The 111030-nt window shown below is 40.3% G+C and overlaps 2 protein-coding genes and 6 pseudogenes across 8 annotated transcripts; all 8 read left to right on the plus strand.

Moving 5' to 3' along the window:
* The first annotated feature begins 214 nt into the window (after positions 1-214).
* On the plus strand, positions 215-12253 carry LOC145992204 (glucose dehydrogenase [FAD, quinone] pseudogene; annotated as a pseudogene). Its single transcript, XR_014442138.1, has 2 exons — positions 215-302; positions 9856-12253. The product of XR_014442138.1 is annotated as a glucose dehydrogenase [FAD, quinone] pseudogene (transcript).
* A 2848-nt stretch (positions 12254-15101) lies between these two features.
* On the plus strand, positions 15102-38735 carry LOC145992206 (glucose dehydrogenase [FAD, quinone] pseudogene; annotated as a pseudogene). Its single transcript, XR_014442140.1, has 2 exons — positions 15102-15238; positions 35353-38735. The product of XR_014442140.1 is annotated as a glucose dehydrogenase [FAD, quinone] pseudogene (transcript).
* A 155-nt stretch (positions 38736-38890) lies between these two features.
* LOC145992207 (glucose dehydrogenase [FAD, quinone] pseudogene) lies at positions 38891-57419 on the plus strand (annotated as a pseudogene). Of its 3 annotated transcripts, none has more exons than XR_014442142.1 (2): positions 38891-39551; positions 55127-57419. The product of XR_014442142.1 is annotated as a glucose dehydrogenase [FAD, quinone] pseudogene, transcript variant X2 (transcript). The 3 variants fall into 3 exon arrangements; XR_014442141.1 differs by lacking the exon at positions 38891-39551 and adding an exon at positions 51814-51950; XR_014442143.1 differs by lacking the exon at positions 38891-39551 and adding an exon at positions 51926-51946.
* LOC145992205 (glucose dehydrogenase [FAD, quinone] pseudogene) lies at positions 41630-50494 on the plus strand (annotated as a pseudogene). Its single transcript, XR_014442139.1, has 2 exons — positions 41630-42336; positions 48171-50494. The product of XR_014442139.1 is annotated as a glucose dehydrogenase [FAD, quinone] pseudogene (transcript).
* Positions 57420-62312: 4893 nt separating the features above from the next.
* On the plus strand, positions 62313-66977 carry LOC145992791 (glucose dehydrogenase [FAD, quinone]-like). Its single transcript, XM_083129184.1, has 2 exons — positions 62313-62381; positions 65009-66977. The coding sequence occupies exon 2, from the start codon at positions 65504-65506 to the stop codon at positions 66878-66880; it is 1377 nt and encodes a 458-aa protein (XP_082985310.1). The 5' UTR covers positions 62313-62381; positions 65009-65503; the 3' UTR covers positions 66881-66977.
* LOC145992510 (glucose dehydrogenase [FAD, quinone] pseudogene) lies at positions 65021-65503 on the plus strand (annotated as a pseudogene).
* Positions 66978-89218: 22241 nt separating the features above from the next.
* On the plus strand, positions 89219-91078 carry LOC145992511 (glucose dehydrogenase [FAD, quinone] pseudogene; annotated as a pseudogene).
* A 3055-nt stretch (positions 91079-94133) lies between these two features.
* On the plus strand, positions 94134-102093 carry LOC145992792 (glucose dehydrogenase [FAD, quinone]-like). The gene is made up of 2 exons (XM_083129185.1): positions 94134-94209; positions 100067-102093. The coding sequence occupies exons 1-2, from the start codon at positions 94145-94147 to the stop codon at positions 101937-101939; spliced, it is 1938 nt and encodes a 645-aa protein (XP_082985311.1). The 5' UTR covers positions 94134-94144; the 3' UTR covers positions 101940-102093.
* Positions 102094-111030: the final 8937 nt, after the last annotated feature.

The raw sequence follows: 111030 nt of genomic DNA on the forward strand, positions 1-111030 counted from the left end.
TCTGGTTCGGATACCACTTCAAACTGTAGATCCAGTACCGATTAGCCTTACTGTGCATAAAGTAGATTTTAACAAACAAAACCCTCAAACTCTTGTAAGCCTTATTGCACCGTGTAATGAGTACATTACCCGCAGAGCGAATAAATTGTGTTGATGCGAATTGCGAAGGCGATAAGAATGGAATGGATGGATGGAAACACTGCGAAGACGCTGCCTGGAGATGGGCTTGATTTAGTCTTCCACGGAGAGTGTTCCCGAGTGCAGAGGATTTATTCGACGGTTCAGGCAAGGACAATTCCAAGGTGAGTGAAAGTTGTTCCTGTACAGAGTTCAAGACAGTCCAAGCGCAACCATACAATCTAAGGGAAGTGGCTGGGGCAAAACTGATCTGCACTGTGTGAAAATATCCGTATTATATGTTATTTCCTTGTCTAGTGATCCAACTCCTCCACGAGCGAAGAGTGTGCGGAAAGAGTCTTGCATTTGAAAACCTGAAGGTCACAATAATTCACGATCTTTCTGTCTGCCTATTTCGGTTATTTCACGTCGCTCTGTTGCCAACCTCCGTGGTGGAGTGGTTAGCGCATCTCCTCCTGGGCATGGGTGTTCCTTGTGAGTATCCCATCGCATTTGATGATATCATTTCTCATCCTCATTTCCGCGATTAGTCAAATAAACCAAATCAATTAAACAAACGTCGTTTTGCTACCTATTGGCTTACGACGATGATGCATGGTGATGAAAACAAACAATAATGTACAGTGGGATCCATGAGTATTAACGTGCAAAGTGTCCATGACTATTTTCATTCACTTTTCTCTTACATCGTATGTGTTCTTAAGCGATGGATTTTTATGTATGCTGGTGCAAAAGTTGTCAACAGCTTGTCTTGAGTTTTCTCTGTACTCTTGAACCTCTTATAGGGTCAAATAAAGTGCACGAACATGGTGATGGTTATTTGCACGGTAATACTCATGGATCCAACTGTAGTGATACCTTAACTAGGATTCGAACCTAGAACACCTGGTTCCCCTTCGTTCGAGCCTCCCTGATCGTCTTGCAATCAAACGGTCCTGGATTCGACACCCACTGGAGGCACGCAGAGGTTCGAATTCTACTTTAAACTGTAGGTTCAATTCCGATAAGCCTGTAAAAGCATCGAAGTGTGGAGTCTGATAATTCCGAGTTGCTAGGTTCGAATCCACGTTTTAAGAAGATCGTTTCGTTGCCATTGTGTCGCCAATTTTTTATCACTCGGCTCTTCAATAAAATATGAGGTAGACCTTTTCTGACACTTTTCGCTAATCGCAACGAAGAGATAAGAGTGATGACGTCATGCAATTGATAAAAGGCACTTTAGTTGTCAAGTCATGGCCTGAGCGTTCCTTGTAAGATCCCCTTCAGCAATTTCATCCAAACGTGACTCATCCTCATTGTTGCTATTACTTAAAATGACAGAAAAGCGACGCTAAATCTTAGCGTCTCAGCCTTTGGAACGCGTGGATCAAACCAAGGGGTGTTGCTCACCCCCACTAAATGTAGAGACGGCCCCAAAGGGCCAGGAGTGAATAACTATCATAGCATTAATGTAAACTCATGTTTTGATTTAAACACTTCTGATTGAGCAAATTGAGCAGGTTAGGGTGAAGTAAACTTACCCTGCTCGGCAAACGAATAAGTCAATAGCTGTTGCTCCTCTGGACGATACCCATAAAAAACCCCGTTCTACTCCTCTCACCTGGTTTTGTTCTGTTTCCTTGACCTTCGCCTACCTTGCTAAAGGTAAGCGTCCTCGCAGTTTCCTGTGTAAAACTCCTTATTTTACAACAGTCTGAGCAGGTCCTGACAAGTTCTGTCAGGACTTTATTCCTTTGCCGCGCGGGGCAATGTTATGAATAGGGTTGGGAAGTTGAGGAAAAATCCTTTTTTTCCCTAGTGTCCGAAAACGAGGCCCAGCACAATATATGTCCATTTTGGGTCATTGTAGGCCAGAAAAAGGTGGGTTTTATTTGTCCTTTTTTGCCTTTTTCGACTCATTGGTCCTTTTTTAGCAACTTCACCTTCTTTCGATTACGTTTTTACTGCCCATTCTCAATTCGAATCATCATCAGTTCATCACCTCTTAAACATCCTTTCTGTGGTAAATATATATATATATATATATATATATATATATATATATATATATATATGAACCATCCCTGAAACGAGAGAAAAACATTTTTGGAGGACTGAAGCAGGTACGGCACAAGCTCCTTTAACCGTAACTTGTCTGGAAGGTCGCGCTGTAAGTGGCAACTTTCTCTTGTTTTGAAGCTTTCAGCACGCCCCTGCAAAGATCTCAAGGTGCCGCGTATAGGGAGTGGGTGGGGAGGTTAAAACTGAAGTTATTAATTAATTTGAATCACATTTATATGTAATTTTTTCCGTTTTTAGGTCGTTTTTTTAAATATTTTTTGGTCTTTTTTGAACTTCCAAGCCCTAGTGATGAAATATCACAAACACAAATCCGAATTTCAGAAGAGTTGATACGTTTCTCCACACCTCTACCAGCTCGAGAACATTTTGTTAGCAGAAATAAGATGAAAGAGATTGGATCTATATTTTAAAAGGGGACCCGTTCCACTCGAACTTTCTACCTCCTATTTCCGGACAGTACCCTGAAGTTGAACCTGACCCTCTGCGATTCTTTTAGAACTAAACATAAACATTGGTGACCTTCTTCAGAGGCACGCAAATGTCGACTTCACTTCCACACATTACACCTTGCACTGTACTGTTGCAGACTAACGTGGCCCTGGCCACTGGACTCGCAGCCAGTATTGGCTTTGGGGCTTGCGTTTGCGTCCATAGATGTTTTGTGAATGTCCCTTCTACCATTAGAACTGATCAATCCTCATCGTCGCGATTAGCCAAAAGTGGCAGAAGAGCGAGGTAATATAGACTAAATCAAGCGATCAATGGGTCCCGGGGTCGATACCCTGTGAAGGTACATAGTTCGGATCCCACTTTAAACTGTAGGTCCACCCCGATTAGCATTACTGTGTATAAAGTGGACTTAAAATACCAACTCAACCGATCAATAAAATGGGCATTTTACACGCGAATTTCGATGCATTCATATCACCAGACGACGAGAGAGATCAAGATAATGCAAGTCACGAGAAAACCACCCAAGGTTGAAGGTTCATTTCTTAGCACTTAAGTCTAAAGTGTGCAATGATAAGATAAGGCTCACGTAACTCAGTTTGTGTCTTGCTTTGAAGGTGCATTAAGAATTCATGCAAAATACAGGGCAGTCTCAAGATAAAAATTTTCAACCGGGCGAGGTGGATTTTGACGACCCCTGTAATTTCTATCCTATTCCTACCTTCCACCAGCCCTCCATAAAAACAGGTTGGGTATATTTACCGTTTTAACGAGCAACAATAATAGCCTTATTTTTCAAATATTTGCAGTGCTACTGTTACATAACATGTTTGTTGTGGGCATGTACAGGGTTATACAAAAACAAAGAGGAGATTTCAAATGTTTATTTCTCACGAACTATAAAAGATAGAAACACGTGCCTAACATCAATGAATAGAGCAAGTTTCAAAGTTTTATAAACCTGCCTATTAGTTCCATTCAATGCCTGTAATGGCGTTTCTTTTTACAGTTAATTTAGTTAGAAATGTGCGGCAAGAAATGGAGTACCGTTTTGATGTTTGTCGGGTGCTCATGTTGAGTGTATACATTAAAACTTTCAACAATAAAACTTTGAACCTTCCTCTATCCATTGATGTATAGCACGTGTTTCTATCTTTTATAGTTCGTGAGAAATAAACATTTGAAATCTGCTCTTTCTTTTTGAATACCCCTGTATTTCTTTAAAACCTACATAATGATATCAAAATAACAGTAATACATGAATTTGTACTTCTTAGCTGTAGTTGTAATATTTATTATGCAGCAGTAGCTTTAATTAATTGTTATCTACAAAAATTCAGCTCGTTTAAAAACAAAAAGCCACGTTCATATAATCAGAAATATGGCGGCGCGCCGGGCAGATATACTTAGGGAAGGGGGTCCAGGGGATCCTGCCCCCCCCCCCCCGCCCGAAAGGCTTACTAAGTAATAAAATTAATTATTGAAAATGATGAAATAATACTAAAATAAAATAATGAAAATCTTATTGTCTAATCGAGGGTTATTTCTTCCCACCGAACTTATTGGAATCATACGATTTTGAATGACGGGAGCAAAGAAGATTTATACAAGATTTATTATTATTACTACTTATAATAATATGCATAAAATATTACCAGGAACTTTACTTTTCGTCAACCGGATCTAACATCCTTTTTTGATATTCAAAAATTATTCAATTCTTTATTTATTTGGCATTAATTTCCTTGGCAGGGCATTTTCCTTTACAAATTTTGAAGATCTTTACTATACGTAGTACGCTAGATAATGAATACGTGCTGTTTTATCACTATCCTTGTACCCTTTTTAACCTAGTCATGTAATAATAATATGTTGATTAATTTGAACATTTTAATTAAAACAACTTTAATATATTGAATGTAATTATCATTATTTTAATTTAAACATTGTTATCATTATTATTATCACACTTGTTTCGCCCCCCCCCCCCTCTCCCGAAATATATTTCCACAGAAACACGTAGTCGGAGGTGCGAATTTGAAGTGCGGGGCCTTGTAATCAAGGGGTCCTTGGTTCGATACCCGGTGAAAGCACGTAGTGGTTCGGATCACACTTTTAAACTGTAGGTCATTAGTACACCGCCATTGTAGGCAGTGTAGCAATAGTGACCGGTGTGTTGTGGAGAACGAAGTGTGATAGTAATTTACTAATTTATCGCGTAATTGACCTAGTTAGTCATTAACTCCAAAGCATGCGTTTACACAAAGAATTCGGAAACTTTATTTTGTCTGGAATGTCTAAAAATATGTATATTTTATGTTCTTTCACTGCAAATATGTGTCTTATCTGCTAGAGATAAAATTATGTATTTTAATCAGGTTTGTTAAAGATCCAGGATTGATTGATTGATTTATTTGTTGCCTAAAATCCACTTTAAGTACAGAAAGGCTAATCGGGACTGGACATAACAGTTGGGCTGAAAAGTTCGTAGGCTAACATAGTAAAAAATATTTTTTTGACAAAATTCGATTTTATTATTCAATATAGTTGCCTTTGAGGGCGATACAACGATTATAGCGGTCATACAATTTTTCGATGCCATTTTTATAGTACGATTTCTCTTTAGCCTCAAAATAGGCCTCAGTTTCGGCGATTACCTCTTCATCAGTGCTAAATTTCTTTCCAGCGAGCATTCTTTTAAGGTCTGCAAACAGGAAAAAGTCACTGGGGGCCAGATCTGGAGAATATGGTGGATGGGGAAGCAATTCGTAGTCTAATTCATATAATTTTGCCATCGTTTTCATTGATTTGTGACACGGTGCATTGTCTTGATGAAACAGCACTTTTTTCTTCTTCAAATGGGGCCGTTTTTTCGTGATTTCATCCTTTAAACGCTCCAACAACGCTATGTAATAATCGCTGTTGATGGTCTGGCCCTTTTTGAGTTAATCGATGAATATAATACCATGCGCATCCCAGAATACTGATGCCATAACCTTGCCAGCCGACTGTTGCGTCTTTCCACGCTTTGGATTCGGTTCATCACGTGCAGTCCACTCGGCTGACTGTCGATTGGACTCTGGAGTGTAGTTATGGAGCCATGTTTCATTCATTGTAATATATCGACGGAAAAATTCGTGTTTATTACGGTTGAATATCGCTAAAAATTGCTCCGAATCATCAAAACGTTGTTGCTTTTGATCGATTGTGAGCACGCGCGGCACCCATTTTGCACACAGCTTTCGCATGTTCAAATATTCATGCACAATATGTCCAACACGTTCCTTTGATATTTTTAAAGTCTCAGCTATCTCGATCAACTTCACATTACGATCATTTAAAATTATTTTGTGGACTTTTTTGAGGTTTTCGTCGGTAACAGCCTCTTTGGGGCGTCCACTGCGTGCATCGTCTTCGATGCTCATTTCGCCTCGTTTAAATTTAGCAAACCACTTCTCAACGGTTGATTTTCCTGGTGCAGAGTCCGAATAATGTTTATCAAGCCAAGCCTTGGCTTCAACAGTATTTTTTTCGCCAAAAAGCAATGCTTTATTAACACACGAAATTCTTTTTTATCCATTTTTTCACAATAACAAAAGCTGCTTCACTCACAATGCTATATCTCACGAACTAATTATCCAGCAGCTGTGAAATTTATACACGTATCTTTTGAAGGTTAGTACTAAGTAAAAATCACATGGATTTAATTCTAGTAACGCCATCTATGAGTCACGAACTTTTCAGCCCAACTGTTACAGTATAAAGTGGGATTCGCACAATTCTGCCATGCGCCTGCACCGGGTATCGAACCCGGGACCCATTGATTACAAGGCAATGACGTTACCACTACGCCATCGGAGAGGCATTAAAGATCTAGGAGCCCATAATGGGTTCTATTAGGTTCCAAGGACCGGAACCTTTACTCTCGCACAATTTAATTTCGGTCCAAGCTGGGTATTGTTTCATTTCAATACGGAACTTGGACCGTATTCAAACTGATCCTGAAAAAAGGTTCCTGGACCGAATTATTTTACAGATAAAAAGGTATCTTACGGTCCAGAACCCATTTATACTTGCTGATTTTCTTTCCTGGACCGGAGTTGAATTTATTTAAAATTCATGGACCTTTAGGAACCCTGATTTTAATGTGAAATGAGACTTCGCAGATTACATTGCAGCTATATGTTTCGAAATTTGAACCGAGTATGGGTAACTTTCGAAGTAACAAAAAATGTGTTTTTTACCTAAACACCAGCTCCCTACTGATCACATATGATGGTAGAGATACCTCAAAAACATTATTTGTCCCGTATGAGTGAACAGACACTGAAATGTAAATATACTGCGGACCTGGCTGGTCATTTCTCTCGCAACAGAAGTGACGCACAGTAAGTGTTCCAATATGAATTATCATACTATCTTACCGCATGCGAACTGAGAATTCTAATGTTCGCGGATTGCATAAGTACACCAAACGGTTCTCACGTGAGGAAGTTATTTGAAGACGGCAAACACTTCACAATATCAAACAGTGCAACGTAATTGCATAGCTAAAGCTGGGTGTGCACGTGAAACGCATAAATCGCAATGATATGTGAGCTGTTTAGTAGATCGCGACGGTAAATATGTTAGAATTTTATACCTACTGAAATAATCTCCGCCGAGTTTTTATTTTGTTGTCTTGCGCTTTGTCTAGTTTTACTATTTCATCATATTCTTTTTAAGGTCATCCCTGTGAAACAATTCCAGACCCTCGATACACAGTGTTATTTTGAATCGTCATACTCTAAGTACCCAATTGACTACAGGGTGACCTTGGAAGCTATTTCTATCTGCCAATGGTCATTGATGGCTGGAGGGGTGGCAGTCTCAGTTGCATTCTAGTGATGTTTATATAAATATATATATACGTTTTATCGTTATTTTGTATACTGTCTGGCTGCCTTAGCCGAGACCATGGACGGGAGTACGCATGCGCCAACCGGACGCGTTCAGTGGCTAAATAGGGGTGACGGAGCTTTGTACAGGAAGTGGGTTCCTTGAAAATAGTCTGCTGTAGAAACAGTAATGAAGTTTCAACGTAGTAACATCTCCGCCAAAATACACACAGAGATGTTTACGAATTATGTAAGGGTTATGTAAGCCAGTCATATACTATATCAGCAAACAGAACGTAGCAGGAAAGTATTCATATCGTCACATTAGTAGATAAACTTGTTTGTAAACCAGTAACTTTATTTTAGATCATTCGATTAAATTGATCTTCTTAGTAAATATTATAATTAGCACAAATGTACACAACATTAATCAGGATAGTATTCAATAATAATAATATTGTTGTATATAGTATTATAAATATAAATATAGTAACTGAATGGCTTGTGACATTTTCTAGCAAAACGAGGGTGTTTTGTAGAATGTGCAACAGGGGCCAAAACGTCCCAATTTTCCTCATTCCACTTCGAAAATGTTTGTTGCGAAATGTAAGAGCCATCACAAACACAACACAGAAAGCGGTAATAAGCACAAGCGAACCCACGCAAGCGAAATACCACAGGATAGTTTGGCGAGTGCTTCTCCCTGCTTCCCCTCTCGCGTTTGGAATCGTCCTTTCCAGGTAGTTTCGTCTTCCTTGGCCGGACTGTATGTTGCTAAGACCCGTAACCAGAGTTTCTTTAAGGGGGGGGGGGGGTTAGATCTGAATTTATGGAACTAGGAGAAGATCAGAAATGCTGGTAGTTTGATTCAATTAGGTTATTTTAGGTTTCTCTTCTACCACGTTTGTCCAATCGCGACGATGAGGATGAGCCATTATATGATGAAATTGATGAAGAAACACACACACAAACAACGCCTATGCCTAGACTGACATTGGAACCAGGAACTCGCCTGCGTCCGAGCGTGTCTTGCTAATCACTCCGCCACGGTGGTACCCTTGCATCAATGATTATAAAACTAAAACTACTACAGACTTCTATACAACAAACACATTCATTTATGCAAAGGAAAAAATTGAATTTTTTACAAAGTTGCAAAGGTGGCCGCGGTGGCTCAGTCGGTAACGCGTCTGACTACCATGCTAAAGGTCCCGGGTTCGATCCCCGGCCGGTTCAAATCCGGGAACTTTTCTAACGGTGGAAGCGGCCCCGGCGCCTACCCAGCGTCGAATAACATGGGTACCTGGGGGAAACCCTGGGGGGTAAAGGCGGTCAGGGGCGTGATGCTGATCACATCACCCCCACTCACGACCGGATCAAGAAAGTGTGGGGCGTTACCCCCACACCCCCTATACGCCTTCATGGCGTGGTGCTAAGCACAGGGGAACACTTTACCTTTACCTTTTACAAAGTTGCAAAATTCTTATTTTCGTACCATTTTATAGATTCACATTTAAATATTTTATGGTTCGAGGATGGGGCCATGACCCCCGTGGCCCCTCCTCTGGCTACGGGCCTGTTATCTTGTGTACCCTACAGAGGCTATTACTGGCCTTGAGTCCAGGCGCCAGACCCTTGTTGGCCTGCAAGATTGTAGTTACCGGGGTGTACAACGTGAAAATAAGGTTGACTTGTATCCAAAGGTCATCCCTTACTCCCCTTAGGAAAATTTTAAGAAATCATGGATAATTTAATGTGCCCAAGTACTATTGTGTTCTATGCAGGCTTGTTAAAGGTCCAGTAACACATACATTTTAATTGGTTCTATTGGGATTCAAATTCGGTCCAAGTTGTTCGATTGAAAAAAAAGTTTCCTGGACCGTATTTAAGTTGATCCGGAAGAAAGGTTCCTGGACCGAATTGAAATGCTTTACAGGTAAAAAGGTTCTTTACGGTCCACAACTCATTCAGGCTTGCTGATTTTCTCTCCTGGACCGGAATTGAATTTATAAAAAAATCCTGAACCTTTAACAACCCTGCTTCTATGGCCACATGCAGTGGCGTGCCCAAGGGTGGAGTGGGTTGATGGGTGTTATAACCCCACCCCTCCCCGCCGTTAGACCAGTATTCCTAAAAAAAGAACGTCACAGGTATGAAAATATGACAAAATGAGGGTTGGCTACAAAGAAAAAGAATACGTAACCCCTCCCTTTCGAAAATCCTGGGCACGCCACTGGCCACGTGTCGTGGCAAATCATTGTGAATGAACTTTCAAATATGCATCTGTTATTTAGGAGTCCAGCAACTAATTTTCGCTCTTGTCTTTCAGCGATAATATGGAGTCTTGTCCAGCATCCGGTAGCCCATGTCCGGGCCACGTGACTGGCTTCAGCGCTCTTCTCTTCACCAACCTCATCTCGACGCTGACGAACCTGCAGTGCGACATCGCCAACCCGGAACTCTACCCTGCTGACGTCCCCAGGCCGTTGGAGGAGTACGACTTCATCGTGGTGGGTGCCGGATCTGCCGGAGCGGTGGTCGCCAACCGGCTGTCCGAGGTGGAAGACTGGAAAGTACTGTTGCTGGAGGCGGGCGGGGACCCTCCAGTTTCCTCGGAGATTCCACACGTGTTCATGTCCCTCATCAACTCCGAGATGGACTGGAAGTACACGGTGGAACCGGACGGGAAGTCCTGTCTTGGATTCGTGGACCAACGTTGCAAGTGGCCGAGGGGTAAGGTGCTCGGGGGGACGAGTGCCATGAACGCCATGCTGTACGTCCGCGGGAACAGGAAAGACTATGACCACTGGGAGTCGTTGGGGAACTCCGGCTGGGGGTACAAGGATGTGCTGGGGTACTTCAAGAAGTCTCAAGACATGAAGACGCCGTCAAGAGCCGAAGACGGTAAGCACCACTCCACCGGCGGGTACCTGACCGTTCAGGACTTCGGGTACAGGTCGTCTCTCGTCGATGCCATCTTCAGCGGCGCCAAGGAGCTGGGGTACGACGTACACGACTTCAACGGAGAGGAGCAGAGGGGCTTCAGCCTGGCGGACGGTACTGTGAGGGACGGTGCCCGCTGCAGCACGGCCAAAGCCTTCCTCAACCCGGTCAAGGATCGGCGCAACCTCCACGTGTCCAAGTTCTCGCACGTGACGAAGCTGCTCATCGACCCCGACACCAAGGAAGCTACCGGGGTGGAGTTTGAGAAGAGGGGTGAGCGCATGCAGGTACGCGCGAAGAAAGAGGTCTTATTGTCCGCAGGAGCCATTAATTCTCCCCAGATCTTGATGCTGAGCGGCGTGGGACCACAGGAACATCTTCAGGAGCTAGGCATCGACACGATTAAGGATCTGAAGGTAGGGGAGAACCTGCAGGACCACACGATGACCATGATGCCGCCGTTCAAGTTCAGCAAAGGCGCCGTTATGCCTGCGACGGCTATCCTGGACATCACCTACCAGTACCTCGTCCACAAGACGGGCCCCTTAGCGACCCTCCAAGAGACTCAAGTAACGGGGTTCATCACAACCAAGTACGCACCGAAAGATCACCCGGACATCGAATTTCATTTCTTCAAGTTCCCAGCCAACGACACCATTGGAGCAAACGTCATGCGGGGAGCGCTCGGACACACGCCGGAAATGTTCGATGCCCTTTTCGGGGAGCTAACCAACTCGGGGTTGTTCTTCGTTGTGTCGGTCCTCCTGCGACCTAACAGCCGAGGTAGGGTCCTCCTGAAGAGCGACGACCCTCTGCAAGAACCGCTCATACACGCAAACTACCTCGACGACGAACAGGACATCCTTACCATCAAGGAAGGGGTGAAGACCGCGATCAAACTGTGCCAGACTCAAGGGATGAAGGAGCACAAGATGAAGATGAGCACGACGCCTTTCCCAGGCTGTTCGGAACTTGAATACATGTCCGAGGAGTATCTCGAGTGCGCCATCAGGCAAGTGACCTCCACCTTGTACCACCCTGTCGGCACATGCAAGATGGGGTCCGCTTCGGACCCCGACGCCGTGGTGGACTCCCATCTGAAGGTGCACGGGATCAAAGGCTTAAGGGTAATCGACGCGTCCATCATGCCGACTATAGTGAGTGGAAATACTAACGCTCCGACGATTATGATAGGTGAAAAAGGAGCCGATATGATTAAAGAAGAATGGCTTTAAAGTGAATGAAATATAGTGTTTCAAAGAATTGTGGAAGAGTAACAGTAAAAGTTGCTGTCTTGAACCATTCCTGGCAAATTCCTAAAAGACATAACCAATCTAAGACTGATCAACAGACTATACCTTACTATACTATATCTTTCAAATGGACTTGTACACAACTCATTGAAGAATTTCTATAGTTATCTGTGGGACATACATATATATCTAATTTTGTAAGCAAAACCAAACCTACAAAGTGCTACACCCAGTCGATGTTAATAATAAGAATCAAGGTTTGACTTTTTTATAACATGACATGGCAGGTTGGGGGAAGATATAAACTGCATTAATTTTCAATCGTCGTGCTGTGCTTATTTGACTGCACTTTGGTGCACTCAGTTGCCAGCAGCATGCTCATAAAGTCAGGCGAATTTACATTATTCAGCCATATTTTGACAGCTGTTTATTCTCTCTTTTGTTTTATAGAATATTTCTGAGAATTTGTCTTTGGATCTTGTATGTTGTTTTTGTTATCAGCCATATAAAAGGCCATTATTAATTAAGAAAGTGATGAATTATAATTGTGCTTATTGATAGTGATACAAAATTATTTTGATCTACTTCAGTGACATGTGTTCCAGTGAATTTCAATGTTACTGCAGTTTCTCGAGGATCAAGAGTTATTCCTTTTGCATTAGTTTACACTGACATATGAGGCATAACGGATGTATGCATACATTTTAGGCAAGTTCACAACTTATATTCATGCTACTTGCATATACTCATTGTAACTACCTGCGACGCCAAGGGTCCCGGGTTCGAATCCCGGTCGGGCTTGGTTGTTTGTGAATGTCCATTCATCAATTTCATCATTTCATCACTCATCCCCATCTTCGCAAATTAGCCAAGAGGCACAAAACGCGAAGTAAAATAAACTAAATCAATCAATCAATCATTGTAACTACATAAACAAAAACATTAACCACTGTCCAATATATACAGGGTGTTTCCGGGCTGATGATACAAACTTTCAGGGATGATGGAGAAGGGCACATGTATCAGTTTGAGATAAGGGACCCTGGTCTGGAAACGACTTAGTCGAAAGTTATAAGCGAGAATCGGTGCCTGAAGATGTAATACTTTTATTACTTGCACAAGTTTCACAAGCTACTACATTCACAACAGTTGTTCAAATTGGCATCCCCCAGCTTCGCTGCAGGCATGACATCGTCGCACAAAGTTCTGACGTACCTGTTGGAACAACCCTGGGGTGGTTCAAACAATGTCACAGACAGCAAGAATTCTTGCCAGGAGATCCGCCTTCAGTCTCGACAGGCGTCTCGTACACAAGACTTTTCACATGACCCCACAAGAAGAAATCAAGTGGGGTCAGATCAGGTGACCGACCTGGCCACGAAACAGGACTCCCTCTTGCTATATGTTCCTTTCAACTTGTAAACACAGACTGCAGTCGACCCACCTTCATATCGGGACTGACCATGTCTGAGACGTACACATCACGCCATCTGCAGTGCAGTAGTGGAGTTTCCTGTTCCCATCCCTCATGATTGTGTACGAAACACCTGTCGAGACTGAAGAGGATCTCCTGGCAAGAATTCTCGCTGCCTGTGACAATGTTCGAACGACCCCGGGGTTGTTCCAACGGGTACGCCAGTACTTTGTGCGACGATGACATGCCTGCAGCGAAGCTGGGGGATGCCACTTTGAACAACTGTTGTGAATGTAGCAGCTTGTGAAACTTGTGCAGGTAATAAAAGTAAATACTACATCTTCATGCACCGATTCACGCTTATAACTTTCGACTAACTGCATGTCGTTTCCGCACCAGGGTTCCTTATCTCAAACTGATACATGTGCCCTTCTCCAACATCCCTGAAAGTTTGTATCATCAGCTCGGAAACACCCTGTATATATATATATAAACATATACACACATTTCTTATACAAATGCCAAATTTAGATTCTTCACTCACAAGATAGGATAAAGTTACAGAATTGCATTTAATTTTAAAAATTGAGGTTCAGGGGCGCTTTCACATGGAACGCCCCATGTGCATATGTATAATCCTGAAGAACTCTCTCCAAGATATACATATACATACATACATCTTTGTGTGTGTATGTGGAATAGGCAGAAGTTCTCCCAGAGAGTTTTTCATCTTAGTGGAAAATAAGAAAAATCAAAGGAATACTATTTGTTTTGTCCTTTCTTCCATTTTTGGCTAATCTCGACAATGACGAAGAGTTATTAGACGAAACTGATGAAGGGACACTCAGAATAAACACCTACGCCCACGTCGGGATTCGAACCCGGGAATATCGGCGTCGAGATCGAAAGTCCAACGCGATCACTTAACGTGATCACCCACCGTGAGTTTATTCAGCACAGGATCGAGAAATCCTTGTTGAATGTTAAAGTCGATTTCCTTTGTTCGTTAAGATTTGTCTACTCTCACTGCATCATGTCTGGGCTATTTATGAAATTAGACAGCTATATTTTGCCATATAAGGCCAAAAAAAACTAACATTAAATAATTTCGAGGGAATTAGCAATACGTTTAGGAAGAAAAATCTATGATCCGTTTATGTCTTCCAAAATTATATTTAGAGTTAGAACTAAAGGCGAAACTATAGACCTATACTGTACATCTTCTTTTAAATACTAACTACATCTGGCTCTGTTGTCGGGAGCGTTAAGTGGTCGGCTTTCGATATTGCCACCAAAGTTCACGAGTTCAGTTCCCGGCGTGTGAGCGTTCCTTCATCAAATTTATCACATCATCATTCATTCTCACCGTCGCGATTATCGAAAAAAGGAAGAAAAGCGACCCTAATGACAAAAATACAAATAGAAATATTCACAACGGAATTCTGAAGGCCAGTTTCCAGGTTTACACAAGGGACAAAATTTAACATTCACTTGAATTCTTGTTTTAAGTCCACTGTACGCACATTAAGGCTAATCGGGACTGGACCTACAGTTTAAAGTGGGATCCGAACCACCATGAGCCTCCACCGGGTATCGAATCCGGGACCCCTTTATTTTAAGGTGACGACATTCCCAGTATGGCCGCGGGGAAACCCTAATGTAATATTCAAATACGTTGACATAACTAGACTACTCTATCTTATTCAAGGTGACTAATCATAGAAGGTTTAAAAGCACTCTTGTTGCAAATTAATACTTTGGATTATCATTAACTATAGTTTCTTACGAAAATCAGACAATAAATATTACGACCATTCGAGACAAAATATCTTCAACAAAAAGAATAATAATAAAAATTATCGATATGTGGCAAACAAAATTTATCTCACAGAGGTCGAAAGTGCGTAATCGTATCGCACGATAACCTCTGCTGACCTGACGAATCTGAGTTGCAAGATCCGGATCAGGCCATCAACTTCTGCTGTCGCCAGAAGCAGAGAAAACACTTGCATCTCCTCTCGTGGCGAATTGGTGACTGCCGAGACGCCTCCGAGCTGAATTTTTGATAACGGAACAAGGGAATCGTCTATTTATGCAATTCGGTAAGTTAATGTTAATTGACACTCAGGGACGTACCTAGGTTGATCAGTTTGGGGCGGCCAAAACGTAAGACATTTTCTATCAAACTACTATAAATTAACAAACCATTTATACACCATATAGGCCTATACTGTATATATATATATATATATATATATATATATATATATATATATATATATATATATATATATATATATATATATATATATATAGAGTCTTGGAAAGGAAAGGAGCAAGGGCCTGGTAGCATCGTCGCCTTGTAATCAAGGGATTCCGGGTTCGATACCCGGTGGATGCTCATAGTGGTTCAGATCCCAATTTACACTGTAGAACCAGTACCGATTAGCATTACTGTCTATAAAGTGGACTTAAACACCAACTCAATCAATCAATAAATTGGAAAGGAACATAATTTTATTTTGTAGCCCCCACAATCTACAGATATAGACTCGCGAATTCCACAGCCATTATTCGGGAAACTAAATCCAGAATGAACTCATTAGCTTAATGGCTGATACACCAAGAACAATGTTATTAGTCTTTAGATTTGTAAATTTGATCGAAGAAAATTGAGAAGTAGATAAAACCCTTTTCCGTGGTTTTAGATATAAAGTGCTGGAACCAGATTTACAAGTATTGGCAACAATGCAAATATGAAATGTGTGCGTAATGAGTTCAAGCTAGGCATCTCATGTATACAGTTCATACCGGAATCGAATCCGGTATCTCTTAGTTCAAGGGCGGGCCCGAGTCTTCTATGGCATCCGATTGTTCCATTGGGAAATGATGACGATAAGAAATTATATGCACACGTCTAATTTCTTAAAATTAATCTTATTTGTGTGTGGAAAACTGAATATATGATGGCACTGGATAAAACAAAGTTCCCACACGCTCAAATGATTACGCTCTCGTCTTTGGTTCGGCAGGTTCAACAAGGGGTCCCGGGTTCGATTCCCGATGGAGGCACATAGTGGTTCGGATCTCACTTTAAACTGTAGGTCCAGTCCCTATTAGCCTTAATGTGCATAAAGTGGACTTAAAACACCAGTTCAATTAATCAATCAATTGAAAGGTACAAGGTTCGATCCCTAATGAAAAGGCCGGTAGCCAGAATTTGATTTCGGAAGGGGCTTATCCCTTATTGTCAGCCACCATCTAAAGGCGAAAAGGTTGGGGGGAGGGGTAAATGCGCTGAAGATGAATTTCTTGTTATATTGCAACTACCATATACAAGATGTTTAATCCTGTTAATGAAGTAAATTTAATTACTACTACACATTATTAAAATCAGATATTTGTAGGATTTCGGGGAAAGACTGCAGCCCCCGAGCCCCTTCCCTGGGTACGTGCCTGCTTGTATTAGTTCCAAAATTTCTGTGCTGATTGTTCCAATATCGTGAGGATAATTTGGGAAATACTTGAAACCGATATATATGGAAGCAAATTCTGCTCTCGAAACTATGGGACTCGATGTGATGACCACGCGCAACCGAATGAAAGAACTCTTCGCAGGCCTGTCCCTCAATATTAATTTTACTGACTAATTGTTAAGTTTTTCTGGGCCTCCTCGATGACGCAGTGGTAGCGTCGCCGCCTTGTAATCAAGGGGTCCCGGGTTCGATACCCGGTGGAATCACATAGTGGTTCGGATCCCCGATTAGCCTTACTGTGCATAAAGTGCATAAAGAACTAAACATGGCTTTTTATGCATCGTATAATTTTGCTTCTCTTCACCCTACTTTTACACTTTTTCGTCCTAAGAATTCCACTGAGTATAACACGCTACGAAATCAGAGGTCAAAGGTTCGGACCTTAGTTGCCAAGCAACAGCAGCTTCCGCATTTGCAGGTGGAGGCTAAATGAAGAAAAATCATAGAAAGTCAGAAAGATATACACATTTTGTAACATAATACTTATAGAGCATGCAGACGGTTGTAAATAAAATTGCTACACACCTAGTTGTCTTCCTTAATTGAAACGTGGATTATTCTTCATTATACATGAGATCAACCACCATGGAAGTCGAACCCAGGATCTTGTGTGGTAGTCAGACTCTTTTAGAACGTCAATATGTTGGACATTTGGTCGATCAGTTAATCCTGATCCATTGTTTCCAGAGGAAGACAATCTGGCAGCTTATCATTCGACATTTCACTCGCGATGTAGGAAAACGAAATCACAAACACTTCGTGATTCTATCTTCTCGCGTTTACAGAAGTTAACCAACGATCACACCACAAACCCTACTTCAAACTATCTGACAGATATCAATTGTCCACCAAATCAACAACCCGGTGGAGGCACAAGTTGTTCCGATCCCACTTTAAACTGTAGGTCCAGTCCCGATTAGCCTTACTGTGCACAAAGTGGACTTAAAAACAAGAAATCGATCAATCAATCAAATCAACAGACAAACCGACCGCTTCGATCCTTCTCCGAATTTTCAGAAAGTGGCCTTTTCCTCCTTTGCAGGGCAGGTAATTAGCAGGAGGGTTGAGTGCATGTGAGAAGAACCGCTACGTCATTCATTCCCGCGCCGGAAAAGGGACAAGCAATAGAATTCTGTTCTTGGAATTTGAAACGCATGGGGATATCTTTTTTGAACCATAAAATAATTAACCCAGAAAGTTCTAGACACCGGCAGCTAAATCTTCCTGTTTGTGTCGTCCTTGGTGCCAGTGCAGGGCCAGATGAAGCGAAAGTGCGGGTTTTGGGGGAGCCTGGATCTGGTGTGCAGCAGGGAGGAAAAGTGCATTTTCAATAGGTGTCAGTCAGACTTCCCTGACCGGGGCGGACCACAAAACCATTAACTGCATCCTCTGCTATCTGCTAATACATCTGTTTGTGCTCAACAAGCAAGAAACAGGGAAATAAGAAAGAAATGCCTTGCTTGGGTTTGTGCTACTGAAAATTGACGAAGTGTTTCAAACTGCAAGCAAAATTTACTTAAGAATTATTTTGCAATATTTGCCATGAAAGTAAAATTTCCAGCAAATACAGAACAGTTTCCCGGGGCCACGTGGACGTTTGCCGGGGCCAGTGCCCCCGCGTGCCCCCCTAACGACGTCCCTGTTGACACTAGTAGTCAAATGAGTGTACCTAAAAAGACAATTGCTCACAGGTACTTGCTCTAATTTTTGCTGGCAACTGACATAACATCTGAAGTATGTGTCCGAAGATGTTTCCCCTTGTTTGCGTGTAAATCAAGTATTCATAGTACATGTACAGGTATATAAAAATTAGGAAGCTTGGGTGAAAGAATAAACTCGGTGAGCTCGAGAGCACACGCACACGAGTTTCTTTAGTTTCTTGTTTTAAATCCACTTTATCCACAAATAAGTTAATCTGGACTGAACCTACAGTTCAAAGTGGGATCTGAATCACTACGTGCCTCCTTGATTACAAAGCGACGACATAGATACAAATTATATACAGAGGGTGGCACGAAAACTTGATGATTTTTATAATGATAAAATACAATAAATAAAAAGAGTTCGTCTCTATTTATGTGCTAGCTTTATTACTGAAAATAAAATTATGATTTACACCAACTGCGGAAAATAGCATCTTGCAAATGGCGTTTCGGCAATGAAAGGGCGGTGTGTTGCGTTCCACGGCTCCATGGTGACTAAAATGGTAGCTAGTGAGGAGTGGAATCCCCACCACTTCCCGTCCAATGACCCCAACAAGCGATACAATAACAAAACAACAATCGGCAGGTCTTTTTCTTCCCCAGAAAAGAGAAGTTTCAGCGACAGACTCCAGCAATGTGTGGACCAAAATGGGCACCATTTGCAAGATAAGATGTTACTTTTCGCAATTCATGTTTATGTAAATCATATTGTTTTCAATAATAGTAGTGGGGTTTATGCTACGGACAGCACAACTTTTAAGTGTAGAAAAGGCGAGGCTATTTGATTGAACAATCAGATTTGCTTATACTTAAAACAAAGCCAAGAGAGGCCTATACCCTAATTTTTCAGGTGTGATATGCTCTGATTTTTAAGAAATTCTGAATTTCTAGTGTAGAAAAGGCGAGGGCTCAACAGATAGATTTACCTATACTTAAAACAATGCCAAGAGGGGCCTATACCCCAATTCTTCCAGTGTGACATGCTCTTAATTTTAAGAATTTTGAATTCTAGTGTAGAAAGGGTGAAAGCCTCTCAGACAGATTTGCTTATACTTAAAATTATGCCAAGTTCCCATATGATCTTATTGCTTATAGTGTGTTTTTTGTCAAAATCCCAGGAATTGAATTTTAGTGTAGCTCAGATTGATTCTGCCATGTATATTAATATAAAGCTTATAGTTACTGGGTTCTGAGGCCCAGTGGAGTGTGGTGCATAGCCCCATGGTTTTTATTGCCTTGCAATCAGGAGGCCTCTGGGTTTGAGTCCTGATAAAATGTGAAGCCTCTCCTGATGGCAAAATGTTAATATTGTTGCTTTGTAAGCAAAAGGCTCGGGTTTGAGTCCTGATAAAATGTAAAGCCTCTCCTGATGGCAAAATGTTAATATTGCTGTCTTGTAAACAAGGGGCTCCGGGTTCGAGTCCTCATAGATTGAAATATATACAACTGCCCACACATAAGATATTCACTGCTAGCTGATAATACAGTTGAGGTTTGTGTGTTGTACAACAGGATAATAGAACAAATATCTTCTAGAACTGCTCCGTGACTCTCTCATTTCTTACATCATAAACATATGATTTTTCTCCTATGAGAATGACACTACAAATGGTGTCTTCAGGTAAAGCCTCATGGAATTCACAGATAATTTTAATGTTTGTCCTGTCATTGACCACAACCTGTTTTCTTTTTGAAGTGTTGATTACAAACATGGGTCTCTGTGTCTTGAATTCATCTGGTGAATAATACATGTCAGTACTGCCTGTAGTAACCCTCTTGAAAGCCGAAAATGCCTCATATAATTTAAGAAAATCATCCTTGGACATGTCTAAATTATAACTTTCTCTAGGAAATACCTCATTTCTGCCATTTTTAAGATATATGTTCTTGATGTTGCAGCTATCAAATTTACTTGAATTTTTTTCCTGATTATTGTGTCTCCCAGTCTGAAACAGTACCACTACAAAATCAGGCATGTCGTATTGTATGCTGGAGAATGAATTTGTAGCATCAAACTCATAATAAGTACCAGCGGCAGGCTTCTGTACGCATTGATATGTGTAAAATTGCAGAGGAATCTGTGGATTTTTTATTATATCTGCTTTGTATTTAAGAGCGTAACTGGCCTCATATTCAACAACTGGGATTCTTAGCTCCATAGTCTGAATAATGCACTTGCCCTCATCAGGTAGGGTATTAGGCATAACTTCCCCTGTGGGGTTTATTGCACTGTACCTCATCAAAGCATTATTATCATTTGCAGCTCTTCTAAATGTAATTCTTAACCCACCCTTCCACATAATTTCTTTGTAATCCGAGAAGAATCCTGGCAACAGGCGCATGGGGAACAGCACTGTGTGGTTCTTGGATAATATCTTATCACCAGCCTCAAATCCACCTATTTGGTAGTATGAAGCCTCGGTTTTGGATAATTTTAGTGTGGCCAAAGCCGTGGAGGTAATGCCGGGATAATCCACTCTGTTTATAACAACGCCATGCTTTCTGATCTCAATTTCAGAGAACAGATGCGGCACAAAATTATCTACCAATCTTATATTTGAATTTGCCGGATAATCTGTACCATCGAGCTTTACAACATCAAATTTGATGTATAGATCTGCTCTGTGAGGGTGTATAAAGCCGTCCCCTACATCAAGATCAACCTCTATTTCTGTGTTGGGTTGATTTAAATTTGCAAATGTCCTCCTGTTTGGGGGGAACGATTGTAGCTCATAACTCTCAATATTTTCCATTGTATGTATTTTTATTTAAATGTTAATCTCTATGATGGCAGTTGTTGTGGCTCCAGCAAAATCAACTAATTCTTCTTTTTCATTAGTGACCATCAATTCAATGTAATCTATTCTGTTATGACACACGGGAAAATATAATGTTGGGGATGGATTGTAGATGATCGGCTCCATGAATTCGGAATTAGGTTTGAATGTTGCAATGATGCCGGTTTGTTTGTGAGTGCCTATGCCATTTGATTTGGTGATCATACCCTCGGCCACATTACAGTGAATATTCAGAGTCTCTATGGCTAAGAATTTGGGTATATTCATAGCAGTGTGTTTGATGGCCGGTTCGAGTTTTGTGTTGTTCTCAAAGCCTAACAGCTCTCCTATAGTACCCAGATGCACTGTTTCTGTAGCAGATACAATTTCTACTCTGTGAGTGACAGAATTTTGACTTAAAACTACACCTCTGGGTAAGTGAGCATTTAGAGTGGACAGATTATACTGCCCTGGAGTGATGACAATTTTTTGATCCCCAACTGCAATTGTGTTGTTGTGGTGAGTAATATTAGGTATCAAGTACATGCCGTAAAATGCTCTGAGAGCTATTGTTTTGGGATACACTATGTCATCATGCAATTTGAGTTTTAATATTGAATTTTGGCTGGTGAGATGGAATACCCCCATGATGTTTCAGATACCACAAGGCTTTTTGAAAATTTTCAATTGATGGTTTATTTATTTGAGACATATATCTGAGAACAGATAAACACAAATGTCCGCAATTAACATCTTTGAAGTTTTGAACACGGGCATTATTGTAATAAAGATTGGCTGAATTTAGATATTTTACTAAATTTTCAGGTGGAACACCTCCAAATGAATCAAACACAAATGCCTCATCGTTTAAATATTTAAGATAACAGATCCAGTGAGTGCCCTGATTTTTGTACTTATCCAAATTAACAATGCCACACTCTTTGTTGAGTGGTTGTTCTGGCAAAGAATCAGACATGTACACACCTCTAAAATGTTTGATGCCCAATGGCTTGATTAAAGCTTCAATATCTTGGTTTGTAAGCGCCTCTTGTTTTTTTTAAACTTATTCATGGCTCTCTTAAGACCTTTGCCTTTTTTCTCCATTGCCAGGTTATGGCGCCTCTGCTCATCTAATTCTGCCTTATTTTTCTTGGCATCTATTACCGTTTTTGCTATGGCGGCTGAACCCCCAGCCAAGCTCCCAACAGCCCCGAGAGCAGCTAAGATGGCAGGGATGGTAAATATGAAACCCCCCACATGTGATTTTTTTCTTGATTGCTGTAATTTTTTTAATTGGGGGGTACTAAGCAACAATTTCATACCATGTCCCTTTGCAAGACAAGAGCTTTTTTTCTTGCGCTGCTTTTTGGTCAAAAGACTGTCAATAGTTTTAAGAGATTTGAGACCTGCATAAGGTATTTGATACATAACACCCTTGGCCTTCATTTTAGGTTTATTATATACATATTCACAGCCCCCACCCCAGTTTTTGTTTGGTGCTCATAGCTATGGTGGTTCCCAATGCTGCTATTTTTTCACTTAAAGAAGCATCTTTGCTTACAAATCTGCCAAATGCTGCCTCTTCTAATTTCTTGTCTGCAACATGTCTCTTGTCAAGATCAGAATGTGTGTTGTATGCTATGTCATGGTCTCTGCAAGCAGCATCTAGGGGATTAACACCAGGGTCCCCTCTGTTTAATCTATGATCCAGTTTTGTACCGGGACCACAATACTGATAGCCTGGAATGTGTAGTTCAAATGGCAGCTTGTTTATAATGTCATTAACCAACCCCCGACCCTCAGAAACATTCCAAAATTTGGGTGGTAGAGTATTAATAATTTTTATGAGATATCCAATGCCCTTAGGGTCATTCACTATAAAATTAGATAATTTTGTGCTTATCATGTCCATAATTCCAACCTTTTCATTGTAAAAATTGTGGTTGCCAGCATTTTCCTCCCCGGCTATCACCAGCAACCTATCTACAAGTTTCCTGACATCATCAACCCACACAAATTCTTTAGGCAGGGTGTTGTATTGTTTGATTCCACTGCCAGTCTTGATCTGTGACCATATGGGCTTGATTAAATTATTGTATTTTGCCCCACTGCTAGACTTGACCCTTTTTTGTGTGGGATCATTGTTCTGGTATAGAGCATCTGATTTTATTAATATTTCTTTGTAATCCTCATAATCTTGATCTGTATAGCTGCCAGGCCTTTTCCTAGTTATCAGTTCCCACAATCCAGGTGTGCCGGTGTACTTAACAAAAGCACCTTTTTCTCCGAGACGAGATTCTGAATATACAATTATATCATCCCCCATAAAAGTTACTCTGAAATTACCGATTCTATGAATAATGCTGCCATCAAGCTCTGTGTCGGCATATAAGCCAAAGACCTCATCTTTGTTGTCTTTAGGTGTGGTTAAATATTTTTGAGCAAGAAGACCCAATTCAATAGGATCCTGACTAGCCTCAATTCTTCTAGGAGCAACAGGACTAGGTGTATGAATGCTGGAAAGTGGGGTGAATGGATAATCTAATATGTTTCTTGCAGCTACAGGTACAAGCTCTGTGAGCAAATTTTGATTCTGCTCTGTAACAGTTTTGATATTCTTACCTAAATTATTAATAGCATCAATTACAGGCTGTTCTGTTTGTTTGTGTTTTTCATAAATTCCCCGGTTCTCTGATTTCCATCCCTTAAATCTTTTTACAAGATAATCTCTTAACTTAAGATCATCAATGACTGGTCGTTTCATGGTTGTTTATTTATGTCTCAACGTCTAGAAAATCGTTGATTTTATTTCTGTATTTGCCAGTGTTAGGTGTTCTTGTCATATCAATTGTGACAAACCCATAACTGTCCTGGTTCCAGCACTTGCTGCAAAATTTGGAAAAATCATTGTAGCTCAAGTCCCCACCTACATATTCATCATGTATGTGTTTGAGGTTGGTATGATCTTGATGAAACACACATATAAAATTGCTGTTGTCTCGGATCAGCTGCTTCGGTATTTTAGAAAAAGTCTGTGCCAGGTAGAAGCAATCAATGTTTTTGTGTCGGCCCTGTGTAAAGAAGTTTCTAACCTTGTTTTGATTATCCAGTATAACGTCATCAAACACAACAACAGAATTATCGAGACATTCGTGAAGTGGCTTAACATCTGGTTCAAAAGTGGCAATATCCAATCCATCATATAGCTTCATCAGCTGCTGATATTTTAATTGTTCCAAGCTCTTAGAGAAGACATACAAGTGCCTGTTTTTCCAGTCTAACCAGTTGGGTGCCAATAAAAAATTATCAACCATTAGTGTAGTTTTGCCACAAGCAGATGGCCCAACAATAAGACATCTAATATTATCAGGCAGCAAGTTGCCATTTCTCTTATTCTGCTGTTCAGGTTCTGGCAGCCTCTTTATAACATCCCAGGTGTTCATATTATCACTTTGTCTGCATCGATCCAGCTGTTTTCCGGATGACCCAGCCATTTGACAAATAACTTGTTGCCTTTTCTGCGGATGATTTTTTCTATGAGATATGTGTCGGGCTGTTTAGTTTTGCTGAGCTCTTGTTCATAGAACCTGCCTTTGAGAATTTCTCCTCGGTGATCTTTTATTATATATGTGTTAAGGGTCCCCGGTTTAACTTGAACCACTGTAAATAATTCGGTGCTCCAGTTTCTAGTAAAGCCTCTTTTGAATAAGTGCTTATATTTGCTGATTCTTACTTGATCGCCCACCCTGTATTTGGCCCTTCTTGTTGTTGGCTGGTATCTAGGATAATAAACAGTCCTGATCAATTTTTGCTCATCAGATGAAGTTACTTCAGAGGGTTTCATGTTGATTGTGGAATGGACCGAGTTGTTATATTTATGTAGAAGTTCTGGAAGAATATTAATCCATTTATAATTACCTTGAAGTGTAAATTGTTTATACATAAGATTTTTTAGGGTTCTGTTGAATCTCTCTACAATCGAGGCCTTGAGGTCACTGTAACTCGAGTAATGTTTTATTGCCTGGCTTTTAATAAATTGTTGGAACACTGAATTATAAAATTCTTTGCCATTATCTGTTTGCAAATAGCGCGGGGATCTTCCTGAATGATTGATGATTGTCCTGAGGGCTTCTGTAACACATTTTCCAGTCTTGGATTTGAGTGGCACAGCCCAGGCAAATTTTGAAAATGTGTCTATTACAGTGAGTAGATACTTGTAGCCCTTGTTGATTTTGTCTAAGTTTTTCAACTGCCCACTTGCCAACTCAATCAAGTCGCTCTGCCATAAATCATCTATGCCCTTTGTGACTACTGGCAGTCTCTTATAATTATGTCTGGCTTGTCTGTGTAATTCATCAACAATAATTTGTCTAGACATAATATGTAAACAAGAATATTGCAACTATAGGGTGTTCAGCAGCTGATACTACAGGATTTTCTAAATATAATTTGTCCCCTATTTGTATTTTAAATTCCAAAGTGCCATCATCTTCAACATATGCTGTTTCTAATGTATTGGGATCTGTAAAATCCTCTAACTCTACACTGGTGATTTTTGGTTTGTTGTCAGCATTTGTTATTGATAAGGTAGGGTAGTGGTGTGCCTGTGGTTGATGCCAATATTTGATCTTGATTGGTCTCAGTGTGCCCCCAACAAAAAATTGATAATAAAATTGTGCAGGGGACAGCATATATATTTTGCCACCTGGTGTAAATGGTGAATCATATTCTTTGTTGGGGATGCTGTACAATTCAAGAATTACTGTATGTTTTGGATTCTCGATTATGCCCGTTATTTCCTTTTCTGCTGTAAGCAATCTGCTTGTTACAGATTCAAGGTGCTCATTGATGGTCCTAACAACATCATCATGGCCTGGCTTGATCTTTATGTCCACAACAAGTTTCTTGTATTGTTGCACAATCTCTTGAAGCTGGGTAGCAAAAACAGACAGAGCATTTGCTTGATTGGATTCCATGGTCCCTAGCTGTTGCTTGATATTAGCTACAATTTGTTGCAAATTTTCAACAACTGCCAATTTTGAATTTTGAGCAGTAAGATCATGGACCTGTCTTCTGATATCCTCAAACAGGGCATGCAATTCATTAATATGTTGATTGGTTGGTAGAGTGGCCACTGTCTGAGTAAGTTGTTTGATCTCTGCCTGGATATTCTTGATATCTTCTGATTTCAATATCCTATTCACTGCCCTCTTTATATTTTTAAGTTCCTGTGATGTGGGAAGATTTGAAACAGTATTCTGCAAAAATTCAAGTGCCAATTTTACATTGTTTAATTCAGAAGCATCAGCCACATTTTGCATAGCATTTTGGAGCAGGGCTATATCTGCCTGAGAGGGTGTGGATTGTTGTAAAATTTCAAGCTTTGTTTGGATATCATCGATCAAGTGATGAAAATGAGATAGTTCAGATTCGGTGTTGAGGTTTTCAAGCTTTGTGATTTGTTGCTGGACACTGACAAGGGTATCTACAATCCCAGGCAATCTGGATTCTAGTACATTTGCCAAATCACTTTGCACTGCTGCTATTGTACCTTCAAGATGGGTTATGGAACTTTGAATTTTTCCAAAATCTTCATATGTTTCAAGTTGCAGCTTGATGTTTGCAACACTCCGAGTTATTGCATTCAAAGCATCAGAAGATGGCAAGTTGTTCATAAAATTTTCAAGTGTCTCAATTTTTTCTTTAACCTCGGCTATGGCATTGTTCAAGGGGTCCAGGTTAGGTATCTGGAGTGACTGAATCTGTTCCTTTAGAGTGGAAATCACTAGATCAAAATCTTCTTGTGATTTTATGCTTTTGACAATTGTTTGGAGCTGTGCCTGGACATTATTTATCTGCTCTTCCAATTGCTGTTTCAATTGCTCAGAGTTGGTGGCCTGGGTCTTAAATTTTGCTTGAAGAGCTGCTACAGCTTCTTCTAAACTTTGAAAATTATCTAATGTTGCCAGGTCAGTATATTTCTGAAGCAGCAATTTGAGTTCAGAATCAATTTTAAGAAGAGGGTCCATGCATTGTGATTGCAGATTTGTAATTTCTAATTGAAGACTGGCATTGAGTGTGGTTTGTAAAGCTTGTAAATCACTTCTCAATTTCTTGACTCTGACATCAAGCATCAGAATCTCATCACTGTGATCTTCATGTCTTGTATGGCCAAATATATCATTAGGCATTTTCTTTTAATGGTTATTTATTATAGAGTATCTGATTCTTAATTCTATAAAAAAGGGTATAAGCTTGTCATAGGATCCAGGGACCTCAATATATAAGCAGTCACCAGCAGAAACAGTATATACAGTGCCGGAAACCATGTTTGAGTGCTTCATTCTATAAATATTTCCCCCTACTGAAATCTTGACATCACCCTCAGGGGTTGTAATAAATTGCAATTGCCCACCTACAGGTAATTGGTAATGATTTAAATTATTGTTAAATATGTACAATGTTTTGCCTGTTTCTTCATCATTATCTGTAAGTATGCTGTTCAGATGAATAATTAACAAGCCACTCAGTTTAGACATTACAGATTGTAAATCAGGAGAGGGTTGTGGTGTGGGCAGGTCCATAATAGCCTGTTTTTTGAACCCAAATAAGTTCATAGGCATGTTTATTTATTTCAAATCATGCTCTGTAATTGGGCATTGTTTCCCACTTTTCAAATCACAATGCCCCCAAGGTAAAGTATGTATGTTACATGACAAAATGCATCTCTTGTCATCATGTGGGTCCAGGGCCACTTTTGTTACAATATTTGAAGTCAACAAGTGATTCTCACTCTGAATTCTATTTTCTGATGTTCTGATTGAACTCTGTGATTTGATGCAATTTTTGTAATCTTCAAATTGGAGATTTTTTTCAACAGTCACTCTGCCAATGCCCTTGGCTTTTTTGACAACAGCACTACATGTTTTAAAACTGTACATCTTGGCACTTAACCCAGCAAATTCCACAATAACATCACCAAGTGTTTCATCTTTTAACTTGCCAGGCACCTTTTTGTTGTGGTGTTGTTGAATTCTTGTATGTTCACTGGTATCAAAGTATTGAAACAATTCAGGCTGTGACATATCTTGATAAACATCTTCTGTTTGAATTTCAAGAATAAAACTATCCGTGTCCATGTACAATAATTTTACACGATCACCATAAAAAGGTTTCAGCACGTCATAATATAATATTAACATATGTAATTTGGACAATTCCAATATCACAGCCCCTACATAAATAGGTTTATCAAACTTAATCTTTGTTTTCATCATGTTGAAAAGTGCCATGTACTCATCATAAATTCTTCTGTAATTGAAGTTGGGCTTTGCAACCAATTTTTTGCTAAGGCTGGGGTCAGTAATTATTTTAACATCGGTATGTTTCCTGACATTTTCAATTGTTTTGCCATACACTGAATTCACCATCAATTTAAACAAGCCCTTATCAAATTCGCTTTTTGCAGATGTTCGAAGCTCCGTATTTGTATCAATGTATGGTTTCAACCATCTTGAGTGCCTGAACCTCAAAACTTTGCCAACTTTGGTCACTTGGACACCATGTTTCATCAGGAATTGGAGGTTTTTATAATATATGACATAACCCTGTTTTGGCTCCAGTGTCGTCATGAGCTTCTTCTGTTTAGAGCCAGGTGAGCACTGAACCTCGGGAATTGGGGGCAGATCAGAAAATTTGTTGTGTAAATGATCAGGAATTGTCAGATCAACCTCTAAGAAGAGGCCATGTTCACTGTCATCAAAATCCTGAAGATCCTCAATATTGAAATCTTCAACCCACTCAAGCCCTGCATATGGCAATTTATCCATCATGGCGTGACCATAGAGGTTGTTTGCATCCGCATACACTATATAATTTGATGGCCGTGTTGGATCATAATCAGGCATGTACTTGTTATTTGCTCTGGCATATCTCTGGGAACATTGCACCATCCCCCCTCTTATACATTCCTCCATAAACAGATACTTATTTTGATCTGGGATCAGATCCAATTGCATTTTGGTGTTGAAAAATGTTGCGGCCCATGCTAGGCCCGGGGCACTGTAAAAATACACTGGGTCCAGTCCATAATTTTGCATGGAAGATTTTCTGAATGCCTGCAATATATCAGCTAAGAGGGTCACATCAAGTTTTAAATATGCCATGTGATAATCACCAAATGTCTGGCAATTTAAACTCTTCCACATCAATTTGGCATGGTGATAATCTTCATCAGTAATTCCAGATCCTCTGATTTTGCTATAAAATGCTTCTTGTGGTGGCAGGGAACACTCATCGAATTTAGAAAAATCTGTAACATAGTCGTATGGATATACACCCTTCCGCCTAATTAATTTCAGCTCCTGATCTGGAAACGAGGCACGTGTGATTTTCAAGTCATCATCAGGTAATTGAGAGGCCAGTGTATCCAGGCTAGCTGATAAAAATCTGTAAGAATCAAGAAATCTTATGTGAATAGGAACACCATCAACTTTAATTATCTTGCTAATAGATATATATTTTTCATCATTTTCAGCTAAAATGTTTAAATTCTGCTTCTCAAACCCCTCGTACCTGATCAGATGATGAAAATCATAATTGGATGCTCCATGGCAGAATATGGGGATAAATCTTGGTCTCTTGATCTTAATATTACAGCTATTACACAGGGCCTGTTTATATCGACCATCTGTATGAGAATGGTGTTTCACCTTGATATTTGTATCTGAAAATTCGGAATCACATACCGGGCATTTTTCTGCTTTGTTGAAATCTTCAATCTGTTCCTCTGTTAAAGGCAACATAGGCTTTGATATTAATAAGATGTTAGATGCTATGTCACGGCACACATTTTCTATTCTATGTGCAAATTCTTTGATGGCATTTGGTCCCTTGTATAAGTATGGTTCACTAGCTACACCATCCCGTACAACCACACAACAAAAGCTGGAAGGTTCATGTTGCTGGTATGGTGTACTTGATGATTCTTCTGGATCTGGGCTACAGAATGCAATAGGTTTGAGGTTCGATTCGAAATCACAGACAATATATGCTGGGTGTTCCAACAAGGCTTCATACTTTTTGAATTTGCAATTTTCACCTGGATTGGGCATCACCATATGAACAGGTTTATGGTTGCCACAGTATTTCAGATGCTCAATTAGCTTGTTTTTGGCAATTTCTGCATTTTTTTCACAAACACCATTTACCATTTTTTGACCATCAAATACAGTCAAACATCTTCTGCACAACTTAAATATTGTATGAGTTTTGTCTAGTTGTGTTCTCACTAAAGCTTCAAGATTATGTATCAGAGTGTAATGGTATGTATCATCCCCTTCAATTAAGAGCAGATCAATCGGAATAGCAGATTCATCATCAATTGTACTGATTCTGAGAGGTGCTATCGGACAATTGCCAGTGGAACAAATAAATACATTAATAGATAATTGTTTGCCATTGATGTGCTTGGCCCTTTTTTCAAATTTATCAATATTCTGAACTGACATTGGATATTCCAAACCCTCCATTACATCGTCAAAATCATATTCATGCTGTTTGTAATAACTTATTCTCTGAGGATCCCTTGAAACTGGATACAAAGCAGCTAATATACACCACAAAAAGCATTTCTGGTCGGCGTTTTTTATATTGACCACGGCTCTTTTGTTTTTGATATTAGCAGGCAAAGGCAGATATGTAGATCCTTGTAATGGAGTGAATTCAGAAATATTAACATAGAGCTTGTGTGGAGAGCCACATAGGGTCCATCCAGACTCTTTTGCTGCAAATTCAGAGTGTTTGATATTTAATTGATCTATCAAATTGCCTATTATTTTGTCTGAATTTGCATTTGAATATACAGGTACAGTTTCTGTTATGTGGGGCTGTGTAAATTTTGTGCCGTTTGGTTTCTTATATTGTACAAACAATTTGAGGGAGAGCTTATAAGAGCCATTTTGTGCATTAAGAATTGCCTGCAGATCAGAATTTATACTGTTCAAGAAATTCTCAATGCCGCATCTTAGCTCTGATACAAACTGGTAATCCCTAAGTTGGGCATTAAAACTGCTACGGATAGGTGCATGGCGTAGCTGTTTTGCTGCTCTGGTATTAACAGGTGCTTCGTGCTTTCTTTTCTGAGCAGATGTGGATGGTTGTGGGGGCAATGTTGATGACTGTACATAAGAATTACACTTATGCCATTTGTAATATGCCTTGCTTAATATTTTATGGCATCTTGGACATATTTTCATGGCCTTTCTGCATTTCCTAGAGTTACAAATACGGCAATGCCTAGCCCAATGAGAACTAGATATATTTTTATTACACTGATTGCAATATTTTTGTTTTGGCATTTTTTCTTGTAGTTTATTATATAAGATTTTCTGGGCTTCAATTCCAAACTTTATACTTAATAAAAATATCAGTTGGGTTCAGCAGTTAATGGCTGAGCTGGTGCTTTTATACCCAAACAACAGCAGTAACTAGGTTTTGGTGATAGTTTTGCTGATGTACAACACACTTCACCAGGTTTAAAACCTCATCTCTATATCAACTAAATACAATTCAAAATCCAATTTTGAATTGTACAATAAATATTCTGTAAGTCTCACTTGTGTTTATATTAACAGAACAAGACAAAACCAGAATTGTATTCAGGATTGCATGTTTTCATACAAAAAAGCCATATTTTTGACAAGTTTATAAACAACAATCATACAGATATAACTTTTACACACATGGCCGAATCTGTCTGAGCAGAGGAGAAAGAAGTGTCATTCTCATAGGGGAAAAATCATATGTTTATGATGTAAGAAATGAAAGAGTCACAGAGCAGTTCTAGAGACCCGATTCAAACACAGAAACCCCTTGATTACAAAGCAATAATACCAACACTTTGCTGTCAGAGAGGTCCCAGACACTCTGACAGCTTTGAAACCTCAGCTGTATTATCAGCTAGCAGTAAATATCTCATGTGTGGACAGTTGTACATATTTCAATCTTTTATCAGGACTTAAACCCAAAGCCTCTTACAATGCAACAATATTAACACTTCTCAATATGGAATATGCCCACATTTTACTGGGTTCTGAGACCTTAATGCAGACAAAATTGGATTTTGAACTGCCGTAATATTTTCTAAGTCTTTGCCTAGGCTCATATTATCAGAATAGAATTGCTTTCAGCACGAGGGGGGTACAGTTCATTGCCACTGTGTGAAAATATGTATCTTTATCTCAATAATCTTTGTTACACTTTTACATGTTGTCTTGCATGACTAGGAATTTGTTACACTTTTTCCCCTGTCGTGCTGAAAGATTAATGACCCCTTCAGTGAATCATACAGAAAAATCATTAATGTTCCCCCTTCTAGCGTGTCTCTTGCGTGCCGGCAAAGCACGCAAACAATTAACTATGCTTACCCGCTCTTCTCCTATTGTATTGAGGAGGTGGTTATAAAACATGAAAAAATAAGAAAATTCAGTTTTTTGTACAATATATTATTGTAAAACACTTTTTACCAGGTTTTCAGATCTGGGAGTTGTATATCAACTATTCTCAAAATCCCACTTGTGGACATATTATTTTGCCACATGTTTTCAATCTTAAATATTTTATGAGGACTCGAACCCGGAGCCCCTTGTTTACAAGACAGCAATATTAACATTTTGCCATCAGGAGAGGCTTTACATTTTATCAGGACTCAAACCCGAGCCTTTTGCTTACAAAGCAACAATATTAACATTTTGCCATCAGGAGAGGCTTCACATTTTATCAGGACTCAAACCCAGAGGCCTCCTGATTGCAAGGCAATAAAAACCATGGGGCTATGCACCACACTCCACTGGGCCTCAGAACCCAGTAACTATAAGCTTTATATTAATATACATGGCAGAATCAATCTGAGCTACACTAAAATTCAATTCCTGGGATTTTGACAAAAAACACACTATAAGCAATAAGATCATATGGGAACTTGGCATAATTTTAAGTATAAGCAAATCTGTCTGAGAGGCTTTCACCCTTTCTACACTAGAATTCAAAATTCTTAAAATTAAGAGCATGTCACACTGGAAGAATTGGGGTATAGGCCCCTCTTGGCATTGTTTTAAGTATAGGTAAATCTATCTGTTGAGCCCTCGCCTTTTCTACACTAGAAATTCAGAATTTCTTAAAAATCAGAGCATATCACACCTGAAAAATTAGGGTATAGGCCTCTCTTGGCTTTGTTTTAAGTATAAGCAAATCTGATTGTTCAATCAAATAGCCTCGCCTTTTCTACACTTAAAAGTTGTGCTGTCCGTAGCATAAACCCCACTACTAATAATAATAATGCTGACCAAGGCAGAAATTTATTTTATTATAAAACAAACTAAACTTAACGTTTCAACCTTCTAGCAAGGTCTTCTTCAGACTCTGCACCAACTACAAATGTAACAAAGTACAAAACAGGACGATATATATACACAAACATTACTCCCCTCCAGACTATTAGAAAGTTGTTATGGAACATTCTAGCAGGTGGCTATCCCTTGTCAACTGTACTTTCACCTAAAAGGCTAAACATATTTTCTTCCATCTAGAATGTGATTGGACTCTTTATCTCACGCTATTTTTTCTTCCTTCTTCTCTCCTCTTTCTCTCTTGTCCTTTACACTCTTTTTAACATCTTCTTCCATTCTTTGTTTATCTGCAGTCCCCCATTCCAGTTCATTGTGTCTTCTTCACCTTTCTTCTCTATTTCCTTGGCCACCTTCCATTTTCTCACTAGTATTCTCTTCTCCCTTCCTATCTGCTTAGCCTCATCCCACTCTATGTCATGTCCTGTTTCTCTCGTGTGTTTTAATATCGCATTTCTCTCTCTCTCTTAAGTCGTACATCATCCCTATGTTGTTTCAAACTGTCTTTCAGCCTCTTTTTCGTTTCTCCTATGCACACACACTGACATTCTTTACATTTCACTTCGTAGATAATCCCTTCCTCTTCTTTGTTTTCTTTTTTCTTGTTTGCATTCTTCACTATTCTTAAGATGCTTCTCCCTCCCTTCCTGTAAGTTTTAATACCCGCTTTCCTAAACAATAAAAAAGTGTTGGCCATTGGTGCTAGATGTATGGTAAATGCTCCAGACATTCAACGATGACCTCCAGAAGTCTAACACAGTCCCTGATATTGTATCCGGGCCCATTAATTTTATTGAGAACTGATTTGACAAACATACCCACACACACTGGTATCAAAAACATTTAAAGGACTGATACAATATCAACAGACTATATTAAACTTCTGCAGGCCATTTTATCAAGCATGGAATCTTATGCTATCGTTGAATCAGACTTAATGAGAAAAATAAGAAATTGAGAAGAGGTGGACATCTTTGAATGTCTGATGGTTACCTTTGTGGTACTTGCAATGTATCTATCAGCAATCTCCAAATTCTGCTTCAATCAAACACTTCTTTTCTTGTTCTATGAAAGTTGGACCCGAGTTACGGTTCGCAAATGCGATGTCCCTGGTACGTCGATTAGCAGATGCTGAGATAATCACGCGTTGGCTCCTTCGGGCATATACCTATGTACGTAACAGTTTTTAGGATTGATGCGAGAAACGTTTCTGCTCATAAGTTTAGACACTGAAAATACGACAATGGAAAAAACAAGGTACTGTGGGTTGTATCCAATTTAGACAAACATTGGTAATGAAAGAAAATCCGTATGGCTCAATGAAATTGACAAAAAGTAAAAAAGTTACAATAGAAGATTTGTTGTTTTCTTTGTACTTGCACGTACTCTTCAAAGAATGCAATATGGTTATTCACGATTGCAAAGCTATAGGGTTACCCATTTAGCTACGATATGCCAAATGTGCTGTGGGAATTAAATTATTTCTTAAAAGTCTGTGCAAGAAAAATAAAGTTTTCTTTGTGCATGGGATCTTGAGCTATCGTTGCAGCAGATTTGAAAAATGATAAAATTAAGAGATTAAGAAGATGTTGACACTTACATACACTCATTCTGGCCCAGCTCTTTCAATTTTATGTTCAAATTAAAATAACTGTATTCGTGAAGTTGCTTAAACACACCGAGGTGTAACGATTTGGTGATGAGAGTACCACCTACAAGTTACAAGATAACATGATTTTTTTCACAAGGCAAATAGTAGCAGGAAACTGAAACGTACTCACTTGTTTACCTTACAGATTGAACTACAACAATGGATGGTTCCTGTCCTGCAACCGGACTCGCCAATCCATGTCCAGGACATGTGACGGGCCTCAGCGCAGTTCTGTTCACGAACTTGATCACCAGTCTAATGAGAGCGCAGTGCGACCTCGGGAATGTCGAGCAGTATCCCAGCGACGTGGACGTCCTCAGAAGAGAGTACGACTTCATTGTGGTGGGTGCCGGGACCGCAGGATCCGTGGTGGCGAGCAGACTCTCCGAGATCGACCAATGGAACGTGCTGCTGGTGGAAGCAGGGGGAGACCCGCCCCTGACGTCAGAGGTGCCCATGCTCTACAACAGTCTGCAGCTGACCGACGTGGACTGGCAGTACAAGACAGAGCCTCAACCGGGAGCATGTTTAGGTATGAAGGACCAAAGGTGCAACTGGCCTCGAGGGAAGGTGCTTGGAGGTAGCAGCACCATCAACGCGATGGTGTACGTCAGAGGCAACAGGAAGGACTATGACCACTGGGAATCCTTAGGCAATGAAGGCTGGGGATACGAACATGTTCTCCCGTACTTTAAGAAGTCCGAAGACATACGAACGCCATCGCTCGGGGAGTGTCCGTATCATTCCGTGGGCGGGTACCAAACCATCGAGCAATTCCAGTACCGATCTCCTCTGGTGCAAGGGATCATCGACGGCGGAAAGGAACTAGGATACGAGGAACGGGACACCAACGGAAAGCAGCAAACCGGATACACCAAAATCCACGGGTTCCTGAGGGACGGCGCCAGGTGCAACCACGCCAAGTCGTTCCTTGGTCCGGCGAAGAACCGAGGAAACCTCCACGTGGCGAAACGCAGCTTGGTGACAAAGATCTTGATAGAGCCTTCGACGCGTAAAGCGTACGGCGTCGAGCTGGAACGTAATGGCAAGAAGGAGGAGGTTGGGTGCACGAAGGAAGTGATAGTGTCCGGAGGAACCATCAACACCCCGCAGATCCTCATGCTGTCGGGCGTGGGTCCAAGGGAACATCTGGAGGAACTCGGGATAGAAGTGGTCCACGACTTGAACGTAGGGCACAACCTGCAGGACCACGTCCAGCTCTTCGGTCCAACGTTCCTGGTAGATTCCAAGGTGAAGAGGAATCCAGAAAGCATCCTGGATGACGCGTACAACTACCTTATCAACAGAAAGGGACCTCTGGGAAGCATTGACCTTGCGCAGACAGTTGGATTTATAAACACGAAGTATGCAGATCCGAACGATGATTACCCAGACATTGAGTTCCACCATGTGCAAATCCTCAAAGGTGACGATCTAATGCTTCCAATTATTGGACAAGTCATGGGATTCTCTCCAGAACTAAGGGAAGCAATCCTTGGTCAGAACAAAGACTCCGATCTGCTAATTCCAGTTCCAATCGTAAACAGGCCGAAAAGCAGAGGAATACTCAAGCTGAAAACTACAGACCCGCACGACAAACCTCTCATATACGCCAACTACCTCACCCAGCAGCAAGATGTCTTGAGTCTAGTGGATGCCATCAAGTATTTCATCAATCTAACGAAGACCAAGGCAATGCAGGAATTCAAGCCTCGACTGTCGGAGACGAAGATCCCTGGGTGTGTGGATCTTGAATTCAACACGGATTCATACTGGGAGTGCGTGGTGCGACAGTACGCGTCCACCCTTTACCATCCTGTAGGAACGTGCAAAATGGGAACCAAGGACGATCCGGATGCGGTTGTTGACGCAGAGCTTCAGGTTCAAGGGGTGGAGGGACTGCGAGTCATCGACGCCTCCATCATGCCAACTATAGTCACGGGGAACACTAATGCTCCGACAACGATGATCGCAGAGAAAGGAGCGGATCTCGTTAAGAAGAAGTGGTTAAGTTTATAAAACGTGTTAGTGTTAGAAAGCATGACTCAACTAAAGTTTAGTCTACTACATCGAAATTTAATTTTACGCGTGCACCTCACGTACTTTAACCAAATCGCTTTCAGTTTTTAAGTCTACTTTATGCACAGATAGGCTAATCCGGACTGAACCCGCAGTTAAAGGTGGAATACAGATCTCTAAGTGCCTCCACGGGTATCAAACCTCTTGATTAGAAGACGACTACGTCATCGTGGAGGCACTAAATCTCTAAACCACTTCTTCTCTTTCAGAGCATTGAAAAGAGTCCTCTGTTATTGTACATTAACGACAAATATTTCAACGAACAGACTAATGGACTTGTATCAAGATGAACTGAATGGAAGGAGGAGATCCGTACATTAGTTCTGAAACCCTCTGGATCGAACCCAGAACCTAAAGATCATGAATGATTTTATTAATGAACGTAACCCGGTGAATTTGTGTCGTTACAGTGATACCAATAGTACATAAGAATACTTTGCATACACCCGTGCCCTTGAAGCCTTGTAAGCCTTCCTCTAATCAACAGAAACTTTTTAATATACAGTCCATACTTAAACCTGCATGAATTATTTAATGAAAACATACTTCAATTTAGTAGCAAACCGGTATTGAATATGTTAATTGTGAATATGAAAACGAAATAAAATAAATAAAATTAATCAGTGGCCTAGTTGGTAGGTTGAATGACTGTCACTGCATAAGCGGATCTTCTGAACAACAGGTACCTAGGAATGACTGATAACTAGAGCTAGGATTTGCATGTAATTATTCCTTTCTAGACCAAAATGACAACGAATTATGCAACTGGCATCATTTTGCATAAGTTCTACGCTACATATTTTTACATATTTGCCAGGATATTACAATTTTACATATTTGCTAATTTACTTTACATAAGACAACATATTTCGGCAATTTTTTTCCTTTCTTGATCCTTTTTTCCTATATTTTCGATCTCTGAAACATGATGAAGAAAATTTGCATCTCATGTGATGTCATATTTTCTAATCAATGAGATGCAAAGTGCTTACGGTCACCTAAAATAGACTACCAAACTGAAAGACAGCCCTCCCCAAAAAAAAACTGGAACTGTATTTTCGTTTCGCGTTTAGGTTTAGCCAAAGCACCTAGAAACTTGGAATTGGTGGACAAGCAATTTACTTTCCTGTACGTAGCGAGTTACACAATATGGTCGCTTGTACAGAAAGTACAAAAGTAGGTATACATTTTCATTCGATTGTTCTTTCTGTAGACACTTTTTTTTTAAAACAATTTGTTTCGAAAGTTACGAACAGTTCTATTACATATTTACACATTATACAATAATTTGCGATGTGAAAGATAATAGTTAATAGCTGACAAAGTTGGTTGCTGTGCTTTATTGAGTTTATAAATTTGATACAAATCTTAATTTGAACAACCTATGTCTTTAAAATTACGTTGATTATGTTAAAATACAATAAATATCTAGCAGAATTCTTGAAATTACTTGGATATTCTATTATAATTAATATTACATATTCTCTGACAGTACATATTTAGCTACATATCCTTTTGATAACACATATTTAGATAGCCTACATATTTCATCAAATTATTGTTACATATTTGTGTACATATTTTGTACTTTGATATTTCGAAAAATCTGGGCTCTACTGATAACCGAAGGTGCTTGGAGCGTGCTGACCAAGTTCGAGAATGTGTGCAGTTCTATTTTCAACCCCCCCACCCCCAGCTTAGTCATGGTACACTGCGATGCACAGGCGTTAGATTTACCTTTAACTGTATTTCTGCACAAATATCAAAAGCTATAGTTTTCCCCTGTATGTATTTGGTTGGTGCTACTGTCAAGCTCAAGCAAAAGGATTTTCTTGAGTAGCAATTACAGATGTCTCAAGGCTATGTTCCACGTTTATGCAAGCCAATTTTTTGTAATTTCTTTCCGGATTACTCAAGAACTTCCACTACTTGTTCAGAGTACAATTTTCCCATGTGAAGGACGTCATAACGACTTACAACGATTATCCTTGAACGTAATGCTTGTGATGATGAGCATTTTTCTTGGGAAGATCGCACAAGAAAATTTTATAACAACTGTAAACAAATATGACATCTAAAATGTATGTTAAAAATACTAACGATGTGATCTCTTCCAATACAATACCGATATCATAGATGTCCGGTCAGTCCAAAATATCCAGCGTCGAATACGTGCATGACCAGATAACCATAGTAGTTGGTTCGTTTAAGTTTCAAATGCAACTTTCTTGACAAGGAGAGTCGGAGGTTCATTGAAGCAGCTTGGTAAGTTACATACATTGTTTGTAGAGATTAGTGATGATATAGACGAGACGAGACTTGGCAATCTCGTACTATTTTCGAGTGTAAACGGTTCAGTCGTTCTCGTCTCGAAATGCTAGAGCTCGGAAGTTGAGGAAAAATCCTTTTTTTCCCTAGTGTCCGAAGACGAGGCCCAACATAATATATGTTCATTTTGGGTCATTGTAGGCCAGAAACAGGTGGGTTTTATTTGTCCTTTTTCGCCTTTTTCGGCGTTTTCTGGCTTATTGGTCCTTTTTTAGCCTATTTTTTAGGTCTCAACGGCGTTTTTTGCAACTTCAGCTTCATCGAATAAGATTTTACTGCCAATTATCAATTCGAATCATCATCAGTTCATCGCCTCTTAAACATTCTTTCTGTAGTAAAGAAATCAAATAAATAAATAAATTTGAACCATCCCTGAAACGAGAGAATTACATTTTTGGACTGAAAGAAGACGCATTTCATTCATATAGTTTTCTTCGCACTGTGTGTTCCATACCACCAGAATTTTGTATTTTTTAAATTCATGAAATATGTAATTAAAACTGAAGTTATTAATTAATTTGGATCACATTTATACGTCTTTTTTTGCGATTTTAGGTCCTTTTTTGATATTTTTAGGGCTTTTATAGGTCTTTTTTTGGCAATTTATATGTCTTCAACTTACGAGCAAAGCACCCTTCTCAATAAGGTTTTTGTCTAACGCCTCATTTAAACGCTACGAACCCTCGAAAAAAAATCCTAAATACATGATATTTCCAACCACAGGTTCGAAATTGGCATAATGCATTGACTTTGTAATCGCATTAAACAAAATATTTATCTTATCTATAATCAACCAGGTAGAAATACACTTGGTATGTGTAAAGAAGTTGAATACTAAAGAAAATTTGGTGTCTGTAAATTTTTCAAACGTCATACCAATCATATCCAGCGCTTGAAGTGGGAAATGTTAGCAAGGGGGACGTTTGGTTGAGCGTTGGGGTTAGCTAGGAGGCATGGTCTGCAATTGCTAGTGGGGGATACTAGTTCATAACTTTATCCTTACAATACCCTTTCAGTACCATGCGTGGTAGATACTTGAGTAAGATATCTCAACAGGATTATAGACATATCCACCTCGCAACTTCTACATGCTCTGTACCACAGACAAAGAGGAAAGGGGGTTCATGCATGATTCTGTCTCTCCAATATATACATTTATCTGCAAGCAAATTTGGTTCCAATGACAGGATACATGCATTTTTTCTGTAGATGTGAAGTGACCTAACTTGCATGTAGAAAAACTGTGATAATTTCTTCAATTCCTTGTATTTGGGTAAGCCATTTCATTCTAGTAGTAGCTGCTGTTTTCAAGAATTGTACGTGCTAAAATCTTCGTGACAGGGAAACAGGAGACCAATATGGCACGTTAAACTCTTTAAGTGTTTGTAAATATACAGTTTTAAAATAAGCTCCCACAGAAAGGTTCTCGAAGGTGTTTCAGAGTAAATAATAAACCAGCGAGATACAACAAAGAGAGGGGTTGACATTTCACCCACCATTTTATCTTCGATCTCGTGGCTATATTTTAAGACTTCTTTTCCTCACCTTGAGGCACAGAGGTGAAAATACAACTTTTGACTCATGCTAACGTTCCCGTCTACACAGAATTCATTTCCGAATAGATCACCATGTTCTCGAAGCTGCCTAATCGATATGCATGAATCGGTACGTTGATCGATATATTCCGATACTTGCACTAGATCTTGATAAGGCGCAATTCTGAAAAAAAAAACAATCACATTTCAACAATGAGCTTTCTGCAAATGCATACGCAGTTCTCTTCAGAATGGCTGTATTAAAGTAACTTTTTAAATATTTTGTGTAGTATTTATTTTTTTGTTTTATATACAGTATGGTCATACTGATGACTTTTTGAGTATAGTGTGTATGTCTAGGCATATGAGCAATGAGTATACATAATTTATGTTTGGTATATTAATGCATAATTTGATGTATATTGTTGAGTGTACGAAAAGACTCTGCACGCCTTTATATCTGTATTTAAATAAGACATTATTATTAATAATAATAATTCAGATAAAGGAAGAGAGAAAGCTCTATCAGATATAAAATAGATACTGGGTGTACTCCAGAGTCACTTACGAAGTGATATTATCCACCCCTGGAATCGACCGGGTCTCCCGTGCGACAGTGAGACGCCCTAACGGAACAAAGAGAACGAAACGCCCAAGGATTCGAATCCAGGACCATTCATTATAACGCGATACAGTTATATTTTACTGAAAACTTCCGAGAAAAACTTATTCCTCAGGAAGCCATCAACACTGCGCAAGCCCACGCACCTGGCGAACCTTTGGTGAAACTGAGGTTATCCTTTAACCTTCCTGCTCCCCTGCAAATATACTGTGAAATGTGCCTCCCATCAACTTTCCTAATTTCTTCAAGGTAAACATATTTGACTGGCCGAAGACCGAACATGAAAACACTTCTAACAGGGACAAAACTATGGACTTAACCTTTGGCCGTCGGTCATCGAACGGCCTGAATAAGACACTAACAGTACATTCAGATGTAAACAGATAACAACGCCATCTATATGAGTTCTAGGTCAATATACGGTGGAGTCGTCTCGGTAGAAAACGCACGTCAAGCGCAGCAGACTTCGAAGGAGCTGCATATCGATAGCACACCCAAGGGAACGCCAGCTACATGTAGAAGAGGATAGTAAAACTCACCAAGAGGAGGAACACAATAAAATACGGTAAATATTTACATTCTTTTTGCTTGAGTGAGTAATTTAAACACAAATTAACTACTTTAGATGTGAGTTGTATACGTATATCATCGTAAAAGAACCAGAGGAACGTAACTCGAAAAATACTGTTTTCAGTTTTGTTTGAACTCCTCTACTTGAAGTCACATCCACTTATGATCCTTAGCTGTAAGGTGGAGTCACGTGTCCCCAGTCTACTGACTCTGGTTGTCACACGACAATATATGCCCTTCTCCATATCTTACAATTCCCACGATATTCACTTACACTTTCTTCCACACACACTCACACACATTGTGATTGACTCAGGGTCTCTACTCAGAACATTCCGAGGTTGAATCACAGCCTGTTTGCGGGTATAGTTTCATTAAACTAATGAAAAACCTAAAAATTTATCTTCTTAAATGAAGCCCCCGTTTAGAGGAGGATTGGGAGGGCTCCAGCCACGGCACTACACTTCCAAAAGGGGCCTCCACGCGTAAAAATTCTTTGAATAGCACCGCAAAATGAATAAAAACTGAGGTAATTTAAGCATGGTAAAAATATTTCAAAATGTACCTAACGAATAAAAAATCTACAAACCATAAACGCCAGTGCACAAAAACAAAAAAGGGGGGATTGCTCATGGTGTGTATTTTTCCCCCAGGGTTTGATTCGAAAATTTTAAATAGTGATGGGGGGGGGGAGTGACGTCGTTTCGCAACTCTTGTGGGAAATAATTTTTACCTTGAACAATGGTTTTCGAATCAGCTCCCAGAAACTGTTGTACGAGTTAAAAAGAGTCCAAGATCGTAACAGACCCATACTTTCCGAACGTAAAATAAAATAGCAGAACCTTCTATGTCATCATACGCGAAACTGTGCGTGAGTGGTGGTATTTTGAAAATTCTTGGTATCGCTGTAGGAAGGTGCCTCAGGGTGGGTGTACTTGGATATTTCTTTTTTTTTTTTAATATTAAAGGTGGTCAAGTGACACCTTCTATCTCTCTCCAAAGACAATTATGTAGCAAACATATTTCGGGTGTAGGCTACCACAAGAAGTTTAATTTTGTAGCAGCTAAAGAAAATACTTATAGCTAGGGAGACAAATTTATGGTAAATAAAAACTTAGGAGAGCGGTAAATAAAATGTTAGATCAGGGGTATATACCAGCGGTGGAAAAAATAATTGGAACACACTTTTTCATCATGAGAGGAAACAACATACAAAAGAGCTATAAATTGATAAACTACTTCATTTTTATATACTGTACACATGCACAAGTACTTAGCTGTCCAACCAAAAAGAAAACATCAACACAAAATCACTTCATTTCTAAATTGCATATCTCAATTGATGTATTCATTGTATGTATTTAAAGGATATCCTTGCTGTCCAACAAATAAAATAATCACTACTGCACATACATAAGCACATGTTAAAAATCACATGATGATAAACAAAATTCATTCATGACTGAACACCAATGACACCATCGTTTCCCTTGATGTGCGGGAACAGACTAATCTTATCGCTGCTACAGCTAGCAAGTTCGATGAAACTGGAAGTTGAGAAGACATTCGGGGGAAGAAAGGAATGCAGCTTGACAGGGAGCGAAGTTTTCGAACTGAGATTATGTGCATGGGAAATTCAAATTTGCAGCGTCTTCCTGATGTGATCGAAGATAAAACGTTCTTCAGCTGCAAGTGGTAGGAAACTTTAGGCAAACGTATCGTTACAAATCGACAGTTTGCGCGCACAACCTCGGTTGCCGGTTTTTGCATGCTTTCTACTTAATTTGATGATATTTCACGGTTATTTCGCGAGAAAGCGTTAATTTCGTGGAAAAGCTCACATTTCGCATTACTTCGCGAATAAAACTCATGCATATTTCATCACTGAGAATGTAGTTACACGCAGAATGTTCAAAATTGCATGTATTTTTTTCACATTTCGAGATTTCGCGCATCGCGAAAATTCAATGTCCCTACTCATAGCTATAAGTTTTCAAGGCGAAGCATCCAAAAATTTAAGGGTACAAGCAGATGTTTTCTCTATTTCAACCTTGCGTATTACCTCCTCTTATCGTCCACGTTCACACAGTCACACACACAAATATATTAGCAATATAAGGGGTTTCTGCGATTCCAATTCATCCAAAAATTCTCGTTCAATTCAATTAAACGGTATGTATATTTAAAATATTTAATTTAAGGTGCGAATTTTACATTTGCCATTTCACAATACTGATACACAAGTCGCAAATGTTACGGGATATACTAATCTAGGAAAAATTGTTAATTGTATAAGAATTTCAAACTGCAATTTACCTATCAACTTCAAGATATCTTCCAATAATATTCCGTCTGTGAGATAGATTATTCTACAAAGAAGACTAAGAAAGTAAAGGAATTGAGAGAATTCTGTTTTATTTTCCACACAGCTTTCTCTTTCTTCCTTGGTTAAAAGAGAACTGTGAAAACCTGCCTAAGGGCATTAATAAATATGTATGAATTCAATGGGATTTGGATTAATAAAATATGCAGTTTTTCACGTCTACGTACAAAAATTCACGTAGAATTCACGCATGATTCCCGGAATTCAAGGAATTCCCGGTGAGTAGCCACCCTGTTAATGCATCTGTAAATACATAAAGGGTGAATCCGTGGGTTTAAAAATTTCAAAAGAATTTCATTTTTACGGTACCCGATGGATAGTGTGTTACGGATATAAGGATACAGAAAAATCTATACCACAGTTTTTGAACTCAATTAGAATACGTTAGGCCACACCCAAAAGTTATTTTCAATTAAAGATGTTTGGGATTAAGAGATCTATCAAACGAGATACTACCACCTTGACCATTTGGAATTTTCGGGGTATCCCTTATGTACTCCCCTACTGGGGCACCACAAAGGGTTAAAATATCATCACTCGACATGACCCATGCATTTTTGTCAGAAGGCATGGTTTCTTCCTGAAATTTCTTACCAGTTTCGAAATAATTGACCTGATACTAAAATTAAGACTTACCCTCCATACATACGCAATCTATACATAATACGTGCGATGTAATGAGCAACCTGTATGTATAACCTGTCCCAGCTAACTGTAGAGCAGGACCACGCATATCGGCAGAGGAAGAAGAGGAGGAGGAGGAAAATCGAGTGGTGAAAGCGCAGCGTTGCAAACCGTACGGTTTTGACCGTACATGTACGGACGGATGGTCCAGACCTTAGGCCATGCACGGCTTTGTCAAAATTTGCTCTTGCAGTTTTATCCCTAATATTTCCCTAAGAATTCTGAAACCTACCGAACGGAGCTGGATGATAATTTTTTCACCTCATTCTTTATTGATATTTTTTCTTTCCAGAATCAAATACAGGTTGCCATAATTTTTACAAAGTTTTATAATAACAAATTTGAATAGTTTTTTGACAATTTTGTCTGATTTTATGTTATTATTGAATAATTCGAAAGCAAAATAGATTTTTAAAAATCGCTACCATGTTGAGATATGGTTTGCTATGGTGAACAATAGATGGCTCTGGACTTCTGAGTATTTTCTTATCATTTTTCTTTATTGTTTCTGAAAGTTTTACTGTGGTAGAAATAAGTTAATATCTTGATCATTTTTACAGAATTTAGTCTTTTTTTTAAAATTGGGAAGATACGCACATGTAATAAGATACCAAAGTTTAATTTGTAATTGCCATGAAGAAAATGTATGCAACTGCCTTTTACAGAAGTATAAGAAGTCCAACTTCTTGCCAAATGGCTCCCACATCAATATAATTTTCATGATATTGATAATCCGAACCACTATGCGCCTTTACCGGGTATCGAACCTGGGTCTTTTTAATTACAAGGTGTCAACGTTAACTCTATGCCACCTAGATACCCTCCAAAATGAACGAGAGATACTCAAAGTACGTTACCTTGTCCGGGAAGTTAAGAGTTAATGTCGTGCGTTGCACATACCTGCAAAGGAAAGAAATTCCAATTAATATCATGATTACTTGTAAATTCCTATGTTAGTGGAGAAGATACACTTCAGTATATTGCCAATTTCTTTAATTAGTTAAGTTTTGGAAGCTTTTATCGAATAAAGCTAATAATATATCCTTACAACGGGCGTGTCTGTCCGTCCATCTCTGTCACTGTCCATTATCTCAGAGACAACAGAGTAATAGAAACAAAATGTGTTGAAAGAACAAATAACAGCTCGATCCAACATAAATTAAATTCTATTTTTCATCCATATGTCGGTGAGAGTCAAATAGTGACGCCGGGCCCCGTGGCGGAGTGGTTAGCACTTTGCGCTATGACGCCAGGGGTCCCGGGCATGGATGCTCGTGAGTGTCCATTCATCAATTTTATCGGGCCTCCTCGATGGCGAAGTGGTAGCGTCGTCGTCTTGGAATCAAAGTGTCCCGGGTTCGATACCCGGTGGAGGAACATAGTGGTTCGGATTCCACTTTAAACTGTAGGTCCAGTCCGAATTAGCCTCACTGTGCATAAAGTGGACTTAAAACACCAAATCAATCAATCAATCAATCAATTTTATCATATCATCACTTATCCCCATCTTCACAAATTAGCCAAAAGTGGCACAAAAGGCGAAGTAGAATAAAGCAAATCAATCAAATAGCAACCTGTCAACCTAGTTTTGAACATCACAGTCTCGCTTGTTATTTTCTTATCTGAATAGTTAGGAGCAGGAGTTACTGCTGAAAGTGTTGAAAAAAATAATCCGTTTATGATAACGTCTTGAGAAATAAAAATTACCCTAACTTGAAAACTATTCAAAATACACACTTGACACTGGCGTCATTCAAAATCTCTTGGTCTAGGATGTAATTCAATACTACTAGTAAAAAAATTTCATCTTTGTATTTTTTAAAAATACAAAAATATTTAATATTTGACAAACTCAAAAACATTATTATTAACCTGCAAAAAGTTATTATTTATAACACATTTTGTCCATGCATTGTCAGAGTTTCGGAATGTTTCCATTGATTGATTTGTGTTTTTGAGCGTCGATTTTCTGCCACTCTTGTCAATCTCTACGTTGAGTGATGACATGATGAAACTGATAAAGGGACACTCACAAAGAACACCCATGCCCAGCCCGGAATTTGAACCGATGACCCCTGGTGTCGCAGCGCCACGGAGCTCGCCTGAATATTCTTCGAGGTTTTGAAAATCTATGCAGACTTGGTAATGCTGGCAAAATGAAACTTTCTTAAAACATCTGAATTATATTTTTGTTATTAAGGGTTGCCTTTTACAACGATACGGATGTTTACCACCTATCTCCATAAAAGTTACATTATCTAAAGCAGAGTTTCATCGAATTGATTATGACCAATTATACGTATATCTGCAAGAAGGGAGCTTTCGAATATCGAAAACTAGAGGCCGCAATGTTATCATTCCTTCCCGCACGGTCATGCTTATCTTTTTTTAAATGTTCTTATCTCATTCTACTATGTCGCAAACGAATCAACCTCAGAGGCGGAACAGTTACCATAGCGCGCTACGACGCCATGGGTCGCGGGTTGGAATTCTGACCTGAGAATTGATGTTCTTTGTGAGTGTACCTTTATCATAGCATCACTCATCTTCATCTTAATGATTACCAAAACTGGCAGAAAAACGAAGGAAAATGAACCAAATCTTCCAATCAACAAAGGTCTAACTTCAACTTTATTCGTTTTTGAAACCATGTTTTCGGGGGGGAAAAATTATATATTCTGCACAGATATAGAGATCTGTAGATGATCTCAAATCACTGAGATGTAGACACAGATTTTTAATTCCAATTTTCCTCTTTCCAGGTGAACACAATCTTGTTTCGAAGACAATCCGCCATGGATATTGATTCGTGCCCGAGCGGAATAGTGAACCCTTGCCCTGGCCACCTGTCGGGGTTGAGCGCCACGCTGTTCACCAACCTCCTTTACACGCTGCTGCAAGCTCAATGCGACCTGGGACAGCACGACATCTACCCGAAGGACGAACCTCACCTCCTGCAGGAGTACGACTTCATCGTGGTGGGAGCAGGTTCCGCAGGATCGGTCGTCGCCAGCAGGCTATCGGAGATCGAGAACTGGTCGGTACTGCTCTTGGAAGCCGGGGGCGATCCACCAATCAGCTCGGAGATACCATCCGCGTGGCTTTCCTTGCAGCAGACCGATGTCGACTGGCAGTACAAGACGGAGCCTCAACGCGTCGCCTGCCTCGGTATGGAGAACAACCAGTGCTTGTGGCCCAGAGGGAAGGTACTCGGTGGGACCAGCATACTCAACGCCATGATGTACGTAAGGGGTAACAGGAGGGACTACGACAGCTGGGCCATCATGGGAAACGCCGGCTGGGGATGGGAGGATGTTTTCCCTTACTTCAAGAAAAGCGAGGACATGAAGGTACCAGAATTCGCAGGCACTGAGTACCACACTGCCGGAGGGTACCTGAGCGTGGACCAGTACGACTACAAGCCACCGCTAGCGGATGCGTTCATGCACGCCGCGGAGGAGCTTGGGTACGAACTGGTTGACGTCAATGGACCAACACAAACAGGCTTCACCAATCTGTTGGGAACTATAGCGAACGGAACGCGCGCCAACGCTGCTAAGGCATTCTTAGGACCGGTCGGACACAGGAAGAACCTCCACGTGTCCAAAAACTCATTCGTCACGAAAATCCTCATCGACGAAGCGTCCAAAAGGACTTTAGGCGTCCAGTTCGAGAAGGACGGCGAAACTGTGACCGTCAAAGCCAGGAAGGAGGTCGTAGTGTCCGGAGGAACGGTCAACTCCCCCCAGCTGCTGATGTTGTCGGGGATAGGACCGAAGAAGCACCTAGAGGAGTTAGGCATACAAGTCGTTCAAGACCTTCCCGTGGGATACAACCTCCAGGACCACGTGGTGGTGTTCGGACCGTCGTTCCTTTACGATTCGGACACCGCGGTGCCCGACAGTGTGCTGGACGACACGTACGAGTACCTGATTCACAGAACGGGTCCTCTGGCGAGTACCGACGTACTCCAGTCAGCGTTCTTCATCGATACGAAGTACCAAGATCCGCACGAGGACTACCCGGACATAGAGATCCAACACCTACGATTCAAGGCTGGAGATTTCGAAGGTCCTGCTGATATGAGGAAGTTCATTGGCTTCAGGAGAGAGGTGTTCGACGCCATGTACAACGTGAACAAGCAGAACGACGTTCTCGTACCGCTGGTCACGCTGAACAGGCCCAGAAGCAGAGGGTACATAAAACTAAAGAGTGCCGATCCGAACACGCACCCGGTCATCAACCCAAACTACCTGACAGATCAGGAGGACGTGTCAACACTTGTAGAGGGCATCAAGTTCGCCATCAATGTGTCACAGACCAAGTCTATGCAAAGATACAACATTAGATTAACCCCTAAGCCGCTCCCGGCTTGTCAACATCACGAATTCGGTTCGAACGAGTACTGGTCCTGCGCTGTGAGACAAGTTGCCGCCAGCTTGTACCATCCTGCTGGGACTTGCAAAATGGGGGCTATCGGCGACAACAGCGCTGTTGTAGATCCGGACCTAAAAGTTAACGGCATCGAAGGACTTCGAGTAATCGACGCTTCCATTATGCCAAAGATTGTGACCGGAAATATCAATGCTCCCACCATCATGATAGCGGAAAAGGGATCAGATTTAATCAAGAAAGCACATCTAAGCACGAAGGACTGAAGAATGACAAAACCACATCAGAAAGCATTTTCCAATGTTCTTACCTTCCACTGCGCATTCAACAGCAATAAATGCATTACGAAACATACAGCATGAAGTCTGTTTGAGAGTATACCAGGGAAAATAATGTCACACATAGAAGTATGTCCACATTAATACACTATATCATGATCTAAAAATATGTTAATCATGCCAAATTCTTAATCCAATGACTGTTCGTGTGATAGTACCAACCACAGACCATCTCGGTAATGGACTCGCTTGCTGACTAATATGTCAGGTGGGAAGGAAACATTAAGTGTACAAATGCCTTAATAGATCTGCAAAGCAAACCGCATACATGTATCAGAAATTTATATATGGCATATGTGATATACAAATAATATGCAACCAATATTTATATAATTTAATTTTCGTGATAATAAAATATTTTCAAAATTCTGTGTTTTTGCATCATGCACATGGCCTTGCATTGAAAATTACCATATGGGTGTTAGTACTGGTATGTATGTATAAAAGTTCCAATTCAAGTATTTATATTTTATTAATTCTGTTACTTTAGGAAACGTTAAAGCTCTTTCTAATGCTAATAAGTGGAGGTTGAAAGTGAGGTTTATTCCAAAGCATTGTTACGTGTCATGATTGATTTATTTCTTGCCTTAAGTCCACTTTATGCACAGTAAGGCTAATCAGGAATGGACCTACAGTTTAAAGTAGGATCAGAACATCTATGTGCTTCCACCAGGTATCGAACCAGGAACCCCGTGATTACAAGGGGACGACGCTACCACTGCGCCAACGGGTAGGCCGTTACGTGTTATGAGTAACTGTTATGTGTTTGTAGTATTCATAACAGAAAGTAGCAGCTTGTTTAACTTTTTGGATTAAAATATGGAGGAAGTTGCATCCTTTCTTGACATCCTTGGCGGAGTGGTTACCACGGCGCGCTACGACGACAGGGGTCCCTGATTCAATTTCATCATATTATCAGTTATCCTCATCCTCGTGATTAGCCAAAAGTGGCAGAAAAGCGACGTAAATTAGTTGAATTCAACCAACAAATAGAACACAAACTTCGAAACGGAATGTTCCAGGGTTGTTAAGGGTCCAGGAAACCATAAATTCTAATGGGTTCGATTGGGTTCCGCTGCAGGAGCGGAACATTTTTTCTCACACAATTCAAATTCGGTCAAAGTTGCGCATTGTTTCATTGAAACAAGGTTCCTGGAACGTATTTTAATTGATCCTGAAAAAATGTTCCTGAACCGTATTTAAATTCATCCGGAGAAAAGGTTCCTGGATCGAATTGAAATACTTTACAGATAAAAAGGTTCTTTCCGGTTCAGAACCCATTCATGTTTGCTGATTTTCTCTCCTGGACCGGATTTTGATTTATTTAAAATTCCTGGCTCTTTAAGAACCCTGGACTGTTCTCCCAGTCTTGGTGTATGAACACGTCGAGTGCTCGATCCAGGATCTCGCTAGTGAAGGTTCCTGGCCGAATACATACGGAAAATAAGAAATATGCAAGAGAGGTCTTTTCTTGATCTTGTGCACAGAAAATCACTGTAAAGACTTCTTGAAAAGGTTATCAAAGCTCCATTTTGCATGCTTATACAACATGAGCTATCGAACACATAGGGTGATTATGTAACCACTTATAGTGACGAAAAACTATATCTAAAAATACAACGCTCAAAACATAAGTTTTGATAGAATGATGCCAAAAGTTCACAGTCAACGTATACGAAGGACATGATCTTTCAATACGAGCATCTGGATTGGTGACTGATCAACAAATAAAACTCTAATAGCGTTTGACTGAGCGACCGCGTTCACAACACAAACTACAGCTGTCACAGAAAGGGGAAGGAACTTGAGTAGGTAAGTTGGAGTACATTTTTTTGTATTTTTTTACGCCAAAAAAAGAAAGAAAAAAAGCGAGTTCTATCCATAATGCCAGCAGGAGTTTGAGTTTATTTAGAGCCCACTTTATGCACAAAAAGACTAATCGGGAATGGAGCTACAATTTAAAGTGAGACCCGAACCTAGGGTGACCAGACACATACATTCAAAAAAGAGGACAAAGCATGGCGAAAAAGAAGGACATAGCCCTCCCCCAAAAAAAGAGGACACCGCAAAAAAATCGCAACACATTTGCCATTATTACTCTTAACCCTAGCTAAACGGAGGGAGGTGGAAAAGTAAAGAGGGGGGGGGGGCTGTCAGACCCACCACCTCTTCACAAAGACATAAATTTAACGTACATAGAGATACCTAGGGATCCAAATGGACCGGAGCTGACCGGAACGGCGTTCCGGATTCATAAGTATCTGGAACCTTCCCGTTCCGTCTCGTCACTGTTGTAATCGGAGATAAAAACAGACAGCAGCATGATAACGAAAGTAAGGCGTTCCGTTTTATGCAAATTTCCATTCTGAATCATTTTTTTGGCCGGGTCGGGATCGGCACGGGAAATGTTTTTAAATCCCTGCGTTCGGGACGGGAAAAATTTTCAATTTCGGGACGGAAAGTATTCAGAATTTTCCCGACACTGCGGAAATCTCGATTACTACACGTCATTTCCCATTGAGTGATTCTTTCCTGCTTTTCTTTCTGAAATAAATAATACGTTTCAAGAAGTTTCAGACACTTACAATGCAGAAACCACCAATAATTTATCACTTTTTAAAATGTCCATTTGGAATCCTGACTGTTAGGGATGGTTTAACCTATTTCCAAAACTGAACTAATATATTATGCAGTTTAGGTTGGGACAAAAAATATAATTTTATTGCCGTGAACATTTCTGGCACTCTTTCATCAACAGAGAAATGTGACTGACTACTTAACACCCTGTCTCATATTCGTTTCTCCCATCCTTAAAAACTTAGTATCGCGTATGCATGCATAACGGAATTGCAGAGACTGAATAATAGTATGCTGTCTTATGATACTGATGACATGTTTGGGTAATGTGATGGTAGATGAGCTCTCAGATGCTCAGCGAGCATAGCTCGAATATTTAACGAGCTCCAAGCGATGTAAAACATCCAAGCCTTTGATGTGAAATAACAAATGATGTTCCTTATGAACGGATACATTCTATGTACAGCACATGCCGATGCAGCATACTCTTTCCAAAAAAGGACATTTACGGATTTCAAGAAAATCCGTCCGGACCCCGGACTGACACCGAACAAGGAGGACATGTCCGGACAAAAGAGGACGTCTGGTCCACTACGTGTCTCCACCGGGCATGGAACTCGGGACCACTTGATTACACGCCGACGAAGCAACTGCCATGGTACCACGGAGGCCCCATATCTTTACTACGCTGTCCCCTTGGCGCTAGCTTAGCCAATGATACTAAAGCCTTATACTGTTTAAGGCAAAATATTTTCATTGTCCTTCTTAAACCATCTATTCCCATAATTCAGTATGTATACTCGAAGTAGCGTAGCCATAATCAGAAGGCACATGTTCACTTTTAAAGGTGACAAAATTCACCTTTTCCATCCAATATTCACTCCATCTAGGAAAAAATTAAAGTACTATCACAAAACTTGATCAAATTAGTCGGATTATTAGTTTTCAGTGCCTTGTAAAATACTAATTCACAAAAATCTTAGAATTTTTTATACGAATTTTTATTTCCTTTTTATTTACGTCGTCTTGTTGCCACTTTCGGGTAATTGTGACGATGGAGATGAATGTTGATGAGATGGATGAAGATACAATCACGAACCTACATTGATGACAAAATAGGATCCCCACAAAGAATTAACTGGTTGTAAGTCCACACGCCAGAGCCTCGTTAGTCTGCAAAATGCAGTCGAGGGTTTACTGCGTGGAAAGGAGGTTGACATTTGTGTGCCTTAACAAAAGGTCATGCCTTACATTAGTTTTGGTTTGATTAGGTGTTTTAAGTCCACTTTATGCACAGTAAGGCTAATCGGGACTGGATCTACAGTTTAAAGTGGGATCCGAAACACCATGTGCCTCCACCGGGTATTGAACCCAGTACCCCTTGATTAACCTTACATTAGGGATAAACTATTTGACTCACTACGATAGTTATAAAATCTGGAATGACAGTGGGATGGGAATATATTAGTTGTTTCATCAACAAATTTCGAAGGAAAAGAGCATGCCATTCACACTGGAATGAGTTTGATTTAATATGCAAGCCGGATATATTGAACACTTTCCTGCAATCTTGATACTGTTTCATGCAATTCCCTTTTACCTCTATGTGGTATCACTTATTCAAAGCAGAGGATATACCCTAGAGGTATAAAGTTAAATAAATTAAGAAAAAGTAAATTATGATTTACTTTCAGTAATATAATTACAAACATCCACACGTGATCAGGAATAAGCAAGCACGAATATTTGCTGAACTCAAATCCATACTGTTAATTTTATAATTTATCCATTGGGGTCATATCGCAGTGCAAACATGTGGATGTTGGTTCACACTTCAGTTAACGCATCTTCTGTATGCTTTAGCTTTTCTTGTTATTTGGTGTCGCTTCTCTGTTCCTTTCAGCCAATCGCGACGACCCATAGAGTGGCCTAAGAAGTAAGGAAAAATTACGAACCCATGATAAAAAAACATTGTACACTCCTGCTCACAAAAAGTGGCACAATCTTAAACTGCTTAGCCCTATCAAGTGTGTCACTTTATGTGAACAGGAGTGTACAATGCTCACATCATCAAATATGTCAATATAAAGAAGCCAACTATGAGAATCATATGTGACGAAAACAAATGACCTATCGTGTAGATAAAGTTTTGTAAATAATGATACAATACTTGAAATCTCACTGTATATGGAGACTTTGGAGGCCATATTACGACACAACAAGCAAAAACAACTAGAATTATAAAGTATAGACTGAGCTATTTTGTAGGGTTACTGATAGGTACGTTACGTATCGCTAACGTAATGCAATTTCTCTTCTTTTATACTTTTTTCTATTCTCCGTCAGTTCCATTATTAAAGTTGTTTGCTTGAAGGATATTGTATTATGGAAGGCATTCTTGTATTTTTCAGGCACAGAAATGGATGTTGGCCACTGTCCAGCCAGTATTCCTAATCCTTGCCCAGGTCATGCATCTGGACTTGCGGCTGTCCTATTCACAAACTTGATCTCGGCACTCCTGAAGGCTCAGTGCGAGTTGGGGAACCCGGAAATGTACCCGCCAGACGTCCGCAGCTTCCGGGACGAGTACGACTTCATCGTGGTGGGTTCCGGAACGGCAGGATCCATAGTCGCCAACCGCCTCACGGAGGTGGAGGTCTGGAACGTGCTGCTGTTGGAAGCCGGTGGCGACCCGCCCGTCACTTCGGAGGTTCCCGCCATATACAACTCGATGCAAGGAACAGATGTTGACTGGCAGTACATGGCGCAGCCTCAAGACAACGCCTGTCTGGGGATGAAGGGTAGGCAGTGCGTCTGGCCTCGCGGTAAGGTTCTTGGAGGAAGCAGCACCATCAACGGGATGATCCACGTGCGAGGGAACAGGCGAGACTACGACCAGTGGGCGTCCCTGGGGAACATTGGCTGGAGCTACTCGGAGGTCCTCCCGTACTTCAAGAAGTCTGAAAACATGAAGTCGCCGTGTCTTGCGAAGACGCCGTACCACTCTGTCGGAGGGTACCAGAGCATCGAGAGCTTCAAGCACAACTCGCCGCTCGTGGACGGTCTCAAGGACGCCGCCAAAGAGCTGGGCTACCAGGACACCGACCCGACGGGAGCTCAGCAGACAGGGTTTGCAAACCTTCACGGCTTCATAGACAACGGCGCCAGAGCGAGCGGTGCCAAGGCGTTCCTGGCACCCATTCGAGACAGGAAGAACCTCCACGTCGCCAAGTTCGCGCACGCGACCAAAATCCTTGTCGATCCTGCTACGAAAACAGCTTACGGGGTCGAGTTTCACAAAGACGGCAAGACGCACACCGTCAAGGTAGGCAAGGAAGTCGTTCTGTCTGCCGGAGCGGTGAATTCCCCGCAGCTGCTGATGCTCTCGGGTATAGGACCCAGGGACCACTTGCAAGAACTAGGAATAGAGGTCATTCAAGACTCGCAAGTCGGACACAACCTAATAGATCATATGGTGTTCTACGGACCGACGTACCGTATCGATTCCAAAGTCAAGCAGTCGCCCACGGATAAGCTGGACGCTACCTACCAATTCCTGATCCACCGTACAGGACCTCTGGCAAGCATGGACACCGTCAAGTCCGCATTTTTCGTCAACTCAAAGTACACGGACCCTGCTGGAAATTACCCAGATCTGGAAATCCAAAACATCCAGTTCCTAGCCAACGACGTAGCAGGCCCTCGCACCATGAGCCAGGCGGCAGGATTCACGGAGGAAGTGTACGAGAAGATGTACAACGTGAACCAAGCCACCGACATCTACGTCCCTCTCGTCACCTTAAACCGACCCAAAAGCAGAGGATCCATCATGCTGCAGAGCACAGACCCCTTCCAGCACCCTCTCATCTTTGGAAACTACCTTACGCACCCGGACGACACGCCACGACTCGTCGAGGGAATCAAGTTCACACTGAACGTCTCGCGCACCAAAGCCATGGAGACCTTCAAGCCCACGCTGCTCCCAACTAAAGTACCGGGTTGTGAAGACTTTGAGATCGGCACCGATGAGTACTGGTCCTGCGCCGTCAAACACCAAGCGACTACGCTCTACCATCCCGTGGGAACATGCAAGATGGGACCTCCAACGGACGACAGTGCGGTAGTGGATCCAGACTTGAAAGTGCACGGTGTTTCGGGGCTTCGCGTGGTTGACGCATCCATCATGCCTACGATTGTGACGGGGAACACAAACGCTCCGATCATGATGATTGGCGAAAAAGGATCGGACCTGATCAAGAAGTCCTGGCTGAGTTAGGGGCTTGCTGCGCTAAATATTGAAGCAACTTCAGTTTAACTCTTAGCACGTTTATACTTGTACTTGTTAATCGAGCACAGGTATTCATGTAGAACCCTAATGACAGTAGTAATAATTGTGTTCCAACGTTTGACAATGCTGACACTGATAACATGTCTCCTAACTCAAAAGAGAGGAGAATGCAACGTCACCTTTTCAGTTCCCACAGACTACATCTTAGACACGAGTGATGACCAAAAAACTCAATATGCTGACCAAGGCAGAATTCATTTAATTCTAAAACATAAACTAAACGTTACGTTTCAACCTTCTAGCAAGGTCTTTATCAGACTCTGTACCCAATAGAAATGGTATAAGGTACAAAACAGGACGATTTATACAGGGTGGCTCAATAAGTCACTTAACACCCTCAGTACAAATCCACTGCGGCATGGAATGTGAAAATGGCGATGACCAATCATTGCTTGGCCAAGGGGGAACCACATTGACGCCACCCACACGGTCGGCGGCATCTTGATGTCCGCCATCTTGAATTCAAATTCAGAATTTTAAATGGGAAGGGGGTCGTGCGACATATCAAAATGGGCTAGAATTTCACGAGAAATGCAATGGCGAAGGGTTTTTCGACGTACCTTTAACCAGTAAAAAGTTATGACTGAATTCTTGTACCAATTTGCTCCTTTTCGAGGTGTTAGAAAAATGCCTTAAAATTTGTTTAGCTCATCGGTAATGCATCGAGATCAAAGTGACGTCTAGGAAGAGAAGTTCGCATGCCATTGCACAGGATTTTAATTGGATACATCCATGAAGAGCTGCGCATTATAAATGGTTGTCGCGAACAATTTACAGTGTGACGCTTCCATTGAATTAAAAGTCCTTCACAGTTACAAGGCTAATGTTTATGTTTAGAAGGAAGTTCATAAACAGAATATTCGATGCTTTTTATCTGATAACCCATTTTCGACAGATCAAAGCTGAATGGTTAGTGTTGGTAAGTTAATGGTGTGGCGTGCTGTGTGGAACACGATTGGTTAGTCAATTTTCCATCAACGGAACCTTAAATGCTTAGGGATACTTGCATTTGTTAAATAAACAGGTTTTTTCATCCTTGCTTGTGGAAGAAGGTACTTTTTACAGAGTTTTTTCAATAGGGAAGAACATCAGAACACTTATGGGAACGTTATGAAGCAGTTTCCGTCCAAAGTTAGTTATCAGATGACAAGGGTCGCATATTCTGTTTATGAACTTCCTTATGAACATAAACATTAGCCTTGTCACTGTGAAGGACTTTTAATTCAATGGAAGCGTCACACTGTAAATTGTTCGCGACAACCATTTATAATGAGCAGCTCTTCATGGATGTATCCGATTAAAATCGTATGCAATGGCATGCGAACTTCTCTCCCTAGACGTCACTTTGATCTCGATGCATTACCGATGCGCTAAACAAATTTTAAGGCATTTTTTTAACACCTCGAAAAGGAGCAAATTGGTACAAGAATTCAGTCATAACTTTTTACTGGTTAAAGATACGTCGAAAAAACCTTCACCATTGCATTTCTCGTGAAATTCTAGCCCGTTTTGATATGTCGCACGACCTCCTTCCCATTTAAAATTCTGAAGTTGAATTCAAGATGGCGGACATCAAGATGGCCGCCGACCGTGTGGGTGGCGTCAATGTGGTTCCCCCTTGGCCAGGCAATGATTGGTCATCGCCATTTTCACATTCCATGCCGCAGTGGCCTTGTACTGAGGGTGTTAAGTGACTTATTGAGCCACCCTGTATATACACAAAAATCTCTCTCCTCCAGACACAAGATTATTAGAAAGTTGTTTATCTGGAACATTCCTTCCAGGTGTTCCAGCAGGTGATAAAACATTTCCGTTCATCTGGAATGTGGTTGGACTCCTTATCCCAGGTTCTTTTTCTTTATCCTTTCTTTCTTCATTCTTCAGCCTCCTTCTCTCCTCCTTCGCTTTTGTCCTTTCCACTCTTTCTAAGACCTTCTTCCATTCTTTGTTTATATTCAGTCCCCCATTCCAGGTCATTGCGTCTTCTTCTCCTTTCTTCTCTACTTCCTTGTCCTCCTTCCATTTTCTCACGAGTGATGGTCTATATTACAATCGATATTTATGTAGTTTCTAGAATCTCATCACAGCGTCTGTCTTTTCATCAGTTTCATCAAATCGTCAATTATATTCATCGTCATGACAAACCTAAAAACGACAGGCTCTCTTCCATGGATATTGAAATGTTTTTACTATTGGTATCACCTTGTTTCTATCTCTACGTGTAGTTCTGTTAAGCGCTGATTTTTCTCCTTTTACTGAAAGAATAATGAGGATAATAATCAAACAGATATAAGAAACCTCAATAGAAGGTCCATACTTAACCGTGGGATACAAACAAAACCCACTACGTAGCGGTAGACGGTTCCTTAGTAGTGACGGAGTATCTGACCTGATCCCTATTCAGATATCTATTGTTCCCCAGATGCACCGTGCTTAGTGGACGGTTAAAATATATAATGCCTTAGAGCACAATATCAAAATAAGTAACTTCCAAATAAATTTATGTCGATAATAAGCTACACTATTTTGTATTCTAGCAATACTCGTATGTAGGAGGGGATGCTGAAAAGTTCGAAACCCGACGTAGAAGGAATGCACTTGGATTGATGAAACTTCATAGTTACTCAACATACTCTCCACGAAGCTCAATGCACTTTCTGGTCCGATGGTCCAACTTTTGCAAACCACTTTAAAGAATTCTGAAGTTTGCTCCTCGCACCAATGCTCTGTGGCAGTAATCACCTACTGATCTGAGGCAAAATGGCGTCTCTTCAGGTGTTTTTTTGAGCCAAGGAAACCGAAAGTAGTCCGATGGAGACAAGGCACTGAAAGCCCAGGTCTCGCAATTTCTGCTGTGTTGCTGCTGCTTGATGGGCAGAGGCATTGTCATGGAGAAACACAAGAGCAGACATGGTCACGTAATAAAACTGAAACAACAAGAAAGCCTGTCAATTTTGCGATGCCTTTTGGTATATGTACATACAAGGATATGTACTTTCAAGAAAAATTTGACCTTCCTCTAAATAGTTTGGGAACTTGGTCGGGCTACGAACTTTTCAGCAATCCCTTGAATATACTTGTTCCCTTAAAGTTAGCAACTTGCTTAGATCTTAGTGACTCAGTGTCTTGTCTCATCACTTCACAAATATTCAAAGAATAGTTGCACCTATACACACATAAAAATAAATGCATCAAATCTATAAAACATCAATTGACGCACTAATATGTGTTTCTTGGCCTTTATCAAGAATCAAGATTACAGTTTGATGCACTCTTGTATATCACTTGTAAAGGTAAAGCAGCAGTACATCATATGATGTAACTGGGTATTTTTAATGCCGAACTGTTATTGAATGCATAAATTGATGCACCGTCCTCCATCATTCTCGATGATACCTTTAATTAAACATTTTGTCTGAGCTACAGATTTCATGCATTTCTTTTTTTAATGTTGGTTTCTGTGTGTAAGCTTCAGAAGAAGAATTTTCCTGTCTTCTAGAAGGTTTCAACCCAGGATAGATAAGTAATATGTACAAATGCCTACAAGTTGGCTGGTTGGTAGGTATTTCTGGTTCATACGGAAGTACAAACGAAAAAATACATATAGTATGTATTGAAAAATTTATATGCTATTCTCTTCACCAAATTTTGCCTTTCCCGTGCTCCTATATCCTACTATCAAGCAATGATGACTCCGAACTGTTGATGTGTAACTCGCTGTGCTACGAGAAGTGATTTGTATAACAATAAATACATATTTTTTTAAAAAAATATGGTTTTCACTAATGCTTTATTGTTTAGTCGCTACTCCACACTCCTTTGAGGAAGAAAGATAATGAAGTGACATTTTTACTGAGTTACGAGTGAAAACTTCATTCCAAAAACACGTGCATATAAGATTTTAGTGAATTTAGACACAAAGAAATGCTTATTTCTAGGATGAATCGTCGGTAGCGAGATCGCCAAACCATCAATCAAAGCGTTTTTTTAAAAAAAGGGAGTATCCTGTTGGTTATTGACTAGCACAAAAAGACAGAAGGTTGTATGGAGGAATGTTTATTGCATAGTGAGCTAATATTTAGGATTACGAAATGTTGTTGTCTAAGCTCCAGTGTGGGCCAAACGTAGTTATACGTTACATGGTATATTTCTGATGGGATAATGGTAAAAAATAATCATATTAAAGTAATAAATAACGGTACCTTTTATTATTATTCATAACATTTAAATTGATCTTATGCATATTTCTTTGATAGTTTTTCAAGATATTGGCATTTAGTTAGTTTAACATTTAAGTTTTTTTAACATTGTGATAGCACTTAGTTGTTGAGTTGTTTAACACTGCTTGTCCTCCATGAACGTTTCAGCATGCATCCAACCTATCCTAAACACTTCGACACACAGTTTGATAAACATTGCCGCTATTTATTACTTTTATATCATTATTTATTACTATTATCCCATAACAAATATACTATGTACTGTGTACATATAAACTCATATTTCTCTATGAACACGAATGGAGACTTGCAAATTTTCTTGGAGAATCCCCCTCCGGATAATTCGTCTTCAGCTTCTCACTTCTTTCTCTCCACATCCTTATGAAAATAGCAGAAATGTTTTTGTCATCTCTCTTTGCTTTCCATCATCCCCTCTTGGCACTGGCTTACGCAAGATTTTTTTCTCGGGAGGGGCTGTAATTGTAAAAGTGGATGGTTGAAAGCTGCTTTCTAAGGAGGCGCCACACACAATTAGATATTTCGTGTATTAAAAATTTTCCACTCGGGGGTCATTTTAAGGCAAATTTACATTTAACCACGTTGGATCTTCCCGAGCTTTTCACTGATTTTGTTTGACGATTTTAACTTTCTCAACATTTCAGAGGGGGCTGTAGCTCCTTCAGCTCCCCTCTGAGTACGCCAGTGTGTCTTGGCAAACCGCGACGATGATGATGAGTGATGATTAGATCGAAATTGATGAAAGAGTACTCACTAATAAGACCTATGCACGGTCTCGGACTGGAAACCAGAAAATTCAGCGTTAAGTCTGAAAGTCCATCGGCAACGAAGCTGGTAGCAAAAACTGCAGTTTGATAAGCTCAACTAATATGGTGTACAACAAACACGTGCCGTCGAAATATAACTGCAAAACACACAAAAAAAGAGTGATTCGTTCCTTTAATCTCGTTGCATAAAACTTTTGGAAGTTTTCCATATTTGTAGTTGAGAATTCTTAACCAGTAATCCACAAAAACTTGAAGGCCGTGGTAGAACTGGACATTGACTTAGAGAAAAGCTAACCTCATACTATACTTTCCAGTAAGTACGTTAAGAATTAATAGTATTGTCATTGTAGATTATTCGGGCCTTGTACTAGCTTGAGTAGAGCCACGACACATCTGAGTTGTAACAATCCCATTGACCTTCAATGGAATAGTTACAACCAACAAGTGTCCGTGACTGTACCTTGTGTAGACGCTATAAGCTACAATGGCAAACTTAAAGCACAACCTTCGCCAGGGGTCCCGGGTTCGAATCCCGGCCTTGGCATGGATTTTTGTGAGTGTCCATTCTTCAAGTTCATCATATCATCCCAATCTTCGCAAATTAGCCAAAAGTGGCACAAAAGCGAAGTAGAATAAATCAAATCAATCAACATTCTTCTATAACTGTAAAGTCACGTGAAACGCGTCAGAAATTGAAAAAGCAAAACAGCCAGTTAAGAGTTCAAAATCAGATCAGCGGTCTGACAGATCCCTCCATAGTAGTTGTCTGATTTTTAACGTCAATAATACTTGAAGGTTAAAACCGAATTATTAAAATTATATTAATTACGTTTAAATATGTAATAACAGTTACGGTAGTGATGATCTTAGGTGTCATTTCTCTAGTCAACCTTTAACACTCAGTAGTCTCGTTGTAAAAACTGATTTATGGTCTCCCCAAATCAAGGGGTACAAGACATAGGTCCAGTCCCGATTAGCCCACCTGATCATAAAGTGGTGTTAATACGAAGTTTTCGAAAACCGTCTGTATAAGGACTATATCGGGTTCAGCTTCAGTTGCGAGCGAGAAAATGCTGAAAGCATACAATATTTGAAGTTGACATAAAAACAAATAGACCAGCAACGATTGTGTGACAAATCCTTGTTCCCGTTACCACGCTGGATACTCCCAACACTGGTTCTAGAGACGAGCATGGCCAGAACAGACCGCGTGAGTGGATGGTGAAGTGAAATTGGTTTAGGAAGGAGACGAGAAAGAAAGCATAGGCGGTGAGTAAGAAAATAGTGTACAATGTTGAACGTTAATGCCAAATTTACAATATTCCACAGTCAAAACTTAACAATATGACAAAGTTGAATCCAAACCGCTGTGTGCCTAAACGGTTATCGAACATTAGAAATTACATCAGGAAACCTCTGGCCTGTAAGATGTAGATTGTTGTAAAACTCTGGAAACCTAGCAAGGATAGCCTTGTGGTGGAACTGAAATGACTCAGAGCACTTTTCTTGGAAACCGAATTATATGCATAAAATAGTATCAACATTTCAGTGGTAGAAGTAGGTATCATCCTAAGTTTCAAATTCTAGCTCATAGAAGCAGCTCCAACAGCTCAACATAGTACTAAGTTATTTATAAGTGTATTTCTCATAAAACTGTGTTCAATGGAGTCTTGTGCTTTGAACCCCTCAATTGTGCAAGAGGTTTATATGTTTGGTTGATCTTATGAACACACAAAGTTTGAAGTGACTAGTTTCGCTTCTGATTTTACTCACAAATTTCATGACAGATTGTTTATGTGGAGGATTTCATGGCTGGATATTCTACGTCGCTTTCCTGCCTCTTGGCCCAACGCGACGATGATGATGAACTCTGGCTTCTTAACACTTTAAGTCAACGACTCCGTCACAGACCCTGGCAATGGCAGCACCAACAATATATTGAGAGATAACTTTTTTCAAACGGTCCTGGGTGGTCAACATTGTATCAAGTTGTGAAAGTGACACGTTTAAAATTCATGTTAAAAGTGTTTATTATGCAATATGTTTGAATTGTTACTTTGATTCCACTTTATGTGTAGATAGGCAAATCAAAACTGGACGTACAGTTTAAAGTGGAATCCGAACTACTGTGCAATGGGCTTCCACCGGGTATCGAACCCGGGGCACCTCGATTGGGAATTATGTTCTGAGAGGTTGACGCTACTGTTGTATTGTTATGTGTGCTATTCATTGGTAACGTTGTAACCTTGTTTCAACACTTCATATTGTGTAACGCTGCCTTTGCAAAGTCGAAAATATTATTATTGCAAGGTTCTTCTTTGTTAGTAAACGCTAATTCGATTTGTTTTGCGTCCCCGCCACGTCTTTTTGGAGGGGGGATTATTACATTGTAATTTATTAATAATTTGCTACGCGAATTTGGCAACTGTGTGAGTCCAATGAGTTTACAACGGTGCAATTTATGATATGTAGTTCAGCTTTCCGCCACGCCCACGAGCTGCCATTCAGAGACTATAAATAAGCTAGCCCAGCTCACGGAGTTTATTCGATGTTCAGTTGCCGACGCGAAAGAATCTCCTAGATGAGATCAAGCGGTAGCGGAAGAAGAACAAGCTTATATACTTGGGATACCAACAGAACACGTACGGAAACTCTCAGATATTTCTGGTTCGGATCCCGATTCATAGCCAATGCTAACAAAAGCAATAAATCGATCAAAATAATCAAACCAGCCACATTGTTCACTCCTCAGTTGAAGGACAGAACGGACTTAGTCCCCCTAGATTCTTGGGTGTGGTCACATAGAATAGCGAACACAAAGAACGTAGCAAAGACAGCCTAGACCTCAGTGTGGCCACAATATTACACATTCGCATCTAACACACACAAATCCTTTGTCAATCAATTTACTTAAGACGTTTCTTTGATTTTCCATTTCAGGGATTCCCCACCATGGATGCCACATGTTCAGCAGTCCATACGTCCCAGTGTCCAGGCCAAGCAATCGGCTTCGCTGCGATATTGTTCGCGAACTTGATACAGACAATCGTCCAGGCACAGTGCGACCTCGCAAAGCAAGTTCCAAAAATCCAGGAGGACCCGTTTGATGAACAATACGACTTCATCGTCGTCGGAGCCGGATCTGCAGGATCGGTGGTGGCCAACAGGCTGTCCGAAATCCAGGACTGGAAGGTCTTGCTCCTCGAAGCTGGCGGCGATCCACCAATCAGCACGGAGGTCCCGGGGAACGCAGTGACGCTGCTCGATTCCGAGTTGGACTGGAAGTATTTATCCGAACCTAACTCCAGGGCTTGTCCGGGTCACGTAGGGAAACGGTGCAAGTTTCCAGGCGGTAAGGTATTAGGTGGTTCCAGCATATTGAACTACATGATGTATGTCAGGGGGAACAGGTACGATTACGACCTATGGGAGTAAATGGGAAATAAAGGCTGGGGATACGAGGACGTTCTTCCATACTTCAAGGCATCCGAAGACATGACGATTCCGGAACTTACGAGCTCGCCATACCACTCGACAAAGGGCTACTTGACGATTGAAGAAAGTCCCGATATCCATCCAATGGAGGGAATTCTACTTGATGCAGCCAAGGAGCTTGGATATGAAGAGCTAGACGTGAACGGGGAGTCACAGCTGGGGTTTCAACGTTACCAAGCGACGATGCGTAACAGGACACGGTGCAGCACGGCGAAAGCTTTTTTGGTTCCAGCATCTGGGCGTCAGAACCTCCACATAGTCAAATACGCCACGGTTGAGAAGCTCTTAATCAACACGGATACCAAAACAGCGTACGGGGTACAGTTCCTCAAAGGCGGAGAAAAGTACACTGTTACATCAGGCAAAGAAGTCATCATGTCTGCAGGTGCAATAGGATCACCGAAGCTGTTGATGCTCTCCGGTGTAGGGCCGAGGGAGGACCTTCAAAAACGAGGGATAACCCCCATCGTAGACTCGAAGGTGGGGCACAATTTTCAAAATCACCCGAGTGTTCTTGGACCAGCTTTCTGTCTCTCCCAGAAAGGTACCTCGCGTGATGAAACACCAGAAGTGGACAGCTACTTCAACTTTCTGATCCATCGAACGGGTCCACTTGTGAAAACCGCATCAAATCCTAACGGATTCATCAATACGCGTTTTGCAAATCCCAATATAAACAACCCGGATATTCAAATCATCTTCTTTTCATTCGCTGGGAGGGACTCTGGTGGCAAAGCGACCACGAAGAATACATTTGGAATAAATGATGAACTGTATCATTCAATTCTGCAACCAGACCTAGATACCGACCTCTTTGTACCTTGGGTAATTCTCTCGCGTCCCAAAACAACCGGCACAATAAAGTTAAAGAGTTCCGATCCCTCAGACCAGCCCCTAATATACCCAGAGTACATGAACGACGAAGAAGACCTAAATATATTTGTGGAAGGAATACAATTTGTCATTAACATGAGTAGAACTAAATCTGTGAAGGACTATGGGGCGGAATTGTGCGCGAGGAAATTATCCGCTTGCTCCGATGAGGAATTCGGTTCAAGGGCTTATTGGAAGTGCTTTGCAGAGAACACCGTCATCTCTCTGTTCCATCCATCAGGAAGCTGTAAGATGGGGAATGCTTCAGATCCCAATGCCGTGGTGGATCACGAACTTAAGGTGCGCGGAATAAAAGGACTGAGGGTCATTGACGCTTCAATCATGCCGAACATCGTCAGCGGAAATATTAATGCTGCAGTCATTATGATTGCAGAGAAAGGTGCGGATTCAATTAAAGATACTTGGAACAAGGAGGAACGTTAAAATGTGCAAGGTCAACTCTGTAATGTACGTTGTTTTGTTCTTTTCTGGTCTCATTCCATGTGTGTATTGCTTTGGCCTTATGAATTTCGCAGTCTGTTCCCACTCTCTCTTTTAATTAAATAATATACCCTAATAATAATTTTAATAATTATCTTTCGATTACAAAATTGGACTCCAATAGATATAGAAGAGGAAAGATGGACACAAGCAGGACACTTGTAAAAGTGAAATAGATACGTTGAAAATAGCCGAATATAGAAGCAGCCTTCATAAGAATAGGCCAAACATCTTACATCATGTTAGCAAAGTAGTCGCTGTTGGCTCTCACGAGAGTACACACAATGGAAAAATATTAATTTTATTGTAAGTTAATATTTCGGACAACGAAATTTGGTTTTATAAGAGCATGCGGATCTTCGGATATCTGCACGTCACTTTGACATACATTTCATGTATTATTGTTGTTACATTTGGTTGTCATCAAAAGGGATCACCCCTTGCACCGCAAGGCTTAACCGTTTGGAATATTAATCACATCACAGATACACACTCCTACATGTACTTCTTTGGTACAGCAATGAGAGATACAGCTTAGGAAAAAATGAATCTGGTTATTCTTTCATAAATTGATTGATTGATTGTTGGTGTTTTAAGTCCACTTTGTGCACAATAAGGCTAATTGGGCTGGACCTACAGTTTAAAGTGGGATCCGAACCACTATGTGCCTCCACCGGGTATGGAACCCGGGACCCCTTGACTGCAAGGCGACAACGCTACCACTGCGCCATCGGGGAGGCCCTATTCTTTCATAAAAATGCATAATTATAAAGTACAGTCGTGTAAACTATAAACATATTTTTAAAAACTGAAATATAAAAATTATATTAATTCAGTTTAAATATGTAATAGCCGTTAATAATTTAATAATTATAAGATATTCGCGGTCTTATAATGTCACTGCTGCATTACACTTAACACACTGAGTACTCGCTTTCTAAAAACTGATTTTGGGCCTCACACATAGCGTGGTGGTAACATTGTCGCCTTGCCACCAAGGCTTCCGTTCCCAGTGCATGCAAATATCTAAGTCTTGATTAGGCTATCAGAGCATTAAGCGGCCTTAAAACAATATCAAGTTCACCTTCAGTTGCTGGGGAGAAAGTGCAGAAAGCATAAGTTCTTCCACGTTGACATAAATTAACTGACGAATGATAAATCGTTGTTCCAGATACTCGTCACATACCTTAAAACGGGTTCTGCATAAAGCAACAGTAGAACGCGGGAAGTAAACGATGAAGTGGCACACACAGGAAAATTGGTTCAAGAAGAGAACAGGACAGAAAACAAAAGTGGTGAGTAATATACTGTATTAGTAAGGATTGTTAGAAGTTACCGTCAAACTGACAATATTGTACCGTCAAAATTTAACAACCTGCTGTTAATTAAAAAAAAAAAAAAAAAAAAAAAACGGTATGCAACCGTCTTAATCTAAACTTAATACTTTATAATGCATAAAGATATATTATTATTATGCATGCTTGAAGTTTGTTTTAAGTCCATTTCAGAAACATATAACTTGATCGGGACTGGACGTACAGTTTAAAGTGTAATCCGAACCACTATGTGTATCAATCGGGTATCGAACCCTTGTCACCTTGACAACAAGGCGACAAAGTTATAACTACAACACTGGGCAGCCCCAGTTGATGATTATCAATTGCAGTTCAGTTCAAATTAAATATATGTTATTTTCGATAAAAACGGACATTAGAATGACCATAATTAGGTTCAGTATGTAATAGCCTGTCAGGCAAATTCTTTCAAGGCAGCGGAAATATTACACAGTTATATTGAAACTGTAACACTGGGGACACAAACAGGTTGGCCAAGGAAAATTCCATATAGCTTTGACACAGCATTCAAGCTAGAAACTTTTAGCATTGTAGGCGAGAAGGTTTTTTTCTCGTACAGTCCCTCACTAGGTGGTCTGTTGTCTTCGAGATGTTGCTGCCAAACTTACGTTAGATGTACTCGTAAACTAAATTGTGGTATACATCTTGTGTTGGTCCTATGGGTACTCAACATTTGAAATGACTAATTAATAAATACGGTGCAGACTTTATTCATAATTTGGACTGGTATTCCACCCCCATCCTTGGGCTTAAGCCGATGAAGAGATTGAATATTCGCTGATGAACTGGAACAAACAAAGAAACACCCATGCTTGACCAGGGTTTCAAACTCTGGCCTCATAGCGCGTAAAGATAACCACTATGCCACGGAAACAGGGGGTAACAATAACAATATTCCATTGACAAGAAACGTTCTCAGATCATAGAATATATCACAGCAGAACAATTATTTCTTTGCAGCTAATGAAATATTGGACGCACGAAGTAAGTTCGTGTCTGCAAAGAGAGTTTTATGAAGTATGCTTGCACTATAGTCAAAACGGAAACCCACTTTACGACACTTCGGATTATTATTATGATGATGATTTTCGCTCTTGCTAACCGTTGGGCCGACCTCCATGAAGGAGTGGGTAGTAGAACGAGCCCTAAGACGCCATGGGTACTAATCCAGCTTGGGTGTGGGTGTTCTTATGAGTGTGCCTTCCTCAATTTCATCCTATCAATACTCATCCTTAGCATGACGAAAGTGTCACAAAAGCCACGCTAAACAACAAAAATTAAATAAAATCTGAATAATAGTTTAAAGAAGTCGTGTAATTCATTTACAATTTTATGGGAGTTTCAAGTTATTGAATACACCGAAAGGAAATGGTGATTAACATTTTGCACTTACTTTCTAGTAAGACACTTACGTAGAAACGAACATATGTTGCGTGGAGGGCAGGTGTATATGTGTGTAAGTGCGTGTGTGTGTGTATTACGACCTGTTTTCTGCTTTCCTCGGCAATTAAAAACGAGAGATGCAACTCCAGCAGTATACCATACCAAGGTAAAGCCTCAAGATCCACTCCCGAAAACGGTAACAAACTTCGGCATGTAACTGCATCCATTAAAGTAAGTTGTAGTACGTACATCCTCAAAGGGTCAGAGTACTTCCATAGATATCATAGCCGTAACCAATCATACCATAGTGGTATTGATTAGATTACAATACACCAGTACAGAGTTTTAGCGTGGCCGAATATTATGCGGTTGTCTCTTGTTGCGGGAGTTGCTGGATTCGATCCCGTGGGAGATCAAAAGCTTCGGTGTTCACCCAGCATCGTGAGAACAATTGGGGGCTACTTGATAGCAATAGGGGCTCCGGGGCATAATATCTAATACCAGCGTTGATTGGTTTCTATGCTGTCACTGTGCTACACTAAAAAAAATCGCTTGGCAATAAGACGTGTATGTGCGTATAAGAAAGCGTCTCTTTGGATTTTAACATCTCGAAACTTACAACCTTAACAACATTTCGGCAAAAAAAAATGCTGGCTTAAGGAAGTTAGGTTCTGTTTTTACATCAACACACCATTTTATCTTCTGATCGCTTATCAACACGTCGTATACACTTGCATCTAACACACACAAACATTTGATCAATCTATTTACCTAAAACGTTTCATTAATTTTCTTTTTAAGAAATTCCACCACCATGGAAGCCACATGTTGAACCGTCCACCAGCCACAGTGCTCAGGGAATGAAAGCAGCTTTAGAACGGCGATGTTTATGAACTTGATACAGACAATCGTCCAGGCACAGTGCGACCTCGCAAAGCAAGTTCCAAAAATCCAGGAGGACCCATTCGACGAAGAGTACGACTTCATCGTGGTCGGAGCAGGTTCCGCAGGATCGGTGGTGGCCAACAGGCTGTCAGAAGTCCAGGACTGGAAGGTTCTGCTCATCGAAGCATGTGGCGATCCACCAACCAGCATGGAGATACCGGGGAATGCAGTGACGCTGCTCGATTCCGAGTTGGACTGGAAGTATTTATCCGAACCGAACTTCAGGGCGTGTGCGGGCCACGTAGGTAATCGGTGCAAGTTTTCATGCGGCAAGGTATTAGGTGGTTCCAGCACGTTGAAGTACATGCTGTATAGCAGGGGAAACAGGTACGATTACGACCTGTGGGAGAAGATGGGGAATAACGGCTGGGGGGTACGAAGACGTTCTTCCATACTTCAAGAAATCCGAAGATGTAACAATTCCGGAACTGAAGAGCTCGCCATATCACTCGACAAATGGCTACTTGACGGTCGAAGAAAATCCCGATATCTATCCAACGGAGAGAATTCTGTTAGAAGTTGTCGAGGAACTTGGGTACGAAGAGGTAGACGTGAATGGGGAGTCACAGCTAGGTTTTGATCGTTGTCAAATGACGTTGCGTAACAGGACACGGTTCAGCACGGCGAAAGTTTTTCTGGTTCCAGCATCTAGACGGCCGAATCTTCATATAGTCAAGTTTGCTATGATTCAGAAACTGTTGATCAACCCTCATGCCAAAACAGCGTATGGGGTGCGTTTTTCAAAGATGGAGAAATGTACATCGCCACATCAAGCAAAGAGTCATCTTGTCCGCAAGCGGAATAGGCTCGCCCAAGTTGTTGATGCTCTCCGGTGTAGGCCCAAGGAAGAACCTGCGAGAACTTGGAATACGGTGCATCGTGGATTTAAAGGTGGGACACAATCTGCGAAGTCACCCCACTCTGCTGGCACCAGTTTTCTGCCTTCCTCAGAAAGTTAACTCGTGAGATTCGATAACAGAACTGGACCCATACTACAACTATTTGATTCGCCGAACGGGGCCGATAGTGAAATCCATAATAAATCCAACTGGATTCATCAATTCGCGTTTTGCAAACAAAAACATCGACAACCCGGACCTCCAGGATATTCTTCCTTACATTCCCTGCGGGAGACAGTAATGCCAATCCGACCATGAAGAATACAATTCGAATAAAACATGAATTGTATCATTCGATTCTGCAACCAGACTTGGAGAAGGAGCTCATCGTGCCTTAGGTAAGTCTCTTGCGTCAGAAGACTTAGATATACTTGTAGACGGAATATAATTTGCCATCAATATGAGTAGAACTAAAGCTCTGAAGGATATTGGTGCGAAATTATGCGTGAAGAAGTTACCCACTTGCTCCGACAAGAAATTCGGGTCAAAGACTTATTGGAAGTGCTTTGCAAAGAACACCGTCATTTCTTTCTATCATCAGTCAGGAACTTGTAAGAAGGGGAATGCTTCAGATCTCAAGCCAGTGGTGGATCATGAACTAAAAGTGCGCGGATTAAAAGGAATAAGGGTTATTGATGCTTCCATCATGCCGACCATTGCCAGCGCAACTTTGAATGCTCCCGTTATTATGATTGCAGAAAAAGGTGCGGATTTAATCAAATCTACTTGGAATAAACAGATACATTAAATTTAACAAGGTTAACTCAAATGTCGGGCTCTTCTAAAATCTGCAAATGTCAGTATTCTGAGAAGGTGGAATCAACAAAAGGAAATACATCAATATTTATAGCACCTTTGTTTATTTCTCATGTAATGACACCGCGCTTGTATTTTTAAAAAAATCCAGCAAATGAGGAAAACAAACTTAGGTGCTAAATAGGCTATTGATATTTCTATCGTTACCTTGCTCGACTGAAAAAACAGCTAGAGCAGAAACGTAAAGATCAAAATTAGTTTAAGGCCTCTTTATGCTCAGGTAGGGACATTGGGTCCAGAATTATATTTCAAAATGGGATTCGAATCCACTGTGCCACATACCTCCACCAGGGATCAAACCCGGGACCCTTTGATAGTTACTGACAGCAAAGGAAGTTACTTGGTACTTTGAACGAATAATGGAAGGCAACCAGTATGTATTAGGATAATGGTGAGATACATCAGAAGAAATGTATGCGCATTATAATGGTGGAAAAGTTTGCACAGGATCCGTGAGTCCAGATGAATCTTAGCAGCACGGAACTCAGAAACGCCAATGCAGTTATGGAAATCCAAAAATTTTCTTACCCAAACAGTGGAGTTGTTTCAGTTGATAAATACTGAGTTGTAACATTTGGACATGTTCTTTTCTGGAAGTATTTTGCTTTTTCTCATAGAGCTGCCACTGTACTGCAAATATGCCGACAGCCTTGTGCTGCTGCAATTCTCTGTCCGCCACACGACAAACATGAGGTATGTTTGTACTGAACGCTATGTCACATTCTTGACCTGAAGCACCGAGAGGACCAGATACACAGTATTGATACCCGATAATTAGTAATTCCTGGTATATTTAAGAGGGGGTCTCAATCGCAAGTAAGGCCTCCCCGATGGCGCAATGGTAGCATCGTCGCCTTGTAATCAAGGGGCCTGGGTTCGATACCCGGTGGAGACACATAGTCAGGGACTTTAAACTGTAGGTCCAGGCCCGATTAGCCTTACTGTGCATAAAGTGGACTTAAAACACCAACTCAACCGTAAGTACGTGATTATCGAACTATGTCAGCAACTAACTCACTAAAGCCCGCTTTAAACGAAAGCATTTTCCTTACATTTTTTCTTAACATTCAGATGCCATGGCATATTTCATGGCAATTCTCAAGGATAGGCTCGGTCCGTAGCATTTTTCGTAGCGTAACCAATCAGAAGCGACCTCTAGATCACGAGCGCAGTTGTAATGGCGGCCGCGTGAGATGTAAGCAACGTATCACTTCACATTTTTAAAACACGATAATTATTCAACCGAGAGGAATTACGTTTCGTATTAAATGGTTTTAGGTAGAGAAGCATGGCGCTGATTAAATATATACTTTACAACGTTTACTGTGCTCGTATGGAAGAATATTTTAGTTTTTCAATTGTAAACACCGTGCACTCGCCGTATATGGTGTAACTCGATGTGCCTATCGTGCTGTATGTAGCATACAATGTAATTTCAAGAGCTAACGGAAATGTTCCATGAAATGTTTTCGTGTAAAGTGCTATCTGCTGAAGCATTTACATAGCATTTATGCTAGCAAAAATGTTAAAGAAAAAGCTCTCGTCCAAATCCGGTTTAAGTCTGAATCTTCAGAAGGTAATAGAGAGCCAGTAGAACAATATTTTCATTCTAATAGTTCTCTTTTAGGAAAAATCGCTCAACGAAATTACTCTTGCATAAACTATTACATAACAGGCGGCAAATGTTAGATCATAAAGGTATTATTTCACTGGATAGCAGTAAAGTGTTTCACAATGTTCACTGAAATTTATAAACACATCAGTAATTCAATTTTTCTGCCGTTGTAATGAGATGGATTGATAGCTATCGATACATAAGTAGGCAACTCGATTTTGAACAGTATAAAAGTGTCTGTCGGTGTACTACAGGGATCCATTCTGTGCCCAAGCTTTTAAATATGTTTATGAATGATATTACGGACAACAAATTTGGTACTGAACTGTATCAATACGCAGATGAATGTCTTATTGCAAATTGGTTAATTTTTGATATCTTTACGCTAAAAGCACAGATAAAGATACAAGAAGCATAAACTAAGGCAGGAAAACCGGTGCACGGACCCCCCACTGGAAATCGCCATTCGCAAGAAATGTTGTTATAATCCGCTAAGAGGACCACTCGCATTTTTGCTTCCACTTCTGCTACCAAACAGAATAAGAGATGGGGCTGCTAAATTTCACCGCGGCCTAGGTCAAAAACTGTGCTAAAAGTGTCTGAAATTTCTTGAAATTAAAAGTTCTTATTCCAGCTGTTCATAAACAATCAATTGACGGGAAAATAGTGTGTACTATTTGAAATTTTCACCGCATCTGGAACAAAAAATTCCCAACATTGACGGAAAATGGAGATTTTTTCAGTCCAGAACGTCAGTATTATTAATCTTTCCTTCCCAATTCCGTCCAGACCAAAATTTTTCAGGTCAGCACACCTCTAGTTACGACAAGTCAACAAGATTGAAATGTCTCTTGTGAAAACGTTCACTCCTTATTCTGTTGGACATGGCAGTCAATTGCTGTAAATGGAAGAAATAATATAAAATATCGCCACATGAACTTTTAGAAAATATCTCAGTAAGGGGGAGGGGGAGGGGAGAGCTCATCTGCGGGGGCCCTTGCTGACTGAGCATTAAGTGGTCTTAAAGCAATCCTTTTTAAAACTGTCAGTTTCGCTTTCAGTTGCGAGGGAGAAAGTTCAGACTGCATAAAAACAAATGAACCAACAACGTTGGTGCGACATATCCTTGTACTGGATAGCACGTCACATATTTTTAAACAGGTTCTGTGGACGAGCAACAATAGAAGGCGCAAAGTGGAAGGTGAAGTGAAATATACAGAAAAGAAGGCAAAGCCTGTGAGTAACAAGTTAGTATACACTGCCAAATGTCAAATTAAAACTTAGAATATTATACTGTCAAAATTTGACATATTGCCTATTAATTTACAATCAACACTGAATGTAAAGATATATTTATTTAGAACATTCCAGATACAGCACAGGTGACCATTTGACACTGGAATTATCAAAAATGAAATAAAAGTGTATGTTTGCAAAGCGCTCGATCTACGTTCAAGTAAGCATGTGAGCTAATGAAAATTCAACTCTACGAAAATATATTCAAATTACGCTTTTATCATAGGAAATTCTTCTTATCTTATTATTTTGATATTCGTTCTTATTAATCATCGAAGGAAGAAGTCATGCGTATGTATATAGTTTATTTTAAGGCGAATTTCTACCTCTTGGTTTTATCGCTACGATGAAGATTAATTATGAAGTGATCAAACTAAGGAAAGGAAACATATTGCTATATCTGTGCCTTACGAAGGTTCGAACTGTGACTCTTGCCTTCCTAGCACGTTACCATGAACGCTGTGTCATTGAGACTGGTTCTTGTATATATAAAGGGACTCAATTCAACTTTTCCGTCCAATCCTACTCTCTCTCTATCTGGTTGCGGTTAACTTGTGGTATATTTAATTAAATTAGTTAACAATTTGCATGAAAATATGCCATGTGCACAAAATTCCTCGCCCCACATCCAGAGGCCTTTAAAATTGTTTGGCTTTACGACTTTTTAGGGTGTTCTATTGTGTCTGCCTCATGTAAGAATCATTTACCCTCATTGTTGCGTGCAGTAGTGTAGAGAAATAAGGTTAAAGGACCACAATATGTGTGAATTCATGACGAAGTTCTTCCGTTGTCATCCATTTCTTTTACCACGATTCACTCGAAAACGGGACAGAAAGGCAATGAAAAGGAAATATATGTTGTGAACATTGCTTCCGAAGAGTTATAATTGCCTCTGTGAGGCGATAAACATGTATGATTTTTACATGGTTTTAAGCGGCCCACAGCTGAGTCCTCGCCTCGCTGACGTCACCCCCCAGCACCCTCTGGGACACAACAGGGGTGGCGCCTCTAGCGGAAAAGTTTGGCAATGAACCGCCCCATGTGCTAGACATGGAGAGTAGCAATGGAAAAATATCCCAAGTTGTAGCTATAGATAATAAACCTTTTCCTGCTCCCACAAAAATAGGCAATATTTAGGCTGGTGAGTTCAACGAACTAACCGATGTCCAACCACACACTGGTAATGATCAGGCTGGAAAGTTCATACCCCCAAGTTGTAGCTTTGCTTTGGAAACAGTTATAAAGGCTTCTTAGAATCGCGCGCCTTTCTCGGGGACCAATGGTATGACACACTCTCCTCCCCCCTCCCTCTGCCTCAGACAATAAATGGATAAGGACCTTTGCCCTTGGGCTGGTGGAACTGTAAAAGGAGCAAAGCAACCCATTTTGGGAAGAATTTGCTAGTGAATAACCAGTTGGGAAGTTAGCGGGAGAGACTTGCAACCTTCCAAGGTAAGTTCGTGAATAAATTTCATTATTTTCCTTTTTGTTTTCTTAATCTTCCGTACATGAAAAATTGTTACATCAAGAGTTTCTGTGATGTTTCGAAATCACATTACGGTAGTGTTCTGTGTACTGTAACCACTCTGTGCTGTTACTGCATACAGGATTTTATTTCGGGGGGGGGGGGGGGAGCTCAACCCTTATCAGCACGAGTGTCGCCAGAAATATTTGTAGAGGGGGCAGACCACTGATAAAACTTGATTAGTAGAAATAATAATGATAATAATAATTATAACCACTGTTATGTCATTTTGCAATAAGACTTATAATATATTAAAAATAAATCAATTTTGACCCAAATTTATTGTTGTTATTATCATTATTACAGTATTATATAAATGAAGAGACATTGCTACTCGATCCACCGCACCGCATGAGTGTATATCCAACACAAGTCTTGTCCATTATGTTTCTTACATTGTATACAGTTAGTGTACTGAAATTCGTAGTTATTCTATTTTGCTATAAACTTTTACACATTCCGTTAAGAAAAGGCTTTAGAAGTTAGGACCACATTTTACTCATAACATTTATATTGTGTGACGTCTCACAAAGAAAACTATACATTTTGAGAGCTGTGGGTACATTTATTCTTTGGATTAAATGGTAGAATATACAAATATAACCTCGTTCCTTTATTATACACTAAGCTTTTTTCCATCTAATGTTTTATCCTGCTAAGTAAAATTACTTACGACTATGCACTATGTAAATTAGATATTTGTAGGATTTCGGAGGGGGCCCTGGATACGTGCCTCACTGTATAGAAAACTACGTGAATGACCCGAGTATGTGAATGCATAGATACAGAATTTAATAAGATCGTCATGCTAATAAGCAAATTAAGCAAGGTCCGGTTTATCGGGATCCGGATTAACGAGGATTTACTGTATTTCATAGTTCACGGAGGGCAATGTCCCTTTGCATCACATCACTTGGTAGCACACACATTCACATTCAAATATGTAAGAGTTTAAGTTAAGGGGAAGTGAGGTAGCCAGAAATTCATTTCATGTTATCTTTATTCAGTTCTTGTACAAACACAGGGTGAATTAATAGGGAGGGAATGCCAGAAATCCTCCCCCCTCAATATACCGTAATATCCTCCCCCAAAATCATAGTTACATAGATTTTCGGAAATCAAGTATGGTTTCGTGCTTTCATGGTGCAATAATTCAAATTTTCAGTCATTGGAAACTGGTAGTATCTACACGGCTTATTATCAAGAAATAGGGGCTGACTATAGATAACGTTTTAGATTTCTGCTATTATTGACTAATTGTTGAGTAATCTACTATTTTTTTAAAATTTTTATCCTTATTACATTGAACCCTTGCTCGAGAAAACGAGAGGATGAATTGGCTTTACCAATTAATTCATTTATATAGCTCCTACGAATGTAATTTATTGGTTCTATAAAATTATTTTTATTTTGTTGTAGAAAAAAAAGTAAGTAATTCCAATGTTGCAAAATGCAATTGCAATTCATGAGCATGTTTCTAGAAATTCAGTATCACTCAACAGGGAAGCCTGGGAAACATATTTTGGGTGAAAATGCGTAGTTCTTCTTCTTATTATTATTATTATATTGTTTTGTTGCAGTTGGTAATATTATCATTAACAATAATGTGCAAAACATCCTAGTAAATGTACACATCTCCTGTTTAGGCTGAATCAAGCAGTAGATATGGCATCTCCTCCAAAACCAAAAGTGGAATTTGCACCCTGCTCACACACACACACACACACTAGAATTAGGCAAGGCAAAATTATAAGCATTGTTCTAAATTTTGCAACTCTCTTTCAGGAATTTGGCTTCCTAAGTTCTCAACCAGCTTGGAGCAGTTTTAGGCATCATTCACTAGGAGGAGTTTTCAAGGATACTGCATGAGGATTTATAGGATATATAATGTAAGTAGAAAAGCACAATTTTGTCTTACAACAGAATGGAACTTGTCTGTTCGTTTTTTTTTAAAACTCATACCATGGGAGAGAAATCTTCGGCCACCGTGGCGGAGTGGTTAGCACATCGCGCTACGGCGCCAGGGGTCCCGGGTTCGAATCCCGGACTGGGCATGGATGTTTGCGAGTGTCCGTTCATCAATTCTATCATATCACTTATCCCCATCTTTGAAAATTAGCCAAAAGTGGTACAAAAAACGAAGTAAAATAAAGCAAAAAAAAAAAAATTCAAATCATGGGAGGGAAATAGAATTCTGCAAATTTCTCTCTGGGGAATTTATATAATATGATTTGGGGAAGCTATGAAACAAGGGTGGAACTTGGGATCTAACTCTGAGGGAGGGTTTAGAGTCGAACTTGGGGCTTAAAGTTTTCTATCTTATGAAAATAACATATTTTGCTAAGTAACTGTTAAGTTTGCAAAATCATGAAAATTACTCATTACTTTGCTTCTAAGGTTCGAGGAGTTTAACACAAGTAATGTTAATTTGTAATTTTATTAATGCAGCAGATTTTGGTGGGGCAAATGCCCCCCTTGCCCCCGCCAAGTTACGCCTATGCTAAAATCACCCGAGCTACGAATTTGCACTTAAAGTACTGTGCATCGCAATGCGGTGAGAGTATGAAATTTAGGGTGGCATGCTGAAGTGCACCATGTACAATGAGGAGCATAAATGTAACCAGGCACAGTGTCTGTTACTATTGTCAGTTATTTTCGTCTTTCATCTCAAGGATTTGTAAGGAATCAAATTGAACTCCTGCGGGTGCAGAAGCTACCATTTACTTTCCTTGTGTTTTGCTTCAATTCTTGAAACCTTCATTCAGTGCCTGAAATGGAAAATGTTAGCTCATGGCAGTGGTTGACCAATGCAGTCGACATGGCTCCTGAAAATTCTCGCCTGGCACCTGCATTTTCAAATCCAGATATTTCTTTTAAAAATAGATCAAGTTCACTTGTGGACATATCCAATACTTGTCCTTTTTTAAATAGTACAGTATGTTTTTCGTGTATGCATATTTTCTTTACAACGTGTATCATTAAATGAGAATAATAAACATGCCATTGTAAATTCTTGCACTATTGCTAGCCAAATTTTAAAACCTGAAGCAATGTTGTAGCGTCTTCTATATATTAGAATGCATATAATAATATATATGCTATATATTAGAATATATATAACCTTCCTTAGGAAGGTCACTTCGGTCACAGACAAACAATAAATATCAGACCAGTAAGTCCCGCTTATAAGTGGCTGCGCTCCCTCGGGCAAAAAACCGCGGCTGCCACTAGATGGCGCGGCGGTCTACTTTTGCTGTTTCAACCACAAATTGGGAGGGGGTGACCGTCACGTGAGCTCCAAACGTCCTTGTTGGTCAGATCTCTTGTATCCCACGAAGGTTGTTACCAATGGCAGGGGCTTTTATTTTACGCTGATTCCCTTCCAGCACCGTTGTTAGGGGTGGGGCGGGATATGTGAAGCGTGGCAGCCCGCAAAAATCTTCGGAATCTTTTATGTGAAAGTTAGGTTGCCTTTGCTGTGTAATTGTTAACAGCTTCTCTTAGTGTTCATTGGGAATGTAAAATGTAAGGATTTTCAAGTGGCGCCTGGAGTTTCAAATTCAGCTCTCAAAAAACTATATATATACAGTGGAAAGTTGATAACTCGAACTTGAGGAGGGGGGGGGGAATTCGAGGTACCAAGGTTCGAGTTATGGAGGGACAAAATCGCCGACTTTGAGTTATAGAGGTCTAAAGTTAACTACACTTCGACTTATTGAGGTCCGTGGGACTAAAACTTCGACTTATTGAGCTGAAACGGCATCCCATAAACTGTACAAAAATTCGTCTTATCAAGGTTTTATTCGAGTTGTTGAGATTCGAGTTATCAAGGTTCCACTGAGTGTGTGTGTGTGTGTGTGTATGTGTGTGTGTGTGTGTGTCTATATATATATAGTTCCACAAGCGAACTTGTGCGTTTTCTGCATCACGTGTATCATCGAATCAGAATAACAAACATACCATATAAGTATTGAGATTTACTTGAAAATAAGAATTCGACTATAACACTAACACTATTATTTTCATTTATCGGTCGTGGCGAAATTTCAAACGTCATTAAAGGTAGCAACAATTTTTTCGAAATCACCCTTCTGACTTTCTAAAATAAGTCTTTTTTCCCTTTTCTTATAGCCTTTCTGAATCCTGATTCAAATTTACGAAATTTCCTTCGATTCCTGAACATTTCTACCTATAATTCCAATTCTACGCATCTGCACGCACTACTGTCTCAAATAAGAATGACTTGAAAATTGTTGGCAGTCTGGCATAGTTGTAAAATCTGGCAAAATGCGGGGATTGTCATTCTCCTAACAAAGCAATTTGCACCGGCATTCCAAATGATAAAGGCCCTCAACGGCACGGAGCAAAAATATATAATGATGATACCTAAAGTCCAAATTGCAGGCGACGAATTCGATACAAGTTTAGTAGATCCTTTATCATTTGGAATGCCGGTGCAAATTGCTTGGTTAGGAGAATGACAATCCCCGCATTTTGCCAGATTTTACAACTATGCCAGACTGCCAACAATTTTTAAGTCATTCTTGTTTGAGACAGTAGTGCGTGCAGATGCGCAGAATCGGAATTATAGGAAGAAATTAAATGTTCAGGAATCGAAGGAAATTTCGTAAATTTCAATCAGGATTTCGAAAGGTTATAAGAAAAGGAAAAAAGGGACTAATTTTAAAAAGTCAGAAGGGTATTTATACTCCTCTCTCCGGCGAACAAGAAATGAAAGTGAAGTGAATAACGTGAAATGCACATGATTTCTTTCTCACATTGCTCGAAATAAAATCGTTTCTTTAAGAGCGACATATAATTCTAGTTGCCCATGTTTTCTTCTTTAAATTTTTGCAGCTCTTAAAAATTATGATCTACTATTGATTAAACGCAATGAGCAATATCTGTAGTTTCCTCGACCACTACGAATTTTTAATTCACTATGATCTTAAAACTTGTGAAGTTATTGCTTGTTTTCCTTGTTTTTTCGAAGAGTGTCAATTGTTAATTCACCCCGTATGTGGAGTGAGTTGACTGTATATCTTCGGGATCAGTTGACAATACTTGAAATTCTACCCCAGAATTGGTTTGAAATATTATATTTCAAACAATATACTGCCTTAAAATTACAGATTACGAAAATGTGATCTAATATGATTATAATGTACAGTGTTATTACAAATGATCTTTCAGATTACAAACTTGAATAACTCACGTTTAATAACACTTAGATACATGAAAGTTGTGTCAACGGCAAGGGAAACTCAAAAATTTTCACTGGTTGGTACAACTGTCGCGTAGTTATTGATTTCGTCGCTAGGGGCGATAGGAGAGAAAATGGCTGCGAAAGAAGACAGGAAGGCTGTTTGTGTGCTGGATTTTCACGTCTGCCAGCCTGTTATCACTGTGCAACGTAATTTTAGAAGGACGTTTGGTGAAGATGCACCCAGTGGGCCCCAGTATCCGTAAGTGGTATTCTGACCTTAAAGCAAGGGAGTGCATCTGCAAGCGAAAGTCAACCGGCCGTCCACCAGTAAGTGAGGCAACTGTGGAGCGTGTGAGAGAGAGTTTCGTACGAAGTCCACAGAAATCCACCACCACAGCCAGCAGAGAATTGGACATCCCGCAACCAACTATGTGGAAGACTTTACGCAAACGTTTGCGGTTTCATCCTTAACGTTTGCAATTGTTGCAGGCCCTGAGACCGGACGACAAAGCCAAGAGACTGTCTTTCTGCAAGGACATACAAATCGAAGTGGAAACTGATGGTTTCACGGAATCATTGGTGTCCAGTGATGAAGCCACCTTCCACCTGTTGGACAAGGTGCACAAAAATAATGTCAGGATCTGGGGTCTGGAAAATCCTAGAGGTTATGTGGAGGATGTACGCGACTCCCCCAAGCTGAATGTTTTTCGAGCTATCAGTCATGAAAAGGTGTATGGCCCTTTCTTCTTCGACGACAACACAATCACGGGAATTTCGTACCTACAAATGTCACGGACATAGCTTCTTCCACAACTGGAACAGGATATCGAAGGTTTAATTTTTCAACAGGATGGGGCACCACCCCATTTCCACTTAGACGTCAGGCGTGAACTGAATAGGTGACTACCAAAGAAATGGATTGGGCGTTCGCCTCCACGTTCCCCCGACCTTACACCCTGTGACTCTTTTATCTGGGGCTTTGTCAAACAACAAGTGTATTGGCCACCTTTACTACCTACCATCCAGGATCTTCGTGTTCGCATCACAGGGGCTATTGCATTAGTGGATCGTTCAATGTTACAACATGCATGGCAGGAATTGGACTACAGGCTCGATGTGTGTCGCGCGACACAGAGAGCTCATATTGAGCACATGTGATGTGATGTTGTGAACCAAATGTAATACAAAACTTTCTGAGTTTCCCTATCCATTGATACCATTTTCATGTATCTGAGTGTTATTCAAGTTTGTAATCGGAAAGATAATTTGTAATAACCCTGTATAATGCATATTTTAACACACACGTATGTAGGTATAATTATTATATTTTACATTGCAAAGGTTATGTGCAAATTGTAAGCCCATAGTGTACGATAGATCATTGGTGACGTATTGAAGACTTAATATACATGTGACTAAGGTAGGGTATGCCATTGGCCAAGCTTCTGCGCTGGTTGAGCCAGGAGTTTGGCGTGGCAGACCCTTGCCGACTGGGGGAGACGTAGGACTAACTGGACACAGGCTGAGTATACTGTAATTCCGTGTATCACCCTTTTTGGGCCTGCATGGCCTGGTGTAATTTGCCTAACGTTAATATAATTATTTTGACTTCTTAAAAGTGCTAGAGAAGGATTTCTTTTTTTTAAGGGTAAATTGCTCCGGGTCATGTTGGCTGTGGGGGTTTTGGGCGGGGCTGCAGTTGACTCGGACTCGTATAGCCGTTACGTACTGACTTTTGACGATCTAATTGGACGGACTGTTATAATTTAATTGGGAGATAATACATAGTTATGTTTGTTGAGTTAACTAAAATGTGTTTCTTAGGTGTTTTGATTGGTTATAAATGAACCATGTGATGCATATATAAATTTGGAAAGTATATTTAATGATATGATTTGTTAATAAATATTATGGTTGAAATAATATTAAGTTTACATTAAATAGTTGAATTACCTACTGAATGATAATTAACTTCCACTGCGCAGATAATATAATCCTCGTCTCACTTCTTTATTATTTATAAAGGGGAAATAAGACACGTACAGGATTATAAAATATAGCTGTTGATATACACGTATAAACATAATGGAAGTCCACAAAAATCAAATGGAAGAGGGGTCATTCCATGCCATTTCAACGAGGTCATGACACCCATCAACTCCGATTTCGATGAAATTTGGTATACACCTTTCCTTTATAGTTGATGAAACGCCCTATTATTTTTTTTCATTCTATCTGAGACGGTTTTCATTTTACAGCACTTAGAAATGTCATCAAATCAGTGTTGTCTGTCACTCGTGAGACCCTCGACACAAGATTCCCTTGCTTACATCTTATTTATTTTCTCCTTAACCAATCATCAGATCTCTTTGAAATTTTACGCAAAGTTCAATGAAATAATGAGAATTTCAGAAAAAATACATCAGCACTCAAAAAATTTTCAAATGCCTATAAAAAGACTAATAATGGATTTGTAGCCTAATTTTTGTGGTGGGAAAACTAGGTTAAAAAAATCTGAATTTTCATCATGTGGGTATGATGGAACCAAAAACTTTTTATATTGAAAATCATTGCAAAGACATGCTCTTTCTCTACAAAAAATAAAATTCTTGTTTTTTTATTCCTTCTAACGAAAATTTTACGTTTTTTAAAAATTGCCTAAAATTTCAGGTTCAATCCGTACCAAATGGTCCAGCACTGGTCGCTCGACCATTTTTAAAAAAAATCATTTGTTTGTCGTTATAACCCCTGTACAAGGGTAGTTCAAAACAGGCATTATTTTTCTAAAACTAGACTTCGTTTGAAAATGGCGGCCATTTTTGTTTCATGACTTGCAACATTTTTGGCCTATGCAGACAGTTGCGATAATTATGATTACTCAGCTAAGAAATAGAAATCTGGGTTAAAAAGCATTGTTTTCAGTACATTTCAGGCTACATTTTATGTTCCGTATCTTTTTCACCACATCTAATGCAAATGGCTGAAATTTAGGTTCAAAACTGGCTAATATTTAATTTTGAAGGGAAATGAATGTATACCTAGGATATTATTTTTAGTAGGTAAGCAATGAAATATAAGAGTTATAATATTTTTTAGAGTAAACATGTACATCCAAAGTTTCAGCAGAAAATATTTGACACATAGCCGTAGACAAGTTTTCTTTGATAATAGCTACTAACGGGCTTACTATGCCATTCGTATGTTGCAATTAATTAATACGTACAATCAATGTAATTGCATGATAGTTCATTAAAAGCAAATCATTATAATTGTAACTAATAACGTAAATTTCTCTGTTTTTGCTAAACTTCCCCCTGTTGTAACTTTGTTATCATGTAATATCAATCTCGAAATTTCAAATTTTATTAGGTTCTCAACCAGATATTGGTTTGATTTCAGTTTTAATTCAACTTTATACACGGAAGGCTAATCGAGACTGGACCTACAGTTTATTAAAGTGGGATCCGAACCAGTATGTGCCTCCACTGGGTATCGAACCCGGGATCCCTTGATTACAAAACGTCGAAGTAACCACTATGCCATTGGGAAGACCTTTCCAACCAGACATATATTTGGGTCCAAATTTTAAGAAAAATGAGCATTTTCAAAGTTCTTTAACTCAATCGGAAACCAGTAACAGAGCTCAAATATTTGCTGAAACTTTGGATGTACATGTTTCCTCTAAAAAAAAATATAGTTCTGATATTTCTTTGCTTACCTACTAAAAATAATATCCTATGTATACATTCATTTCCCTTCAAAATTGAATATCAGTCAGTTTTGAACCTAAATTTCAGCCATTTGCATTAGATGTGGTGCAAAAGATGCGGAACATAAAATGTAGCCTGAAATGAAATGAAAACAATGATTTTTAACCAAGATTTCTATATTTTTTTCTTAGCTGAGATATCATAATTATCGCAACTGTCTGCACAGGCCAAAAATGTTGCAAGTCATGAAATAAAAATGGCCGCCATTTTCAAACGAAGTCTACTTTTAGAAAAAAAAGCCTGTTTTGAACTACCCTTGTACAGGGGTTATAACGACAAACAAATGAAAATTTTTAAAAATGGTCGAGCGACCAGTGCTGGACCATTTGGTACGGTTTGACCCTGTAATTTTAGGCAATTTACAAAAAACGTAACATTTTCGTTAGAAGGAATAAAAAAACCAAAATTTTAATTTTTTTGTAGAGAAAGAGCATCATTGAAGATTTTCAATATCAAAAGTTTTTGGTTCCATCATACCCACATGATGAAAATTCAGATTCTCGTAACCTAGTTTTCCCACCACAAAAATTAGGCTACAAATCCAATATTAGTCTTTTTATAGGCATTTGTAAATTTTTTGAGTGCTGATGTATTTTTTTCTGAAATCCTCATTATTTAATTGAACTTTGTGTACAATTTCAAAGAGATCTGATGATTGGTTAAGGAGAAAATATATAAAATGTAAGCAAGGGTATCTTGTGTCGAGGGTCTCAAGAGTGACAGACAACACTGATTTGATGACATTTCAAAGTGCTGTAAAATGAAAACCGTTTCAGATAGAGTGAAAAAAATAGGGGGTTTCTTTCAACCATAAAGGAAAGGTGTATACCAAATTTCATCGAAATCGGAGTTGGTGGGTGTCAAAATCTTAGTTTCTTGCGTTGATTTGATGTGGAATGACCCAGAGGAAAACTGTCTCTGTAAAAACTGACTCTGACGAATCATTGTTAAGTCAATTACAATGAGTCGTCAGAGTAACAATTTCTATAAAGACAGAATTTTCCTCTTCCATTTGATTTTCGTGGACTTCCATTATGTTTATACGAGTATATCGACAGCTACATTTGCACGTAACCTTTGCAATGTAAAATAACAGTTGGGCTGAAAAGTTCGTAGGCTAACATAGTAAAAAATATTTTTTTGACAAAATTCGATTTTATTATTCAATATAGTTGCCTTCGAGGGCGATACAACGATTATAGCGGTCATACAATTTTTCGATGCCATTTTTATAGTACGATTTCTCTTTAGCCTCAAAATAGGCCTCAGTTTCGGCGATTACCTCTTCATCAGTGCTAACTTTCTTTCCAGCGAGCATTCTTTTAAGGTCTGCAAACAGGAAAAAGTCACTGGGGGCCAGATCTGGAGAATATGGTGGATGGGGAAGCAATTCGTAGTCTAATTCATATAATTTTGCCATCGTTTTCATTGATTTGTGACACGGTGCATTATCTTGATGAAACAGCACTTTTTTCTTCTTCAAATGGGGCCGTTTTTTCGTGATTTCATCCTTTAAACGCTCCAACAACGCTATGTAATAATCGCTGTTGATGGTCTGGCCCTTTTTGAGGTAATCGATGAATATAATACCATGCGCATCCCAGAATACTGATGCCATAACCTTGCCAGCCGACTGTTGCGTCTTTCCACGCTTTGGATTCGGTTCATCACGTGCAGTCGACTCGGCTGACTGTCGATTGGACTCTGGAGTGTAGTTATGGAGCCATGTTTCATCAATTGTAATATATCGACGGAAAAATTCGTGTTTATTACGGCTGAATATCGCTAAACATTGCTCCGAATCATCAAAACGTTGTTGCTTTTGATCGATTGTGAGCACGCGCGGCACCCATTTTGCACACAGCTTTCGCATGTTCAAATATTCATGCACAATATGTCCAACACGTTCCTTTGATATTTTTAAAGTCTCAGCTATCTCGATCAACTTCACTTTACGATCATTTAAAATTATTTTGTGGACTTTTTTGATGTTTTCGTCGGTAACAGCCTCTTTGGGGCGTCCACTGCGTGCATCGTCTTCGATGCTCATTTCGCCTCGTTCAAATTTAGCAAACCACTTCTCAACGGTTGATTTTCCTGGTGCAGAGTCCGAATAATGTTTATCAAGCCAAGCCTTGGCTTCAACAGTATTTTTTTTCGCCAAAAAGCAATGCTTTATTAACACACGAAATTCTTTTTTATCCATTTTTTCACAATAACAAAAGCTGCTTCACTCACAATGCTATATCTCACGAACTAATTATCCGGTATCTGTGAAATTTATACACGTATCTTTTGAAGGTTAGTACTAAGTAAAAATCACATGGATTTAATTCTAGTAACGCCATCTATGAGTCAGCCTATGAACTTTTCAGCCCAACTGTTATATGTATAATTCTTAAACATATATACCGCAAGCTGCAATAATACGTATATATGAAAATTTATTAACGTAAATAAGTTTTTTCCCCGTCTTTATTACGTGCTTGAAATCTTCTCGTGCCAGTTGCTTGTAACTATTTACGGAAACCAATGCCCGTTACTTGCATCCTATGTCTCATTTTTTCTGCCACGCCACGCACGAGTAGAACCATTACTTTTTGAAACCGGTAACCAATCCCATACCTCCATCTGTAGAACGTACAGGCACTTGCTTTGAGGCTAGATACCATCCCATAGTAAACTTCGGGTTTCGTGAACAGCACAACCTGCAATGCCTGTTATGCCGGTTTGCACGAACGTTGCACAAACTCGCGAGTTTGAAAATCCACAGGTCAGGGTAATCCTCGAGCTAGGATCATTTTCCATTGGACCCATCTGGAAGACATTGCAGCACGCGCGAGTCAAAAACAATGGCCTTAATCTAGGATAGTAGCTATCCTCAAAGCAAATACCTAAACGTCATACAGTTAGAAGTACGTGATTGGATACCTGTTTCGTGAAGGCGTGGTTCTACTCCAAGTAGGGCTGAATGCTGGGTGTATATTTATGTTTGAATTTCATGCGGAATTTTACAAATCTTGTACTGCAGAATGTTCACATAGTATATATTTCTAGGTTTTTATGTACATAGTTTGAATCTATTACTTCCCATTTTACATTTATTTAGTTTTGAAATTCTGGAATGATACCTTACCGGTTGCAGAGGCAGTCAGTCATTACTCGATGCGCGTCGGTTGACTTCACTTTTACTCGCCGATCTCGGAGGGTAAAGTTGACCCTCCTTTTACTCGTCGCTTACCCGACTTATCTGTTGGTGCAACAGATATTCAGTGATTCTGGGGATAACTGTGAGTTTACTCTTGCTTGCAAACGTGCATAAGATTAGTGCAATGGTAGGTGATCTTAACTCGAGGGTTACCCTGAGCTGTAGATTTTTCAAACTCACGAGTATAAGCACAGGTAACCACAGCTATTCAAACATTTAAAACTACTGAAGCGTTTCTCTCTCTTTTCAGAAATTCCACCACTATGGATGCCACATGCTTAGCCGTACATCAACCTCAGTGCCCAGGGCATGCAAGCAGCTTTGGGGCGGCGATGTTTGTGAACTTGATACAGACAATCGTGCAGGCACAGTGCGACCTCGCAAAGCAAGTTCCGAAAATCCAAGAGGACCCGTTCGATGAGAAGTACGATTTCATCGTGGTCGGAGCAGGTACCGCAGGATCGGTGTTGGCCAACAGGTTGTCAGAAGTCGACGATTGGAAGGTTCTGCTCCTGGAAGCTGGCGGCGATCCACCTATCAGCACGGAGATTCCGGGGAACGCAGTGAACCTCGTTAACTCCGAATTGGACTGGAAGTATTTAACCGAACCGAATTTTAGGGCGTGCTCAGGACACGTAGATGAGCGATGCCAGTTTGGAGCCGGCAAGGTGTTAGGTGGTTCCAGCACCATAAACTCCATACTATATGTTCGGGGGAACAGGTACGATTACGACCTATGGGAGAACATGGGAAATAAAGGTTGGGGGTACGAGGACGTTCTTCCATACTTCAAGAAATCCGAAGACATGACGATTCCGGAACTTACGAGCTCGCCATACCACTCGACGAATGGCTACTTGACGGTTGAAGAAAGTCCCGATATCTATCCGATGGAGAGAATTATGGTTGAAGCAGCCAAGGAGCTTGGGTACAAAGAACTAGACTTGAATGGGAAGTCACAGACGGGGTTTCAACGTTACCAGATGACAACTCGTAACAGGACGCGGTGCAGCATGGCGAAAGCTTTCCTGGTTCCAGCATCTGGGCGACAGAACCTCCACATAGTCAAACACGCCACGGCTGAGAAGCTCTTAATCAACACGGATACCAAAACAGCGTACGGGGTGCAGTTCCACAAAGGTGGAGAAACGTACACTGCTACGTCAACCAAAGAAGTCATCTTGTCTGCAGGTGCAATAGGTTCGCCTAAGTTGTTGATGCTCTCCGGTGTAGGCCCAAGGAAGAACCTTGGAGAACTAGGGATATCGTGCATCGTGGACTTAAAGGTGGGGCACAATCTCCAAAATCACCCGAGTGTACTTGGACCAGCATTCTGCAGTCCTCAGAACGTTTACTCGTGTGATGACTCATCACAAGTGGACCCGTACTACAACTACTTGATACACAGGACGGGGCCACTGATTAAAACCACATCAAATCCTAATGGATTTATCAGTACGCGTTTTGCAGATCCCAACATAGACATGCCAGATATTCAGTTATCGTTTCATCCATTCCCTGCGGGAGACCTTGCAAGCAAAGTGACCACGAGGGATAGGCGTCGAATAAACGACGAACTGTATCATTCGATTCTGCAACCAGACACACATAAGAACCTCTTCGTACCTTGGATAGGTCTTGTAGGTACCAAAACAACCGGCACAATAAAGCTACGGAGTTCCGACCCCTCAGACCAGCCCCTAATATACCCAGAGTACATGAACGACGAAGAAGACCTAGATATACTTGTGGAAGGAATACAATTTGCCATTAACATGAGTAGAACTAAAGCTGTGAAGGACTATGGTGCGGAATTATGCGCGGGAAAATTATCCGCTTGCTCTCATCAAAAATTCGGTTCAAGGACTTATTGGAAGTGCTTTGCAGAGAACACCATTATTTCTCAAAACCACCCAGCAGGAACTTGTAAAATGGGGAATTCATCAGATTCCTATGCCGTGGTGGATCACGAACTTAAGGTGCGCGGATTGAAAGGGCTGAGGGTCATTGATGCTTCAATCATGCCCACCATTGTCAGCGGAAATACTTATGCTGCAGTTATTATGATTGGAGAGAAAGGTGCGGATTTAATCAAATCTACTTGGAATAAACAGATAAATTAAATTTAAAAAGGTCAACTCAAATGTCGAACGCACTTATAAAATCTACAACTCTTGTATTTTGAGTAACGTAAATATAAGCAATGTCAGTATTCTGTCAGAAGAACTCAACAAAAGGAAATACATCAATATTTATAGCATCTTTCTTTCTTTCTGATGCAATAACACGTCGCTTTTATTTTAAAAACTCCAGGAATTGTGAAACAAAAAAGAACTTCGGTGCTGAATATTGTTATTTTCCTCCACTGGGAAAAAAAATTCTAGAGCAGAAATGTAATCGTCGAAGTTAATTCAAGGCCTCTTTACGGTCATGTAGGGAAATTGGAACCGGGACTATACTTTAAAATGGGATCCGAATTAACTGTGCCACATGCCTCCACCACCGATCGAACCCCGGACCATTTGATAGTAACTGCAGCAAGGAAAGTTACTTGGAACTCATTTCCAAATAGACAGTTTCGTTAATGTTTAAAATAAACGAATAATAGAGGGCAAGGTGTATATGTTAGGATTATGGAGAAAAGTCAACAGAAATTTTTTATCCTCATTGAAATGGTTGAAAAATTTACAAATAATTCGTAATTTTCCCGATAAATTTTAGCAGCACGGAACATCAGAAACGCCAATGCAGTTCCGGATATTCCAAAATAGCTGGCTCATAGGGAATCCCAATACAAATGTTCTTAGTGAGTGGCAATTTTTGAGTCGACAGCAAGGGTTTTATTTTCCAAACCCTGGAGTAGTTTCAGTTGAGAAATATTGAATTGTAACATTAATACACGCCCTTTGTGAAAGTATTTTGCTTTTTTTATTATTATTGTTATTATTATCGTGTTGCATTTTCTTAATTGTGTAGTGTAGAGCAGTGTTCCGCAACCGGTGTGCCGTCAGAAGGTGAATGGTGTGACGCGAAATTTTACCTAATATCGTAAGAAATTAATTGTCGATTTTAAGTAAGAAGGTGCTTGTTTAATTCTTGCTGATAACTTTTATGTTTTCATAGAAATTAAATGTATTTTATTTACTCAATATTGTTATGGTTTGCTCATCTTATATGTATTCTCGCCTGTAATATTGGGCCGGTTTGATGGGTTACAGGCGGCAAGCTTTGTGTGCCTTTTAGCGGCCCGCACCAGTCATACAATAGATCTATTCAAGCGAGTTATTTGCTTGTAATACTGCATCTTTTGTGTACGACTGGCTGTTTTGTGCCTGTTTGTCGCCGCTTCTTAAACTTTATTGCCCTTTTCCTTCGCCGAAGGACCCACACATTGTCAGACAACAATTACAGTATTTCAGTTCAGTTCTATCACATCTGTGCTCTGCATATGCGGATTTATTTGCAGATGATCAATGGGTATCTAAGTTGGCATACCTTTCCGATATTTTCGTACACTTCAATGAAGTAAACAGAAAAATGCAAGGTAGAAACGAAAATATTCTGACTAGTATGGATATGATTCAAGGATTTATTAATAAGTTGAACTTGTGGACACAGACAATTGAAAATGGATCGTGTGAGATGTTCCAAACTGTATGGCCCCTTGCTGACGATAACAAGGTGTTGATGGACTTAATTAAAGAACATTTAGTACTCTCGCAGAAGACTTTCAAAAAATAATTTGGAGAGAGCGTTGAAGATTTTGACTGGGTTCGTGATCCATTCAGTATGGATTCGAAATATCTTCCGAAAAATTTACGATCACAAGAGGAACTGGCAGATTTGAAAGCAGACAGAACATTGAAATTAAAATTTTTCGAAGTGCCTTTGGATACATTTTGGTTGTCAATAAGCAGTGAATACCCGGCTATCTCCGAGATGGCAGTTAATGTGTTATTACCATTTTCAACTACTTATTTGTGTGAAATGGGCTCCTCGACGTTGACTGCAATTAAAACATCAAAGAGAGAGATACTCAAATCCATCGATGAAGAAATGAGGTTTGCTTTGTCAACGATTCCGCCACGAATCAGCCGTCTGTGTGCAGCTAAGCAGGCTCAAGTATCACATTGAAGGTGTGAGTAGAGTCATTTACTTTAAAATTCGTATTAGAAATGTGTATTTTCTAATTTTCTAGTGAATTAAAGTTAATAAATTTTTAATAAATGCATAAGTCTATTCATGTTTTGTAATAATAATAATAATAACAATGATGATGATAATAATAATAATTGATTACATAACGACGTAATATTTCGTATTTATATTAAGATTCATATGATTTTGAGGGGACAGACATTTTGGTGTGCCGTGTTGAGTCTAGGCCCGTCTGTGGTGTGCCGTGAGTAAAAAAAGGTTGCGGAACACTGGTGTAGAGGTTTGAAATTTTTGATATGTGAAGCACTTTCGGTTACATGATGGATCTTATTTTATGAGCCCCATCTCAGTTATCTTTTGGTGTTCGTAGGAATTGATGTTCCTAGAGCTGCAATTCTTCCACCCAACGATGCATGTCTACTGCAAGTCTGCAGAAAGTGTTGTGCTACATTGAATTCTCTGCCTGCTTCTTGACGAACATCGAGGTGGGTGCTTGTACTGCAAGTTGTTATATTCTTTAACTGAATCATCGACAGGACCAGGACCACAGTATTGATACCCGAGAGTAAGTGTACCACAGGGATCTATTCTGGGTCCAAAGTTTTTCTAACATGCTTATAAATGATATTATGGACGACAAATTTGGTTTTGCATTATACTCGTATTAATACGCAGATGACTATCTCCGGTACTGTGCATCAAGCAAATTAGAAAAAGATCTGGAATATTTCTAGGTTGTAATATTGCCATTAGTTGTCAATGAAAATGGTACATCCCAGAAGTGTCCATGAATGTCGGTGGAAGCACACACGTCATTCTCGATTAGCCTGACTGAGCACTCTGACTGAGCACTAAGTGGTCTTAAAACAATTTCTTTGAAAACTGTCAGTTTCGCCTTCAGCTGCGTGGGAGAAAATGAGGTAAGCCTACTCATAAAAACAAATGAACCAACAACGATGGTGTGATATATCCTTGTACTGGTTACCACGCCACATATTTTCAAACTGTTTCTGTGGACGAGCAACAGCAGAATGCACAAAGTGGAAGGTGAAGCGAAATATACTGCAAGAGAAAACAGGAAAACAAAGCAAAGCCGGTGAGTAACCAATTAGTGTACAATGCTTGAAGTCAAAGTAAAACTTACAATATTCTACCTTCAAAATTTGACACACTGACTTTAAAAAAAAAATATGATACATAAAGCTACATGATGATTGCGCATGTTTGGAGTCTGTTTTAAGTTAACTTTATGCACAGGTAGGCTAATCGTGACTGGATCTCCACTTTAAAGTGTGATCCGAACCAATAACTGCTTCCACTGGGTGCTTCCACTACAAGTCCACGACGTTACCACTACGCCATCGGGGATTATAATTAGAAATTGGGGTTGAGTGCCCCGTAAATATATTTTCTGTAAAAACTGAAACATTAAAATTACATTAATTAGGTTAAGTATGTAATGTTTGTTATTACTTTAAAAACGGTCTTGGTAATATATTTTACGTAGTCGTATGGCAGCGGAAATTGACGTCATTAGACCGTCATCTCTTCCGCCACCCTTTAAGAGCAGCGTTTTATATATATATATATATATATATATATATATATATATATATATATATATATATATATATATATACACATTTGCCCTTACACTTAACTAGTAACAATGAGAACACAAACAAGTTGACCAAAGAACCAAAGAAATTTGCATATTGCTTTGACACCGAGTCGTCAGCATTTTAGGTCAGAAGGTTTTCTTACCGGTACAGTTCTTGCTACTGAGTGGTTTGTCATAAGGTACACGTTTTCCTAGAATTGCCGCCCGACCCAGGCAACTTGTCGATTGGCCTTGATACAGCTCCTATTCTTTCAGTCGCATGTGTCTTCCTAGCTGTGTCTTTTTCACCGAACACAACGCCCGATATTTTCGCTTTCTCTGATACTTTTTGGCTAATCACGAAGATGAGGATGAGTGATGGTATGATGAAAGGACACTCACAAAGAACGTCCATGCCCAGTCCGGGATTCTAACCCGGGACCTTTGGCGTCTTAGGACGCTCTGCACTTGAGACAAAGAGTAGCGGGGCTCTGGTGGAGAATACCAGCCAGATCAAAACAGTGATGAGCTTCTATGCTCTCATCACAACAATAATCCGCTTGACGGAACTTGACACTCAAACGGATGTTCCGTCAAGATGTGGGTGTTTATAAAATCATCTTCTCTAACTTTATTGGACATCTGGAATGTTACACACCTCCAAAACATATCCTCACCGCTAGGGGTAAAAAGGTTTACTTCAACACATCATTTTTATATAATTTTTTTTCGCTTTTTATATCAACACGACTGCAAATATGCACAGTACGTCACTCAGATTGTCATTTGTAATTGTAATTGGGGGACCTCTGGTTTGATACCCAATGGATGGTATCCCACTATAAACCGTAGGTCCGGTCCCGAGCAGCACGCCTGTGAACTTAAAAAAACCTAACTTTAACACGTATGTGCACGCCTTGAACACTTCCACACAAACCCTTCCTCAATCTGAGCAGAATATTTTTCAATAAAATTCAATTTAAATATTTATCATATGTGCGATATGTGATCAGTATTTTCTTCCTACACATTACTCATACCTATTTATTATTTTTCATGTTGAGACGAAGAGTTTTATCTGTAGGCAATACGCAACAACCAGAAAAAAAAAAGTTGTCGCCCTTTTGCACCAACATCGATTAACTGGCGAGTAAGGGCAAACTAACAGTTAACCTAACCCACGAGTACGCCGAGTATATGTTGCACCACCGGAAAAGGCGAGTAACCTGGGAGTAAAAAGAGCGTTAACAGAGTTTAAAAATTGCAGGAGCAATATACGTAAGCATACGCCAATTACAGGATAATGTGCAAAGTATATATTAAGAACGAGTATGATTTTCTTACAAAATGTGTTTGATAATACATTTATCATAGCCATCCACACACGAGATTGATAAGAAACATACAAAATGTGTTCCTCTCCATTAAGAATGTAAAAAGGTAAAGTGCTCCCCTGTGCTTAGCACCACGCCATGAAGGCGTATAGGGGGTGTGGGGATAACGCCCCACACTTTCTTGATCCGGTCGTGAGTCGGGGTGATGTGATCAGCATCACACCCCTGACCGCCTTTACCCCCCAGGGTTTCCCCCAGGTAACCATGTCATTCGACGCTGGATGCGCGCCGGGGCCGCTTCCAACGTTAGAAAAGTTCCCGGATGACAGCAACTTATTAAAAACACAAAAAAAAACTCATTGTACTTTGAGGTATTTTCTAAATTGCCTTTCTTCAGCCTGAATCACACGGAACTGGATATTCAGTACGAATGCCCTAGTTGGCGCTCAACTGGCTACTCATTTGCTAGCTTTCGCCTCAAATGATACTTCTTACCGCGTACTTGTCGATAGACCTTTGTTCCCATAAGAGCAATCTGTACTGTAAAGATGGACGAGCAATTTGAAGAATGCTGTAGGCGAATTACTGCTTTGTGCTTTTAGTGCACAGAAAAGTCAACCTCACTTCCACGTAGTACACCCTGGACTGCAGACTAACGGGGCTCTGGCGACTGGCCCAATGGGAAGTATAATTCTGTGTCGTCCTTTGTTTTGTCCTTATTTGTGCTGAGCGCCCTCCTTAGCCTCAGCTTTTAACCACGGTAAGAAAATTTTAGTTTTCAGACACGCTTTTATTTTTGTTATCATAAGGGGCTGGAACCCGTATAGTGTGACGGGTGCAAAATAGCCTCAGTGCTGACGCACCCAAAAAGTTTTTATACAAATTCAAATTCAAAAATTCAAAATTCAAAAAGAAAAGTGTGGACTAGAGATTGGCTCGAAAAAAATATAGTAATCAAGGCGTACCGAACACGCTTTTTACGGGTATGCATATTTATTACTCATACATGAGATTCGCAGGATTCATTCACAAATTTTAAAAAAATCTAACATACACTTGTAATAATAAGGATCTTCATTTTCGGCTAATTTTATTTGTCACGTACACATCTCATCGCTTTGCACAAATACCTAAATATTAATGAGCTGGACACGAATGCACTGCACGTCATCTCATTGCCTTTTTTTTTTATCGAGAAACTAACAAAAACAGCCAACACTCGGAAACCACAGACAAAAATCTCCCCTTTGCAAACTCACAAATTATCATCACATGCCCAAACTTTGCTGTGATTAGCTGTTCCACAGAATCCAGTCGAGAAAAGCCAGTAGCAATTAGAACATGTCCTAAGGGGTTATTCCTGAGTAAACAAAAAATAATCGACCAGGCAATTCGATTATCGATGACTGGGAAAGAACTTCCGGTTTGACCAAATTCCCAATGTAAACAAGTGGGATACAGATTATCTTCGAGCATATCTTGTTACGAAAGATAGCATACTGACTAGATCGCTTGAAATTTGAAAGCGATAGAGATAAACGAAAGTATCTGGGGAAAAAAATGAAATTCCTGGATCCTTTAGATGCAGATATAAGGGACAAATTACTAATATTTTCCAAGACAATGTTGATCTTCCACCAACAGTTTCGTGCTAAGACTTCTGCAGGTTGAAATAAACCTTACATAAATTATGAAAATTAAAATACTTCAATCTTACAACAGTAAAAACATATAATTTCTGATGTTGTGTATTCAAACACAGCTCCTCTAATTTTATCATATGGCTTAGAGAAGAGTGTCGTCAGAATTTTTGTAGGAGTAAAGGCCTTTAATAAAAGTAGAATAGTAGTAGTAATAATTACGACAGTTATAAATGTTATTGTACAATAACCAATTACTAAACTAATTACATATACAAATTTTATTCGAAATTTGTTATTATTATTTAATTTTTCATGCTATTCGATCCACAAGCCGAGTCAATATCCAGCACAACTATTTTCCATTAATTCTTTTAAATGTTATAGTTACAGTACTAAAATGCACAGTTATTGTATTTTATTATTAACTATTGCAAGTATCGTTCAAGAAAAGACTTTAGATCTTAGTAAAAATTTTATTAATAAAGTTTACATTGTGTGACCTCACATAAAACTATAATTTTTGGAATTCTGAATGATTATAAACAGTTCCAATTTTTAAATTTAATCAACACATGTGCGGTAGACAATTATAATGTTCTAAACACGTAAAATACTTTCATTTGATTTATTCCGGTGATGTAATGTCGACTATAGAGCCTATTCCCTTGTGTTTGTGTCCAGTCTTTTCGCTTTTCTGCCTGAATCCTCTGACATTTCCGTATTGGACCTGTCTGAAAACTGTGCACTGATGCCAGAGAAAAAAATATTTGTTCACAACCTTGTGTTGTACCCAAAAGCCACAAAATGATTGTCGCCTTTTCTTAAGACAATGCCTTTACTGAATGTTATTCATATCAAAACCGGAAGTGAAGTTCCCGCCCGCGCCAAGGAAGCACAGACATGTAAACATCCGGTGTATAGTCCTCATTCCTCCAAACCAGTCAAGCAGCCAGCCAGGCAGCCATCACATCCGGGCAGGTAGCCAGCTCAGCGCCAACTAACTGGATATCCAGTTCCGTGTGATTCGGCCTTTACGATGGTTTCCAATTGTTACAATAGCAGTTGCAAAACCTTTTACAGGAAAATGACACAATTAAAAGCAGAATTGTACATGAAATCGATTCTTCAGTAGAACAAACGAACGAAAATAAACATGAAAAATATCAATACAATTAGCGATATAAATATTAGCTACAAAATGATCATGAATGCTACGTAGTGCTAGATGTATACCGAAATCTGCTACAAACAAAACTATAAGACCACAAGACTTTACGGCTGCAAGCTGCAATAATATCTAGGGGGGAAAACTCATTTTAAGTCAAAAATTCAATTTTGCAACATACAGTTTCCCTTTGTTTATTATTTAAATACGACACATTATAGACATAATGCACATGTTGGATCTTCACACATGCCCAATATAAAAATATATGGAAAACATTTTATTTTATTAATTAAATGTGGCTTAGATTAAAGCAACAGAACATCGCAGTTTGAAAGTAATGTGCCTTTCCTAGTTATATCACAATTTATTCAAGTAAAGACGTATGTGCTGGAAATTGTATCTTGCCAGTTGCTTGTCACTGCTTACAGATACCAATGTCCCGTTACTTAAATCCTGTCTTCCTAATTTCTACCACGCCAGGAGTAGCACCACTCTTTTATAAACGGGTAACCAATCACGCACTTCCACTTGTGGAACGAATAGCCACTTGTTTTGAGGCTAGCTACTATTCCACCGTATCGTACCCAAGACGTTGGGCAAAAGTGACAACTCTGCTATTATCCTTAACATAGCAGCAAGCAGAAAACGGAATGCTTAAGAAGTAATTCCTCAATCGTTAGGTCACTCACTGGGGAGACTGCTGTAGAATCGAGAGAAGGTGGACAGTTAGCGAGTGAACAGATTTGTGACAGAATCGGGGATGAAGTGAGCAAGGGAGTAAGCAGAGTGAATTCTGACAGGGTGTCAGACATGTGCCGGTGACAATTGACGTGATTGAGATGACGATCTGTTGAAATAACCTTCATCCATAGTAACAATGCCCATATCGGTTCAGTCGTGGAGAGTATAAAACCCATTTACGGTACTTGTCAATTCTTGCCATTCTTCTTCGATCCCGACGCATCAATAAGATTGCGTTACGCTACAGAAACCTAGTGATTAGTGACCGCACGGCATGCAATGCCTTTCAGATTAGTGCAACGCAAGTTGATCTAACTCGAGGGTTACCTTGCCCCGTAGATTTCCGAACTCGCGAGTTTGGGCAATGCTGCTGTTAACGGGTAATACTCTTTAAATATGGGACCAGCACAGGTAATCATAGCCCCTCAAAGAATTAAATTACTTAAGATGTTTCTTTCTCATTTCAGACATTTCGCCACCATGGAGTCCATATGTTCAGCAATTCATCAGCCTCAGTGCCCAGGGCATCCAAGCAGCTTTGGCGCGGCAATGTTCGTGAACTTGATACAGACAATCGTCCAGGCACAGTGCGACCTCGCAGAGGGAGTTCCCTACATCCCGGAGGACCCATTCGATGAAGAGTACGACTTCATAGTGGTCGGAGCAGGTACCGCAGGATCGGTGGTGGCCAGCAGGTTGTCAGAAGTCGACGATTGGAAGGTTCTGCTCCTGGAAGCTGGCGGCGATCCACCTATCAGCACGGAGATACCAGGGAATGCAGTGAGCCTACTCGATTCCGAGTTGGACTGGAAGTATTTATCCGAACCTAACTCCAGGGCATGCTCAGGACACGTAGATAAGCGGTGCAAGTTTGCAGGTGGTAAGGTACTGGGTGGATCCAGCACACTAAACTACATGCTGTACGTCAGGGGAAACAGGAACGATTACGACCTATGGGAGAAGATGGGTAACAAAGGCTGGGGATACGAGGACGTTCTTCCATACTTCAAGAAATCCGAAGACATGACGATCCCGCAACTTTCGAGCTCGCCATACCACTCAACAGATGGCTACTTAACGATCGAAGAAAATCCCGATATCTATCCGATGGAGAGAATTCTGGTTGAGGCAGCCAAGGAGCTCGGGTACGAAGAAATAGACGCCAATGGGAAATCACAGCTGGGGTTTGAACGGTACCAAGTCACAACGCGTAACGGGACACGGTGCAGCACGGCGAAAGCTTTTCTGGTTCCAGCATCTACACGGCCGAATCTTCATATAGTCAAATTTGCTATGGTTCAGAAACTCTTGATTAACCCTCATACCAAAACAGTGTACGGGGTGCAATTCCTCAAAGATGGAGAAACTTACATCGCCACACCAACCAAAGAAGTCATCTTGTCTGCAGGTGCAATAGGCTCGCCAAAGTTGTTGATGCTCTCCGGTGTAGGCCCGAGGGAGAACCTGCGACAACTGGGAATACCGTCGTACGTGGACTTGAAGGTGGGGCACAATCTACGAAGTCACCCGAGTGTGTATGGTCCAGCATTCTGCAGTCCTCAGAAAGTTAACTCGTGTGATGGGACAATAGAAGTGGACCCCTACTACAACTTTTTGATTCACCGAACGGGGACACTGACAAGAGCCGTAGCAAATCCTAATGGACTAATCAACACGCGTTTTGCAAATCCCAACATCGACCACCCAGATATCCAATTTACGTTCCTTGCATTTCCTGTGGGAGAGCCTGAACGCAAAGTGACCACGAGGGAAAGACGTGGTATAAGTGATGATCTGTATCATTCGATTCTGCAACCAGACACAGATATGAACCTCCTCGTACCTTGGATAGTTAACTTGCGTCCAAAAACAAGCGGCACAATAAAGCTACGGAGTTCCGATCCCTCAGACCAGCCCCTAATATACCCAGAGTACATGAACGATCCAGAAGACCTAGATGTAATTCTGGAAGGAATTGTATTTGCCATCAATATGAGTAGAACTAAAGCTATGAAGGATTATGGCGCGGAAATGTGTACGGGAAAATTATCCACTTGCTCCGATGAGGAATTCAGTTCAAAGGCTTATTGGAAGTGCTTTGCAGAGAACACCATCCTTGCTCAAAACCACCCATCAGGAACTTGTAAGATGGGGAATGCCTCAGATCCAAATGCAGTGGTGGATCACGAACTTAAAGTGCGTGGATTAAAAGGACTGAGGGTCATTGATGCTTCAATCACGCCGAACATCGTCAGCGGAAATATTAATGCCGCAGTTATTATGATCGGAGAGAAAGGTGCGGATTTAATCAAATCTACTTGGAATAAGCAGGAACTTTAAGATTTGCTAGGCGTGCTCCAATGTTCGATGTGCAACTTTTGTATTTTAACCCAGATATGCCTACCGTCCTTCTAAAAGGACACTTTGCCTGTTTGAATATAAATCCCTCTGGAGGGGTCCTAAACTCTGCTCGAGGCTAGTTTTGTCGATTTTGCAGCACTGCATTGTTCTTATAACAAAGCATAACAAAATGCATTTTGATATGTTATTTTTCCTTATTTGTGTTTATGAGTCTGTGAAGCCATATCATTTTCTTCACACTGCAGAACGGAAAGGTAAGTTTTGTTATCTTTTATAAATGTTTCAGTTACTTTATGAGCAGTACACGTTTGCTAGGTTCATATGTGTTTGCCTAAAACCAAATAATGTTCAAAATTTTAATACACAGAGATGCAAAAATTATGTAAAGTTAGGTGTCCCTTTAGAAGGATAGTAGGCACTTGAGGGTTCTTTGTGTTTACCTTCATCATTTATATACATTTACATATTAATATATTAAACTTTATTACTATAAGTATTATTATTGAATACATTAATATATATGCCGGACCCCATGACCGAGTGGTTAGTACATCGCGCTGCGACGCTAGGGGTCCCGGGTTCGAATGCCGCTCCTGCATGGTTGTTTGTAAATGTCCATTTCATCCTTATCCCATGGAAGGCAATGACAAACCACCATGGGTTTACCTTGCCCAGCCACCTTCCGGTCAAAAGACCTGCCTTCAGGCAGACAACTCATCATCATCATCAATATATATATATATATATATATATATATATATATATATATATATATATATACACACATTTATATATATATATATATATATACATTTACATACATTTATTTATATTACGTAAATTTTATATTACAGAGGTCTTACACTTAATGAAATGCTTTCCATCCTTGAGGAGGAAGATGATGATGATGGTGATAGTTTACAACATGAGTTGGATATTGTAATAATGCCACCAACCAATGCCACAGGAGATGTCACCGATGAAGATTCTGGAGAAGATGATTCAGTTTCACCCAATAACCTACCAGGATCTAAGTTGAATGCTGAAGCAGAAATCTTTCCTTCCAACAACGATGAGATAATTAGCAATTTGGATTAAACTGTTTCCCGAAACAACAAACAAGATTCTCAGTGTCATCTAGTGAAAATAATATACGTGGACTAAAGGAAAACTGAAGGTGTCATTTAGTGACTAGCCAACAATTCAGGAAGTATATAATGAAGAGTCGCCACTCGAAATGTTTTTGCATTTCTTTGATGATGCTATTGAATTGTTGGTAGAACAAACTAACAGATATGCAGCGAGAAAGAACAAATCAGGAGATGTCAGTGAAGATGAAATGAAGTGCTTTTTAGGAATTATTTTGTTGAGTGGATACAACCAGGTTCCTAGAAGGCATCTTTATTGGGAACAATGCAAAGATACAAGCAATGGCGCAGTTGTGAATGCTATGTCTAGAGACAGATTCGAATTTATTATGTCAAATCTGCATTGTTGCGATAATGAGCATGTGGACACAAGTGATCGTCTTGCAAAAGTGAGACCTCTTTTCAACATATTGAATAAGAAATGTCGGGAAATGGCACCACACTTCGAATATCACTGTGCTGATGAGGCAATGGTGCCATATTATGGTCGCCACGGATGCAAGCAATTTATTCGCGACTAACCAATCAGGTACGGCTACAAGGTGTGGGTTGGTGCTACTTGTAATGGATATGTTATTTGGATGGAGCCATATCAGGGTGCAAAAACGAAACTACCTGATGAATACAAAGTAGGCTACTTCGTTTTGGCCCATCCGTGGTGCTCATGTACACTGATGTTTTACAATCTATTGGGTCTCACCCTTATCATATCATCTCTGATAATCTTTTTACCACAATTCCTCTTCTTACCGAACTGAGTCTGTGGTTGTAAGCTACCACACAAACAATTAGAGTATGTTATTATTTGTGTATATTTGTTTCATGTTAAATAACATTTCTTTCGCTGAAGAATAATGTGCATTACTTCGTTACACTAACATAATGTACCCCTCAATGCCTACTGTCCTTTTAAAAGGACACCCTCAAGAGCATAGTTGAAACTATTTCAAAATAAACACTATTTTTACATTAATCTGATTTTCCTTAATGCATTAAACACAAAAAACAAGAAAAATTAAAGAAAAAAATCAGGCATATCTGGGTTAAGTAACGTAAATTCGATAATTTGAGATTGTAATGTCAGCACAGTTTACAAAAGAAAATTCATCAGTAGTTACACTTTTCTTCGTTTCTCTTATAATTTAGATCTTGGTCATTTCAAATTTCAGCATGTGTGAAAAAACTAAGCTTAATCAATTGTCCCGTTGCTCAAGTGCAAATGTAGTTGCAGTAGCTACAGAGATAAGTTCTCGTTAAGGCTTAATAAGGGTAATCGGGGTTGGGAACTGAAGCACTGTGCCACGTTCGTTCATCGGGAAACGAACTAGGGAGCGCTTGATATCAACATTAACGTCTATGATAGCAAAGAATAGTCTACATATGATTAATCCACTACCTCCTGCTACTTACTTCGAACTCACACTCAGAAGTGCTATCACCAAAAACAGTTTCGTAATCGCTAACATGAATTAGTGCCAGAGTGCAACCTATATGTCTTAGGATAATCGTGTGTACAGTAGATCTCAGTAGAGGCGTTGACTGACTACATCGTAGTGAAACGCATCAGGAAACCTCAATGCACATTAAAATGGTGGATGCGAAATGATTCTGTAAGTTCGCTTTATAGCTGTATATGTTTACATGCTTCTTGTAAAGTGTTGACAAGTAAAGGTAAAGCTACAACCCTGCACACTGCAACATGCTCTGAAGATATAGAGGGGGATATGGGGGTAGAGCACCACACATTCACGATCTCGACCATTTGTGAAGGTGAAGGTGAAGAAAAAACTGCCCGCATTTAGACCTCATATGCTCAGTTTTTGGAGACTGGGTTAACCCCCAGAGCTCTCTATGTAGAGACCTTGATGGGAAAATTCCAATCTGAAGTCACTCACTCCAGGGAACCGAACCTTGATCTCCTGCATGGCAGCCAGACGCTCTACCGACTGGACCAACGGGCCTCAAAATGGTTGAAAGAGCTCCAAACATTTTAAATCATGTAAGCATAATTTTTTTTCCAGAAGAGACTTCCTGAATCCAAAATTTGAAAGTAATACAAATGATTACTCTAACGAGGAGCTTATCAATGAAGTATTCAAATCAGGAGGGTGAGGATGAGGTAATTCTGGGAGGGCAGGAGAAAACTGTACAAGGAGGACACCAATGGAGTTTGTCCTCATATGCTGTAATTTAAATTTCTGTTCAGCTTTGCCCTTTATCTATCATCTTATTTCATGCCACTTCATGTTTCATCGCAACGATAGGATGATTAGATGAATGTAACGAGGAGACATCCACAAGGAAGTGCACGAGCGCGACTCGAACCAGGAGTGAGGTCGTGAGTCGACCACTAAATGCTCTGGAACGCCGAAGCGATCTGTTTACGGCTACCGTGGTGATGAATGTTGATTTGTTACTAGATGAAACGGAACCCCCACGCACTGGTGCGAATGCCAATCGAGCACTCAAGCACTCTGGCAGGACGCTTCCCGACCTCTGTGGCGGAGTGGTCAGCACGGGAGTCCCGGTGTTCGAATCCCAGTCAAATCCCAAACAATCATTCATCCTCAAATTCACGATTAGCCACAAGTTGCAGAAAAGCAGAGTAAAATAAACAACATCAATGAATGGATCAATCAACTGTGGCAGGTTGGTACTAATTCATAGCCTCCCAGCATACATCAGTAGGAGGTCAATATTTCCAACATACAGGTAATCGAATGGGGCTACTTAGAAAAGTAAGTTTGTAACTCCGTGGGTGTTGGAGATTTATCTATAAAAGTAACCATGTTTATTCTTTCTTTATATATTTTATATTGCATATAGCTTCAATTGTTTATTTGTGTATTTCAAATGCCTTAAGTAACCTGCACTCCCATTGGCTAATTCAATCTTAGCGCGGTGTCTAGTTGCCGCCATCTTAGCGCGGTAGTTACTTCCAGCCAGTGTGCGTAGAGAGGCCACTCGGGACACAGCCAGAAACCGTCGCGGACAATTATGGATACCGTAAGCCCAACGTGGCTACGTTTCATTAGTGGCGCGTTGTTGTAACCCCAGCTGCAACTTCGTGTAAACAGTTTCCCCTAGACAGGAGTGCATGGGAAGTGTAATCAAGTGTTATGTGCATATACCTTATAATACATAGTTATAGTTATCAGTGTGTGTGCCTGTGTTTTCTTTACAACTACCAAGAGGATCGCGGTGAACTTTGCCCTGTAGCGACACAATCCATACCAGAGAGATGTAAGTGGTACCTACAATTTCACTTACATTTAGATCCTACCGGTTTGGATCATCATTCATTTCTGGTCCTTCACAGCCGGACAGGTTCTACATTCAGTTTTGGTCCTGTACGGTCCGGAACGCAAACATTTTGGTCCTCCGCAGGCCGCGATCTCCTTTGTATTGAACATGAGGTACGTTACCATCAGTGATTTCAGGGGCATTGTGTTGTGCAAACTTTATTTACAAGTACAGTAACGACAAGTTATTGATAGCATTACGTCATTCGTTGTAGCGCGCCAGATATTTTCCACGTGGCTGAAGGACGATCGGGACTTCCCCGACCGCCAGCGCTCTCGTTGTTCGCTTGTCAGTGACGTTTCACACTCCGCTCCCTTCGCCCCTCGCGCTGTACGAGGACTTTCGGTCGGCGACCAGTGACATGACGTCATACACCGGTGGTGTGTCCCTGAGTTATTTTTAGATTGCAGTTTTCTGTTCCTTCACGGGACTGGCTTTTCGTTCGTTTTCGTGCGGGAGCGAGGAGAAACGTATCGCGGAGAGTTGCATCAAGCAGCACACGCGTGCAGACGTGACATCACCATGGCGACCGTGCATCAGCTGTTCCAGTACTCGTCAGTGTCAACGACTACCTGCAGTGTTGCAACCTAACCAGGATTTCAGATGCCCAGATGGTCCAGTGAATGCCAGATCGGTGAGTACAACAGTGTTTGGTTCAATATTTCCTCATTTTTTCCTTTCATTTCAATACGCATTGCTTGTCCCTCCCACCTTGAGGCATGGCAGACTTAGCACATCTTCTAAAGCAACGTGCCGCCTACAGGGGGCAAATAACGAGATTGCAGTCGTACATTGGCAGTGTTGATCCAGAGGCGCCGAACGTTCAACAGATCAAGGTTCGGCTGGAGCAACTGAACACATTATGGCCCAAGATAGAAGAAATTCAGGATTGCATTGAATTTGAAGCCACAGACGATGAACACACGGCAGTTCGAGAGACAATCGAACTTTCATATTTCGATCTCAAGTCGCAGATGCTAACATTAATTGAGGGAAATCATTCAAACACAGACGGCGCGGAAAATGAACACAGGGCTTCGTGCAAGTCTCAAGTCAAGTTGCCATTAATAGAGCTTCCGCATTTCAGTGGAAATTACACCCAATGGGTATCATTCAAAGACACATTTTCTTCGCTCATACATGATAATTCGGATATTTCAGATATTCAGAAATTCCAGTATTTACGTGTCGCACTGAAGGGTGAGGCATTGCAAATCATTGAAAGCATACCAATTACAGCATCCAACTACGGTGTAGCGTGGAAACAACTCCAAGAGCGTTTTGACAACAAGCGTCTCATAGCTGCTTCACACGTCAATGATATTTTGCATATAAAACCAGTGTCGAGAGAAAACGCAGAAGAGTTGCGAGCGTTCACAAACACAGCTATCAGTTCCATCTCAGCGTTAAAATTATTAGCAGGAGATAGTTCACTATCAGATATAGTGTTAGTTCAGCATCTTACTTCTCAGCTTGATGCCACCACACGAAAAGCTCTTGAATTAGAAGTGAATGATTCTGAATTCACCACTCTTGACAGTTTGTTTCAATTTCTAGAGCACAGAACCAAGGCTTTGGAGAAATTCAAACCAATTTCCAATGAAAAATCAACATTCAAACCACAGTTTAGTGGCAACACCAAACAACAAAGTCACAAACCTGCGCATCCTTCCCCTTCAAGATCGTATGTTTCTACTGTATCTCCTTCATGCCTGTATTGCAAGGATACTATGAAGAATAATAAGCATCCGCTGTTTGCGTGCAGTTCTTTCAAAGCAGCTACTATAGCTCAGAAGTACAAATTTCTTCGAGAAAACCAGATCTGTTTCAATTGTCTTGGACAGTCAGATCACCAGGGATTTAGGTCAGGATGCAAGGCAGGATCTTGCAAATATTGCGGCGAGAAACATAATTCCCTTCTTCATGAAGATAAGAACAACAGAGAACGTCAAACACAGAAGCAGTCCAGTAAATCCAGAAGTAAATCGGCAGTAGGCGATGATACTCGTTTTCAGGATAATGATGCCCAGACTAAAGCAACATATTGTTCTGTCAAGAACAGAGAAACTTCGCAAGTTCTCCTAGCCACAGCAGTCATAAAAATCAAGAACGCATACGGCGAGTGGCTCCCATGTCGTGCACTTTTGGATGGAGCCTCGCAGAGTAATATTATGACAGAGCATCTTGCTCAGCAGCTACGCATCAAGAAACAAAAACGCCGAATACCTATCCAAGGGATAAATGAAGCTACAGTCCAAGCCTTTCACACCATGGAGACGCAGATTAAATCCAGCATAAGTGGATTCACCATGGATATATCTTGTTCCATCTTGCCAAACATCACAGGTTCGATGCCAGCGCAGAGGCTCGAAACTTCCACATGGGGAATTCCGAGTGACATACATTTAGCAGATCCTAGCTTCCATACACCTGGCAACATTGACCTACTTCTGTCTGCAGATGTGTTCTACACGATTCTCAAGCCAGAAAAACTTTCAATAACAGGAAACTATCCAGCGTTGCAAAACACTGAATTTGGATGGATTGTAGCAGGAAGGATTCCCAATGCACCATCTACGAACGGACCTTCGAAGTCATTCTTTGTTCGCACAGAAGATACAGTCAATTTCCATTTACAGAGATTTTGGGATTTGGAGGAATTCCATGATAAGTTGCCTTCGCCAGAAGAAATCGCCTGTGAAAAACATTTCCAGGAAACTACATCTCGTGATCGAGGAGTCGATGCAAAAACTATCAGATCACTTCAGCTTTGGTGGCACGGACCCACCTGGCTCCAAGAAGAGGAGACACAGTGGCCATCATCCAGTTTAGCATTCCGTCCAGACGACAACACTATTCCAGAGCAGCGTAAGGTAGCAGCTACCACATTGGTCACTCATGTAACAACTGAAGAAGAAATCATATCTATATATTCAAGTTTATCCAAGCTACTGAGAGTAGTGTCACTCTGCAAAGGGTTCGTCAGCAATTGCAGAAGCTCAAGAGAGAAAAGGAGTGAAGACCTTACCACCTTTGAAATTCAAGGCGCCACACTTGCCTGCATCAAGATAACACAACGTGCATTCTTCTCTCAGGAAATCAAAGATTTGTCTGACAAGCAGCAAGTACACAACAAAAGCATTTTGAGGAACCTTCATCCATTTCTCGACAATGAAAAAGTAATTCGTGTCAGAGGAAGATTGGAAAACAGTGAATTGGAGTTTCAAAGCAAACATCAAATTATTCTTCATCCGAAGAGTCATTTCGCGAAAATTCTGATAGCTTCAGAACACAAGAGACTTATGCATGCTGGTCCACAGCTTCAAATATCATCACTTCGTGAGAAATACTGGATACCTCGCATACGACAGGTGGTCAAACAGATCATTCATCAGTGCAACATATGCTATCGTTTGAAGGCTTCAGCCGCCCAGCAGCTGATGGGGCAGTTACCCTCCAGTAGAGTGAGACCCAGCAAGGCATTCCATCACGTAGGCGTTGATTACGCAGGGCCATACCACATCAAGACCGGGGCCGCAAGAAGCAGATCCACAGGAAAATGCTACATTGCAGTTTTCACTTGTCTTGCCACAAGGGCAATTCATCTAGAGATTGTCTCAGACTTGACATCACAAGCCTTCATCGCAGCTCTACTACGCTTCACCGCGAGAAGAGGAAAGTGTGCAAGTATTTTTAGCGACAATGCTACGACGTTCCATGGTGCTAAAAATGAATTGCAGGAATTACGTAAACTCTTTCAATCACAAGAATTCAACAAGGACATTAACAGATTTGCAGCAGAAGAGAATTTCCAATGGAAGTATTCTCCACCACGCAGTCCATCATTCGGCGGGATTTTTGAAAGTGCAGTGAAGTCTATGAAATACCATCTTCGAAGAGTAGCAGGAAACGCCGTGCTAACATACGAAGAACTAGTAACTCTGCTATGCCAAATAGAGGCCTGCCTCAACTCCCGTCCTCTTTCCACACTCCCTGATTCTCATGATGAATTCAGCTACATTACCCCTGGTCATTTTCTTATTGGAGGTCCTCTAACCTCATTTCCTGAACCAAACATTACAGATCTGGCTGCCAACAGATTATCCAGATGGCAGCGCATACAGCAGTTCCAGCAGCGAGTATGGAGGAAGTGGTCTCAGGACTACCTGCACAGCCTGCAGCAGCGACAGAAATGGACAGCCGTTCAGTCGAATTTGAAGCCTTGCACACCAGTGCTATTAAAGGAGGACAATCTTCCACCACTCTCGTGGAGAGTCGGCGTCATCCAAGAAGTGTTTCCGGGAAGGGATAACCTAGTGCGCGTAGTCACCGTTCGTACTAGAGACGGAGTCTACAAGAGAGCATTAAGCAAAATTGTGCCTTTACCACATTGGGAAGAAGACGCTCCATGAGCTAAAACATTGACAATGTATCCCCTAGTGTTAGGTTGGATGTGAACATTCCAACGGGGGGGAGTATGTTGGAGATTTATCTATAAAAGTAACCATGTTTATTCTTTCTTTATATATTTTATATTGCATATAGCTTCAATTGTTTATTTGTGTATTTCAAATGCCTTAAGTAACCTGCACTCCCATTGGCTAATTCAATCTTAGCGC

Source organism: Lepisma saccharinum, chromosome 9 (assembly GCF_977018435.1).
Source record: "Lepisma saccharinum chromosome 9, izLepSacc3.1, whole genome shotgun sequence".
Taxonomy (NCBI): Eukaryota; Metazoa; Arthropoda; class Insecta; order Zygentoma; family Lepismatidae; genus Lepisma; species Lepisma saccharinum.

What these genes read in the sequence shown, in the direction of transcription:
- LOC145992791 (XM_083129184.1), top strand. Translation starts at nt 65,504, where the DNA reads ATGGGAAATAAAGGCTGGGGATACGAGGACGTTCTTCCATACTTCAAG.
- LOC145992792 (XM_083129185.1), top strand. Translation starts at nt 94,145, where the DNA reads ATGCACAAAGTGGAAGGTGAAGCGAAATATACTGCAAGAGAAAACAGG. An exon ending in AGGAAAACAAAGCAAAGCCG is followed by an intron (nt 94,210 to 100,066) that starts GTGAGTAACCAA and finishes TTCTCATTTCAG; the next exon opens with ACATTTCGCCACCATGGAGT.